Raw genomic sequence first — 144179 nt, 5'->3', positions numbered from 1 at the left:
TTTCTTCACAGCCGGCCCAGAATATCATTGTCTAAAATATTTATAAAGAATGTTGCAGTTGTTGCCTGCTGTCTCGCTAGTTGTAGTGATCTTTGAAATAAACCTTGTGTGACCTCCTGTAGCTCCAGCTGGATCCCGTTGACTTTCGGACGACTCACCTGATCTTTCACACCATCACCAAATGCTTGATGTCCAGGGACAGGTTCCTCAAAATGAGAGGTGAGTGCTCCGGTGACTCACCGTGGGGACTTGTTATGCTGGGCACTTTCTGGAATCGATCCGATAAATATTCAGTGGGTTAACTTGTCAAGGCTGGTGTGTGAATTTAATACGAATGTGTCCCTCAGCCATGGAGATCCTGGGCAACCTCAGCAAGGCAGAGGACAACGGGGTGCTAATCTGCGAGTATGTGGACCAGGACTCGTACAGGGAGGTAATCATGCTCCTCACCCTGCCTGACCTCATGCTCCTCATGGCCTCCTTGGAGGTGCTGTACCTGCTGGCCCAGCTCGGAGAGATTCCCTGCAGCAAGATCGCCTGCGTGGACCACAGCATAGGTGTGACTTTTTTTTACTTTCTTTCCTTCTGCCCTTGAACTCTTGTATTGATTAATTGCTCTTGTTGGGTTTGGGCTGAATTTTCTGCTTAATGGCTGAAATGTGATTGTGTGTTTCAACCTCTGTGCTGACATTTGGCCGTTTCTCCTTCTCTGGTCAGACCTGTTAGTGCGCTTGGTATCGGTTGACCTTCACACGTTTGGACCTGACGCCCTAACAGCGGTGCGGCTGATTGAGCATCAGGCCAGCGCTGACCAGGCAGCCGAGGTGCGACCGCAGCTGGTAGAGCAGGTACCTGCCCCTGTGCAGGGAACACCAGCACCTGGTGAGTGTCTTTACCTCTACCCAATACGTCAGTCACACATGGTCTCTCACACTGCTGACAGGAGTTGGGTCCCACCGTCACTGATTATTGAATTGTGATGGAGTTTTTTCACACTTTGTTGTGATTTGAGTAGAGTGAAACTAGGTTCGGACAAGCTCAAGTCTCCAGGTGCTGAGTATTGTTCTTTTATTTATCCATTAAATTTGTATTTGAGGGAATTCCATCCGTCTCAGAACTTAAATGTTTTGAATTAGTTTTTCTAAACAACGTGTTCCACTGGAAATGTTTAGTATCTTTCATCTACACCTATGGATTGCTAACCATCACTTGTATATATAATATTTTGAAATATTGCATAATTTAGTCTCTCTTAAAAGAAAACGTCTTGTTTTGTATTCTGACTTCTCCTAAAGCCCAGGTGGTGCACCTGAAGAGGTGTGTCTATGCAAATAGGATTTAAAAATTCAATGTAAATAAGGCAACAGACAACAAGGCCACAAGCACCAATAAATCTACTGTTTGCGTTTGACTCTGTGTGTTTTGGGCCAACAGACGCTAAAAGTTGTTCAATCATACACGTCAGGCCAGAGGCATCGAAAGAGTCTGTAGTCAACAAATGTGGAATCACTGTCGGCTTTCGATATTTCACTTTCAAATTATAAACTCACCTGTTGCTGAGCCACACAACATTCCAACATGGAGCCCTGTGCTGTGTCAGTCAAGTCTGTCATGTTCGTTGCCCAGTCCTGGCTCAATTTACCGCTGATTGTTTACATCTATAATTATTTACATACTTTATTCCATTGTGGTACTGGTTGCCAGAATTGTTTAGGTATAAAAGATTGAATATATGTGAGTCATAGATATCTCAATAATGCACACATTATTGGGCAGGTCTTAAAGCACCCAGTGTGTGAATTAACAGGTGACCCCTGGTGGGATTTACACCTGCCTAATCTTGGAGGTGTAAATCAAGTGCAGTCAGTGTACTCTCAAGGCTACTAAACTGTCAGTGTGCTGACATCTAGTGGACAGCTGGAGGAGCACCACAAACTCGACACCTTTGAATCAATAGACAGTGTTTTTCTTATGCTTTGCAGTGCTTTGTTTCACCAGTAAATCAATTATACAGAAGCCTTGAATGTTTATCTTGTTGTTGTCTTTGCAGTAACGAGGGTCCCAGTTCAATCCACTCAACCACCATCTGGTATTGTTGAACTAGACGGGGAGAAATTCACACTGCAGTGGTAAGATTCATTCTTGCATAGATATCTGGAGAATAAAGTTTAAATGTCATTGGGGATAGTGGGAGATAATAATATAAATTCTTTTTTTGCGTGGATGATTAACCTCTGTTCACGTTTCTCCAACAGGCTAAACGCACACTTCGAGACAAACTCTGAGGGCTCCGTGTCTCGGTCAGAAATGTACTCGGAGTACCTGGCCACGTGCAGTAAAATGGGACGAAGCAACATCTTGAACTCCACCGGCTTCCTGAAATGTCTGCGGTGAGTCTCTTTTCCTCCCTCGTCTGGTTCGTCAGTCCCAACTAGTTAATCCTCTCACTTTTCTCAACAGCAGGTACTGCCTTTTGTTTGTTTTAAATAGCCTGAGCAAAGTATAGCTGTTTTCAGTTTGGATAATGGCAATCATCCTCCAGGTAGACTCCAAAACAAGGAAGGGAAAGCAGGTTTTATTATTTATGCTTTTTACGCAGTTCTTAAAACGTGTGTATATTATGGGACAGGAAGTATTGAATGGCCTAAATAAACTGATGAGCCTGTGCACAACAGATCCCTAGACGCACATGTATTTATAGGAAACTATCCTTTTTACAATAAAGCACCTCTTCTATATTTCTCCTTGATTCTATGTTCTACCTTCTGGTTAGAACAGAACATTTATGACCTACATTTTCATATTGTGATGAGACAAATGTGATCTAAATAGTTTGGACAACGCCAGTGAATGTGTAGCTCGGTTGCTGCACCTTTTAACATTTAAATCCTTGTTTCCCTTTGTGATAATCTTCTTAATGCCTCCACAGGACTGTGTTCCCCAACCACACGATGCGGCGGCAGGATGAGTCCAAGACCAATGGCCAGGTTCACATCCTCCTGGTAGGGCTAAGGCGACGGTCAATCCCCCTGCCCATCCAGCTGTACTACCAGCAGTCGCTGCAGCAGCAGCATCCGGCAGCAGTTTCTCCAGCACCTGGAGACCCTCAGGCCCCAACATCAGGTAGAACAAGTGGAACTAATCCTGTTTAGGTTATTTCATTGGATTTTATCCAAATGATTAAGTATTCAGACTCTAAGTTGAGTGATGTAGCTAGAGAGACAAGGTGAATCAAGGTAATCAGGTTGGGTTCAATCAAAAGAAACAATAAATATGCCGATTTGAATACAGCAGGATCCAGGTCATCCAGTATTGAGAAACATGTGACCCTCAGTCATTGTAGCTTGAATTGAATAGAGCAAGAAAATCAACCAAGCTCAACAAATGTGACCTGCTTAGTACTGATTAGGGAACAGGGTTGCGTTTAATTAAGAGTCACTGGTGCAGTAGTAAATATTCAACTAGTTTAATTTTTTTCAGTTTCCTAATATTTCATAGCCTGATGCTTTTCGTTTTGTCTGATGTTGGTGTGTGTATGATTTTTTGGAAAAGACTGTTTTTAAATTAGGAAAACTTTGCTACCAGACATGAACACGTCTCTCTCTCTCTCTCTCTCTCTCTCTCTCTCTCTCTCTCTCTCTGTGTGTAACCAGGCTTAACTTCCGGACTCATTGTTGGACCGACGTTTGTCCGGGCCCTAGGACCCAAACTCAGCACTGCTGTTGCCGCCCCCTCCATGGCCTTGACCGCACAGGAACCTCCCCATTCAAGCCACCCGACTGTTTCTCGCCACCTGGTTTCCCCACAGGTGGCTCCAAATGCTCCTGCAATGGGGCAACAGCAGGTCCGACCTGGTCCACTGGTCCAGATTCCCATGTCGGTACAAGCCACTCAGAACCACAGCCCCCAGAGTCCACAGCAGCACTCCCCCATGCTCCCCACCGGAACGCCAGTAACGTTATTTCAGCAGGTACCACAGGGCCATATCCTCACCACCAGGGTACAAAATGTGTGCCCTCCAATCGCCCAGCATCCTTCCCTGCCACAACCCTCTCCCCTTGGTGGAGCTTCCCCGATGGAGACTGCATCGGCGCCCTCCTCTTCCATTCAGGTGGGGGCTGGACAGGCTTCACGTGTCGCATTTCAGAATATCGCACCCAAACCAGCGCCAAACCAGTCAGGTGGACATGCAGCCACGATAGCGTCTCCCAACCAGCAGCAGGCGCAGAGCGTAGTAATAGTCAGCCCCAACCCCCAACAGAGCCCTGGCTACAACCCCGCCATACACCAGATTGTTCTTGCCAACCCCTCCGCCATTCCCGTTGCCCAGACTATCCAGATAGCAGGGCATCCCGGAGCTGCTTCCAGCCCCTGCCCACCCATTTCCTCTCACTCCAGCACCCAGTCCAATCAAACTGTCAGCCAAGCACTGTCCATGAAACGGCATCAACAACAGCAACCGCTCCAACTTATTTCCCAAGCTCCACCCTCACAACCTACCTCCACTGAGTCCAGCTTGATCAAACAGCTGCTGCTTCCAAAGCGTGGGCCTTCTACGCCGGGAGGAAAGCTCATCCTACCGGCTCCACAGGTGCCCCCTCCCAACAGCATGATGTCCTCAAGTCCACAGGTCATCTACCAGACAGGCTACAGCTCCCAGAACCCCTCTCCTCAGCCTCAGCAGCTCAATGTCCAACTGGTTCCTGGCCAGCTCCCTGCTACAGGAGCTCCAGCCCTCCAGACGGTTCAGCTCTTGCCAGGCCAGCTAATTTCCACGAGTAGCCCAGGGGCGGCTACCATCATCCAGGGCCCCACGGCAGCTGGACAAGTCACATTCACCGTGGTCCCCAACACTGGCTTCACCACCTCTGCCGCTGTCGCTGCTGTGGCTCCCGTCGTTTCCCCTCCTCAATTCTCCACTGGAACTGTGCCCCACCACACCCCAGCAGCTCCCCCGACACCACCGCCACTGCCAGCTCCCCTCAGAGGAGATAAGATTATTTGTCAAAAGGAAGAGGAGGCCAAGGATGCCACGGGGCTTCACATTCACGAAAGGAAGATAGAGGTGATGGAGAACTCCTCCTTGGCGGAAGGAGACTCTTCCAATGGCAAAACCAGTAACGGCGATGTTGCGGCAGGCGGGAAGCTGGTTAATGGTCGGAAGTGCATGGAGTCTAATCTACCTCCATACCACTCAGGGAACAGCCAGGGTTCGCTCAATGGCCCGGCAGTGGAGAGTCACCCTGCGAATGGGAAGCAGGCCCTCTCCCCCTGCCTGAACAGCCCTGTGGAGGGCAACACTGACCCCAAAAAGACTCTTCTCAACGGAGTGTGTGACTTTGATCGGGTTGACAGTGCTGGCAACTTAAACAAAAACATTCCAAATCACATCGCTTCCAAACAGTACTTGGGGAACGGGGAGGTGGGCCCCTCTGAAAAGAGTCATGGCCCTGACCCTCCTCTCCCAAGTCCTCCTCTCCCCCAGCAGGACACTGCCAAAGCCCAGCAGGCTGAGCGCCTTGCTAATGGACCCCAGGCAGTAGGCAATAGGCTTCCCTCTGAATTAACCAATGGACCTTTGATGCTCGGCCACTCTGTGCTCAGACAGCAACTGCACCCCAACTCCTCCCTCCCCCCCACTGTCACTGTTACCTCCCAGAGTCTTGCTGCCTCTCCGTCAAATGGAGTGGCCTCTGAGGCCCGAGGCCTCAAGAGGCCAGCCGAGAGCGAGGACCGCAGCGCAGCGGCAGCATCCTCGGGGATCCCCAATAAAGTGGGAGTGCGGATCATCACCATCACTGACCCCAACAACGCCGGCAGCAGTGCCACCATGGTGGCGGTGCCAGCAGGAACAGACCCAAGCACAGTAGCCAAAGTAGCAATAGAGAAGGCCACTCAGCAGAGGAACTGCTCAGCGATGGAGGCAGCTGGCTCGACGGTGAGTCTCTGCAGGGTAGTGTGACCAGACATGCAATACACAATATGTCCCAGACACACTAGGGGGGAGTGTTACCAAGCCATTTATGTTTTCTGTGAATATTCAAATGTTTTACTGTTCAGTTTAAACAGGGTATCTGCGGGGTCTTGAAACATATTAAAAGGTGGTATATTCATTTAGGGAAAATCAAGACCCTTAATTAGACCAATTTATCTTGATACTGTAATTTATGGTATTGATTTGTGGTTTTGGGGGAGATGCAGTCATGAGACGTTCACATTAACAATCATTGTAATGGGTAACGCTAAAGCTGAGCTTCATGTGTAAGACATTGCACTCAACACATAAGACCAACGTGAAGCTTGTGGCTTTCTTGCATTACTCTGTAACCATTGCCAGAACCCAGAACTTTGCTCTACACTGCCACCAGTGGTCAGAAACTGAGAAACACTTTTTACTTTTGATGTAGTTCATGTTTGATTCTGAGATTAGGTTGCATAACAAACATTTTCAAGTCCTCAAACATTTAGTTGGAGCCAGACAGTCTCCGCCATAATTTGTAAAAATCTGTTTGTGTGTTTTGTATATGATTCTGTTTAGAAGCAGCAGGATCTGAATCCTTCCATGTTTACTGTTGTTATAGTGTCGCTCCATCTATATAGAGTAATCGTTTTGTATAGTCCTCTTTATTACTGCTGCTTCGTGGTTTGGAGTCATGTTGTTAGTCAAAAGAGTGTGTGCATGCGCGTGTGTGTGATCACTGGCACACATTTATGGATTGGTTGAGTTAATAGAACAAAGTACTAGTTAGCCGTGACTTCAATACTTTAAAGCTGTGAAGTTCACTGTTATAAATTAGTGGTATATATGCTACACTATTACTACATGCATGTGATGACACAGGCTGTATGGAAATTCGAAAGCTGATGACCTGTGCTGTGAATATACATCTGCATGAGTTAATTTACATAACGGATAATTCCGTTGGAAAGGAAGGAAGAGACTTGCTGGTGTTGCTCTGGGAAATGGTTTGCTATTTATTGCTCAACTGAAAAAAAATTGTCGGTTGAATGTAAAGAATCTCATTTCCCCCTTTTTGTTTCTGTGACTGGAGGCGTCTGCAGTCCAGCAGATAAGTTTCAAAATCAATCAAGGCGGTGTGGCCTAGTGGTTAGAGTGGTGGCTCTCCAACAAGAAGGTCGCCGGTTCAAACCCCACTCTCATCCGTCCTCAGCCAAAGTGTCCTTGGCAAGATACTGAACCCCTAAATTGCCCCTCATAAATGTATACTAATTGTAAGTCTCTTTGGACAAAAGCGCCAGCCAAATGACATGTAATGTAATGCAATCATAAAAGCACAATTCAAAAATTAAACCCAACAACTGATGCACATGTGGAGGTTAAGAAGGTGAAGCCAGTTAAGACCATGTGGCTCTCACCGATACCCACCTCCTATAGTGAAGCTTCTGGGAGAACAACTTCTGACAATAGACAGTCAGAGGTTACATCTCAGTCAACAAGTACACATAGTTATTGTTGTGTAGGATGTATCAGCTGGGCCGTTTCTATTTGCAAATGTTGTTTAATCTTTATGCCGACCACCACTACCGTCTGTTATGTATGGTGGATATTGTCCTTCATTGTCCCTTGGTTCTAATGATCCGTCTCCTCTCCACAGCTGACCGGCACCCAATCCCCGCCCCCTGCATCCCAGCCTGCACCAGCGGGTCACCACAACCCTCACCTCCCAGCACAGCAAACCTCTGCAGCACCGCCAGAGCAAAGCAGGAAACCAGGGCAGAACTTCAAGTGTCTGTGGCAGTCCTGTAAACGGTACGTGTCGGTGCAGGCTAGACAGGCCGTTGCTTCTTCTAGGGCTGCAACACCTAATGCAGGGGTGTCCAAACTACGGCCCGCGGGCCATCTGCGGGCCGTAATTGTTAGTTTTTTTAAACTAACAATTTAGTAGCACTTAAATGCCACTTAATTATAGCTCTCTATATTTTTGCTCTATTTTTTAAGAAATTGTACTTTCTTGTTTCTTGATGTTCTGGGTTTGTACCCTTGAATTCTCTTATTGTAAGTCGCTTTGGATAAAAGTGTGAGCTGAATGAAATGTGAAGGACTATGGCCCACTGTATTGCAGCTGTCCCTCCGAATGAATTATTACCATCTTTAATTCAACGTTCAGAAAGCTGCAGTTCAAACTTAATGTAAGGTATCTTGAACTTGAATTATGAACTAGTCAGAATTAAATTGTAGATAAATGTATGTGTATATATATATATATATAAAGAGTATTGTACCCTCACCCCAGGAAGTTGCTTTTTGAATAAACTGCTAGAAAGGACAAAATGTAGCTTTGGTCTTTTTATCCAATACATCAAAAAAAAAAAAAAATCAGAAGAATAATCAATTATCAAAATGGTGGATGCAGCCCGAGCTGAGTCACTGAAAAGCTTGTGCTGATATGTTGTTGTTTTCATTCTCCAGGTGGTTTGAGACGCCGTCTCAGGTGTTTTACCACGCGGCAATGCAACACGGTGGAAAGGAAGTGTATGGCGGTCAGTGTCTGTGGGAGGGATGTGAACCTTTTCCCCGGCAGAGACTGTCCTTCGTCACGCATCTACAAGTAAGACCCCTACTTTCCCAGTAGTGTTATCACACCTGGATCTGATAATACCACATCAATATGAAATTCCAACAAGATGATAATGAAAAATGCTCTGCTCTTTGTTCCCCAGGATAAGCACTGTTCTCGAGAGGCTCTGTTGGCTGGACTCAAGTTAGAAGAGCAACAGGCACAAAGTCCCAATCAGACTTCTTCCCAGTACGTACACCTTACTAAATAATTTAAATACAATGTTGATTCATGATTAATGCCTAAAACTATACTATATACTGACTTGTACACTTGAAACTTACTTAGAGTCACCAATAAAATATAAGATGGTTAAATGTCTATGAAGGTTTTTCATTACTGGAAATAAGAAGCCATTTAGCTGATCTGACTGTCTGGCTATTTGTTACCTCAGCTAAAACCAACTCTTTTTTTGGTTCTACAAAATCTAGTTTAAAAAAGAGTTAAAAGGAATCATCTGCCTTTTTAGAAAAAACAGCCAATTAGCACAGACCATGTCCAAGTGAAAGAAATGTACTAATGGTAATATTTTGACCAATCCCACTAATGTGCGTGCGTGTGTGTGATGTGTTATGAAGGACTCCACCAGTGGCAGGCAGTCCTACAGCACAGCGTGCGCCGAAAGCGATCGTCAATCATCCGAGCGCAGCTCTCATGGCCCTACGCAGAGGCTCTCGAAACCTGGTCTTCAGGGACTTCACTGTGAGTGGAACAGGGCTGACCACAGCCACATTTCTGCCTTCATTCTTGTGTGTGACTCACTAAGCTGTTGGTTAGTCGGGGTAGATATAAGCTGCTCTGGAGATTTTTAAATCCCACTGTTTCCATCACCTTCCGGTTCAAGCACAGGTCGGGATTGACTGGAAGTAATTGGAGGAGTTTGGTCATTTCCATGTCCTCAGTGAATTCATATCTGTGACTCTAACTTTGAATATAGTTTGTCAATTGGTCATTAGGCTGTATGTGCAATTAAACAATACTTCACCCACTGTTTTTTGTAATAAGCATGTACAGTAACTAAAGAAAAAATGTTAGTTTTACTTTTTACATGTGTACACAGGTGTCTGTCATTAACTGCAAAACCTACTTAAAACTGACATCCATGAATATATCGTTTTTTCCTTGTTCTAGGATGAGAAAGAGGGACCAGTGACCAAACACATACGACTAACTGCTGCCTTAACGTTAAAGAACATCGCCAAGCACTCTGACTGTGGTCGCATGTAAGTTTCCTGCTGGTTTCTTGGTGTACTGCAGGGTTTTTGGTGTCAAGACGTTATTAACCCATTAAAACCTAAGTTGCCTTATAAGAGCGATCCCTAGAACCGTAGCATTGTTTGAAAACAACAACAACCTAACCTTTAATTTCTCAGTCCCTAAACAGATATAGACATGAGATAATAAAACAGTTTCATACCGAACTGCATTATTATTTATTTTGCTAATACCTGGGTGTTTTGAAAGAAGATGTCATTGTTTCTTGAATACTGTTTCTTAAAGTTTCTGCCTTGCTCTCTCCTTTTGTCTCAGGTTGGTAAAGAGGCATGAGACGCACCTCTCTGTGCTTGCGCTAAGTAACATGGAGGTTTCCACCACGCTCGCCAAATGCCTTTATGAACTGACGCGCTCGCTCCAGGCTTAACGCCATAAGGACAACCTCCACAAGCCACAACTAACCCACCAACCCCATCCCTCTCCTGAGACGAGAGGGGGAGGAGCCACCGGTGAGCCGTAGCGGGTTACGGCGGGTCCACAGGGGAAGCAGAGGGTGGGATCCGCAACAAAGACCCTCCTTCTGCTGCGCCTGCCACCCCTCAACCCCCTTCACCTCCCTCCTAGCCAACCTGTGTTCCAAACGCCCCCTCCATCCACACACAAAAAAACACACGCACACAAACACAAAAACTGCCACCGGGGTCTTCCACCAGCTGCCCACCAGGGGGAACTCTTTACGACTCCTTCCCCCAAGGGACTCAACCGCCGAAACCCCAAACACGAGCACATTTTGTTCAAGGTTTTTGTTGTTTTTATTATTTTTTTTCTCTTCGTCCCATGAACTGATGTGTGCGTTGATGCGAGTGGCTGTCGACTGAAGAGGACAGGTGGGCAGGGAGGCGGAGAGGGGGCGGGGCCATGGTATGCGTCCCCCAGGGTTGGGTGGAGGAGGACTCAGCAGGCAACTGGCGCAGAGATTTGTTTTCTTTAGAAACTTGGTAGCTTGGTTTTCTTACTTGAGTCAATATATTTTCACTTATTTATTATTGAAATGAATACCATTACAATTAATGAAAAGAATCTTGTAAATATGTTGTGAATATATATAAAGAAGATCCTCTTTCATGCCGATGCAGCCACTGGAGAACTTGCTCTGTGGAGTAATAGAAGCATTACTTTGGTAGGATTGAATAAAGTAGTATGTTCCTTTGTTTTTGTTTGTTTTTTTTGCTTTTTTATGATCCCTGGTCACTTGTATCTAATGTGATTCTATACTCAGCAGTGGATGAATGTACTTAAAAACCTGTAAATACTTCTGCAAAGGTACTGATGCTGTAAAGCTTAGGGAGGGGGAAAAACAGTTTTTTGTGGAACTGTGACATTTTTTGTATTATAATACCTTGTAGAACTCATTTTGCTGGCTGAAAGAGTATGGAATAATATATCTCATGTCATTTTGTAGAAGAAAAAAAAATATTGAAGGTATTCTCTTTCCTTCCTCTTCCCTCACACACCCTCCCCCTCAACACGCACACACAAGTGACATATATCCACTGTAAGCGTTTTGTCATTGTACGGGCACAGTGCGCGTACCAAAATTCTTTTGTATTTGTAAATTGGTTTAAATACATGGAGTTTTTATACAGGTTTTCTCCTGTGTTCTTTGCTTTACGTGCAGGTATGATATTTTCTTCACTACTTTTTTCTATCTTAATATAGTGTGGAGTTTTATTGTACTATTTTTTCATTCTTAATACCATGCCACATTCCGGCTCATGTCCTCAGACTGTCCTCTCTACCGTGTGTTGTGTAACATTTATGACTGCCTGTCGTATTAGCATCTGACCGGGGCAACCCAACCATCCTCATTTCTGCGGTGTCAGTAGGATGTGTGACTATACATAGACCTAACAGTCTGTTAGAGATTGGCTTTATTTACTTTGGTGACTGTTTATAGTTTTTAAATAAAACACTGAACATTTTGCTTTGGTTTTTCACTTGCTTCTTCCTTTTATTTATTTTTTTTTTACCCCACCAAGCTTATCCCACTTTCCTGACTTTTCATTGAAGCACATTCAGAGAGATTCCAAATCAGGGGTATTTGTGCCCCAGGCTCTATTTGTGCAGATCCTGGGGTGGAGGGTGACGTTGAAAAGACTGAGTAGTTCAGATTGTTTGAAAAACTGTATTAGAGATTTGATTAAAAATAAATTGATATATGAAGCTGATTGTAATATTTGGTATACCATGTGTTTTGATTGGATGCAAGAGAAAAATGGTCTTAAATGCTTAAGGTCATAATTAGAAAGTGGAAAGAGCTGAAAAAAACTTCATTAGCAGCCTTTGTATGTCAAAACATGTTTAACTTAAAATCTGCCAGATGTTTATGTAGCTAAAGGATAAATATAGATACGCTGTATGGTTGAAAAAATACTAAAAGTTGCCAAATTGATAAAGGTTTGCTAAAATACACTTGTTCAAATATATGGGTATTGATAAATGTATACCTTAGTCAAAATATAGCTAATGGTGAAAAATGTGGCCATGGTAATGTCTCATGTTAAGTGGTTTAATGAATGGCTGTAGCTGAATTAATGAATTACTTATCAAAAGGTAATGGATTAATTTAAATGGCAATAACTTACCTTAAATGGTCAAAAGAGATTGCTCTAGGTAGAGTAATTGTTAAAATGGCTCTTATAACAGGGTGAAGTGAGGAGTAAGGTTGTTAAAAGTTACTTGAAGAATCAAATATGAATATTTAGTTAAAAGTCATCGATAAATTAATGGAATACCAAAACTTTATATTTAATAGACATAAAATAAGTGAAGCTAGCTGAAGGTAGCTGATGCATGGTTATAGTTATTACCATATACGGTACATTTAGATCAACAATGTGTCCCATTATCCAAAAATGAAGCTGGATAACCTGGAGACGAATGCTGCCATCTTAGACTTTGGGAAGTATTCAGCAAAACAGTGATCAGGGATGGAGCTGTGATGGCCACCAGGGGGCTGTTGATGAGTTTTGGTTTAACTTATTGAAAAGCAGACATGTCGTCCATCTTTATATACAGACTATGGTTGAATTTCCACTACCTGTACTGGAAGAAGTATAAATACACACTAACCAAACTGATTCCAACACTTGAAACATCCACTTTAATATAGGTAATGGGTTTTAATAAGTTTTAGTTTAGTTTACACCAACAGAGGACAAGACTTTCACCAGCCTCACCAGGCCTCCTGTGTTCTGAGCTGACTCGGAGACGTCTGAACAGATGCCAGTGTTTTTAATATTCATCGCTCAGTTGTCATGGTTGGTAGTGAGGACTTCAAACAGCCCTCAGGTCTGTTTTGACCTCACAAGCTCTGTTTACAGGCAAAGCTCAGCCTCTTGTTCTCTTTAACCACTGAACACTTTCATCGTTTCTATCATTAGAATTTAATTTTTGAAATGACTTTTGCTGAGCGATCCACTTCCCACAGCTCTCGAAACATATTTTGTGTTTCAATGTACATGTCAGAGAACTTCCTTTGTTAGTGTAAAATCAGACATTTTAGTGTTGGTTCATTTTTCCTCCATGCATGTTCCTCAGTATTCGTGGTATATCTGAAGCCGTGTGCCAGCAGTGTTTTGTGCACTTTTATATGAGATGACTCCTCCGTGGACCCACTTAAATTTTGTTTTATGCTATCCTAAAAACATGAGAATAGCTTATGATGTCTTGTGTCAGCTGAATGTAGGACTCTTCTTTGTGCCCATTAGGAGATGTTCTGTTATGTTTTTTCTTGTCTAGGTTCGAATCTCAGCCAGGGGCTTGTCTGTGTGGGTTTTCTCTGGGTACCCCAGCTTTCTCACACAGTTATAGAGACATGCAGACTGTAGGTGGGAATGCGAGCATGAATTGCTGTTTGTCTTTAAATCTATGGACAGACTAACTAGATGTACCCCACCTTTCACCCATTGTCAGGTGGGATTTGCCCAAGCCCCCATGTAACCCTTGATGATAGGATATATGCAGTATAGATGATGGATGGATGGATTGATTCGCTTTGATGGGGACTGAATTGATTAATGCATAGATGGATGGATGTGTCTTTGATTTGGACTGGATAGATGGATGGATGTGTCTTCGATGTGGACTGGATGGAAGTGTCTGTGATGTGGACTGGATGGATGTGTCTTTGATGTGGACTGGATGGAGAGATGGATGTGTCTTGATGTGGACTGGATGGATGTGTCTCCGATGTGGACTGGATGGATGTGTCTTAGATGTGGGCTGGATGGATGTGTCTTGGATGTGGACTGCATGGATGTGTCTTTGATGTGGACTGGATGGATCTGTCTGATCGGGACCAGGATTTTGGACCATCTCAGCTACACTTACCATTGTTCATTCAGCTATCTACTGTAACTCTTTCAGATAATACACATTTTTTAGATCGAAATAGTCAGGTTTGATAAAAAACATCTGGTAAAGATTAACTTTTGTTCCTGTTCTTAACAGTTCATATAAATCTAGTTTGCTGATGTGTTTGAAATATCAACTAGCAGATATGAGACAACGATCGCATCAAGTCAGTCATGTCCTCAGTTCTTAAACCTCCACCTGTTGCTGTTGTACTGTGATCGAACGTAAACGCCACCAGATGGACAGAATCCGCTTTACCTTGTAATTCTCGGCGGGGCCGGTTGGTGTCGCCACTCGCAGCGACTCTCGGGCAGACCGCGAGACATGTGGCTGAGACTTTCTGAAAGCTTCGCTCCGTTTTTAGCCCAAAACACTTCTGCGATAGTGCGAGTGATCGTTGCTTCATAGCGGAGCTCTGGACTCTTAGGAACACTTTACGAGCTGCAAACCAGCCGCAGGTGCACTCACAGGTGAGTAGCGACTCTTGTCACCAGCTAACTGGAGCTATATGCTAGCAAGCTAAAAGCGACGTAGGCAGGTGCTGTTGTTCAAAGCGGCTAGCCAGCTAGCCCCCCTAGCTAACTTCACTGCTGCCGCTAGCCAGGCTAGCTAACTTGTGACCTTCATTGCAATCACCGTAGCTAAGATTAGACGCTTTTTACCCGTGTTTGCTGTCGTGCTAACAGCAGCCAGCTAGCTCGCAGGTAGCGTTTTAGCTAGCGATAGCTGCCTGGCTAAGCGACAACAACCGTGTTGACACCGTCGTGTTGGCACTGGTTGATCAAGTTTGTGCTAATTTTACAGTAGCCAGGCCGTGTTTGCCCCAAACAGCAGCAGGCATTCACCGCTTTCTATCTGCCAGCCCAGCTCCCCTTTAACCACAACAACCTCCTTCTATTCATAGAAGTTACCATGAGGTGTTCATGTAACCCCAGGCTACACATTGCTGGAGGATTTCGGGTTTGCAAGTGATCCGGGTGTGTTCAATGGGCAGCGGATAGATGACAGTTTGAGCACAAGGACTGGAGACGAATGGCCTGTGTTGACCGGGACTACTTTAAGTGTTTTTGAAGTGAGGGCCGCTGGTTTCCTCTCTCCAGAGCCACCACTCCCAATCTGTTGTGTTGGTTTCACTTTGGCTAATAACTCGATCGTCACGAACGAAGCGGGAGAAGCAGAGCCTGGATCAGCAGAGCCTGGATCAGCCATCGCAGGGTTTAAGTGTCAGACACCGGACTCCTGCTGGCTGTGAGCCCGCTGCGGAGGTGTGATGGCGAGCGGGACTTGTGTTGCTTCACCGGAACTCGGAGGGGAACAGGCTCGTTCCTGCACATTCGATCCCAAACATCCCAACTGATCTCAGCTCTTCACAAAATCGTTATCAGTGTAGCGACCTTAACAGACACTGTTGCCTAATGCAGAGTATTCAATCGTAAACTTCCAAGTTCCAAATTAAGGGTTGCATCCACCAACATTTATATATTTATTATCATCTATCTATGCCATATGTGTTTCTACTTGTCCAGTTTACAGTTTAAATGATAAAGCTCATACATACTGTAAATTCCCCATCACCACAGCCTGGTCAATACATCCACAAGTCGAAGATATCAATTAAAATTAGCTTTTTACAGATGTATAATATCAGCAATCACAAATACATTGTGATAATTCATACAATAATACAAACCACTGTATGGCCAGGATTTAAATCTGTAGCCTATAACCTTCCCTCTCTTTTATTTCTGTTCATTCACTACAGTTTAGAACAAGTAATAGTGTAAAGGGTCTATATTTATTTAGATTTAGTTTTGTCTTGATAAAATCACATTACAGTACAGTTTGATCATTCAGACCCATGCATTGAGTTTTTGTGCACTCACACACTGCATGGACAGCACAGTAGGGCTGGACAATACAACAGTAGCGATATTATCACGGTATAACTTTTCCTACGATAGAAATTGAAGTCATGGTCGATGGAACTCGTTCCAATTTATGTTTTGACTGACAACACGAAGAGCCAATGAAAATGAGAATAGCACGTCACCAAACCAATCATGTGGCTGGAATAGCGTTATAGCCACGTCAGGTTGGGTTGACCCACACAGCACAGAGTTTAGGAGCAGCCGCAGCAGCAGCTCACGAGTTAATGTTTGTGCTTCAGCATGGAGGTTGAAGACTGCATCGATACAGTGACAGAGCATAATCGATACATGTTTTCCACTACATTCATTGTTTTAGCGGGTTTCCACTGCTGAATTATTATAACCACTGCTGCTTTAGGATCAGGACAGAAGCTGATTAGAGGTCCGGTCATCCTGTGTTGGAGTCTGTTTCCTCCTCACTCCCCCTCTGACCTGCCCCCTCTTCACACTTTAACAATGAACACCCTCCCTGATCACAAGTTATTAGGACGTGTATTGTAGAGTACTGGCGTTACCTTTGTTTGTTTGATTCACTCGAGAGTTTATGAGACACACGAAGCAGGAATTACACACGTTTTACTTTAGAAAAAGTGTCTGTTAGTTTGTCCACCAGTAAAGACTAAGGTGTTTATTTGTCATCTCTAAACAAATGTTAAGGCTCCTATAAATTTTTTTTTTTTTTAAATCAATGTCTGAACTCTGTGCAAAAAAAAAAGTCAATGTGAATATTTCGACTCGTATAGTTATTGTGATATGAGTCGCAATTTCGGTGTCAAATTTAGGATATCATTTTGGCTGAGAAAACGCACTGAACGATACTCTATAGATGTATCACAACATGCTTGTTTATGAAATCACACCACTGTGATTCGTAGACCTCGGAATTTCTGTACAATCCACAATGCTTTATTTATGACACAATTTACAGCTCCAGTTCACGTGATGTGCTTAGTGTACACCTCACATTCAGTTAGCTTCTGGTTGCATGACTGAACAGGAGACGGTTTCCCTGTGCAGTGGCTGTTCTTTCTGTCATTGTGACAGAATCCTGGTGAGGTCATGATTTGCATTGAAAGCAATCGATGCAAATGCTGTGAAGCATTTCTGAAAATGAGAAGGCTACCAAGGACGTTAAAAACTTTTTTATTGTCAGAACCACACGTATAAAAATAACAGGCAGGCCATGCTGACCAGTCTCAGCTCTTGTGGTCTCCATGTGGTATCTTTGTAGCCATCTTTGTAAAAAAATTAAGGTTGTGCACATGAGCCAGGCCTGCTGCGTAGCTAGGATGACTGTGTAGACTCTGTGACGGCTCCTCTTAACGTAGCACTTTAAACCCGGCATAAGTGGCATAATACTGGAGGGAGGCATGAGGTCGGAGTTTGAGGCTCCCCTCTGCTCTTAAGAAACATGACTTAGTTTGAAGGTTAACTGCAAATAATATTATTAACAATGTCATTTTAACAGTCATCAAGTGAAACTGAAAATTGGATCTTGCCAGATGTAATCCATTACTATGGGTTATAGGGCTGCACGATATATCAAATTCATCTTCATCGTGATATCAACACGAGCGATATAGGTGTTGCAAAAGACGTTATTGAACTGTGATAACTTGTGTTCCGTCTCAAATCGAGTCAAATTGCATTTGTTTAGCCCAGCTCCACTGACATCTCTGACTCACTACAGTCTAAAAGATGACGCCAAGATTGTCGCCACAATATCAACACTGATTATCACATAATCTGTACTTTTCTTAATTAAATCTGTCTTCAGAGCAGTGCACGCATTCATCAGCTCTCCCGCTTGTTCTCTTCCCCTCTCTCGCCCTCGCGTTCTCACACACACACACCCACACACACACACACACACACACATTGTCTGATCAGACACACGTGTAAACTCAGACTGGGTTGAAACAACAGACTTTGTAAGCTTGGTCCACGGATGTAGAGCCGGAGGAGATGGCGGCATGTTGGGTTTGGTTTGACGCAGATGGCCCAGTGCACAGCGCGGATGACGTAGACACAGAGAGGAGCAGTAAATTACTGTCAGAGCCGCTAAAAGCTGTAAGAAATAACTTTTCTCGGCCCAAACATGTATGAAAAGACCCCAAATGAACACTGTATGTGGATTAGTGGAGCTGTGCATGGCTCCTGGGTGACTGCCCCGGACTTGCTGGCGGTTTGGCCAGGCCGCGGAGCTGTCCGTGGTCCCTGTCCGTGATCCATGCGTCCCTAGCCAGGTGGAATTATTTCAATAAAACCATGGAAATAATACATATAGCATTTAGCCTATAGCATTTTTTGTCAGTGCCTCTATAGTCTACTTGCTGTATGGGGTCTATGTAAGCAGTTGCGTTTAATCAAATACTCAGGAGTAGGTGCAAGCCAATCCAAAACACTTAAACGTTACAGAGCAGGCAGCAAGTGAACATTGTGTGTGCTCATCTCTTTTTGTGCACGTCTAGCAGCTGGCTATGTTGTGTCCCGAGCCCGAAACTAAGATTGTTGTCGTTATGACGATCGCGCCAGTATCATGCGTCGTGCACGCCAACTGTCGAGCCTCAAGTCAACAAGTCCTGCTTTAGAGGTGGTGCGACTGTACAAGTCACTGAAAAGACAACGCTGACACTGATGAAGATGCTTTATGAAGAAACAGTAGTTGCTCTCTTGTTAAAAGCTTGTACAATTGTCAGGTCCTCCTCATCTCATCACACACTCCCACATATTTACGTTTGCTAGCTCACAGCTAACACACACACTCACTACTTGGACTGTTTGAGGAAAATGAGCACGAGCAGTCCAGCTGCTTCTGTGAGGCTGAAAGTTATTTCTGATATGTGGGAATGTGGCACAGAAATCAGGGTTTTGCAGAAACTGCTGGTGTTGTAGAGTTAATAAATACCGTTCAAACCTAACTTTTCCTGCTGCTTAGTTCAGAGTGGGGTCACATTGGGATGAAGCTAAGCAAGGTAGCAAGGTTACATCTCCCCTTTCACATTGTTCAGCTGGTAATAGTGTGAGGACGTTGGAATTGGCTCTGAAACCCGGTATTAAAGTGGTGTCGGGGCTAACTGGTCAAAGACTGTATGATTGATTAGCTCGGATGTTATCTGTGCTGCCCAAAAGGAATGAATGGAAGAGATTTCTTATTCATTGCTGCTACATAAGTTATCTTTCCCATCTTTTAGCCTTTCCACACAATAAGTAGCAGTGTGTGTTCTTCCCAAACAATTCAACCTCGGTTTATCAGGCCACAAAACCTTTGGTCCATTATCTTTTGGTCTTTTGAATTTGTCTTTGGCAAACATTCGACATGCAATTATGTTTTGTTTTTTTTCTTCTTCTGTACAGCACTGATGTGTGTATGGTAGACTCGGAAACAGTGATGTTAACTCAGGATTTTTCCCTTTGGTTGCCTGGACTTTGCTCATTGGCTGATACTGAGCATCGATCTAATACCAGCGCAGTTTAAAAACTTGTATCACATTTTGTAACAGCTCGATGCTATTAACCCTGTGTAGAAGTGCTGATTGCTGTCGTTGTATGGCTTATTGCTATTGTGTAATTGGCTAATGCCACCCCTCGAAAGCGGGATCATGCATTCGACACACATAGCTGTTTCACTTGTCAGAGCTTCCAGTTTGAAATAATCCCAAATTGCTGAAGTGAGCTACCTCTGGCTTCTTCACCACTCGAATAACACTACTCGTCAGTGGCAGTACAGCCCAACTGCTGTTTTGGAGCAGAGAAGAAATGATTTATGGGAAAAGAAAGTTTACTGGGAGGGAAACCAATATACCTAGGTACATCGATTTGCATACTTGCCAATGCTCAACCAGGCACTCTCAGCAGTTGAGGCATTTCTAATCGTACCATTGTTAATGTTAATCAGCTCTAGTGATTGAAGTCTGCAGCTTTTACGCTGGGGTTGTATTTACTATATAAGGCCACTGATTGCTCTGCTTTCTGCCTTTGAGCCATCTGAGCAGGAAACCCAGTTGTAGGGAGTTGTATCTCCATTTATAGTCAGCTTTTAAACCGTGGACAGATGAGGATCTAAACTCAATTCAGATCACTTTGGACTTTTGCAGTATTGTTTTGGTGTGTTTTGCTGCTGTGATAATGCATTTAATTCAGATAATCAGCTGAACTCCTCTTTTTGTATCTATACTTTCTGCTTCATTTCTTAATTTTGTCTCCTTCTCTCTGCGTTGTAGGCGTGAGCAGGACAGCTCAGGACCGGACATGACTGGAGCCGGAAGCAGTGAGTAATATTTTAGGCTACTGTTGTTTGAAGTATCATCCTAGAAAATATCCCATCTGATTCTGTGTCTCCTCCCCTGTATTTTTAGGCGGCCAGGGTCCGCCTGATGGGACGGATCCTGAGGAGGCAGAGAGGTGTCCTATCTGTCTGGGCTTCCTGGCCGGAGGCGAGCTCGCCATGCCTGACAGCTGCTGCCACGTCTTCTGTCTCAGATGCCTCCTCACATGGGCAGAGGTAAAGAAGCTGTACAGTAGTCGTGAGCTGAATACTGACCAAAAAGCATAATTGTACTGGATGGGATTTTGTTCCCACCACTGTTTATTAGAATTAAACACACGGCATTGGCTTTTAAAATTGTCATAGTGTGGAATTTCTACAATACAGAGGCAGGCATCAGCTCGTTTGCGAAATGTAATTTTTTTTGTACAGCTCAAAATCATTGTTTATTTGTTAAGCAGTGTGCAATCTTATTTTAAGATTTGGATGTGTTTTACATTAAAGTTGCAGATGGCTCCTTCCTGTCCGGTGGACAGAAGACCTTTCACTAATGTTTACAGATGGGACGGGAATCTGAGCTGTGTTCAGGTCAGTCGGATTCATACCTGCTATTTCTCTGTCATAGCTTAAGATACCAGGGTTGCTGGTCTTTAAAGAAGATATCCCCTGGCCTGTTTTCAGCGGGAAATGTTCTCACTGACTCCCACTTGTCCTCTGGCTCTGTAGACAGAATCTTTTTGCATAAAGCTTTTTGTTTACCTTGCACATTTTGAACAACTTAAAAACTGCAAATTATATGGTTTTGATGCAGTTACTTGTCAATTACCATTCATTGTGTCTCTGTGCACCAGCCATGCCAACCGTCATTTAAACACAGAGCTTTGAATATCCATTGTTTCAAACTGTTAAACATTTTAGCCCTAAAACACAATCTTCTTCTGTCCTTGCTGTTTAAAGGTTCCTGTGAGGAAGAGAACAACTCCACTTGAAGCTGAAATTTGCTGCTGTAGAAACCCTGAACAAAAAGTCTGTCTCAAGTGAGTATCAGCTTTTGTAAAATGGAATCATAAGGTGTAATAGTCCTTTTTTAAGCCGTTGAAATTGGGGAAAACAGATGTAGTAGTATCTTTCTCTCTTGTTTTTAGGATTGATTTTGATTGATTTTTAAGCACTTTAGTTTGGAAACCAGTCCCTGAACAATTTAGGTGTTTTGTTTTCAGAAGTAAACCGGCAAGAAGATTGAGACGGCAAAAGGCAGAGAGGACAGCAGATGCCATAACAAAAGGACTTGTGAGGAAATGTATGTCAAAACCTTTCTTCACACATTTACATAGCTGTCCTACTCACATCTCTTCAGCAAGATCTAACTGTCTGTAAATGTCTGTTCCAGGTAACGATGAAGACCCCTCGTCTCTGAGCAGAAAAAAGGTACGTTCTTATTTTGGTACTTTTTGAATGTCATATATGCGCATTGCTTGACTTTTACTGGAATGTAAATGTTTGTATTTTCTCTAGGTGCGAGGAACAGAGTGCTGCACTTGGTCACCCTCTCCCTGTGTCTCATTAACCACCACATCAGCACAGGACATGTAAGCTGCACTTCCCTGAATGAATGTATTATTATAGTATGTAATATATATTCTGATAAATTATGACAAGAACAGTAATGCTGTGTGTGTTTGGACTAAGGTCCTGTAGTGTGGCCTAGTTGTGAGACAGTACAATAACTTGCTGTTCAGTGAGGTCAATAGGTCAGGAGAACAGTGCGTTTTAAGCAGGCCCCCTGCTGGAATACAAGCCACATTGCCTGCAATGGTCTATTTGCAATTTGAATTCCAATCAGTTAGTTTGACCTAGAAATTGAAATGATCATATAACCGCAGTTGATAACCACAGTATAAAGCTCATGTTAAAAACTTGTCCAGCATCAACCACAGTGAGTAATGACATCCCACACAAAGGTGCACTATGTACATAACATAAATATGAATTTATCTTATATCGGAAAAGAGTCTCTTGTTGACCGGCGCAGAGTAATACTCCTAGATGCAGTTGCGCTGCTGAGAAACACTGAACCATTATGATTTGGTTGATACAGTCCAGCATTGACCAAAGTCAGCAAGTCTCCAAGATGCATGAGCAGCAAGCTCTGCATTTGTTGTGTATTTTACAAACATGGCAGAAGAAGCGGCAGGCGGGGGGGCTGTAACAGCAGGAGAAATGTTAGTGATCTTTGGACATAGCTAGCAAATGCTAACATCCACTGTCATAACATTGCATGCGTTTAACAAACACTGATATCGTGTCCCGACTCTGACATTTGGGGTTCAAGTCTTACGCAAAATATGAAAATACTCTCATCATTTTTATTGATAGTATATATTATGTCATTTTAAAACATGGTGACATTTCTATAGCTTGTGTGTCAGTAAGTTTGTAATTTACAGCACATTTCAACAAACATTCTCTTCAGCTAAAATACGAATGGTGCAGCTGGAGCATTTGTGAAGTACTTCATAAAAACAACTAACTTCCTGTCTTGTTCCTGCAGTGCAGAGCCTGTTTGGGTGACAGAGGAGATACCTTACGATGCTGGTTTCACACCGTGCAAAGCCCAAGTGCAAGACTGTCCGTGGCTGTCTCCTGCTGCTCCCATCCCTGTTAATGGCACCTCAAGGTAATGAAAGCTCACCTGAACACTAGCAGGGCACATCATCTCTCTTTAGGAACTCAGAAAACACTTTACAGCTGTACAGGGGACTGCTCACACAAATTCCAGGCAGGTTGGAAGCAGTTTTCTCTTTAATGTCCAGAGCAGAATAACTTCAGTTGGAGTTTTGTGGCAGAGATATAGAAGCAAGGAAATAAAAGTCTCTGTCCTGCTTTTCCACTGTCCAGTTATTCAAATGTTTGACAGTAAGTCACACAACCACAGAGAAGAGCTGATTCCTTGGTTCAGTGCAGCGAAGCACGTTTTATTCTCATACTTTGGGACGGACATTTTACTCATCGCTGCGATACGTAATCAGCATCAGGACTTTGGAGGCCCAGTATCAGCTCAATAGCGAAGGGATGATAATAAAATAATATGAAATTATGAAACATTATATAAGGCTTAGTTTACATTTATTCAGCCATAGATGGAAAGTCTGGCATTACCTTTACCCTCGTCTCTGTTTTACAGGCGGAGTTTCCATCCCGCAAGTTGGAACCACAGCCCATTTCCATTTGGACTCTGCTCATCTCCCTTGACCTCCAGCTCACTGTTCAGCCCCGGACATTTTGGTGAGTCACATTGGACACATTGTGAATATCATTGGAGTTTACTGTGTTAAATGTTAACAATAGATTTTGAGATTGTTTGAACGATCATTGGAGCGGTGTGGTTGTCATTTTTAAAAGTTAGATACTTTCATACTGAAAAGTTTACTTTTTTTTCCAATTTAACCTTAATTTTTTTTTATCGGAATGTCTACTCAGATTTATTTATATAGCATTTTAAAATACAAACATTACACAGGAAACAATACAGGTATAGATAGAAGAAAGTAAAAACAGCTTGAGAGAAAGATGGAGTAAAGGACACACAAGAAAACATTCTAATGCGAATGTAAAAAGTTCAAAAGAGAGACATTAGCAGTTAAAAACAAGATTACTAAGGTAGTTCACTGTGAAAAGACAGAGAGGAAACAAGGAGAGAGAGAAGGGGGGGGGGGGGGCTATGACATGCAGCAAAGTCCACAGCTGGAATTTAACTGTGGATGCTGTGGTTACGTGGCATTCACTGTATCCACTTGGCCACCGAAGCACTCACACACACACACACCCCATAAGTTTGCATACTTTGTTTGGAGAAATGCATCATAGAGGGGTAACCTGAGATTTATCGTTGAAGCATACGGAATTATTTAAAATTGGCCATTTAAAATTATTGATATGACGTGAATGAAAGATGCATTTGGGAGTTTCACCTCCTGAAGTTGACATGAAAAGATCACCAAGAGAGAAGATGGATCACTTTGTTGGAGTTGAGAGTTCCCATCAAGCTACATTACCATTTAATTAGCAATAGCTGACATAAGCGATTCCAACTGATTCTGTGAAAGTGCCAGTCAGCGTCAGCTACAAAAGGGAATCTGAATGTGTGTACATGGCTCTTATTTGCCAGTGAAAAGGGTTCTTGATCATTTAACTTCTCTCCCACAGTGTTTGAGGGTGTTGTCTGCGCCATCACATGTCCCAAAGGAGGAGAGAAGAGAGGCAGCCGAGCCTCAACCTCCAAAGCACCCACCAAAGAGACAGAGTCTCTACCGACCAGACGATCCGGACGCAACAGTAAAACCCAGGAAGAGACTCCAGCGACTGACCCGTCATTGCCGCTTCAGTCCAGTTCATCAGACTCTGACTCGTCTAACAACCACCAGGCTGCCAAGCCGGCCAAGACTTCTCAGGCACCGGCCAAGAGGAAGGCGACAAACCGAAAGGCCAGCGGCAAGCGGAAAGCCACGAAAAGAAAAAAGCGCTCTCCCGAACCCATTAGCATTCTGGCCGCTAGTGAGGAGGAAGAAGAGGCTGACGGAGTTGACAACAAGGAGAAGGAGGAGGAAGAAGAAGAAGGCGACAAAAGTGATGAAGAGCAGGATACAAAAATATCAGAGCAGCAGCAGCACTCTGATACCGAAGGGAGCCTCAGTGCAGACCAGGACGGTGTCAACTCTGCTGACATACGTGCAGAATCTCTGAGTAACGACGTTGCAGAGGACAGTGATGACACTCAGGAACCACCTCATGAAAATGAACAAGAACAAGAAGAAAAGCCAGATGAGATCGATGATGCGCCGTACTTTCCCCCTGACTTGGCTGCTCACAGCCCCAGTTCATGCTCCGAGGGCGACGAGAGCAAGAAGGAGGAGGAAGAGCCACCCAGCCCAGCTTCCTCTGGAGACAAGGACTATGAGAAGACTCCTTCACCCTCTGACTCTCACAACGCTCTGCTGGAAGACCTGACGTCTCCGTGCGCCGATGAGCAAACAGAGCAGGATGATGAAATGGAGATTTCAGAGTCCGAAGAAGCCAAGGATAAGAAGGCTGAATCGTTGGGGAACTTGTCAGAACCTGGCTCGCCCCCTGCTGGAGACTCAGAGGAAAATGTAGCTGATCCAGAAACGAAAGCTTCTGATGACACTGACTCTAAAAAGCTTGTTTCCGAAGCGCAGTCAGCCGGTGACAGTTCTGGGGAAGAAACCAAGGATGACGGTCCATCCAAGGATGATACTAATGTCATCCCCATGGACTGTAGTTCACCCACGAGTGACCATGGTAATGGTGCCCTTTTGGATCTGCCGAAGGAGAGTGCTGACACAGCTGCTGCGGGACCCCCGCCTTCTGAAAGCCAAGTCACCAAGGGCGAGACCAAAAAGGACCAAGAGGAGTTGGAAAAGAGCCCAGAGAGGAAGAACGGCAAGCAGCGGCGCTCTCGCTTCCACTCCTCGACCTCCACCTGGTCACCTAAAAGAGAGTCCAAACGTGATTCTTCCAGGCGCTCGCGCTCACGGTCCAGAGAGCGGGATGGCAGCCCGCCTTCCAGCCACTCGTCCCGGGCTCGCAGCAGAGAAAGAGACAGGGACCGGGATGGCGAGAGAGACCATTCTAGGAGGGAGCGTAGCCATGAGAGGAGGAGACGGCGATCGAGGAGTCGCTCTAAATCCAGGTCCCGCTCTCGGTCCAGGTCTCGATCCAGAACAAGGTCCCACAGACGGGGGAGTCCCGAATGGCCCAACTCCAGAGAGCAGTCTCCTCAGAAGAAGGAGCGCAAGGGCGGATGGAGGTCAGGACAGAGTGGTGGGTCAGGTAGTGAGGGACGGCGGTATCAAGGAGGCGCTGGCCGCTTAGAAAATGGTGCTCCTGCTGAAGGTTCCCCTGAACGCCAGAGCTGGTCAGATAATCCTGACTGGGTTACAGAAAAGGCTCGCGAGGACGCTGAGAGCAGGAGCCGGCAAATTGGTCCACGCAACAGTGAAGGGAACAGAGGGGATTCACGAGGCAGGGGGGGCCGGGGAGGGTTTGATCGGGGGCGCGGTGCAGGGCGAGGCGGTGGCAACCGTAGCTTTTACAATCAGGAGGAATCGGGCGATAGCCGCTGGCCCAGAAACAACTTCTCAGGTACAGGCAGCAATTCAGGGAATGATGCATACAGCCGCTTCAACGAAAACCGCGGCGGTGGCCGGAGGAAAGACATGGATCCAAACGACTCCATGGCCGATCGGTCGGGATGGTCATCAGCATCCAGCTGGGCTGTCAGGAGATCGCTTCCTGCCGACGTCCAGGACTATTACTCGAAGAGGGAGAGGGGAGGAGCAGGAGGCTGGAACAGATCCGAGGAGGAGCAGCCAGCAGCAGCAGCAGGTGAGACCTCCTCTGTCTTTGCTTGGTTATTACTCCCAAAACACTAAAACACAACCTGTTACTGCTTGAGAAAACTGTTCCAAAAGCAGGCCATGAATCAGCCAACTCTCCTTCTAAAATAGCAGCAGAAGTCCTGTCTTCGATGCTCGGAAAGGAAGATCATTTTAGTGCTTTGAGGTTTTGGATTTATTCCTTTGAAAAGCTCTCTTGTATAACTCGCTAAGCATATGTCTGATTTGACTTATATAAATACACAGCAGCCTAAACCAGCTTCAAAATCTGCACGTTAGATCTTTTATACAACAGTTTTCACTTCATCTCCTTTGCTCCCCAGATCTCTCTAAAAGCGACCCTGCTGCCCCGGCTGTCCCAGGTAACGCTCCGGTGCCGGTGATGAATGCGATTCCTCAACTGAATGTTCTCCACCATCCCTACCCCGTGCAGGGTCAGCGAGGAGCCCTGCCCGTCAGCTTGCAGCCAGCGGCATCATACGGCATGCCCCCTCAGGTCCCCCTGCACCTCCACCCTGCAGTGCCGCTGCTTCAGGTGCCCGCTGTGGGCGCTCAGGGCCTCCCGCCTCCCCCTCCGCCGCCTCCACCCATGCAGCACGGCAGCCAGATGGCAGCAGCTCAGCCTGATGGCCACATGACTCAGGTATATGAAACTGGGATACAGGCGGGAAGGGATTAAGTTCTCCATCCTGCATTTCTATTAGCATTAAAACTAGATTCAATAAGCGAATAAGATGCATGTATGCAGTTCTAATCCAGGCTTTATTCAAATGTATTGTTATTTCCTGGGTTGCCTTAGATGTCGAGTTCCATGATGGGTTATGGGAAACCTGCCCTGCTTCCCACCCCTACCAAAGCTGGTGTCGCAGTGACCCAGATGCACTCAGCACAGAGCCAGATGTTCCCATCCTCTACCACTCAGTACGGCCATAACAAGGCTCACGCCGACAGCTCCAAAAAGGAAAAGGTTCGTTTCAGCCGCCTGTCTGCCCACCTCTCCATGAGAGTGTTCTCTTTCCATTTCTTTGTCTCCATTCATCCTGTCGTCCTCTTCAGAAACAGCAGATCCAGGAGAGAGCTGTGAATGAAGTGAAGAACGCCATGAAACCTTATTACCAAAAGAAGGAAGTCACTAAAGAGGAGTACAAGGAGATCGTCCGCAAAGCAGTAGAGAAGGTGAACGCTTCGCTCTTGAAATTGTAAAATGTATCAAACTTTAATCAATATACATTTTTTAACCTCGCTGGAAGTTAATATCTGATATTAGGTAAAAACACAGTTTATTTGACATTTTGCTGTGTTCTCCTTCTTCTTCTTCAGGTGTGTCACAGCAAGAGCGGTGAGGTGAACTCCAGCAAGGTGGCCAACCTGGTGAAGGCCTACGTGGACAAATACAAACACGCCCGCAAGAAATGAATCTGTGGCGTGCTGTTGGGGCGGCGATGCCCCTCGCCGACCCATTCAGCTGCTCAAGTGCAATTTCCTCAAGCTGGAATCTGGCCTCCAATCTGAGAGAGGACGGAGCGTCAGCATTTTCATTTTTTTTGGATATCTGTACCTTTTATTGAATGAAGATTTTTTTCTATAGATTTTCATATTTTGTTAGAAAAAGAATGACCCAATCAGAAATTGTAATGCAAGAGCCCTTTATTTTGCATAGATCGTGTGACTTGGGAACTACTGTAAGGAGCGCAGGATGGCATGGGGCGGGTCGGGGGAGAGGGTCGCTCGATACTGACGATGCAACGCTCAGTGAACAACGTTAGATCATGTAGAGGAGAGCCTCTCCCAGGGTGCCGGGTGGTACGATCAACGTCTCCTCCGCGGACTCCTGATCACTTAGCTTATTGATTCTTGTCAATGTTCTTTTTTAAATATGATATAATATTTCAGAGGAAAGCCTAGTTTAAAAAAAAGTGCATTGCCTTTATTAATCTCTGTGTTGCCCCAGTGACGGGCAGGAATCTGATGAGTGTGATTGTAATCAGGGCCCTGATTGGTCGATGAGCGGGATGGCCAATCAGCAGCGAGTGTTCAGCGGAAGGTGCAGGTCCCGGAGGGGGGGAAACCCAGGTCAGACTGACCCCCACACCCTGCCTGAATGTGTAATAACTGTCAATGCCAGAACATGAACTGTGCAAAGTATCCAGAGAGTAGTGAAATAAATCAGCTGCTTCCTGATGCCCCGTGTGTTTGTCACCAACGCCTCCTTACCACCGGAGGGCGCATCCTCATTTTTGTCTCCGTCTTTGAGCCACAGCGTTTGCATCTGGTGAACTGCATTTCCCAACAATCACCTCTCAAACAACTACTGCTGTGATGTGTGTATTTTGCTTTGGTTTTCTGCACAGGGTTTGTCTCTGTGCCCGTTAAAACCACCAAGACTCCCTAAATCATCAAAGGAAACAACTACCAGACAGGAAGTGACCAGCTTCCATGAAATAGATTTACAGTGTCAGAGCACTGCTACAGTACAGAGTATTAATCGTATCGATATTTTACATCTAAATGTGCCCAACTACTGTTTTCCACTGAACACGGGTCATTTCAGTTCCTCAGACTGAAGGCGGGTGGACCTGTGTGTGTGTGGGGAAGTTAACATGTTACTAGACTCTGAACTAATACACGATTTCTACTCTGTCTTAAAATGTAATCATCTGAATTGTAGGCTTTAAAAAATATCTTGTACGAGGTCAAACACATTTAGGTTTTGGTCTTAAAGCTGTTCATGTTTCCTTTTAACGCTACTTTTGTTTGCTTATTTGTCCACAACGGAAGAGATGAATACAAACACCCCAGTCAGGATTTATCTCAGCACACTGGGCTTGGTTATGTAAAAGACTAAGATGCCTGTAGTTTGAGAGAGAACGTTTCCAGCTGTATTTCACTTCACCTTATATCCAGTTATGGGGAAGTTTGAATAACTTGGGCCTCTGATATTCATTCATATCTGTTGAAACTGTCATAAATTTAAGAATAGTTTTTTGTGTGTGTGCAGAATTTACTCGATAGACATCCGATACTACAATACAGGTTTTCTCTGTAAAACTAACAGCAAATGGTTTGGTGTTTGCGTCCCCCTTGTAAACCGTGGCAGAGCCAGCATGCCGCACCAGGGGCCTGAAACAGAAGCAGCTGAACGGATCACAGCCATGTTGAACATTGTTATTTACACCTGACGTGCAAGAGAAATCGAAATGCAACAACACGAACGAGGGTCAGGGATCCGACCACAGCTTCTTCACGCAGTCCAGAGCGTCGGGCCCATCAGCCGCTTGAGTGAAGTCCTGCATGTGTGTTTGCCTTGGGTCTCACTGACTGATGACTGTAGTAACTTGTGCAATGCAGAATAGTTTCGCCAGTTTATATAAATTCCCTGATAATGACATCTTGTAAGCGTGAGGTTTGTACCATAGAATGCACATAAAGACTTTTGACACAGTCTATGGGTTGTGTTTATACAATAGTGAGCAAACCCTGCGTTTATTCACATTTATTATCTCTAATCAATGTTTGATATTCAGACCTAATGTGAACCTTTGATTTTTTTCTGTTCATTATAGTGATGCATTGGTTCTAGTATTTAGGGGCCAATTAAATAGAATAAATCAAAGGCATCTTAGAGAACACAGCAGATATTACTTTTTTGGAAAGTTATAGAACTGGCACTTAATTCACAGTAAGGGTGAGCAGCAGCCACACAAATATGTTATTAGATATGTTTAAATTGTAAAAGGGAGTTGAATGAATGAAGATGTGATCTCCTGTTGACCACTAGGGAGCAGTGTTGCCTAGGGTAAAGCTTATAAATACAGTCTATGGGGTAAAGTGATTTTTCCTCATTCCGTATTAAGTATGAATAGTAACAAACCCAACAGTAATGACAAGATCTGTCTATCTGTAAAAATCGGACTATATGAATATATATATATTTGTTTTATACACTCAGAGATGTAGTAGTGGTCTTAAAGTCTGACGTCCACCTGACCAGATATTTTGAAATCCCACTCCTCGTCCTGAAGATCATCTACGGACCCACCGAGTAACATCCAGGTCAGTTTTAAACTTGGTGTCGTAAAACAACACCTGCCCAGAGAAAGACAAGTGGACACGGGCCATGTTTTAGTTTGTGTCTGGTCTAGGTGGTCAGGGGGGCTGATCCAGGTTCATGGTCAAGGCCACAGTGGAAAAATAAAGAGGGGAAAAACATGTTTTCTTAATACTTGGACCTCCTCCATGTACAGTCCTAATGCTGGAAGTCTAAATAGAGGTAGTAGAGGTTATACCATGAACCTATTAGTTTAGTTAAAGATGCACAAGGCTACCTTAAAGGTTCAATTACCTCTGCCAAGGATCTTATCTTTATATCACTTTCTGTCTGTTGTTCTTTCTTTTGGCTGAAAACTACTGACTCAGTTTTATTGTAACTTGGTCAAAAGATGGGACACGAGCTGAGAGAGGCAATCGTTATTACTGGGCCACTTTCTGTAACATTTGGAATTTTTGTGAAATTCTTCTTGATTTCTTGGGGGGAAATTCACAGATCTTGATGAAAGAAATCAAGATATTCAGGAGATGGATTTCTATGAGTCTGTGTAGTTTGGTGCAATTTGATTAGTTTGAATAGTGTGTTGGTCCTGGCAGAGGTTGGCGGGTTGCTGAATGACATTCTGGTGTTTGAGCTATGAGCGAGATGTAAAATGCCATTAAATAAATGGGAAAGATTTATTTTTATCCTTCCTTATTCTCCATAAAAACACTTTTAAAGTTTGTGTTATGATTGTGTTAAATATGGTGAAAAGGGGGCAAGAGGCCGTGGACCAGACCTTCGAAGTTCTCCTTCAGCTGCACGATGGACCTGGTCAGTCTGAGCTCAGTGTCCTCGATAAACCACAACCACAAACCCTGCTCAAGAAAGGAGGGACACAAAGAACACCAACAGCCGATGCCATAGATTATCTTTGATTTAATTGGACATTAATTACAGGATATACATAGTGTTTCATTGAAACAAGAGTGTAACACTGGTGGGCAGAGCCCTCTTTGCTCCTGGGGTCAAGAGACAGCACACGTTGCCTCTAAACCAACACAGGCGCACAGAGCACTCTGCTAATACAGGTTGTTGTTCAAAGGGCCGAAACTGAAGCAGACTGCTGCTGCCCTCTCTCCCTGTGGTTTCCACATGTAACAGTTTTCACAGACTCGACACAGAAGGATGATCCAGGAGAATTCAGTCAGTCTTAGTGGAGACGAGCGGCGCCGGCTCGTTTGAATCAATGCAAATTAAACATCGCAAATCTCACCAGCCTTGGGTGCTTTGCACTTTTTGTTTTACAGCACAAATTCGTTATCGTTTTAAAAAAAAAAGTTATAACAAAAAAAACAAAAACAAAGCATATATACAGTTGAACTCAGTAGACATATATATATTTACACATATATATACATACAATATTATATAAATATAGTAAAATAGATTAAATTACATTGATTTCACTGTTTTTCCATAAATAGATATTGGACAATAACAGTTTGGTGATGTGTTAAGTTAGTGTTGGAAGCACACAAGGCTCACGACCCAACGGGGTGATGGCCCGCGTCGAGCTTTCAAGTTCTTCAGTGTGAATCGTTTTATTTCGGCAGAAAACGGTGCGACCGTACCTAGAACACTGGGAATCTGGTGACAGACGCTCTCCTCCGCCGTCTCTTTACATGTTTGGTTCTCAGTGTCGAAGAGCACACGTGACTTCTACGTTTTTAGGGTTGTTTTTTTGTTTGTTTGTTTTTTTGCAAGTTTAACAGGTACATTAAAACCACTGCATGTGGTCAAATTCAAGCTATTCTCCCATAAAGAAAAAACATTTTTCAGTTTCCCTCCCCGCCGGCCCCGGAGCAGGGGCGCAGCGGGGACAGGTACCGAAGGCTCGGCGGCCTCCAGGTTTTTCGAAGCAGTAGTGTCGCCGCACACACGCCATCGCAACCGGATCTTCAGCAGGTTTGAAACGAGTAAATACAGTTTGAGACGAGTTCCCTGTGTGAGATACTCTGCAGCTCCCAGTGTTGGGCTTGAAAAGGCAGGTTTTGTTGACTTACACTATGTTTTACAAGGAAAAGCTGACGCTACACGAAAGGTGACAGAGCCCTGGTAGGAGGCCTCACCCGGAAACACTCACAAATCGGTGGTTGTTGTTTTGTTTTCCACAAGTGTGCTAAACAGTAAGTGCTTTTCAATATACAAAGATGCTTTACAAATACACTTTTTGGCGAATGGAAAAAATAAAAGAAACAAATGTTGGAAGGAACTTAATTGTCCATGAGGTGGATTAACCGTTCAAGCCTCGTGTTGATCTTCTGGAGGCTCACGTGCTTCTCTCAGCAAGACCCGGCTGGTGCCGAGCTCTGAGGTCACAGCCGCAGTCGAGCGTGCACGTAGCGCCGCGCCTGAGCGTGAGCTGCATTTTTGACGATGTCGCTTCTGTCATGAGGTACCTTCAAATATTTGTTTTCAGCTGTACCAGTAACTACAACAAAAAACCTTAAAGAGTAAAAACGAGCAAAAACGACAATGAAAAAAAGCTACGATAAAAAAAAGAGAAAATAAAGAACACCATCTTCTTGGCCTATAACAGCATACTGTACAAAGTTTGGATACATCCTCATGGAATGGCAATGGTTTGTTGCTCAGGAAGTCAAAGCCGAGCATCAAGTAGAGTTCTTGTGTTTTTCTTCTTTTACGCTAGGGTCTTCATTGGTTGCGTGGTCGCCGCAGTCCAGCAGCAGCAGCGTCCTCCTCTTCTCCGGGTGGCCGCGGCAGCAGAGGTGGAGTGTCTAGTGTCCGTTGCCTTGTGTGTCTGCGGCGTCTGTGGCGTTGTGTGTCCAGTCCAGGATGATGAGGGTCATGCTGCCGATCATGACGATGAGGCCGCACACGAGGAAGGCGGTGGCCTAGGGAGAGGAAACAATTCCACATTTAACTTATGTGTTCGACCACAGCGACCAAAGTCAACAATCAAATGGCTTTTTTCTCTCTAACATATGAAGCAACTCTTTACCCCGATCTTCTGCACAGACTTCATGGACTCCTTCTTAACCAGTTTGAGGTAGAAAGCCGACGGCAGGATGAAGATGAGCATGGCAGCAGCAGAGGCGCCTGTTAGGGGGAAGAAATGTGACATTTTAGTCATAAAATTCTTTACACGCAAGGTGTTTTTTTGTTTTTTTTATGGCGTAATGACAGATGCACACACCGATGAAGCCGAAGATGTCCCTGATGGAGGGGACGAAGATGACCAGGCAGTTGGTGCTAGCCAGCAGGACCACGGTGATGATGGTGTGGCGGATCCAGCTGAACTCCTTTGAGCTGGACAGGTGCTGGTTGATGGAGGTACGAATCTACAGGGAGAGGGAGAGGCGGAGAGGTTATCCAACATGGCCGACCGCGTTCCACCAACACTGGCCGATATATTCCCGGAGCTCCGACACTTACAGGGAAGAGCACCACAGGGACGGTGAGGGTGACGGCGGTCAGCACAGCCAGACGCACGATCAGCAGGATGATGTCGGACTTGAAGTATTTGGAGTAGGTGTGCAGAAGCTCGGGCTCCACGTGGGCTGTGTGGACAGACAAGTTTAGACAGGAAGCACTTCACGACGTGAGACAGCTCAGTTAAAACATTCTTTGGAAAGAGCCTTTGTCTTAAGGAGGAAACAGGTTCGGCAAGTAGCTTGTAGTTTTTATATTTTCCTTTATGTTTAGTGTTCCTTATCAAATGTTAGCGTGCTAACCTGTTAGATGCTATGATAGACCTGCTAAAACATGCTAGCCTTTTTATTGTTTATTTTTAGTGATTATCATCAAATGTTCGCAAGCGGACTTTTTAATATATTTAAAATATTACACCTGCTAAACATATTAGCGTTGTCGTTGTGTTGTTTCTAGTTATCAGACATTAGCATGGTCAAATGTTGGAAGCTATGGTAAACATTACACCTGCTAAATAGCAGTATTATCGTTTGCTACTAGCTAAAAGAGAAGCTAACACGGCTTCAGACTCTTGTGACACAGGTCAGAAAATAATAGTGTACTTTTTCCCCCCTGTAAATATGAAATATGTAGCTCTGTTCATGACATATATGCACATCAGTGCTTCCTGAGTTACATTAGATGTGTTGCTTCTGTCGCTTTAAATGCCTTCATTTGGGATCGGCTGCCTTTTCTGGCACCTTCTGTCGGCCGACTCCCACCAAACAGGTTCGCGGCACACGTCAGTGATTTCTCAATCTCTTGTTCACAACTATTTGCAGGGCTGTCGGCCTTTCGTCGCTCTCTGTCACGCCTCTTGTACAGTTTTGTTCTTCCAGGAACTTTTCTCTGTGTACGCTCGGATGTCCCAGCAATGACAAACAGGGACACAAACACCCCGGCCCACTGGTCAGCTGCACGAGATATATTTTTTCACACTCTTACGTAACAGACCTCCAGTCCTCTCCTGTTTTTTTTCTGTTTTTTTTATTGTGTATTTAGTTTGGACCTGGAAGCTTTCTCCCTTAACTTTGACTTATTGATCCGCTCTGACATTAATCATAAAGGGACAACGACTGCTTGTACACTCACACCAGTATCAGTTCAGCTAAATATGAATGCAGATGTATTACACAATTCAACTTACAGTTGAAGGTCAGGTATCCGAAGAGGGCGGCGAGCAGATACATAATGAACATGGCCAGGAAGGACACGTTGGCAACGCCCTGCATCTTGGCACGGGACCGGCTGTTCGGGAGAGAGGAGGTTGTTTCATTTAGAAACACAAGAACATAATAATCTCGGAGATAAAGCCACAAGTGTGAAAAGTGGCAACATGCTGATAAGACAGCAGCTGTGGATCGTAGGTTGGAAGCACTCACTCCTTCAGCTCCTCGTACATGGGCAGGATTGCCGGGTGGCACACGAAGGCGAAGGTCAGGATGGGAACAGCGTAGACAGTCTAAGGGGGGGGGGGGGGTTAACATGTTAGTTATGATTTGACTACTTTCAGTTCAAATTCAAACCCTCCAGAAGTTTGCGTGTCAAAGATCTTCACCTGTGAGTTGAAGACAAAGTATTTCGGCGTGCAGTCGTCCTCGCTGTAGTCCACGGCGGTGGTGTTCAGCTGGGCCAAGGTGACGTTCAGGGCCTGGGTCAGGTTCTCGGTCAGACTCTGTTCAGTGAGAGGGCACGGGATCTGGAACTTCTTGATGATCACCTGGAAGACAAGCCGGCAGAGGTCTTAATCGGCTGAGGCGGCAACGATTTTTTGGCTGAAATCGCATTTATCATGGCCGAACAAAAGCTCCACTGAGAGATGGCTACTGTGGGAAATCAGTTTAGGGACGAATCCAGATGTAAAAGGTGCCAAAGGTGCGGAACATGTTTTTTCTGAAGTTTTACGACACAAACTTTTTTGCATTTTTCCCATAAATGGATCCCCACTGTTCCCAGTAGGGAGGAGCCACACGTTCTGTGGAAAAACTGAACCGTGTTCTCTGACTCATCTGCAACAGCCGACTGATTCATGGGCTGTGTAGGAAAGACGTGTGAGCTAGTGTTTGTGTTTTACTCACCACAATCAGGAAAAACAGCATGCAGAGCAGGGACAGACCACTGGTGTAACCAAGGTAACCTGGGGGGGAAGGGCGGAGCACACACATACACACATGAGCTTCTGTTTTCATGAGAGGCTTCTATTTTAAAACCGTGGAATGCTCCTTTTTTTTCCCCTTTTATCACTTGACTTTGAGTCGTGAACATTTGAAGACTTTTTCTTGAAGTTGCTGACACACACGTGCAAGTGCATGGCCGACCCATATCCCAACCCTACTTAAAAAATGCATCTGTTTTCTCAACACACACACATACACACGGCTTACCCAAATTCTTGAGCAGCGAGAGGGGCAGGATAATGCTGAAGGACACTAATAGCACCAGGTAGTCTCCGTTAGTGTACCACTCCCTGGAACACAACAAAGAACAACACGTCAGTGAGAATAAATCATTTATTAACCAGCTCCGGAACACTGCTCTCTGTGTACTCTCTCCGTGCACTCTCCCCTTTAGTTCACATATCTTAGTAAGGCACTGTCATCATGATGTAGCTGAGGATTTATTTTGCTTGGTAACTTCTGTTAACTTGTTATTGTTGTGTTACGCGATTTTACACATGAACTTCAGGTTACTTAAACCGATATCACTTTTTTCTTTTGCTGTGGTCACAGATGTTAGCATTTTGGTGTAATGTTGCATCTAGTGTTCTGTGGGCAGGATAATTTGAAAATTCTGTTTAACTTGCTAGAATTTGTTTTTTTCTTTCAATATTTATAATCTTTCATTACATAAGCAACCTTTTTTCTAGATTCAGTTTATAAAAGTCCCTTCTGAAATGTATGTAATACTAGGTTACGCAAATAACAGATGTTTTTTAATCTATCATTTCCCCCCCGCTATATTATATTACGCAATTTACATTGTGTGTATCTAACGTTAGGTGGATCAGCTTCTACTTTGTTTAAGATTGACTGTGCAACCAGCAGCAGCAGTAAATCCGACAACAGTAAGTTCCTGTCAGAACGTGCCTTCACATCCTCCTGCAGCTTCAGGCCCGATCAAACCTCTCGGCTGCTGCTCCGACGCGCGTTCTCACATCTGAGCTTTACCGCCATTTGTAAAAAATAAGAAAAAACTGGCCCCGATGCAGCAGGATGACTGCATCGCTCGCGGAAATTGATGAAAGAAAGCAGCACCGAGGACCCAGACCACATCAATTTTTCAAACTCCCAGCGAGGCCGCGGTGAGCTCATCCTCTGTCATACTCTGTCTCTCCGCGGCACGGGCAGCCTCTTCTAAAAGGGCTCTTTGAAGGGCCACGTGGAGAGACGGAGCAATGAACGTCCTTTTGGAATGTACAGACTGACTCTCCACCACAACCCTTCAACCCTCTGCTAACAGAGAGACAAAGACGCCTTCTCCAACACGCAGCACTTGAAAAACAAAAGGAAGCCATTTTGCCTGATGCGCCGCTTCACCTCGAGTGCCTCTGTCATTTAAACTCTGTTGTTCTGCCGGGATAGAAACCCAAAAACATTTCTAATCTCACCACAGCCCAGACTCTTTGGAGTTCTGAATCTAAAAACACCCCTTCACATGGGTACACTTGTTTGCATTGAGGTCATTGTTGCAAATCAAATTATCTAATGGTCAGAGCTGGATTGTAAAAATAATTTAAGTCAATGAAAACATGTTTTTTTATTTATGTTCTCCGCAGGAACATGCTTATACTTTTTTAGAAAGAAGTGAATTTACTACAGTGTCTCTTTGATTTGTGCAACTTGGGTGTTTTTGACCACTAGTGGCGCTGTGGAGCAATGTTTGGATGAGTGTTTTGTTAACTCAACTTTTGTCGTTTTTGAGGATACACAACCCTGAAGTCACTTTGACCAGTGCAACTGTGAGCGAGACAGTTTGTTTCCTGCTTCTCTAAACCTGAAGGTGATCACAAGTGTTTTCTGTGACTCACCCATTGCCTGCTCCCAGAAAGGTTTGAATGACGATGGGCAGCTCGTATTTGACGATGTAGAGGTAGCTTGACATGGCTGTAAAGAACAAAATTGCTGTTAGTATATTTCCCTCATGTGTGTGTACACACTTCACAACAGAAACAGTCTTTGTCGAGGGGGCAGAGTTCTTACACATAAAGGAAACAAAGTTTAACACATTCTCGTAGAACCACTCAAGTTTCAACTGGAAGTTCCTCGAAATTCCAAAAACACGTACTTGTTTTCGTAAGCCAACATTTCAGGGTTTTTTTCTCTCTCTATCCTTCCACCCACTCAGTTTGGATACAGGGTGACAGTGCTTCTAGCTCGGGGAATAAACCCCGTGGAGTTACACAACACTCATTAACTGTGTTCATGGCTCTCACCTCCGATGTTCTGCATGGTGATGGAGCAGGAAGCGGCAAGTTTCCCTGGCAACCCGAAGGCTTTGTAGCCCAGCTGCTCGTACACAAGCGCACCTTTTGAGGAAGAGAGAAAGTGAGATTTAGCATGTTGAAAACCTACAGAAGCCATTGGGACGATTTATATGCATGAATGTGACGCACCTCCTTCATTGGCCGTCTTCAGCAGCAAGTGGACAGAATACAAGGAGAAGATGGCGACGGCCACGAGGAGAATCCTGTGAACAGAGAAGATGCAAATGATGAGGAAACAGATCAATGATGAAGTGCTGCGTTGTTCAATGACACATTTAGCCAATGTGTTGAGAAGGTCGCACTCTACTGCTGCAACTGTAGAAGCTGTCTTACACCATCTTCTCATGTAATGACTCAAATCATATCTCTTTGTTAGAATCTAACATGAAGAGGCGATCATTTTCGCAAGTCATCAGGCGTGGTGAAATCTGGAACTTTGTCTAATTTCATAGGCCTGATCAGCAAAGACCTTGAGGGCATCACCACTTTGCACGTTGTCCGTCACGAGCGTCGTGGGCGGGGGTTGCAAAGGACAAAACATCTCCCGGTAAGGGATCCTCTTAGCACCCTTGGGATGCTGCAGCGCCAGCACTGTGCCCCCGGCGTATTAATAGTCCAGGTGAAAATAATCTCCAGGTCACTTGAGACCTGTGTGGTAAAGACACAGCGCTTCCTCCTGGCATCAGAGCATCCAGCTGCTCGGCTCGCCTCCACCTGCCTGCCACTGACCTCATGATCGTTCGTATCTTATCACTTTATACACTGAGACTCCACAAATATATACTTTGGATGACCTATTCCAGGAGTGAGTTTGTTCTGCGAGAGGCCCGGCTTTGTGTGGACGTAATTGCAGATAGGAAGATCAACCAACATCGTTTCGAAACGCAAACAAACTTTCTCGCTTAACTTGTGACGAAGCCTGATATACAGATCGGATTTAGGAATGAGGTTGCTGTTTGTTTTTTTGTAATCCGCTCACTTCCTGTAGATGTTGGGCCCTGATTGGTCGGCTGCTTTCAGACAATGAACCAGACTCTGCTCAATTCATGAGCTCCTGGGAGTGTAAGTGAGAGCTCCCTTTACGTAACCCTGGCCTGAATGCAACAGGATTAACTCGGCTAAGCTGCTTCTCCTGCCACCCCCTGTTTACTAACTGACACACTATACTGTCAAACTGGTTGGCACCGGAAGTATCTGCTTAGTCTACTACTCAGAGTACAGATACTTGTATTTGGTCATTTTTTCTGTTTCTTTGGGGGGGGGGTTCTCAGGCTGAACTCTGGCTCCTGAGTGCTTCAGAGTGGATGTCAGAGAGAGTAAGCTGATTGGGGATCAGTGCGGTGAGGAGCTGTAGATTGCTTGTGTTTGGTTGAAGAAGAAGTTGTATACTTCCCCAAGATATTAGGCTCCAGGCAATTTTAACTGCCGCAATTATGATCCCAAATTGCAGTAGACTACCAATAGAGGGAACTCTCATAAAAACACATCATTTTCCCAGTAGCAATCTCTTCCCATTATCCTCTCTCTACAGTTGTATCTACAGCCAACCTGATAGGGAGTTCTAAGACTGTGCAGGTGATCATTTGTAGCCTTTCGACCCCCTGTGTAATCTACGGCTCAGGGTTAAGCAGCTGCAGAGCCGACACACACACGCGCACACACACTGTAGGCGGGAAAACACATCCTGTTGTGTAACACATCGTGACCAACAACCTTGACTGGTAGACACACCCGCCTGTTCTTGCCTTCACGAGGTTTATTATCGAACGAAAGTTTATTCCTTGGAAAGTGTTAGATTGCTATACCTGCATGATTAGTACAAGATTGGAATTTTGTTATGCCTTCTAAAGTAAAATCTTTATTTTAACCTCTAAAGCCCTGTTTTTGAAATGTATAAATAATCCCAAATACCACTTTATATATAATGGAATACAAACTTACACAAATAGAGCAATGCCAGTGTTGGCCATAGCGTAGGACAGACCCAGGATGCCACTGCCCATGATGGCGTTGCCCAGGTTGAAAACAGACATGCCGAAGGAGGCGTTGCCCTGGTGCTGTGGGAAAAATAAAAGATTTAACAGTTTTGAAAAAAAAGGGAAAAGGTGTTTAAAAAAGAAAATGGGGTGGATAAGAGGAGCTCTTACATATTCAGTCTCATACTTCTTCTTCCCCGTGCTCATTTCAGGGAGGAACTTTTGACTCTCTGCGTCTAAGTCAGGGCATTCCCTTTGAAAGGAAATAGAAAATGATTTAAAGACATGAAAACAATGAAAATGAAAACCACTCTTTTTTTCCATCTTTTTTCCGATGTTTCTCTGCAGCCTGCCCCTCACCTGCCCAGTTGGCCCTTCTTTGAGAAGTCCTGGTAAGTGCACTCAGTGCTGTTGGTGCTGCTGTTGTCCTCCTCATGGTTCAGATAAACCATCTCAGTTCTGGTAGTGGAGCTTTTCATGCTGTGAGTAGTGGAGCAGAAGAGAAGGAACAAAAAACACAATATTTATTTATTATTCATTATTCATCTTTCACTCATTTCTGCTCCAGTGCGTCAGTGCGCTCCCATCCTAGCCCGCTTTTGCCTGGCTGTGCGCGTTCACGCTCTCCCTTAGAATAATCAATATTATGGCGAGCGTGCATGCGCGCGGCTCGGGTCATGTGACTCCCTTTTGGAAAGAGGAGGGGGGAAGTGGGTGACGCACTGGCAGTGGAAAAATACCAGACCGGTATCCTCGTCCACCCGACACCATCTCAGCCTTACACCAGACGCGGAATGAAAAAAGACGCAGTAAAGTACCGCAGAATTTGTGCCCGATTCCCAGTGGAACCAGTGGGGATGTGTGGAATGAAATCTTGTTTTTTTCCCTCACACAAAACATCCTTAAGCTTATTTTAATGAAGGGGAAGGAAGTGGCACGTTTTATTGTTAAAGTACATTCAATAATAGTAATGACAATACTAGTTTGTGTTTGGCTGTGAATTGCGCTCATGTCCATCCACACAGAGCCCAACAGGAGCAGACCAGGATCAGTTTAATGACATTATTTCCATGGACAGCTCCGATGGAAACAATGGCACGTGTTGTCTCTTCATGGGCATGGCTCTCTCCATTTTGCGCAGAGGCTTGAGAGCGCACAGATCCATGCTCACGTTAAGACTATTTCAGATTAAAACACAAACACACACACAGAGTAGACAAAAAAACAAAAAAAAAACACACCACATGCTCTTTTTCTTTGTCATATCTTTTGTCAGCCTGTCAGTGTGACAGTGACAGCCACCTCCAGACATGAGTCCATCACTGCAGCACCACTGTCACACCAACCCCGTTATTTATTAATCTGGACCAGGACTGATCTGGTTAGAAATAACGCCTCAGGCCACTCAGAAAAAAACTATTTCTATTTATAAAAAAAAAAAAAAAATCCACACATCGAACATGTCACCATATCAATTTAATGCTCCCTAACCAGCCTAGACAACAAGCTGCAGCATCTATGTTAATATCATACGATTCACAAAACAAAGGGAGATAATGAAAGTAAAATATAAAATCCTGCCATCCTCAGGCTCACACTGGTGTTTCAGCGCCTGTGCCGCGTCCACCCTGTTATTACTGAGCGTCTGTACATGATGAAGAGACACCGGCATTCTTACCTTTCAGATGTGGCAGGAGATCTGCGAAATCCTTCCGATGCGAGGAAAAGAAACAGACACAGCAAATGTCCGGAGGATTTCTTCAGAGAATAAAAAACCCGCTGATCCTATTTTGTGTAGTTGTGTTAAATCAGAACGCAAATGAATGGATACAGGCCTGTTGCCAGACGGGATCTGATAAAAAAAAACAAAACACGACAGGTTCAAGTAATAAACGAAAAGGGCGACTCAGAATAAACCTGACCGACGCGTAAAAAGCGGAAAGAATTTATATTTATTTACTCGAGTTCAAACCAAATTTCCAGAGATGTGGTGCGATCGGGCACAAGACCGGGTTCTGCTGGAGGAGGGGTGGGGACTCCGCCTTTTTAAAGATGAGCATTGCATCAGCTCACACCGGGGAAGGAAGGGCAGGGTGGAGGAGGAGGAGGAGGAGCTTCAAGAGGAGGAGACCTTTTTTTTTCTTTTCTGTCCTCTTACGCACCTCGGAGCCGTGGTTTTGTATACAAACACAGCAGTGACCGAGAGACTGGAGTCCTGTAGTACGTTCTACAACGGGTGCTCCTCTTCAATTCATCCCCCGAGAGATCCATGAGAACTAGAGACTGTCCTCAACTCAACACACACACACACACACACATTGAATACCTCAGATATCAACTCACCCCACAGAGTTATTACAGCATGTTGACACGAACTCAGTGCAGAGCACCAGCAGCCCTCTGTATTGTGAAGGTCTAATGGTCCCATGTAACACAAATTAGTCCAATGTGGTCATGGGCCCATCAAGTCCCAATCAGTGGCAGTTTGAATTTGTTTTAATCCGGATGTTTTTTTAATTAATTACGTAAACTGACCACGATTCTGATCAGTGTCACTCCTAACGTTTCATGTATTAGTTGCCTACGATTAGCTAACTATATGTTTTCCCAAGACTTTTTCATTGTTTCAACAATTGAACCACTATGTTTAGCTATTTTAGTTACTTTAACCTAACTGTTATTGACCTTTATACGTTTCTTTTAGCTAACATAATGTTTTTACAGTACCTTTAGATATTTTGCTACTTTGCCTTGACTATTAGGCTACTTGAAGCTACAACCAACCACTCTTTGAACCATTTAGCAACATTCTTTATTTCTAGTTAATTATTACGATAGCATATCTATTTCTTATATTTAAGATTTTGGATGAAAAACCTTTGGCTAATTGCTACATTTTGCTAGCTTGCTAAATAGTTTACACACAGTCTCTGGTGATTCAGTGTCTGGGCATACTGAATCATTTATAATAAAATTATATTTTCTACAAAATAATTAAGCTACACAATCTCTCCATGTACCTCACGCTGGCTGAAGGAGTAGCCTATGTAAAATCACTGGAGGAAAGATTTGTGTAATGTGTAGGCCTTTTGGTTGCTCTGCCCTTTACTTTTTAGAGTAGAAAAAGGTCGGTGGTTCCCTCGCTCCACAGATACTCTGCAGGTCAGGCTGAGATTTCTTATTTTCCTTTAACGGCAAGTGGACGTAAAGTGGCCTGGACGCCTGTCAGTGCAGATCAGGGTTAGAACGCGACTTCAAAGCAGACCTCCTTTTCTGAAGGAGATTACGCACAAACGCTGTCATGTGACGGTGGCCATCCTGATCCTCATTCATAGTGTTGGCTCATCTCGTCGGGTCAGGTGTGTGTGTGTGTGTGTGTGTGAGTGGGAGGGAAATATTCCACAGCTCAAGTTTCCAGTTTATCATTAATGCTGGGAAGTCTCAGGGATGTGATCTCTGTTAATTATTTGATGGTTTATAACCTTTGAATTCAGAGAGCTGATAAGTACAGACTGTCCTTCTGATGCAACCGCTGCCAATACTACAACTTAGTACTGCTACTGTAACATCCTGATAATGATAACTATCCCTATCTTACAACCACAACAGCTACTGTGACTATTACTATACTACTATTGTTTGCACTACACCTCTCTTACCTGTATTACTTTTACTCTCCTACCCCTTCTTACTAGCTACTTATACCACTTCTGTTCCCTATACTGCTACTATTAGTACTAGCACTAATACCATTACTAGTACTTCTACTATATTTAGTCGTCTATGTTGATCCTCTTTACTCCATTGCACTACAACAACTACATTTTCCTACGAATACCACAAATACCAACAGTATCACTACTTCCTGTAGCTACCAATATCCGCTGGACAGTACTTCCATATGTTCACTTTCTCTCTGCTGAGAAATCTGGATGTGAAATGTCAGTGGTTGAAAATAAAGGAATCTTTCTTCTCTGACACATTATGCAACATCTTAATGTATTTACACCCTGAACTGCCCAACCACATGTTGGCCTCACATTCATTTTGGCTTTATGATCTTGTGACACATTGTGTCAACTACACACATTCCACTGCCGAGCAGCTTTCCATGACGATGGGGAAGCATTTTGAGGAGATAGACAGATCCACAAACCTGTACCGTTGTACTATATTTAAGAAAATATGTTTCTAATGATATGCATTTTTATTGTTATCACAGTTCATTCCTCCTTTTTCATTCAGAAACTAAGAACAGGAGAAACTAAATAAAACAGGAAAAGCTGGTTTCTCTTAGGGAGATTTATACATATTCTATGTAAGGGTTTTAATTCAGGTGCACAGCACATCACGATTTTCTTTCTTGTTGTTCTTAAAGATGCACAAAACATTTCATAAAAGGCAGATAACCACACATTTTGAAATTAATACTTCGAAAGGCGACCTGTTCATAAGGACAAATTTGCTCATTTTCTCACCCACTGTTCCTCGTAATCTCTGTGTCACACACACACACACACACATTGTGCATTCCGCTGCCCTCAGTCACACATGAGTACGTTTGTGTGTCTCTCTCTCTATGTACAAGCCTTTGTTTGGGGCTTTAGCTCGACCCACCAGATCCAAGACGGATCAGGAAACTGGAACGGGGGCAAATGGTGCAAGAGGGGACTTGTTGTTAGCACTGATGGCCGGTTACCTCCATCCACAAATAAACACACACACACATACAAAATCAATATATACAACATTTGCTGTGATTTGAGGGAACCCACTAGAGGAAGATCTGGTCTCAGCTCCAGGGAGCAGTGCATGGCAAGACCTGCTAGTGAGGGTGTGGTCAGCGAGGTGCACAGGTGAAAAAAATGAAAGGAAGCTGAAGTTAGCTAACACCAAAAAGACTCCCCCCATTAGGACTGTGCTGAGCCTATATCGGCTGACCCCTGGTGCAGTAATTCTGCTACCACGGCTCCAACTGCTGCTGCTGCTGCTTGAATAATGCTGACTTTGTCATGAGGCAGCTGTCACACTGAGAGCCAATTCTGAGAAGTTTAAGAAACAAGGCGTTCACTGTATCAGGGTCTGGATCTAAGCGATTTCACTGAGGCTCTGTACTGTGTAACGCATACATGAGCTGCCTCTGTCTGCAACCCCACAACAATGGCACTCAGCAAACTTGTCTGGGTGTGTGCCTGTGTGAGTGTTTAGGCTTGCTTTAAAATGGGGAAGTGAGCAATGTCATATTCAAAGTGTCAATGTTTCAACCTTTTCTGAGCTATTTTTGTTTTCTTTGTAGCTGTAAGAAGATTCTAGCTGTTTTGTCATCAATAGGGGAAATACAGCAAATAAGAGACAGCCTGGGCCACTGCCACTGAACAAAACCACAGCTTTCAACAGAAACAGGAAGATTACATAAATAGGTTCTAGCTTATTAGTTCCAGGCTCTATTTTTTCACTTATTGCACCGACAAGATAATGGTTTCAATCCTCATATCGAATCATTTCAGATAAAAGCAATCCCTCCTAAAATCCTACTTAAGTTCCGTCAAGTATTCACCTAAAGACAATATAAAGTCAGATTTGACTCTGATTTACCCTCAGTTTTCAAACCAAAGAAACCAAACTGTACTTATGGCTGTAGTGTCACTGTGGAACCCTGTAATTCATGAGTCATAGATGAATTGACCTTGTCAGGATAGGTGTTTGGGATTGTACTGCAGCGTTTACACTAAGGAGGGATGAGAAAGTTCTGTGTTCCCAGAACAGGATCAGCAACATGTGTACGTGTGACCTCCGCCTGGTTAGACCTGATGAGTGACTTGGTTTGTTTACACATCCTGTTCTTTTGAGCTTCCTGGTTGGGGCAATGGTTCTCTAATTTATTTCCATTATTGCCTACGTAGAGCACGGCATGGCCAACATATGTGGACACTGGTGCTTTCCCTATGTGTGTGTGTGTGTCCATTCAAGATAAGATGCATTTATTAGTCCCAAACACATGCACAGACATGCAAAGGCACACTCATGCAGGTAGGGAAATTTAATCTCTGCTTTTGACCCATCTGGCGCAGGACACACAGAGCAGTGAGCGATGATGTACGGCGCTCGGGGAGCAGATGTTGGGAGAGTATGGTGCCTTGCTCAGGGGCACTAGACAGGGCAGGGAGACTCTTGGATTTTTGGACATATCAATCCTGGTTCGTCTTTTGTTGTCTCTCCGTGGAGTCGAACCAGAGACGAACCAGAGACCTTCTCTGCCCGCAGTCCAAGTTTCTGCCACTAGACCACCACCTCTGCTTGATTGACATTTCACCTCCTCACCCTTGAATGTGGGGCTACTTACACCGTCATGTTTTGAATTGGTACTTGGAGTTTTCTTAGCTCTGCCCTCATTCTACCTGAGAAGAAGTCTAATTGTAGAGGACACCACTTTCATTGCTTTTAGATACTGTTCATTAACTTTATTTTAGATGTTTTGTTTTTAAACATATCAAAGGGGAAGAAGGAGATGATATATTTTACCAGAGATGGAGATATTAATGCTTATGGCTGTTTGACCTACATGAACCAATTTCCTTAGGTTTTCCCAAGTTGAGTGATGAATGCTTATGCTAATGAGAGCAGTAGATGAAACTTGTGATAAGATCACCACAGATCACATGTTGATGCCCGGCAGGACTTTGGGACTTTTGGGCCCCAGAAGTAAACCCAACCCCCTCAAATTAAACTCATGATAACAAGCCACATCATAACAATCCTTAAAGATTCAACCCAAACCTCTACAATTATGAAGCTTTTGGTAGAAAGTTAGTGGCACAAGGCTTCGTTAGGGGGTTTCCAACTTTGCTTCCGTTGAAGTCTCCAGTTAGTCGATCATAAGATTTTAAGGGGTTCTCAAGAAATATTGGTCAAATGCAACCACTTGGTCTTCACTGTGCTCAGGGGCCCCAGGTCTGCTTTGCCAACCGTGTTGCAAGGCCCCTGAAGCCAAGTATGAGCAGGGCAAGAGAATAATCCTCCAATCCTGCAGTTCCACTCGGCTCTATGGAAAGCTTAGGCAGCTTTGAGCTCCTTATTTAGGTTTTACTTCTGACGCCTTTAATGTTGGGTTCAGCCTCAATGCTCTCATCATCCTCCTTTCCCTCTTGAGCTTCCTGTTGATTAGAGACAAACGGCTCTAACCCTCTGTATGCACCCTGACAAGCACCAAACATTAAGAGAACAATCAAGGTTACCAGCTAACAACCAGTGAGGGCATCTTTATTAGCCTTTTGGTGAAGGCCAAACCAGAGCTAAAAGCTAAGGGAATTATATACGAAACACACAATTAACTTTCCATCTCTCTGGCTTCTTGTGGACGCAGGAAAGTTGACTTAAATCAGCTCTGTGTCAGTTTCCTCACTGGAGTTGACGTGGATGGGATCTGATGACCCCACACTTTACAACCTCCTGTCCATTTCTTATGTAAATCCACTGACCGACTGAATACCTCCCAGAACATCAGGTTTAACTGCGCCAGTCTCCCACTGAGCCTCCCTCCTGTGCCCAGTCCCTCCACTCCTTGCTATTCCTATTAACTTTTCATTTTCCCTGACTTTAGACCATGGATTTTCTTGCCTCTCAAACTTACTCACCCCGTCCCCACTGTGCGTATTCTTGGAACAGTTAACCTCCAAGGAGGATCCGTATTACAATATAGACGGCCAACTTTATCTCTCATTTTCCCCCCAGGAGGAGATCTCATGATCGGTTATGCTTTATTAGGAAAATAAAGGTTGTTGGGTTTTTCTCCATCCGCTCTCGGTGTGAACAAAAAGTCAATGCAAAGATCTGCAGGGGTCAAATGTGTGAGGGGTTACTGGGTTAGGGTTTTTTGGCCATTTCATTTCATGTTTATACATGTTGTGGTTGGAGCCTCGGGTGCGTGAATGCAGCCGCCATTTTACTTTGGTGATACAAAAGAGGCTAGTGGCCATCAGACTGAAAAGCAAACAAGTCGCCAAAGAGGAAGTGAGTTATCTTTTGGAAACCTTGTCATGTCGCTCCCACACACACACACACGCACACGCACACTCACACAGATGCATGGTTGATCCTGATCGGACGTGAGGCCTGCGACAGGATCAGGGTCACTACGTAAACACTCCCTAGCTAAACACGACCTCCTAACACAGTGGGAAAACCCACAGAACTCAACAACCATCACTGGAGTGTCTTCACAGATCGGACCACGCTCCAGTGGATTGGCCTTAAATGCCAAAATCACAGTTTAATTTCCCCTACAGATTCCCATGTGAATCCCATCACATCAAAATGTTTGCGTTGATATTAGTGCGCATAATTCACACAGGAAGAAAAACGGATTAGGGTTTTACTCTTCAGTTTTGTATAATAGCCAACATTTTATCATCACGTCTTGCTATAAGTAGAGACTTAATTAAACAACACTGGTGCAATCACATATTATTTAATATCCTGACAAACATTTGACGAGAACTAAGTCCTGAACTAGAGGTCTGATTTACCCGTGCTGTTTTAAAGGACCAGTGTGTAGACTTTAGTGGCATCTAGCAGTGAGTTTGAGGATTTCAGCTGACTGAATACCCCTCCCCTCACTGCTCAACCCTCCCTTTTTTATGTTCTTATCGCAAAAAAAGAAAGGTTCTCTCCAGAGCCAATGTTTGTCTGTTGTAGAAACACAGTGGTACAACATGGCAGACTTTGAGGAAGTCTGTCCTTCGATTTTCACACCTTCTGAAGAACCTGAAGAGCTCTGTTAACTTGCTTGTTTGTCACCGCGGCCTGATAAGTCGTACTTATGACCTCAGACACTGCGGAGCTAGATTCTTTGGGAACTCACGTAAAGTATCTATAACGTTTCCTGGTTGGATTCTTGGCAGGTTAAAAGAGTCGAATGTCGACTGGAAAAATGAACTTCCTCGTGTCTCGTTTTTTTCGTCTTGCTAATGGAAGAGTTTGGGTTTAAACAAATATTCAACGCAAAACAAGAGAAGTACAAAGTCGACAAATGCTCAAATAATTGTTGACAAAAATGTCTAAGTAAGAGACATTTCCCTTGTAAAAGGAGCAAAACTGCAAAACACTTGCCCAATACTTGATGGATTATGTGTGGGAGGCCACTGAGGGATCACATCTTTTTTGCTGCACTGAAGACTAAGTAAAGATCAATGTTAAGACCCGGAAAAGAGATTTTCAGGTGAAATGTTGACTCTTCATTTTAAATAGAAATGGCCTGGATGCTGAACTAGCATCTCCACGCCAAATATCAGAGTAAGGTGCACAGTTTGATCCACAGGGTAGAATCTCTCTCCAGCCTTCTACATGAGTTATTAAATTCCGCTTTCCAATGTCTAGATTTTCTGGAGCATCTCTTGATTCGGCAGCATTACCTTAGTAATCCTCTTACTGGTGGGAAAGTGGTTTAGCGGGCGCATTCTTTATGACAGGAGCACAAATGGGGGGATCAGGTTAGCCTTAGGGGCCCCGGGGAGGGGGGGAGGGGGGAGGGGGGGGGGGGGGCAGGCCGCTGGTCTCCCGCTCCAAAAACTTTCCACCCAGGATGGACCTTGGTTGGCCCTGTGAACCCGCTGACTCCCTGACCACCTCTGCCGGGCTGCCGCGGGATCTGCGCTTTCTCACAATGAGAATGAAGCACAGACAAAGGCAGGAGATATGTGTCGGAGGTCATGCAAGTACAATTCTTCCTATCAGACTTATTTCTCTGTTTGTCAGTGTCATGCGATTTCCACATTGTTGGAATTGAAGCGTGTCACTTGTGGTTATTATCATCACTAATACTCGTTAGTAAATAAGTTACACTGGTCTTCACTTACAAAAGAACTCTGAAAATCTGCAAAAGAAATGTGAATGAATGCTAGTTTCAGCTATTGTGAAGATATTTATATATATAAAATATCATGTTCCTATTGTACAACCTGGGCGCCTTTTATCTTTGCTAGACCGACAATGTTGTCATTTTCCCATTAAGTGTCCACATTGATTAAAAAGCACTGGGTGTTTTGTGTGGTCCGGCACATTGTTTGCACATATCTTGAAGCAGCAGAAAGTGATTGCACTCTTGACCAACAAGAACAAAGTCTGAAGTCAGTGGCACAGTATTTCACTGTTATTATCAAGACAGTAATAAGCACCTAAATGGGCCGGTGCAAAGATGTTTTGCTCATGTGCCAAGTGAAGCCTTTTCTTCTGGAGAGATGCGTTCGACAAACTGCGAGTGCACTTGGCGAGTCGACGACTTACAAAACTATTGAACCATGCGCTTGAAGCTGCAACTGTTTTACCACCATTAAACTAGTAAAAGTGGATTTGTGTCATATGCTTCAGGTAATGCACATAGAGATACATTTTGAAATGAAAACTCTCCAGTTGTGTGCTGTTAGATGTAGACTTCCACTGCACCTAGTCACATTTTGCATTTACTACCACATCAAGTTTTCCACTGTAGCCAAGTATTTAAAACTTTTTGTCATATATCAAATGATTTCCCAGTGTTTCCTTTTCTCTTAAATTAATGTTCACAAATGCCTCTCGCTTTTAACCAACACACATTGTGTTGTCAGTTATGTAACACTATTATTTTTTAGTTTTTTCCTTCTCCATAATAACTGCTTTTGGCCGAGGGGCATAAACTGAGAGGATAGTAATTTCAGTTTCATTACTCACACAACTCAAGCTGTTTGCTTTGTGGGGCGATACGAGTGTGTTTGTGTATTTGCACATGATAGTGTAGCTCTTAAAACATGAATTGAGTCCGAATGTCTCATGCTACCAGTGGGCAGAGAAAAAAGAAAAAAAGGGGCATATACAGGTAATTCAGTTCACGGTGCAGGGTAAAGTTAGGGCAATGGAATTAATGGTGCTGCAGCAGATTAGGAGGATATCCACACACACACACAAAGTACACAACATCTCTTTAGAGTGAGGTTTGTTCCTCAAAAGCAAGATTCTGTAGCATTGACATCCATCCAAGTGCACGAACACACGCACACATGGACACACGCACACACACACACACATGCACACACAAACACACACACACACACACACACACACACACACACACACACACACACACACACACACACACATACATTCATTCTCCTACATTCAGTTTCATTCATATGTCCACGGTTATGCCAGGATGTAAACCACATATAATCCAACAAATGTTAATTCAGCCAATGTGGCAGAAAGAAATATGGATTTTGTAATTATCATATTATTAAAAAAAAATCTTCCTGACTGCTGGTTCAAGCAGATCAGTGTAGATTAGAGAAAGAAGAGAATTAAGTGTCCAAGGAGTATTTTCTTTGCCCTAAAACGCCATTTTTATAATTTAGACATAAAGTAGCTGTTGAGTCAAGAACACATAACCTCTGATTTCCCCTCTGGTCTGTGTGTCTCTGCTTGTCTCAGTATGGTGATATCCTTTCAAACAGGAAACTTAATGAAATACCCCGTGTATGACGGTTTCCTGTCTGCAGCTGTAACTGAGGAGACACAAACAGGGTCCGGATGCAAGTAAGAGGTGTCTATATGGTGCCAACTGTCAGCTAAAGGAAAACAATGTTCAGAAGCTCCATATAAAGTTGAAGATAACAATTTGACACCAAATTCAACAAGGGTGGAAATTAAAATAGCAACCTCTAACTTTTGGACTACTGCTGCCTGAAAATTAGATTTCAAAGATGTTGATCTTTTCCTGACGGTAGTGTCTGGGCATCTTTTTTAATACAGATTGTTTGGGGTTATGATTATCACAGTTCCTGTTAAAGCGGCCAAACAAATGTTAGAGAGGAATTTCAAAAGAGGGTGAAACACTTTTTTCTATAAACAGGACTAGAAATCCTACTCCCACAGACCACTCATACAGTTACAAGAAATAGCAGAGCTTTACAGAGAAAAACTGATGCAATGATTAAAGGTTGTTGAGACAGCGGTTTAACATGATGGGCCTGTGAGGGTTGAGTTCAAAAGGCATGCAGAGGAGAAGGAAGATGAACATGAAGAAATCCTTCACTGAACCAAATGACTAAGCCAAACTCAAATACCTAAAACATTTTTGAACTTGTTTAAATAGTTTTAACAATAATTTGGGAAATACACTGGTTTAGAGGAGAAGGTACAAATCAAACCTCTGGCAACAAAAGCAGAGTCACAGGTGATGGATGATGAAGGAGACAATGACCATGGGTGGTGCAACGATAACGTTAAACGAGAAAACTAAAAAGACAAAGGGAGGCACAGAGAGTTATATACACAGAAACACATGAGGGACAAGTGCAGACATTCTCAAGGGCGGGAAACAGGACAAAGACAGGAAGTAAAGGAAGAAACACACAAGGAGCAGAAACTACAAAATAAAACAGGAAACAGAACTAGATTCATATAGACAGGGAGACACAGGTTAGGCAAACAAAACAAGGAATCTATAATCAAGACTAAAACTCTCCTTAATCAGGAGGCAAATCCAGATAATGAGTTATTTAAAAGTTAAAATACTTATAAGCAGATGATTGATGTCTCGAGACGTTACTGCGCCACAGTGACATCAGTTTGGTTTTGAACGGCTCAGATCTCTGCAAAGATGGTTGTCTTTTCTTGGTAGTGACTTTCTAACCGCAGTGAGTCACCACACTTTGTTGTAGATGTGTGTTACTGCACTGTGAGTGCAGGTATTTAGCAGTGCAGTGCAACACAGTACATGTGACTGATTGATTTCTAGTGTGTATGCTAACCTGTGCTCTTCCATCCAATGGCCTGTTATGTTGACCAGGCTGGGAGTTGAGACAAAGTCGGGATTCCCCACAATACATTCTGAAAAAATAGATCAGAGGATTCAACTTGGGAGGTTTGGAGAGTTCTTTTTAGGGACATCAACTTAATGTGTTCAACCCCACAACAAATATCACTTTTATCTCATGCTTCTTAAGATGGAATAAATCCTCTAGCATACTGATAAATATAATGGTGGCTGTTTAAACCTGCAATTACAAGCTCTGCTGCTCATTCACAGCTAAACAAAGAATTAAATGTTGCTGTCCATGTTTTTTAACATATTGGAAGAACACATTTCCCACAGTGAACAGCAGCCACACTCAAACAGTTATATTGTCGAACATCTTTTACCTTAAAATTAACTTCTCCATCCGTGTTGCACAGAATAATACACTGGCTGATGCAGACTTCCTCATAGCTTCACTTTCTCTATTGTTGTGTGGAATATGACGTTTCAAGAGGTTGTGCGAGAGGTTGTGTGGAAACGGTTGATTTGAGTCTCTGGGGAAGCGAGAAAGTAGAGTCGGTGCACCAGGTGCTGAGGTGTCCTACGGCCTGTGGCACAGTTATGCAAAATGCAGTGCAGGAGGGCCAGGTCATAGGGAATCAAACACAAAGTAACTTGAACTTATACATAGGTTGTGCACTTAATAGAAATCCAAAAATGGAATAGGGCTGCGAGCAGCACTGTGCGGGGCTTGAGCACTTGCGATCTCGGGACCTGATGCGACCACGGGGAAGGGTGAACTTGGACCGGGCGAAACGGCTCTGTGTTGCGTGCTTTTTGTGCATCGCAGGAAGGAGAAACTCGTCACTTCCTGCGTCTGTCACGCAGCACTGGACCACGCCCACTAATCACGCATTATGGTCGGACGGTAGATATTCTTTCCACATATGTTTAATATCGTTAGGATTAGGGTTGCAAAATTCCGGGAATATTCAAAACTGGGAATATACGGGAATATATGGGAATATACACAGGAATTATTGGGAATAAACAGGAATAAATTGAACATTTTGTGGGTAACAACTTTATTTACCTTGTCATATACAGACATAAATATAAACATTTTGTTTTGTCATAGGCTGATCTGAGCCCTCAGGAAACTTTGGGCACTTGACTATGTGCTTCTGCATCTTTGTGTCATTCTTAACATAGGTCTTTGCAAAGTATTTGCTTCTACATTGGCTGGGGTGAAATGTCTCCACACATGAGATAGTGCACGTGGCATTGTTCCGTGGAATAAGATGAGAAAAAAGCTTGTTAAAAAACACTAATGCAGGCCTCAATAGCCCTATTGTAGTGTGCAGGATGCTGGCAATTATCTGCACAAGGGATGGAGAAATGCACAGTGTAGGGTTGAAATTCAACGTGCAGCGTGTGCTGCATTCCATACATCTTAAAAATAGAGTTTTGAATTATGTTTTTATTGCTCAGCGTTTAATTTGCGTATTTTTTTTTCTTTTTCAAATTTCCCCAAATTCCCGAACTTAACTTCCCATGGAGAGTATCAGGAAATTTACCGGAAATTGTCCGGCCCTTTGTAACTCTTATTAGGATTATTGTCATTAGTCAACATATTTCTTTTGTCTCTGTTATTTTCCTTTAGTCACGTTGTGGCACTATCAGTTTTTCTAACTGTGCCAGGAAGAAGCTCAAGTGTTAAGTGATTTATGGTTGTTACTTTTAGCAAAGACAAGATGAAGGTCGGCAATGACTCACATGTTCATTTAATCTTATTGATGTGAAGTGAAAGTTTGGTCCATATGTTGCATCGTTCTGCACCTCGAGACTGATTTGTTGCTTTGTAATCTTCCCTTCCACGTGCAGACAACAGTCACATGGCAGCAGCAGTAAATCCGTCTGGTCCGTTTATGTAATCTACAGTCACACAGTGAAGCGAATTATGAGACAGATTACTCCCCCAGTGATTGAAACATACGTTTATTGACTTTACTCGTCTTCAATTTCAACTCAACTCCAACCACGTCCTCTACTATCTGTGCTGCGTTCAAGTTACAATGACCATGCTTTGACAAAACACTAATGTGAGATATAATTTTGATTGATGGATCATCTGAGAATATAAGCCCACCTGCACAATGAACAAAGTGTATGGAAATCTACGATTTGCACCCAAACAGGCCTCTGGGTTAAAAATGTTACAAATGCTCAGAGGCCCACAGATTTAGACATTCCTCTGGATACATAACCGCATTTACAGAATAAGTCAGATTCCAGAGACTGGCATTTTAATGAAAGATTAACTTTTGCTTGAGCATTTTAACCCTCCTGACAAATGGCATTTTACTCCAAGACAAGTCTGACCAAAACATCAGATTTGGTTTCAAAGTGTGGAGGATAGTCCCGTCTAAGTGCATATGGCTATGGCACGGCCACACCAAACAATTCAAGGCCAACAAATGCCCATCGTGCCTCCCACATTTAGCTGGTTAGACCCAGATTAATAACTTGTGAGTTTCGGTTTAGACAAGGAGAGCAGCCGGACTCAAGGGGAATAGAATCGACACAGAGAGACTCTGGGTGGCCGACTCGATCGAATCCCAGAACCTTTGGTTTGCATTTGGTTTGTTTAAGATCGAGTCTGAGCTTATTTCTTCTTCTTCGTCTTCTATCCACCTGTCTTGTACTTTAGTTTTGATCTGGCAGAAAAGGCTGGTGCGGTGGTAGCCAGTCCCAACTGATATTGGACAAAGGCGTGGAACACCCTGGACAAACAGAGTGAAACACCTTTGGTCAATTTTGAGTCTCTGTCTAACCAAACCTAAATCTGCACGTCTTTGGACTTTGGGAGGAAGCAGGAGTTAAAAAAACACACACAGACACCTGGAGAACATGCAAACTCCAAACAGAAAGACCTCGGCCGAAATGGGATTCGAACAATGCTCTCATCACAGCGCTAACCACCACACCACTATGCCACCCCATTGAGCCAGTCCTATGTTCAGGAATTACAATTTCAAAAAGTAAGTTTAAATAAGTCGTATAACTCCAGATTGGTCTCAAGCTTAAAAGAGTTCTCCACTGACTATTGCATTGCACTGCTGTAATTCTATCGCACATATAAAGGACACGCTGCAATATCAAAATCAATATTCAAGCTGTTTGTCAAAGAAGCACAATGAATCATGGGATATGTTGGGCCGGGAAGGATGCACCTGGTGGAGCCTGCATTGCTCAGGGGTGGAAGGAAGCATTTGTTGGCTGCATTTGGAGGATTCATTGAATTTGCAGTCTGAAGGATGTGGCCCCTGAATTGAATGTCTAACATCAGTGGGAGATTTGAGCCCTAAAATGTAAACACCACATTTCACCACACAGGGGTTGCATATAGAAAACAAACATTTCTGTCAAAAATGTATTTTTTCTTTCACATGCGTTTAATAGCATGTTGCATCACACACACAGAACATATACAATGTCTCATCTCCTCATGTGGCCTGTTTGTCTGTGACATCTTGTCAATACCTACAGGTCGTGAGCAAACAGTGGAGTGCTGTCTGCACTTTAAATCCTTTACAGGTTCAGCCGCTGGTCTCTTTCAAGTTCAATATTTACCTGCTGTGTCTGGTGACCGTCAATATGCAAATACATGGAAAAAAACAATGTGGCCATGTAACATTTTATGGCGGCAGCTTGTTTTCTTTCTACACCACTGTCATACAGTGGATATTGACATTGCATAACCCTGTGTGTTGATAAAGCACGGTGACGCAGCAAGATTCCACCAATGGGCACAGACGTACAAAAGGTCTGTGCTTTCGTCATCCTCTGATAGTAAAGTCAGACGATTCAAACATTTTCCAACAAAGAAAGACTTTTCTGTTCTATGTCATCGGTTCACCTTTAAACCCAGTGAAGGCTCTCCTGTTAAATGTGCAGCTTTTGTCTGCTGCGTTTCTGGTTAGATCCTCTGCTGAGGAGGAAGTGATGTATCATGCCCTGTGTCGTGTTCCATATTGTGGAATAACCAGAAGATGAGCTGACCACCATGGCAGCTCAACTGAGATGTGATCTGTTGGAAGTGCAGCAGAGAAACAGTAAAGCACACTCGGCTCCAAATGGATCTCCAAAATAAACAAGCGTGTTTTTCTTTTCTTTTGGAGGCATTACAAAACAGGAATACAGGGCTGTCCATTGTTCTCCGGCTTATGTGTTCAGTCATCCTTTTCTCACACAGTCGCTCGCATCACCTCCAGCAAATTCTGCTCAGTCATGCCAGGTTATGAGAGGATTAAATCACCTGAGAGAAACACAGCACCTGAGCAGGAACGTCCAAACGCACATGGAGGGTGAGAGCAGAGGAGACGGCCGCTCCAGCTGAACAAACACAACTTCACAATTCTCTTTTATTGACTCTCCAGTCCTTCAGAACATAAGCTGTGTACCCCTTTGTGGTGCCCAGGGTCCTTGTTGTTTTAAGAAAGGATCCTCCGCAGGTCGGTCCCTGTGTGGATTTACATTATGAATTCCATACTGTCTGAGTCCACTGTACAATACCTAAGATATTTTCTCGTGGCTGTTAACGTCTCTTTGCTCGACATAACTTGACATAATCCTTTCTAAATGACAAACTTAGCAAAATCCCCTCTTTTTTTGGTATTCTCCAAGATATTGGTTTTGCATCAAAAGGGTTCAATGGAATGTCTGTTGTCCTGCTGCCGCACATTTAGTCTCATAAGACCATATCAACTCAAACATGACTCAAATAGATTACTTGGGAGATTCAGTTAAAAAGCAAATCAAGTAAATATTTGCAGGATGTTTTCATACCTAAACCAAACATTGGTGTCCCAAAAACTTGAACTTTCCATTCTGCTGCTTACAGACTGTTTATTATTGTGTGATAAATTTGAGCAAATGCACATTTTAGTACAAATAAATGTATGACATAACTTCAGCAATACATATCACATTGTGTGTTGCACCTCTGACCACATATGATGTAAATGTCGACATCACTGCAGCAAGTTAAGATAAACTAAAATTAAATTTTTTAAGTGATATGTACATGGTAACTTTGGCTTTGAAAAATCGTTTCTTTATACAATGTAAAAAATACATCCTTGTCATTACAAAACATATATAAGAAATAATTATTTTAATTAAATAATAAGGAACTAAGTATTAAAGCCAACCAGGAATGGAAATCTGACTTTGAATTATGTTAGAAATGTTCTAGACACTATCTGCACCTGCTAAATTCCAACCTTTATACACATCTGTGAAAACTGATGACCTGCATGACTTGACAAAACGCTGCCCAGGTAGAAACAGTTGAAACAGAGCATGGAAATTGAACTTGAACCAGATCACTTTCCCCTTCATCCTGTATTTCAAGTCTTCACATGTCGTAGGACTGCAGCCAGGAAAGTTAAGAGTTTTTACTGTAAATCTCTTTCCTTAAATTTCCCGAAATTCTGTGTTTTGACGTACATTCATAACAGAAGCAAGATTTAAAAACATCAAATCCAAGGACATCGAGACATAAATGGACCTCGAAGCTGAAATTTGGTCAAAGACAAACCAAAACAAAGGATATGTCAATGACTCAGAACTGTATAATTCAGTGTTGGCAACTTATCTCACTACATTTCTGGACATGAGTTCTGGTATTTCCTCATATTATGGAGCAAGTCAAAAGTCCCCCAGCTTTGACCTTTCAACTGGACAATATTTTCAAAAGGGATCATTTCCAGCACAAAGGTGACATATCATTGTTTGTCTGTCACCATGGAATGTTAAGTTTCTATCACAATCACAGTGAGTCACACATATTTTGACTTATCTTATCAAAGGAAGTCATTACGGTGATGCCAGAATTCTAACAACTAACGTATAGATAACAGTCAGTACCATAGAAGGCTTCATGTGTGTTTGGTATTTCATGAAGTGAAAGTTAAAATAAACCATTACAAAAAAAAATGAATTATACAGAGTTGGTATTAATAGTGGAGACTTGAATCAACAAGGAATTATTTCACAGCATTGGTCTTATTTGCTGTCAAATACTTATTACAAGCTTTATTGTCTTTCACAACAAGGTACATAAACACAGAAAATGGCAAGCCAATATACAATATATACTATTTATTATTACAATATATTATTAAGATACAATAAAAAGTCAAACTGACTATTACATTTTTTTTAAATCAGCCTACATTTGGGGTTTTAGCTCAGGTTTAAGAGAACTGGACTATGAACAGTACTTAATTCCATAGTATGGGCACCATAAAAGCAAATTCACAAATGCTATGGAGACCAACTCAACCTTCAGGAACTGAGAGAAAAAATTGTTATGCAGTGTATAATAGTAAGTAATCAAAGTTGTATAAAGGGGGATTACAGTTGGATATGTATCATCCACATTGAAACATACAGATATATTATTTCACTTATTAAATGTGATTGGGGAACAGGATTGTAAGATCAGTATGTTTCACACAGACATATGAAGCTGGGGCGATGGAGCTCGGTGTTTGCAGACACAGCAAAAGCTCTGCACTTTCTTGGAAAGGCTGTGATGTGAGGAGCAGCAAGGTGAACTGTCCAACGAGATAAATGAAGTTCGACGTCACAGCTTTGCCTTCTGATTTTTTTTCTGTTTTTCTTCCCACCTTTTGCAACCTGCAAATTGAAATGATTTTTTTTCTGACACAATGAGAGAATACAGATTATTGAAAGCAGAGAAGGTCCTTGTTTGGATTCGTTTGTCTGCTTCACATACATTCACAGGCTGGGGGACTTGCATGCAACATCATCTCTGAATAAGACAAAGATCCACCTCATTGTGCATAACTCATGTTAATGATAGCATTATAGCATTCAGAGAAAATGGAAATTCATTGTCCAAATATTATTTTCTTGCATATATCTGGTTTGCTTTGCTATACATATTAAAATGTCCCTACATCCTTGGAGAATGTTTCTATTTTTGGTCAGAGCTTCTTCTCAGATACAAGTCTGCACCTAAGGAATCTAGTAGGTTTGTTTGACACGTCTCTGACCTGCTGCACTATTACACTCTTATATCATCTGCTGAGTTCTCCCGAAGGCTAGTGAGGGATCAGAATCTAGACCGGCCTCTCTGTGGGCCTCTAAGGCTGCCGCTGTAGCCCTCTCGCACCAGAATGCGGTTTCTATCACTGTGTCGCCATGTTTGCCTCTGCTGGGGTGTCGGGCAGCACTTTCCAGCAAAACACACCAAATCAAACAGCCAGCTCTGATCTCTGACACTCCGAGAGGCACAGGAGCTGCTATTTACCGGAGAGGGGGTGACATGAATCCCACGTTCTCCTCACCAGGATGGCAACAGCAATGTTGATCATGGTAGCAACAGTGTCAGCATAAAAAGGCATTGGAGAAAAAATGTTACATTGTAAAAATGTTCATCACATGGTCCTAAATAAAATAAGCAACACATTCAAAAGCAAAATGTTTACTCAGATAATTTTAATTGTCTGTATAAGATATATAAACCAACTCATAACTGAAACAAAAATGTAATTAAAGGCAAATAAATAGAAAGAAATTCCAATCAGTTGGTTATAAAAGAAACTAGAAATTGCTGGTCTGCAAAAATATAAATTAATCTTTGTAATGGTAATAGTAATAATAAAGGGGGTTGGGGTGTATAGACGGTAAGCTGATAGGATCCTGGAAGTCACATGCTCACACCACCACACACACATCCTGTCCTTGTGGGATCATGAGAACCTGTGTTTACCGTGACAACAGTGTGTGTGTTGTATGTGTCTGTGTTCGCTGAGCGGGTGTGCAGTTGTGTTAGGGTGTGCCTCAAGGGCTGTGTGTGACTGCACATTTGACGTCGACCACACGTGACGCTTTTGTTGTGTCAATGGATGCAGAATGCTGTTCCCAGTGGACCCAGCATTCTCAAACCAGCAGCCTGAGCTTATGTAAGGCTGAGGCAGACACATTTCAAACACAGACACGCACACACACACACACACACACACACACACACACACACACACACAGGCACACAGACTTTAAATCCAAAGCCTTTGTGGAAGTGACATTTATGGTCATTTATAGCTGATGCTCTTATTCACAGAAAGCACCGCTGGTTCTGACTCCTCTCAGCTCTAATGGAGATTGAATCTCTGTTACACAACCACAGTCCTACACCTACACACATTCACTGGGGTGGGTGCTGGAATCCACCGATGTGAAAGGACGTCCTTCATCACCTACACTGTCATGACTTTCACAAGGACATCCACTATAGAAGATATTCAATGTATTGAACTCATGATTACGTGTCAGCTCTATCACCTTTTTTTTCTCTGTATGTCTATTTTCCCTGTAGATTTTCACTGTGAGTTCCTTATGCAGGACAGATCAGTCATCTGTGTTTGGTTAGTGCCCAAAGGAAGGTTCAATGGAGAGATCAATATTTGGAAGCAGCTCAGAAGTCAACTGAAGTCGGCCAGGCACCAGATCAGAATATCTCAAAGATGCTTCATACTGCAGGTAATTTTAATATAGCCAGGGGCGGATCCAGGAGTTGGTCCCTCGAGGGGCTCTGGAGTGAAGTTCCCCTGTACTGACAACAGTCTTTCAACTATAGTCTTGAACAATACCAACAATAGACACTGTATGACAATCTACTAAGGATTGTGTATTTTCTAAGCTTTGTGGAAGTACACAATGTGCTTGAACAAGGAGCTATTTTCAAAATATACTCATAGATGTGTGTGTCTTTACTTAAAGCTAACAAACAAAGAGTAAACAAGAAATGACCCTAATGGGCACATTATAGAATCAGGAAATTTGCATGGATGTTGGAAATATAATTAGCCTCTCTCTAAAATTGTGGCCCCCGTATGGCCTACAGCACCCCCCCCCCCCCCCTCATTTAGAAAAATCCTAAATCCGACAGTGGATATATCAGACTTGGAGAGAGACCAACAAACATACAGGACCCCAGGACTCTCAATGCCCTGCTTACTCTGCTGGCAAATGGCCCACATCTGCAGCAGTGCGTGAAAACGGATCAATGCCGATGAAGGGTGTCTGATCATTAGATTGGGGATTGTTTTTTTATAGTCGCAGTGATCACTATTTAAAAAGCAGTTGGCAATGGGTAAAAACTGAACACTGCAGTTGTCCTTGGCATTTCAGCATTGTTTTGTGATTCGAACGCCCGCAGCTTTAATGTTTTGATTTAGTCCTTTAGCTCTCACAAGTGTTTCCAGCAGCAGAACCCACTGTACGCTAGCTACCTATCATACCAACACCAAAATGAGTTCAGGAGTTTTTTGATTTGTTTCTCCTTTTGTCAACTCTGTGTGTTTGAAACGGCTCATCACACCAAGCCAAGCTCACTTGAAGAGTTTTTTGACCAACACTGTCTGTGGGGGCAGTCTGTCTCTAAAGCTGATTTGATTGCTGCAGCTTTTTCCCCCACACAGATAGTCGGTTATTAACTGACCATATTCCTGGAATATACCCCAATCTACAGAGCAGCACAGTTAATCCTGATAAAAAAAAGGAGATAGAGGGTTGAAAACGCAGGGAGAACCGGGGATTTAGGAACAAGCGAGAGAGAGTGGGTGTTGTAGAGGGGTGTTGCAGCGTTAGAGGTAGAGGGGAAAGTGAAGGAGATTCAATTCCTTTATTTTTCAACCAAAGTCACACAGGAAATGGGCCTTAGTTTAATGTGTTGTGAATTTCTTAATTATTTGCCCAGGAGTTTATGTTTTCATCTACGTTTTATTATATGTGAGATTACGTTAAAACTAAAATTAATTTTCTAAATGTTTCATAAACATTAGGGTGAGATTCTCAGAGACAAATGTAAAAATCTGAGTGTGAATTTAAAGGACTGGTGGAGGTATGCTGCCTGCCATTCTAGTTTCAATAATTTAATTCAATCAGCATCTGAATAAGTTTGAATTATTATTCAGAAACACAAAACTGGCTCGACTACCTCTGACACAGTAATCCTTCTATTATTTGAGTATGTTCTTTGTTGGTTTACACTGAGTCCCAGCCAGGTTGAACATAATAGCACATCCTTAGTGATTATTTGCTTTATTTATTTTTCTGCAAACAGAATATATGCCTTTGGAAATGACTGAAATATGGATTTAGAAAACTGCTCCTGATCTCTGAGGATCTCAGGGAGAGGCGGTGGTCTAGTGGCAGAAACTTGGACTGTAGGCAGAGAAGGTCTCTGGTTCGTCTCTGGTTCAACTCCACGGAGAGACAACAAAAGACGAACCTGGATTGATCTGTCCAAAAATCCAAGAGTCTCCCTACCCTGTCTAGTGACCCTGAGCAAGGCACCTTACTCCCCCAACATCTGCTCCCCGAGCGCCGTACATGGTCGCTCACTGCTCTGTGTGTCCTGCACCAGATGGGTCAAAATCAGAAGTTAAATTTCCCTACCTGCATGAGTGTGCCTGTGCATGTCTGTACATGTGTTTGGGATGAATAAATGCATCTTAATCTGAATCTTAATTTGTACGGTCAGTTCTATGCATGGTTTAATGGAAAATACACATAGATGCACACAGATAGACGGGTGCATGTAGTGAGGCTGAATCGAGTAGACAGAAATACAAAACAAGGTTGAATGTATTGAATGGAAACGTGTTGGAGATGTCCGATCACAGAGGTGAAGGGAGGATACAGCAGGTTATCATCCAGTATGGTTGAAGATCGAGGTGTTGTGTAACCAGATTATCAACAACACCACGTTGCGGAATTTGACCTTCGTCATGATGTGATGATGCTGAGCTCCCCCTCGCTCTCACTCTCTCTCTTTCTGTCTCTCTTTCTCTCTCTCGCTCTCTCTCTCTCCCTCTCCCCGCGTCCCTCTCTAATTCAACACAGAAATCCTTAACACACACACACCTGCATCCTCCGCCACACAAACACATCCCTCTAACCTCTGCTGTACAGGCACATATTTGAGAAGGTTGTTGACGTGTTGTGATTTGATGCCATTCAAAGTGATTTTAATAGAATCAAAATAATAACTATAATCTCCAAGAAACAATCACGCAACCTTAAGATGTTAGAAAATTATAAATTTGTATCCGTTTTCCTTGATCTATCAATATGTTTTAGTTTTTGCTCTGTTAAATGATTCTTATGGTTAAGTGTTCTCTAGGCTATCCAAATGTTTTTTTATTTAATAAATCGAATTCAATGCAAATGAAAAAGCCACATGTAGAATCTACTTACACACACTTGAAGTGAGAGTGTCTCCCGCAGCTTATCGCGTCCAGGTCAATTTTTGACCAGAAGGTACTGTATGTTTTTGGAAAGTGTTGCTATGGTGACCTAATTCACTTTTTTTACCCACCCCTCATCCCAAGTCTGGGAACATTGCAAGCTGGCGTTACATGTCAGCACTGGATGCTAGCTGGACATGAACAGGAGGATTTTATTTGTAGAGGCCTAATATCATCTGAACGTTATGCCAGATGGTTTTGGTAGATGCTGGTCTTGACCGGTTATGTAAGCTCTGTTGTGACCAAAAGGGAAAATATTTTGAAAACACTCATTCAAAAGGGTCTTTACCGTAATACAGTGAATATGTAGTACCAGATGTGGCCAATAAGGTCTAGAGCTCTGCTCCAGTTCTCATGAGATTTGTGAGACTACCACATGAAAATCACTAGTCCGCCTTTACAGAATGTATTTTATACTAATGTGCTTCTAAACAATTTTGAAGAGGATAGATCTTCACAGAATTGGTCAGCGCGCCCAACCAAATACATGTTAGAAGCTTGTTGGTGGTGACACTGAACCGTTGTATTTAGGCTACAAAAATCCTAAAAGGTGATATTCATTTCTGAGGATTGTCTTGCTGAACAGACATTTGGTTTGTCACAGCTTGTTATCTGCAATAGTCTGAGGGGTTGCTAGTTAGTCTACAAAATATGTCACACTTGCAGAACTCCTATACTGTTGTTCTAAGTTGTACATGCACGCTATTTTGTTTGTATATCTTTAGTGCAATTTGAGTTCATGGGTGCATTTCTACTATTGGTTAGTTTAAATGGGCTTGAAAGTAAAAAACAAGAAAGAAATAATTTTCATTTCACATTTTTTTATTGGTCATCAATAATGAAACAGCATCACTGATAAAAAACAAACACCCCCGTTGTTTGGGTCAAATTACACATCTGACTGTGCGGCCTGATCCACAGGAAGCAGACACACAGTGATCAGCAGAAACATTGAGCCCGTGCTTGTCCACGGCTGAGGGTCCATAGAAAAATAAGGCAGGTGGTTCTGTACAACTAGTCTCGAAACACTGTCAACGTTAGCTGGGAACTTGTCTGACATTTACAAATCCACATGACAACTGTGCTTCTCGGCCAGCTCAATATACAACAGCATTGTACGTATCGGCTCAATCATGCAAAAGAGGTGAAGAGACTTTAATCTATCCAAAAGTAAGATGAGAGAATTCATCAAGACTGAATACCTGAGATGCTAAAAGGGGGTAGAGGTGTAGTGCCGGGAGCATTCTGTTAAAAACCTGCTTTTTGAAAAGATGAAACCCGAACTTGAGGAAGACACACACCTCCAACACAGGCCGAGTACACTGGGCTTTCAAACCGAGTACAATCCATTGTTGAACATTCATAGAAGATACTGAGAGTGGACTTTATGATTCCGTGAAAAGATTCAGTTCAAGGTAACATCACAAAATATGATGTTATAAATAACACCTCACCAAGAGCGGATGTTTTAAACAGTAGTGAAAAAGATTGTAAGCCACAGTAATGTCAGACCTACGACTGAGTTTCAGAGCTCGCAAAAGGAAGGTTGTTGTTAGTTCTGTTCCGCCCTATGATATACAGCTATACGTTAGCATCGATGTACGACCACATATGAGCATGCATGCTATTAGGTGTCATTTGATAAATAACAAAAAAACCTCTTACTATTATTACAAATTATCAAAATGTTGTATACAGTTAGAACCTTCTTGATGTGTGGGCAAAACATCAACACTTCTTGCTTGTGGCTTGGCTTCAAACACATTGGTGCTTAGCAGGGCCCAGTCAGCGACAGAGACCTGGTGTTTCCGAGATTTCTGAGAAAACCAAGTTATTAACTGTTATGAAACCGGCGGTTAATGGATTGATCATCCTAATATGACAAGTTAACCTTTAAACATAACAATGGATATATTGAGAGACCAACATTTTCTACAAATATACAAGCTTCAAAAAAGAGGGAAAAAAACTACAGTTATACAGCAAGAAAAACATCTAATACAAGTTATATGTATTTATATATATACTAAAAAAACACTGCATTGCAGAAGACTTGTAAGGCAGAATCCCCCAACAACCTACTCACAATGAGTGTAAGTGTACCATAAAATAAAGATTATTTACAGAGCATATACAATTGTCCAAAAAGACCATGTTTGTAATCCAAAAACATGCACGTAATACACTATTTCATTTGAAATATCTATTTGTTTCATGTACATAGATCCGCAAGGGATCTATAAATGTTGTCCACTTTGGCTGGATGTGTTCATGACACCTAACGGCACAGGAGGAAAAGTGAAATTAACAAATCTGGGTTGTTGATGTCGCTGTCATTGATTCTACCAAAGGCCCCAGTTAAAGAAACGGATACATAAAAAGAGAATTATCCTCTAATCTGATTCAAAGTTTTGATAAAATATGTCAGTTAATCTAAAACGTGTGTGCAACGGCAGAGTGAATACTGAAACTATGTAACTACCTGATTTTCATTCCAATGAGCTTAATGACTGAGCGTCCTTCTTGTGAACAAGACAGACAAAGTGACCTGTGTGCTCTGCTTCAAGTGCTCAAAAACATGTCTCAATTACTGGAACAGTAACACTAACAAAAACCTGTTCCCTGATAAAGGGAAACACAACCATTTAAAGACACAGATTTCATAATTTGAGTCTAGCGTTAGAAAATAAGCATAGTTTTGAGCTTGGTTTACTGTCTTGCATACATCGGTCACATCCTCTGCATGAACAGTTGGTATCAGTACTGTAGTCGGCTTCTCCGTCCAAGTGTCTTGAAGTGTGAGATATCGTTTAATACCAAATCACGACTCCAAATAGGAAAACTTGGACATTTTGCGGGGTATAGAAAACTTTTTCTAATTTTTGACAAGTTGAAGATAAGAAAATTTAAGTCACTCTCATGTCTGTATGCGAAATTTGAAGCTAACTTTGGTAAAGAAGAAAAACAAATAACAGTATTTTCCTAAATATTCATTATTTTTAAGCTTAATAGGCACATAATGACGTTACAAAAGAAAGTAAGGCCTTACACGATATTCTTGAATGACATTTGTGACTAGCATGCGACTAGTAAGGTATCTTAAATTGACATGTGATTTTAAAATTAGCCTTCCAGTTTAACTCTGCTGGTTGATTTGAAATCATATTTAAAATGCCCAATTGTTCTTATCTAAACTTGAAACTTTAAAATGGATTTTATACATATTAGATACTTGTACAGCACTGTCAAGTGCCTCATATATTATTCCAGTGGGTGTATATGTGAGTTCAAAAGGCTAATTCAACTTCATTAAACGTGAAAGGCAAAGAGCCGTATGAGGTCAAGTAAGATATTATGTACAACACTATTTAATTTCAAGTAGCTAACCTAACTTATGTACATTCATACTTAGCGTGTTCAGGTGTGACAGTAATAGCGAAAGCCTCCTCAGGCTGTGTGTGGGCAGCCGGGAAGACAACAGCTGACGAGGACGCTGTGGAGACGGGAAACTCTAGTGTGAGCCCGATCACCTCAAGCTGTATGTGCATGTTGACTTTGGCAAAGCTTCTGATGGTTAGCAAATTAAACCAAGATTTCCAGAATAAAAGTTCTACATGACTACATGAAGTCACAGATTAACCGTTGCTTAAAGATCAGCCGACAGCTTTGATTGATTTCTTTTCCGCATGGATAACAGCTGTAGTGTTTCAATATGTTTACATATGTGCATATGCGTGCGCAAATGTGTGTTAGCTCTACACACCAAGTGAAGTGTAATGCTAGCGCTAAGTGCTCCTTGTTTCATGGAGGACAACACACTTCACCTTCAGGTGCACAGAGCACTGAGGGACTCGCATTGTCTTTCCAGCCATGCAAATTGCAGTTCACAGATCTGTAGGTGATTGCTACACAATGTGTGTTTGTTCTGTCTCTTCATAGCTGGAGGTAATGGTGATGATGATGAAGGTATGATGATGAAGATGATGATTTCAGGATGGCTTACTTGCAGGTTAAACCAGGGTCTGCCCCTCCCTCTCTGAGTTTGGATTCTCTTGATCGTGTCACATCCAGAGCTTCACAGCAACAAAGAATAAAAACCCTACAAGACAAAAAACAATAAACCAAGCTAAAAAAAAGTCACTCCAGTGATATTCTCTGGAGCAAAAACTGAAGATGTCTTAACCCAGTGCAGCAAATCTTTGTCTTTATGTTGAGGTTCTAAGATTGATTTTAAAGATCTAATGCAGGGAGCCTCTGAAGAACCCCATCCCCAGATGTGGGAGCAGCTGAGGCTGTGGGAGAACTAGATTTGGGTTGTGTTGTTGGTGGTGGTGCTGCTCGGGGCATTGCTGCACACCTGGATCTGAGGAGGGTGGCAGAGGGGCTTAGTGACCGCTGTTGGAGCCTGGGGGGTTGTGGGTCCAGTCGAGGACAATGAGTGTCAAGCTGCCAATCATGAAGATGATTCCCACGACCAGGAAGACGCTCGCCTGAAGAGAGGAGAGACAGGAGAGGAGGCAGAGGAGGGATTAAATGTGTGATGATGCACAGCAGGGGTCTGCAGAGTGCGAAAAGTGATACAGTGAGAAAGCTGTTGGTGTGTGTGAGTGTGTGAGTGTGTGTGTTCCTGCACACTTACCCCGATCTTCTGCGGGGAGCGGAATGGCACTGATTTGACCAGGCGGATGTAAAAGGCAGCAGGTAGGATAAAGATGAGCATAGTCGCTGCAGAAGAACCTGTAACAAAGAGCGACAGGGATTCAACCAATCAGAAGACAGCATTTGAAACCATTTGACCATAAAATATTTATCTTGTTTCCTACACTTTCAACAGGGTAACAGATTACTGCTTGGATAGAGTGATAGGTTGTGATAACTTTCAACCGCACTGTAGACCTGATAGTGATGAACCATCGCCTGATAGTTCCCTTTTAAAACGTAAGACTGTGTTAAAATTCCCCAAAACCAAAAATATTATAAGTGAAAACCTGCGCTGTGACTAGATTTGCAGTGTTTCCCACGGTGCAGCGGTTTTGCTTATGTAAATAATATATCCCAAATATAGCTCTGACATTAGCAGTCCTGACACGTAATGAATTTGTGTATCAATCGAAATAAATGACTAGCGTTGTCTGACAAGCTATAAAACGAACAAAGTTTAATTTATTTCTAGTGAATTGGGTTGACACCCATATTGTTTTTTTACGCAAAAATGCATCTGTTGTAGCTGTAAGAACAAAACATTTACAAAGACCATGCGCTCTTTTTTCTTTACAGTGTTAAAAAAATGTTTTCGCTAAATTGACCACACGCTGACATCGGATGCACACACCAGTCTAAAAACCAATCAATGTCAAGTATAGGTAGACACAGCCCATGTAGGTGATGATGACCCAAAACTAACTGGATCAAATCTCAACACTGTAGCAAAGACATGAACCTTTCTTCAGACCTTCAGGCGTGAAAAGTCCTTGAGAAAATTCAGCACTTGGATATTTTGTATTATCCATTTCAGTTTTCGCCTGCTGAGTTGCAGTTTCACAGACGTGGCTGCCACTGCACGTTTTACTGGCCACCTCCCTAAATGTATTAGGAATTTCGGTCTTTGTGTGTGTTGGCGTCCAGATTGTGAGTGTGTGGGTCCGGTGGTCATAAACAGCTCACGCGACTGCACAGCTGACACAAGCCGGCACTTTAAGCTTCTGTATTTCCATGCCTCAATACAAGGACCCCTGAACTGAAGGTGCTAATCACATCCTGACTGCCAGTTTTATAAACTCAAGTTTCTAGTGTTTCCACAGGTTTTTAAATGTTCCCCATTTAAAATGCTCTGTAAACCAAATGAGGAACACTACGAGTTCTGCGTTTGCCAGGACTCACCGATGAAGCCGAAGATGTCTCTGATGGTCGGGACGAAGATCACCAGCAGGTTGTTGAAGGCCAGAATTGCCGCGGCGATAAGCATGTGGCGAGTCCAGCTGAACTCTCGACCGCTGAATAGCAATGTGGTGATGGAGGAGCGGATCTGGGAAGAAACACAAAGTAATGGACATTACAGTCTGGGTCAAGTCGTATATATTAAAAATATATTAAAATAACTTTTGGTAACTCTTGACCACAAAATTTGGTTAAATTCTATCAACTAATTCCACAAATGTCTGCATGAGGAATTTATATCCTGTGAAGCCGCCAGATCATTTTGACGTTTTCATTATTTTTATTTCACCATATCTGACTGATACAGACATTCACAGGAGTCCCAGGAGCTGATCTCTGTCATGACAACAACAATCAGTGAATCACTTCCTGATTGGCGATCAGTTGTTTGGTTGCTGTCAGGCTTTAAACTAGGATGCATGGCAGAGCTTTTATTTTGAAAAGTTGCGACTGAAGAACGTGCCGATTACTACAATTAAACCAAGTTGGATGAACGTAAGATTTATAACTTCACTCTGCACCATGGACTGTACACAAGGTCCAGCACACAAGCAATAAAAAAGTCACAGTATATTGTAGAACTGATTGAGGAGCAGTCACTGATGACAAGTAATAATCAAGATGCTCCTGAACACACAGCCAGCTCCTAATGGACATGAACGGGGACTAGTAAAAGAGTTAGGACTGAGTCTAACTGTCTTCACAGTTTCATGAAACACGTGGCAGTATTTTCTGGACACTCAGTCTGTCTCTGTCGAAGAAACAAATCATTACCAGCGACAACAACAGCCTAGTCTGCGTGTCTGTGCCTGAGACTGATTCCCACACTTGGCCACTGAGTGAAGTGTGTCAAGTGCTGCAAGGCTAGAGTGTGTGTGTTTTGTTTGACTGCCTGTGTGTACTTGAAAGCACCAGGAGATCCCAGCTAAGACGGCCGGTGCTGCTGAGCCACAGGCCGCCTGTTCAAGCCTCAAGTGGGTGAAAGGTTGTGGGTATCAGGTGAAACCCGAGGCACAGAGAGCCGGCCGGCCACATGGGGTAGGGTTAGCAGGGGGCGGAGCTCCAGGCACCCATTCAAAAAGGCAGGGGATTATCTCCCGCAGCGCAATGGAACCATGGGATTGCATCAGCCGGTAGTGAGAGGAGGATGGACTAGCTGGCAGGGGGGGAGGTGTGTCTTCCTTCTATTGTCAATGCACCGTCCTTTCTTCCTCCCCTCTGCCAGCCTGTCTTCCATCTTCTCTTTTACTTACTACGTTAAGACAGATGAGGGTCCCCGGTCACCATGGCGTTACATTTAATTACAATAACCTCTTTATTTAGTTCACCTGAGAAGGGACCAGGCATGTGCAATGTTTCCCTTGCTGAGAGCCACTGCTGGTTGACAACCACATTCCTTCTTTGTATCTGACTCGACTACAAGATTTACATCCAGTTAGGCTGGTGCTCAGCGGAGAAAGAAAAAAAAAAAAAACATTAACTGGATTTTCAGATTGAACCGAGTGGCCTCCATCACGGTTGTCGGCAGGCACCGGGGTGACGCCTGGCCTTTAATATCCGCCGCCAGAAACTTGGGGGATAATAATAATTTCAGTCCCCCCCCCCCCCACACACACACACACACAGCAAATGCATAATTAGGGCCGAAAACTGGAGCCTTGACGCGGTATTTCTCTCCAAGGCTCCAAACTATTCGACACTTGGCTGTTACCTAGACCAAAGGCTTTGGAGTTCACTGTGTGATATTTGCACACTTCTTCTACACGCACACCCAAGCAGAGCATGTGGACAAACTAGTTCCAGGCAGCCAAATCTGGGATTTTAAGCAATGTGGGTTACAGTCCTGCAAAACAGAAACACACAGACGTGTTCAAACCTCGTGCACTTGACCCCATTTACTGCAAGTTATCGTCAAGGTTCCGGTAAGTCGAGGTGTTGTGCACATTTGAAAGTGCAGCTATATCTAACCCTAGTGCAGAGGCGGCACCCACACGTTTGAATTTGCAAGGCCGCTGGCTGCACAGCGTTAAGAGTCTATTGTGGGAACTGAGACTTCGCGCAGCAGAGGAAGTCCCTTTTCAAGTAAAACGACATAAGCACAGAGAGCATAGCACACTGCAAAGGCCCAACAGTCTCCTTAAACTCAATCAAGCTGCACCAAATTTCATAGAGTCACAGATATCGGTATCCTGAATGTCGATGATTTTCTTTCACCAAAATCAATGCATTTCATCCTGGGAAAGGGTGAAAATGTTGAAAACTCATCATTAAAGATTGAAAAAATATTCCTTATCAGGATTCCCCCAAAAATCGAAGGGGCCTGTCCTCCATTCATACGACATCCTTCCACCAAGTTTTGTGAAAATACGTTAAAATGTTCACAAACAAACCTGTTTTCCACTGGTCAAAACAAAATCCACTGACACCCATAATTTATGCAATGGGAATGGATTTAATCAGCATTCGCTCCAGTGTCAAATGACTGTGCAGCACACACAGGTATTATTCGTCTTCGATGGAAACACGAGTTCGGAAAGACAAAGAGGCAGGTGAGCGCTACAGTGGTCTGTGTGTTTGTGACGTTGAACATGATCAGCAGGTGAAAAATATACAAATTCTTGCCAAGCTTCTCTTTGTTTCCTTAAATGGCTGTTACGTTTTGATCTTACCTAATTTACCAAAACATAAACTCTGTTACTAGCCGTACGAGACGAGCTGCGTAGGTAGCACCACACAAGCAAAGCTGGGGATTAGCACTGAAATCGGACTACATGATGGTAGCATGTAGAGGTGACGCTGGAGCCGTTATAATCAGCTCATTTGCAGCCCCTTCTCCCCGGGTTACAATCTGCAGCCCGAGCATGAGAACTGGGGCATGTTTGACTGCACATAAAGCCCTTTCATTATGTACTGGCTCCTGCCAAAGCCCTCTGTTAGCAACCATCCTTCACGTGACTGCACACACACACACACGCACACAATCCCTAAAGACACTCGTGTACACTTCCACACCTAAAGACGTATCTCCCTCCAAACGCACACGACACCCGCACACATTCTCTTCTGTAGCACTTCCCCACCGGAGCCAAGAACCGCCACAGACAAAGCTATAATGTTAATCTGTGACTGAAGGTCGGCGGCGTTTTCCTGCGAAATGAAGGTCGAGGAGGATTCAGGGCAAGATTCTTAAATGTCAAATGGAAACTTGGCCGAACGACGGTGGGACTAAGCAATTCTTTTCAGCCGATGCCTCACATGTGTCCAAGTTCTTCAATCTTTCCAGAAAGGCCGGTTGCGATGGTCGGTTGAGAGAAACATTCCCCGGCACTGCACAGAAAGTCTTACACTGATCAAATCAAATTCCCGGACAGCACCAGCCAATTCCGCTGTTTCTATCACACTGCTGTCTCCCAGGATCCCGAGCTAATCACTAAACCTGACTGATGTAAAAAAGGATATGACACACACCATCCCGTAGGTGTCAGTGCAGGTAAATACAGGTCACAACCAGTTTCCATCACAACATGCATTAGCTTGTTTAGACATAGACATATTAGACATATTTCAAAACTGAATAAAGGACCAAGAGCAAACAGGTATGTGCTGCATTTGATCCCCAAACTCTCCCTTGCTCTTTTCACTAAGCTCAATTCACTACAGCTTTTCTTTTTTGCTGCATCACATTTCAATCCTTATCAAATGTTTATCTCTTCGTTATCATAGTCCTCCTCCCTCCTGCCTCTCTCTCTCTCTCTCTCTCTTTCTCTCCCTCTCTCTCCCTTTCACTCCACTTTCCTCCTCTATTTCAATTATTATCGAAATACGTTTAATGTGACTTTAAGGGTTATATATTGTTTGGAGAAAAAAAAGGCAGGTTTGTGCCAGACAACAAAGAAGGAAAGTATATATATACAAACACACACACACACACATACACACACACACACACACACAAACACGTGAATATACCGCACAGTAACTGCCTGTTTGCAGTTAACCCGACCACACATGATCACAAATCACCAGGATGTCCGAGTTTGTCATCTGGTTTTGATAATCTGCATCATGTGAAAGAAAACCACTGGCGTCTACTTTTGGTAACCTGCTATACGTGTGGCAGCCACCAGACTGATATAAAATTAAAAATGGAGTTGCACACCGTATAATAAATCCTAATATAATCGTGCACGAGATTCCTACTCTCTATCTTTGGTAGATCCTGATGCACATCTCTAAAGATAATCTATGACTAATGCAAGCCGTTTAGAGGACTGTGTCCCCTGGCTGAGGTTTGTGTTTCTGTCCCCCCCCCCCCCACTGTGGCAGGCTCTGCCCCTCTGTCTCCCTGAAGGTGGCAGTCAGGGTGAGGGTTTTTCCACTGTCCTCTCTGAGGCTGTAAACTTCCACTGCAGAGAGAGGGGGGGATCCTCGCTCACATTCCCTGCGCCAGAACAAAAACAGCAGCGTCTGCTAAAGGATTGGGTCTCTCTCTGTCTCTCTCTCTCCTTCTCTCTCTCTCTCTCTATCCCTTTATGTTTGTGTTAACGATGCATGAGGATGCAGGCATAAGCTGAATTGCTAAGATGTGGTGATGTGTGTAGATATGAGTCAATGGATATATATGAGTTCAGATAAGGCAGTCAAATGTGTGTGTGTGTGTATGTGTGTGTGTGTGTGTGATCTATCGGTGTTACCATGGCGTCCAGACATTGCTGCATCATTGTCTGTCAGCCTCATCCTGTAACTGAATACCAACACATTGCTTCTCTCTGGTGGCAGCCTACTGTAACTACAACCACTTCACACACACACACACACACACACACACACACACACACACACACACACACACAGCTCAAGAATTAGCAGCTGCTCGCGGTTACACATTAAACCAAGTTCGTGTGAGAGTGTGAGATGGGGTGTGTGTGTGGGGGGGGCACCAGCCATTTTTGTTCCCCTGGTGTCAGATAAGGGCCATGCTAAAATTAGCCCTTTGTCCATATAAGGCGTGGGAAGTGAGAAGTCTGTGTGAACGAATGTCAGTGAGAAGATTAGTTGTGTTCACTACACACACGGTCCAACAAAGACTTTGGCTCCATCTTGAGAGAAAATGGGGAAACAGACACAGAGAGTGAGACGTCACTGTTCAGATCTAAAGGAGTGTGTGTTGGTGTGTGTGGTGTGTTGGTGTGTGTGTGTGTGTAATTAAGAGGTGCGGCCGTTTACACCCTCAGCCTGCGTGTTTTCGGATTTGGGATGACGAGGGTTCTCTTTCTCCAAAGCGCCAGGAAAGAAAAAAAATCAGCTGCATCAAGAAAGTGACACCAAAAAAGAGCTGACTCGGCAGCGAACACAAAACCCAGTCTGTGTGCCGAGCGACACGCAGGGGCAGCAGTGTTCCAGCGAATGAATGGACACGGTTTAACAAGCAGCTGGTTGGCGATCTGTGAAAGGCAGCGGCCAGATAATCTAAATTACAAGGGCGGTGTGTGTTTGTGTCGACTTGAGGAACGTGTTTGTGCGCTCTGACGTAAATCCAATTATATTCGGACTTGAATAAGGCTCCATTTAATGATGCTGTAGAGAATAGACAACAGCGCCTGAATGAACATCGGCGTAAAAGATATTTAGGAAACAACTACGTGTGTCCCCTCCTTATAGGAGTGTTTTTGTGTGATGTACTTACAGGGAAGAGCACGATGGGCACAGTGAGGGTGACGGCGGTGAGAACGGCCAGACGCACCAGCAGCAACATGGTGTCGAACTTATACACCTTGGTGAAGGTGTGGAGCAACTCTGCCTCCACGTTCCCTGTGATGGAGGAGGAACAAAAAAAAAACAGAGAATGATGAAAACGTCACTGGAGCAAAACAGACCAGGTGTAAAACTCACTAAGTACATTCACTTATGTATTGTACTCGAGTACTCAGTATTGCACTGGGTTTTATACATGGATTCTTGGGGAAAGAACCCAGCTTAAACAATGCAGGTTTTTTTCATAATATTATGATTAAGAAATATAATGCATGTTAAACTAGACTTGCACTGTAAGAGCACATGCCCCCTTGAAGTTCAATATAGCTGCACCACATTACACACATTTACACACAGCTTTTTTAAATCAAGATACAGTAATTGCTCCCAAGGAAATCAGTGAAAATGTAAAAATAAAACACTCCCTGACGCTAAATGGGATTTCCCCTGACTCTGCATCCTTCAACCCAATTACTACCTCCTTGATGGAGGTAATCAACAAAAACTGTTTTGTTGCGGTCCCTTGTTACGTGTCACATGTTTATTTCAGTTCCACCAGGGAGATAATCTCCAATTTAGTTTTCAGGAGGTTTCAATTACTGAACTGTTTTAGGCTCAAACAAGATTTTCTCTCACATTAATCATCTGTCCACTGCTCAGACCTTCATATTTAGACCCTCAGGAGGGGGCTTACTAAACGATAGGCTTCGCTTCTTACCGTAGAAGGTGAGGTAGCCAAACAGCGCCGATAACATGTACATGACGAGCATGGCCAAGATGGACAGGTTGGAAACGTTCTGCATCTTCTTCCTGCTGCGACTGAAGAAACAACACGTACACACAAATATTCACTTTAGGAACAGTTAGGGTCACACGTGAGTTACAGCATTTAGACAAATTAATGCAGATTGAGGTACTTCTCAACTTCAGATCTATTTTTTTCTGAAACAAATGAATTTAAATGTTCCCCTCCCATCGCCCATTGCTTTCTAAACTTGTAGCAGAACCTACAGTCGCCTTTGGGTGACATAAAAACCTAAATCTGCCTCTCTAGACATAATATTGTTATTATTATTCTATGCAGATGCCCCATGTACATAGGCTTTTTAAATGTAACTCTTCTGTAAATTTAGTACTAGAACTACTTCATACTGCAGAAGACCGACCTGATAGTGAGATTTGATCTTACAAAGTTTCCTTGCACTTACTCTTTCAGCTCACTGTAGATGGGCAGGACCTCCGGGTGGCACACGAAGGCAAAGGCCAGGATTGGCACGGTGTACGCCGTCTGAGGGAAGCCAGGAGAACAGACGCACAAAATTCACTCACACAGAGTCACTGTGCAATTAATCTGCATAAAGCTCTACTATGCCACGTCATTAAGTGATGCCCGAATATTTATTTTTATTTATAAAATTGATGTAATGTTATTCGAAAAATAAGAAAGACAGAAAAGCCTTTCACACTGGAGCTGAACATGAAGCGTGTTGGGACATCGTGGTCTACCCTCACCCGCAGGTTCAGCTCCTGGTTTGTTGGTTTTAGGAGTGTCATACGTGTCACTACACACTCTGCTCTTTTCTCACACTTCATGATGATTTATTTATGATTCATGAGCTGATGTCAGATCTGCAAATATTTTGACAAATGAGGCTGAATTCACAGTCTGCAGGTATCACACACTGTCGCTTAGACGACTTTTCCTCTGCGACCGTGTCCGGGTGTTAACATAAAGCCGCGATGCAGATTCTTATCGCCATTCACAACACACAAAAGCCCAAACACGCCCTACAAAAACCCCACCTTCCCCAAACGTGTCTTTGCGATCCTGTTGTGTAGTCATTCCTCTGCATAAGCTTTGTGTAGTCTTGTACAAACAAAAAAGCGTAAATGAATTCACACGGACTAATATTGTGATTACAATCTCCGAGTTATTATTTTTTATTGTTTAACTCTTGTGAACCAATGGAGGAATGTGCGCGGCACACCTCCACGAAACCGACTAGTTGATCTGCCCTTTCAGGTGCAGCGCCCTTTCAACCTTCACCTCTCTGCCTTGAAACCAGGTAGTGTTTACACATAATGCTGAACTTTACGAGCTTGACACATGTTTGCACACAACCGAGAGCCAATCAGCTGTGCTCAAAACCCCCACCCGGTGCACCGTACCTGAGAGTTGAAGACAAAGTACTTGGGCGTGCACATCTCCTCGTCGTCAGGGTGGGGCTCAACGTGCACACCGGTGGAGAGGTGGGCGTCGTGGCCGCCCTTGACCGCCGGCGACATGTCGGCTCGGGAGAAATCCATTTGCAGCGAGTGGTTCTGTAGCAGGTAGAGCCCCGACGCGTCCGAGGCGTTCATGGAGAGGTTGGCCGAGTGGTGGGCGAAGAAAGGAAGAGGGCAGGGCAGCTGCGTCTTTTTGTAGATCATCTGGGATATAAAACATAAAGATAAGTTCTCGTACATGAAGATACAAATAAATGTCATAAGGGAGCAACAAATTAGGAACCCCCTGCTTGATTGACAGTTTAGCAGTTATCCAATCCTACCGTTTTCTCAAATTTCCCTTTAAATTTGTTTGTTTCCTATATATGAAGTGTATACGAGTGAACTTAAACAATATGCTGTGGGTTGTACCACTATGACAACAAGCTGAAAGAAGCTTATATCCATAGATCCATAGAGATAATATAGGTGTGACTGGGTGATAATTCCCTGGGGATTTTGTCATAGCGTCAGTACAGTGCAAGAGGCAGTAACACCAAACTAATATTGAACTAGTATTACTGGTAACTGGGTTGGCTGGTGCAGCGGCTGGTGGGATTCCATATAGAGGCGGAACTTACCACGCACAGGAAGAAGACCATGCAGCAGAGCGAGAACCCACTGGTGTAGCCCAGGTATCCTAAAGAGGAGAACGAAAATCAGTAATGACGACTGCAGCGGATTCATGTGATGCTATATTTTACGGTTGGAACTCTCCACCTCCGCTGCTCTGCTCTATCTCTGTAGCTGTCAAAGCAGCCGTCTATTTTAGAATGGGGGTCACGTCTCATTCCGGGTTGTCACCCGTATCCAGAAGTTGACCAGCAGACATTCAGATATGACCAAAAAAACGAATGCTTGTGAGCCGACATTATTAAAGTTAAACCCAATACAGCCGTAATGCTATTCACTTGTCCAGTCATCTTGATGAGGACTTGTTGGTGGGCCCGGCCTGTTGAAGCTCTCGGGAATCCTCAGACTGACCTGAGGAGTCCGTTCATAAATTACACGGGAGCGACGGAGCTGACTCCAGGGTTACCGGCCGTGTGACATTTCTGTAACTCCTACTTGTCTCCGAGCTGACTCAGGGACTCGACTACTGTTACGCGTGGCTCTGTAGAGCGGATCCCGGACAGCTGCAAGAGCACCGGCATACTGAGATGGTTGGCTTCTCTTGGCATGAAGTGAACCTTAGGTATAAGATATACTCCCAGAGCATGGAGTGAAATAACTGAACAATATGCAGTTTGATGGTGATACTGTGTATAAATAGACGTACACACACACACACAAACTTATTAACTAAGTCCTTACCCAGATTTTTCAGGAGAGACAAAGGCAGAATGATTCCGATGGACACAAACACCACCAGGTAGTTTCCATTCAAGTACCATTCACTGAAAATATGGAACACGGGTTAAAATTTGAGGAAATGGCATATGTTCAGGAGTGTAAGTTGCACACAAATACACACAAACACCCAAACACATACACACTTACCCAGATATTTCTTCTAAGCCCAAGAAGGCTCTGATGACCTCGGGCAGCTCATACTTCACAATAAAGAGGTAGCTGGAAATGGCTGCAGGAGAACAATAAGGGAAATATCTCTGAGATTAGAAACACTGTGCTTTTCTACATACATTCAGACATGTACACTTCGAATGACAATAACAATTCGGGGGGACACTGCTTTCTTTTAAAAGTCTCGAATATGAATGGGTGACAACAGAAAGCAGAACCCAACATAAAGCTTCTTAGTAAGGTATTGTTAATGTATTCAGAATATACATTTTATTTATCTATCATCTGTATTTACAGGACCAGTGATTTACTGATTTACCTCCAATGTTCTGCATGGTTATCGATATGAATGCTGCCATTTTGCCGGGCCAACCGAATGCTCTCTCCCCGAGCTTTTCATAGATGAGAGATCCTGTCCGAAAAAACAAGATGATGGAGAATTAGACATGGAAAACCACTGAGGCATCACAGCACACGCTAAGACAAGGAATGAATAGTTAAAATGAAGCAGTTGAAAGAAAAGAAATTAACATTTCATGTTTCTCTGCCTTTCCAAAGGTTACGTGTGAAATTAAACTAAGGGTCCAGTGTGTAAGATTTAGACGAAGGGGAGCTATTGGCAGAAACTTTGCCCTGTATATTAAAAACTTAATATTTAAAAAACAAGTGAAGGCTACCACGGGGTTCCATTCATTATTCAGTTGCACCATGCAACTTCGCCACTAGATGTCACTAAATTCTACAAACTGAACCATTAAAACCTTTCTATGTGGACTCCAATGGGCACTAACCTTTATGTAACCTTTTATTCCTAATATGTCTAAAACAACTCTGAAAACCCCCCAAAACTTCAAATAGTTACACACAAAATGATCAATCGTGCAAGTTTAACTTCTTAAATTTAATTTAAACAAAATAATATTTTTGAAGTTGTTTTTAACAGTTTGTTATTTTCAGTGTATCTCTAATTTCTTCCATATTTCTACCATCATTAACCTGGTGGATGAATCTGCTGGAGCAGTGGTTCCCATCCTTTCATTTCATGGGCGAGTCTTTATTATGAAGAAACATCTTCCTCTGACCTCTTTATAATGTCTTTGAATAGTGAGAAATTCAGCAAACAGGGCAATTTCCCTTCTTAGATGTGTACATGTGAAAACTATTTAGAGTTAGACAAGCTCAAAGTGGTTCCTAGTGTTTTACATCAAGAAGCACAGACTCGAGACATGGATGAAAAATTAACATGATGTTGTGCAGCGGAGTTGAGAGGTGTTGTACTGGTTTCCCCTCTCATCCCAGAGGCTTTCCTACTTGGGTGGACCACTGGTGTGGGCGGGACCCACACAAGTTGGCAACCACAGTTTTAAATTCTACAGCTGAGCGAGAAAGGTGAAATACCGACCTCCTTCTTTTGCCGTCACGAGGAGCAGGTGAACAGAATACAAGGAGAGGGTGGCCACGGCGAAGAGGAGGAGTCTGCAAAGAGAGAAGGAGATTGAAGGTCGGTCCAAGACAGTGACACAAGATAGAGTTCAGTATAATGGGCTTCAACTTTTGTATCTTCGATCTATCTAAGTAGCTAAAGGTGAATGTGAGCAGAGGAAGGACAGGGGAGAGGGTTTAAGTCTATAAAACTGATTTATTTGCTTTGGCTTAGTCCTGGCAGGTGGGCGCTGTTTTCGTTTTCGTCCTCCATGAACAGGTCAAACATCAAAGGAGCGGCGCCATGCTGCAGCTGCTCGGATGTGTTTGTCGTTTCGTTGTTTGGTTGATGTGGGGGCAAGTCTCAGGTGATGCCGTGCGGCTGCAACATAACTCGAACACGGCTCTAGCGTGACCCGTGCAGTGTCACGTCAATGCTACGTCAATAATCCATCTGCTGCATTCTTCAGAGGGCGTCCTGTATGTCAGTGGGTGTTACTGGACGTACAGGAGTCGAGCTTTGCTTTAATGGTTCCTCACCGGGTGGTTTTTAGAAACAGGACGGGGCAGTTTTTCTGGGCCTTGGCGTTTTAGCAGAGATGTGGGTTATCTTGACTGGCAGAAGATGACACGAGTTAATCATTCTTCCCTCATGCGATCAGCGTTTTCAGATATTTCCACTCTCCAATCAGACAGGGTTTCAGAGAGGAGACACCCTCTATGTTTTAGCTGTAATATTCCATGTACCGCCCACCGTGTCAGGAGGCGACCACGCAGCAGGGGCATGGATAGCCAAGAGAGTGGGTAGGATTTATGGGTGTAGGGTGTCAGCTGGTGTCAGATGTTGGATGTCACCCATGAATGCTGATAATGCAGATGCACAGGACAGACTGGGATGAGACTAAAAGATGGCATAGGGTCACGGGGTACAGGAGTCTGTCTTCTAGGTCAGAATGTGGAAAACCGAATTCAAACCTAACAATGATTATTTCTGAATTACAATCTGTGCAGAATAGAATAATTGTAACAAGGATAAAATGAGTCTAATAAGTTACTTCTCTAGGTTAACTACTGTAGACAATATTAGCAAAAAACATATAATATATTTTAATTATTATTTATTATAATTTAATCAACAGCTTCTAACATTTAACTTTGTCCACCATTTTTTGTATATAATACTTTGACAACTCCATAAATCATGTGCCAACATTATCACGTCTTTGCAAAGTGTTGACTTAAGGCAACACTTAAACCAAGTCAACGCAGGGCTTAAACCTGTGTCACGCGATTATTATATTATAATGTTATAATAACAATATTTTTCTTGGTTCCCATGTGACCCGTCATACTATTTCATGTACACACCCTTCTAAGCTCGCTGTGGGTTTACTAATCTGCGGCTGCACAACTTACGAAAAGAGAATGATGCCCGTGTTTGCCATGGCGAAGGACAGGCCCAGGATGCCGCTGCCCATGATGGCGTTGCTCAGGTTAAAGACAGACATCCCGAAGGATGTGTGGCCAGGATGCTGCTCAGACAGAAAAGAAAGAGAAAAGTTAAATCTTTATTAGGAAGACAGGGGAACAGAGCTAAAAAAAAACCATTTAAAGTCTGTCCGTCTGTCCAACTCAGAAGTGCAGTTGACAACAAGAATAAGACTATAAGCACCTAAAAGATGCAATTCAACGCAAAATGCACCCTTGTGTTCTATAAAACTGTTGTATACCAAGGGTTTGGCACATTTCCAGTAGTTTTCAGATTTACCGACTGATTCTTTTCTCCCTAACTACTAATCAGCTCCCAGCGACCAACATTTACCAGAACAGATAGAGCATTAAGCCGGCTTTAGATCCTGACACAAAAATCTGCCACACTCAGATTCTTAACTAAAACAGTGTCAGGACTTCTGTCAGTAGTCATTCTAAAAGCAAATCATCCTTAAAGTTATTGTCTTTTACCAAATGGTAGGGAGCACAGACACAGAGCGACTACATTTTGACTTGTGAATCCTCTTACATATTCTTCATGGTATTCTTCATACTTCTTCTTCTTCATCAGCCCATTCGACAGGAACTTCTGGCTTTCTGCGTCATCATTGTCATCCATAAAGTGACTGCAAGGACCAAGAAAAGACATTACCACATGCACACACATATATCAGTTTATACGCTTTCTATGTTACAATATGAGACAGAAAAATGTAAATATACTAGCAGTTCTTTTACCATGAACTGTTATCTCTGTGTTGTCCTTTAGAACAATTGTAACAGATTTTGATTGGCTGTCACCTGTGTCTGCTTGTTATTCAAGGCCAGCTGGGCGTTGAAGACCTTTAAACATTCCAGCTTGCTGCTTCACACAGATCAAAACTCCTGATTTGTACAAGCTTTAATAACTTATCTAATAACTGAGATTCTGACCTGAAGTAAACTAATTGATTAGTTAATTTAAAAGCCTAATTTACAGCCACAGAAAATGCAAGTTAGGAGAGCCCTTTTTCCATTGGTCAAAGAACCCAATAACACCCACTGACATCTGGCTTTTGTCTGCAATGGGAATGGATTCAATCCAATGACTCTGCAGTAAACACAAGTGTGGATCGGCGCCGAACCCTCTGTGCAGTGATGGAAACGTTACACCCCGGGGGGGAAACACTACATTGGCAGCACAGCGAGCTGAGAGAACACCTCAGTTTTCAGTACGTTTGTGACACTGAACATGATGCACCAGAGGAAGAAAACACAGGCTGACTACTGTAAGAGCAATAAAAAAAAAAACAGTAAGAAATGTTCAGAAGGCCAAAATGAACTAAAACCTGTCACTACTGGAGCTGCCGTGTCAAATAAAGCTGCTTCAGTGTCAGCTCACTCGGGTGAAGGGGAAACAGAAACCTTGACATTATGGCTGCTCACCTGTCGATGGTGGCCTTCTCGGCGTCAATGGGCTCTGTGTAGCGGTCGTCCAGGCTGTCGTTGCTGTCGTCATCAGCCTCCGTGGAGACTTTGCTCAGCTCCATACGATCCACGACTCCCGGCATGGTGGCGCACAGTGAGATGAGGGGGCGGAGAAATGTTCGGTTTTCGAGGTCTCAGGGCTTCACGCGGGACTGATACGTTTCTTCCTCAATTTCTGATAGAATTTTATACCTAGAAGAAAAAAGGACAAAGAGAGGGGAGTGTCAGTAACTAAAATGTCTAGGAAGATTTCAGATTTTTCTTGGCTTCTCTCTTAAAAAACCACAAATTCTGGAATTATCAACACAAGAACAACAATTTGTAACTGATTACGGGCCTGTAAGCAGGACTGTTGTCTGCATCTATAAGGAACTTGGGCCCCTCTACCACCATCTCATTTCCTGGAAATGAGAGGCTGTTTGTTATGTTACCTTAAGGAGGAAAGCTGGGGTATGATGCAACCATGTTCAGCTCTAACAACACAGACCCTTTTAGCTTCATTGCTATGCACATTAAAACACCGCTTGATTTCAAGTATCTTTTGTTTATAATGTCAGAGAAAATACATTAAAGAAAAAATACAAAGTCGTGTCTCACTGGATATCCTAACTTTTAAGAAGAAGTGACAAGCCATTGCTGACGTACATGGAGATTGCTTGCTGGTGTTAAGTCAACAAACCCTGAAACCAGGTTAAAGATACAATGGGTTCATGAGGCCACCATCAACAGACCGTCTTGTTTCGTGTATTAACCAGTTTACTCAGTATCACCCACGACCATTGAAGAAAGAGCAAACAATGTAACATTCATTATTGCGTTACGCAAGGAAAAGAACGGAGACAGTGAGTGAATGAAGCCTGTGAGGTCATGAATGCTACTGAAAGCAACATTATTTATGGTTCCTCACATAAAGGGCTCAATAAAAGGGTACTCTACAAACGACTGGGATTACCAACGTGACAAACAATTAACCGTGGCGACCAAAACACGATTGCAACACGAGATGTGTTACTTCCGAAGAAGAACACGTGAGACCTTAGCTTCTTAGAATTCTCTTTTGTTTTTGCAGCATAAATAAGTTTTTGTTCGTCCTGTGGCACAATTTAATGTGTTGCATAAGAGAACAAATATATCAGAGTGAGAGGCTCCATACTTTACCTGGCCAGTCCCTTTAGTAGGAACTCTGGATATTGTCCGAATGAGCCCATGTTAGGGTTAGGAACACTCCGAAACAGTCGGGACCCAATTGTGCATATACTCTCCTTAGTTCATGGTTGAAAACAGCTTTAAGCCGCTCCCAGACACAACCTGTGTCTAAAATCCAGCAAAAAGTGGCTGCAGCGTTTACCTGGAGTTTACCTTTCATACATGCACAACACAGCGGGAGGTTCTCTCCATAGGACGTGTTCACAACAACGACACATCACATCATAAGCTCTTATCACCTCAAACTCTTTTGACATCTTTGTTTCTCCTACGTGTATGACACCACTTTTCACTGGGAGATATTTGTTTATTTATAAAATGTGTTTTTTTCATTTTTGCATCGCTTTTTGTTGGAAATAATTCTGTGCTGAGATTGAACCACAACTTTGGACTACAAGCCCCTTAAAATAAACGCTTTGCTTAAAAAAACGTATGCTATTTCATAACATTATATTTTGACATAAGCAGTATGTGTTGGTGTAGTAGGTTGTCATGCAATTAAATATATATTTTTGTATTTTTTTCTAAAAAAAGGTCCTTTCTTTCAGAAGTTTTGAAAAGCACATGCATAGATGGAGATGAATAAAGTTCAAGCGCGTGTAAGTACTGTATTTGACTAAATGCATTTGGGGTCAGTACTTAAAAAGTCATCTGTTACAAAATACCTTTTAGATTCTCTGTTGAGCAACAGTCACTTAAAGGAAGTTGATGGGCAGCAGGATCTTTGCATCACAATGCATTACCCAAGCGTTTACAGCACACAGGCCACTTTCCCTCCACAGAAAACCTTCCACTTTGTAAAGGACATGCTATGCAAATGACATCATCGGTGTTAAGACTCTCCAGCATGACCCCACCTGGCTGAAACTGTTTTGACCTACGTGACCAGACCTCCTTCCAAATCACGCTTTAGTCCCCTCTGCGATCTTGCTCTTCGGGAGTATGCCGCTCTAAAACAGCCCATATCTGGGAGCCAACAGAGATTAAGCGGCTACATTACCGTTAACAACCGCATCACACAAGCCAGTACACCTAATCTCTCAGTGTCCCTCTCTGTTGTGTGGCGAGAGAGAAAGGGCGAACGTTTCACACTTCTCATTGCCAAAAAGGATTAACCTGTCTGACTGGGTTAACTTTGTATTTCACTATTTAACGCCACTGTTTTTACAGGTACAGCATTAAAGAATCACTTGTTTGGCCAGGCGACACATTAGGACCGGCTCTGGTGTAGTATCAGCCTTGCATAGCTGGACTGACTGCAGCCCCCACCCACCATTAACATAACATGTGTGAAATACATCTCGAGGAGTGACCAATTGCTGCTGGAAATTGCAGCCCTGCTTGTACTTTCATGTGAACTGCCCAAACAGAGAAGAAACTCGTTTTCACTTGGCCACACAGATGTGTAACACAATGGCTGTTGCCATTTGCATTCTGAATAAATCGCCACACATGATAATGAAACAGCTGGAATCAATGGGGACAGACAGACGAGAGGGAAGGCACACGTGCTATCTGCACAGAAACACAACCAGCAATATTGTTTTATAGCTTTTGCATGACTACTTCAATCATTCGTCTCACGGGAAAACTTTTAAGTTCAACTGGTCAAATGTCTTTTAAAGCAGTAAGATTTGTGCAAATGCTCACATGTTGAAATTAGAAAACAGGAAAATGCAAGAAAAAACAATCGTGAAACTTCCTGCTCATACCAGTCTCACCAAATAACAAAAAACCTCAACAGAACACACACGAACCCTTAAAACCTTTCCACATACTTTCAAAATAAAATAATTATTTGAGACACATTACGGAAGAAATAAGTGTCCACAGATGATTTAACAACCTCAAGTCTCCACGGTGAAAACCCTGCACCGATCTCATATATCCTCCACCCAAACAAACTCATGCATCAGCCACGAGCTCTGAGGAGTTGGCTCTTGCCTCTGCAGGGTCAAGGGATACCACAGAAATCAAGAAAAGGGTGGAAAAAAAGAAACTCCAACGTGCAGAATAAACAGTTTGCAGAAGAAACAAATCTTGCAACATTGTGCTTGGTAAATCTATCTGATTGTTTATATAGCCTTTTTTTCATGCATAGTAAAGACCAAGACTTTCAAAACAAAAATACTCACTCACTGAAAGTTTCCTTAAAGAGATTCTGAGAGCTCCTTTTCTTGTTTTCCAAGAAATGTGTTCTTTAAGAAGAGAGACAGACAACAGTGGATGGGTGAGGAGCAGCAGCTCTTTTGTAACTCAGGTGAAAATACAGGCTTTTAAAAGAGAGGAGGGAGGGCCTCTGTCGGCCAATGGGGACACACACTGTTCGAACAGGCCCCGCCTTTTAGCAGGGCCGTAACCTCCTCAATACACACATGCACAAAAACATGTCTGCCTCTTCAGAGAGGAACAAGAGGGCCACAGCAGGGGCCCCAACCACAGATAGAGACAGATTTATAGATAGATAGATAGATAGATAGATAGATAGATAGATAGATAGATAGATAGATAGATTGATAGATAGATAGATAGATCGATGTAACATAGCGAGACCATCAGCCGCCATCAGACTGAAGACACTGCGGTCCACCAACGCTGTTAAATACCCACTGTCGCTTCAAACTTGGATCACATGACATATCACATGACCATGACCGTCGGTACAGTTTGATACTGGCCCACGCCTTGTGTGACCTGACGACGACTACGATGATCGACGCTCGAAGCGACTGATGCTGTCGTCACTGCATCGCCTCTTGTGAGCACAGAGAGACAAACTGTTTGCACGTGCAGCTGCACACACATACACACACACCGATCCAGCTGCACTGTGGCCGATCATCGGTGGATTTGGGGGGTAGGCTGTGTCGTCGACCGACCAATCAGTGAATCAGGAGACATCGTTGTCGGCATGTCACTGTGCCCAAGGCCATGTTTGTGTCAGGGATGTTTTTTTTTTATCTCTTGTTGGACAGTCTGGTTCAAATGAAGGAACAAACACACACACACACACACACACACACACACACGTGGGGAACATACTGCAAGACTTTCTACGAATTAGCTGAATAAAGATTTTTTATAGAGTGAGCAGAAACACTTTTGTCACAAGGGTTCTCACTTTCTCCCACAGTTGTAAACGATAAATTATCATGATAAATGTCACATAATTGTTCATTTTCATTTTAGGAAGCTGGAAAGTTGAAAGAAGCTCAGAAGTGAGTTTATTCCATGTAATTGACTCTAACAGAGAGACTTTGCAAACTTTTACATCCACACTTGACCATTAAAAGCTAAAACCTACTGTTACATTGGCACGAGTGGAGAGGAGTGAAAACATCAAGTGATGTCTATCTCTCAGTAACGTCTATTTACTCTGGGTTACACCAAATAGTCAAAGACCAGAAGAAGATAAGGACGGACTTTACTGAACCTGTCGAGGGCTTCAACTTTTCATTTTCAGGGAAAAGTGTTAGAGTTCATTTAGTCTAAGTCAAGGAGAAGTCAACACCTAAGCTATAACTCAAGGTCAAGATCTAACTGTTGTGTGCCTCAGCCAATGAGTTGAGTGATCATTATCTGCTTCTGTTCCTCTGTCAAGGTGTTAAATATAGGCCATATAACACATTATATTATATTATATTATACTGCATTACATTGCATATTGCAATCTGACACTGTTCACTGTCTTGCATCTTGCTTTTCACTTTTTACTTCACTTTTTATATCTTTTATCTATTATATATATTTTACTTAGATATGTTTATGTCCAAATAAATCTTACTTTGTATAAATATTAGAAAAAGGGAGTTAATAAGAAGTAAATAGTGAGTAAATATATATTGTTTCTTTTCATTGCTTTTCTTATGTGTGTTGTATTTATTGTGTTTTTATGTTTTTATGTTCTATGTTCATTGTACGCACCAATAACCAGAGCAAATTCCTTGAGGGTGTAAACCTACTTGGCAATAAATACTTTCTGATTCTGATACTGAAAAGTGTTTTTGCAGAGCGTAATGATGTCACAGTGACCTTTTCCTTTAACATAAACGTATAAATTTACCCAAGTGTATATTTGTGGCAAATTTGTGCCACATGAGGCATTCCTCACATATCTCATTCAGTAGAATGGAGTATGTTGTTCAAACTGACTTACAGCCCATCCCCCGAAGTAGAAATGTAGCTTTTCTTGGGATTTCTTCAAACAAGCATTAGAATCTAAGGAAAATAAGTAAAAACCGAGCCCCAAATTATTTTATAAAACCTTCAGTACAAAGAACAACACAGCAACATGAAAGCTTGATCCCTAACAAACAAGTGAATGCCTCAACATGATCCACTACAGCTGCAGGGATATTCCTTAAAAGGCCCCTTGGAGTGTTTATGTTTGGGGCCTCACATAGCCCATCACCTATGACTAGAAAGCCATCCCTGAGCCAATCCTGTGACTTACCAAACAGGGATGGCGTTAGCTTGGGGGTCACAAACTTCAGAGAGCAGCAGCAGCCAACTATAGAAGTGACTGAGCTCGACAAAATCTCACACACAAACACATGAAAACACAAAGTGTCCACTGGTTTAACCCATTAAGTCCGGTGTGCGACCTGCAAGGAGCACGACTGTTGCATAAGGTCTTAAGTCATCGTGTGACAAAATAACCCTGATGATATCTTTGCTGTATTCTACATTGGTAGTCAGCGGAACTGTTTGTTTTCTTCCGGGTGGTTGATCATGTGATAGGAGCTTGACGAATCAGAGAAGGCTACATCCTGAGCAAAAAGCTGCACAAGGTTGACAGTGTCTATCGCATGGTTTCCAAATATCTCTGTTTCCCGTCCAGACTACAACACAGCCCTGGAGTTTTGAAGAAACTTTTAAAAAGGGACAAAACTTTGTCTTTCATGGGTGGTGGGGAATCGGTATGGGGAAAATGCTACTGGAACAACTTAAGTTTTATAAATCTGTTTTGGATTGTCCCTTTAAATTCACCTTAACTGCTTTATATTGCCTAAGCACCTTCCCACTGATAATACAAATCCAGAATACCAAGAGGTAATGTAAACACTGGTTGATAATCATAAATTTTGCTTAATTGTCTTTCTTTCATATAACTGTTTAAGTCAGTATTTTATTGTTTTAAATAGTGGAAATATTTAGGGGAAATTTAAACTGTTGAATCCTGTTTCTGAGGTATCGTCCAAGTTAACATGTTGAATAAAGGATCTTGCTTCAACAAGACCGGTTTGGAACAAGCTGATCCAAATTGCAGAAGTTTTCGAAGACTCTGACTCTCTTCCTCTAACTGTGCCCTCCTCTCTCTGCTACGTGCACAAACCCACCCTCCCTTTATTTTGGTAAAACTTTGTCATCTTACTGACAGTGTCCACCTGCTGCCGGGGCTCGCCAAGACATTTGGACCGGATCTCTGTGATGAGGGAGTTTTGACACAGGCTTGTAAAGGGATTGCTCAAATGAGAATTTATGTATTTCCCTCGTTCACTCTTTGAAGTCGCTGGTTTCCTCTGCATGTGTTTGATTAAACTATAGAGCATAACGCCTCATAAAACACAATTTCTGTAGCATTCCGGAGAATAGTACACCGTTTTGACATCAGTAAACAAGAGGCCCTGGCGGATGTTGCCGTCATGGATCAATGGGTCATTAACCTCCAGATTTGACCATATCATGTCTAACACAACACTATGGACTATAGCGTGTGCCCCTGAATGGATGAATCATTTCAGCAAACACAGACAAACTCAGAGACAAACACACAGACACACAGTATCCCTAACCCTAACCCATGTTAAAGTGTATGTTTGTTATGCAGCCCCAACAGCATGCTCATTGTGACTCTATAAATAAAGCCTATACCTCCTTCTGCCACGTGACTGCCTGCAAATACCACAGACTGCTTCTAAATCACCAGACAGATGACGACGTCTAATATCTCACTAAATATCAATTAAAATACAGATTTCCCTCAGATGCGATAACAGGGCTTTTATGTGGTGAAAGCTTAATACATATATGTCTTTACTAGAACAATATTAAAGACAAATGTCCTCAACTAATGACTTGGCCTCTTTAAGAATTCAAAGGTCAAAGCGGGATATTTTTGTCCCCTGCGTCTACAACTATCACCTCTATGGACCCATTTTCAAGTAGGTGACTGCTGTATAATACATGATGTAACACCGAGGTCATTATTATTATTGGAAACGTGTCAAAGAAAAGTCTAACGCTTATTTGTCCTCCGTTAGAGGCCCAGCTCAGACCGGGTGAAAACATCAATCCAAAGCTTGTTGGATCTAGGACCCTGCACAATTCCTCATTAAGGAGCCGGCTCTTTGTTAACTGTTAGCTCTATAGCTTTAAACAAAGCCACACATCATTGAAGATATTGTTACAATTGTTCCCTGTTCAAGTACATTGTGTGCTTTAAAAAAGAAAAGACCAAAAGTGTTGTATTGTTAGTGAGTAGTTTTGACAGTACAGGGGCACTTTAGGGGCCGTCAGATTCACTCTTGGCCCTGCTGGTCCTCATCTGATCACGAGTGGACAGCTTTATGTACAGGTGGGACCACTGAGGATACATTTGACGTTGATCCCTCAAACCACGTTTCCGAGGTGGTCTGGGACACATGTGGCCACATTTTGGATCAGAGTGAACACAAATGCGTCCAAGGCCACATATGATGGAACGCCGACACAGCCTGCAACAGTTAGTAAACCAAGTATTTTTATGCTTTTCAGTATTTCACATACACTGAATAACTTGTGGCCTCCGCCCCAATATTAAAACTGTTATTATTTCATTATAAAGCTGCCAGCACCACAATCTTTCTCACATTGAGACACACACACACATGCACGCACAAACTTAAACACATTTACCCAAGCTGTAAACACTGGGTACAAAAAAGCGTCTTCTAGTCGCAAACAGAAATGACGTTGTGTTTCTTTGCATATCGAGCAGGGAAGTGAGACCTTATCATCACAACTGATCACTGACAACACACATGGGGACACATTCTAATGCCAGATGTGAACTACTTGTGATCACATCTCTCGAGAGGTGGGTTAATATGAGGTCTGAACATTCTAGTTGTCTCCAGATCTATCATGGAAAAAGGTTTAGCCTTATGAACTTTGTCTTTGAAGGTTGAGTTATGTGGCTGTGAGGATCCGCACTATTAAGATATTATTAAGATATGTTTATCCATACCAAACACATGCACAGACATGCACAACACAACCATGCAATGGCAGGCAAATTCAACCTCTGCATTTAACCCATCTGTGTGCAGGACACACAGAGCAGTGAGCGACCATGTACGGCGCTCGGGGAGCAGATGTTGGGGGAGTAAGGTGCCTTGCTCAGGGGCACTAGACAGGGTAGGGAGACTCTTGGATTTTTGTACAGATCAATCCAGGTTCGTCTTTTGTTGTCTCTCCGTGGAGTCAAACCTGAGACGAACCAGAGACCTTCTCTGCCTATAGTCCAAGTTTCTGCCACTAGACCACCGTCTCTCCTACCTATTACTACATCTGACCACGTCCGCACATGGATCGCTCAGATGTTACGCACCAAATAATGTGTCAACATGTCAGCATATACACACGCCAAGGGTAGTATAAACCGAGTTGCGTGTGGTCCATTGTGGGTCGGAAATATTCTAATTCGATGTTCAGCTTCTTACAGCTGCTAAAAACGACTCAATAGCAACAGCCACTTAGCTGATCAGTGTGCTAATCATCCCTGTAGCTGTATACAGTACAGTTTAAAAAACAAACCACTAAAGATGACAATGCTCACAGTGTGTGAGTGTGATAAGGTAGATGTAAGTGGTTCAACCCAACCAATCACAGATAGTTAAGTGTGTCATGTAGGGCAGAATTACAGCTGCTGGATACAGTAAGAGAAGCTACTGTGTGTTTGCTCATAAAAATAAAACAACCACAACATACAGAGTTGTGTGCGACCGACATCTGTGTTGCACTGAGTTCACGCCTTCCTCCCAGTGTCTGAAAGAGCTTCCACGTGGGAGGAATTCATCCATCATCTGTGTATGGCATGTTGAAACAGCTCCCTGCCACCCCCCCCCCCCCCCCCCTTCTTCAGCCTGTCACACTGCGGTCATACATTCTACATGTTGGAGACAGATGGACAGTCAGGGCCGGCTACGTCTCATTACCAACCCCTAGTTCCAAGAAAAGAGTACTCGAGATAAATACTTCATATCTAAAAACACCAGATTTGATTTTGAGAAAAGACTACAGTATCTTAAAAACAAAGATGAAAACGACCATGAGAAACAAATACCATCGCTCGAATCCTCGGGTATACTCTGTAGTGTTGAGTTACATCTGATTCACCAGGTACACACTTGGCTACACACCCTGCACAGGTGGTGTGTGTGGAAGTGTTTCCGATAGGATCATGATTTATCTGCGGACAGGTACAGGACGTGTGTGTCGGACCAACACCTGACCGTACGCTCACATTACACATTCCTGCCTTTTACTTGCCCTTCCATGGCTTTCATAGTTTACAACCGGTGCTTAACTGTAAAGAATCTGTCCTCCTCCGTGGCTGTGTGTAACCAATGTTTTAACATTACTTTTACTGCACTTAGTGTTCTTTTTATCCTTCTCCAGACTAAGGACTCTTTCCTTCAACTGATAGACTGATACCTGGAACTGTGGTGATTTGAGGAAGACGGTAATATCCTATGTGTGAGAAACCTAGAAGGAGCTCAACACTCCGGCACATGCCTTCTGGCTGAACGCAGACAGCTACAATTTATGGTTTTATGATATATGAGCAGAAGTAATAAGAAAGCAACACTCCCATGAGAAACCGCTGTGCTGGACTTGCAAGAGTTTCTTCTTTTCTCTCACATATCTGTCATCTGACATCTTGAAATAAGCTAGTGCAAACACGGACTTTCCAGAGAAAGTGCCATCTGTCTGTTCTAAGCATTGGCTCACTATCGTAATCGGGACGCCTCCATATCAAGGGCCATGCATCAACTGAAACAGCAGAGCAGGCTGTTTTTAAGATGTAGACAAAAATGTCCCTCCCCCCCCCCTTAAGTACAATAAAAAAAGGAAGCTAAGTGCAGGCTAACAACACTAATATTTGTTTCTCACCACTGACCGAAACTACAGTGTGTGGAAAACTGCAACTAATGTTTCTATGCGGCAAAGTCTTTGTGGAATACTCAGAAACCCAGCAGAAAATCTTCAGAATTTCGAATCAATGGACACTGACAGCTCAAAGAGCGGCTGTAAAGCTACGACCGACCTCCAACCAATTACACTCCAGCCGGAGAGCCGAAAAACAAAAAAACATATTGACCGAAAACGCTGACTCCTGCGATGTCGTGTGTCATTAAAGGTCAGTTGATCATTGGCAAACATCAAATTGACCTCTTGTGCATCAACCTGTTGTGTCCCCACTTTGTTTGTTATCCACCCTTGCAAACACTCGCCCTGTTCATGTTAGCAGTGGATATCGATCTTCTCGCTGACGTGCAAATCACGACGTGGGCATCTTGCTCTGCCGCGATATGCATCAAGTTAAAGGGTTTCGACCTTGACAAGGACTCCGAACAGTCTACTAGTCCGAAGAGGATTTGTTTCTGTTTAGATTTAGATTTAGAATTTAGCTTCTGGTTGACGACGACGAGGCTAAGAGACTGCGAAAGTTAAGTGTGTGGTATTTTCCACCATTTTTCCATTTCAGAAACACCCTCTAAGTGTAATTTGAGAGCGCATGAGGGCATACATGTGTCTGAACGTCTAAACTCCTTAGGTCACCTGTACAAAGATGCCATTGGCCTCCACACATTTGGAAACACACGGCTCATTCAGCAGGACACCACATCCCCAGAATAATCTGCTTATGTTCCTGTTGCTCCGGTTTGCGACGCGCTGAGCCCTGACAAAACCCAAACAGACCATGATCAACAGTCTGTACAGAAAATTGCACATTTTCAAGTTCATTAGTGAAGCACCAAAAGGCTAACACACCATTTATTTTAAGATATCAGATGACTGTCAGTAAGCCCCATCCCCCCCGGGCCTTTTAAATATAATATAATGAAAGCATATATAGTTTTAAGCCTAAAGAGTTACAGAAAACTCAAACTTTGTCTCAGCAAATCATATGTGAGGAAAAGGTGTCTTTAAACATTATGTGAGTAATTGTATAATTTATGCAGCTTTATTGTATAATATGGGTCAGACAAGGCACCTTTTCATTCTCTTTCGTGGGTTCATTTGCAGACGCCCTCCCTGGATATGAGACTTTTCTGTTGCATCAGTAACCATGAACCTGCTGTACTCTGATTATCAGAGGGCGGCTGCGGGACATCTGGGCTCTGGCTAGATTTGACAAGCCACCAGGTTGGAAGAGTGAAAACTACGAGTAAGTAAGGTCAACCTCCCCCTCCCGGATCTCTTGCTAGGATATCATTTCTGATTTTGAATTTAGGTATTACACAAGTATTAGCTGTTTTTGAAGCAATGGGTGTATCATCCTATGTGTCAGCTATAGGATAACTGTGAATGCTACAACAAAGCATAACAGAATCACAATAGTGAGTATAAAGGCTCAATATTGGCAGGTACAGTTTGAATATGACATGAGACACGAGCCTTTTATTTGTAAGAAAAAGGACAAAAGTTTTGAAGCTTCACATTACATTAAGTTTGAAATTTGGGAACTTCAGTACGTGTTCACTTGTACAACTGTATTTGTCTATAAGCTCAATATGTAACACAGTATCCATGTATCTATTCAAAGCATGACTCAGTTATCATCCTGCTCTAGGTTTTGTATTTCTTCAAACCAAACACAATCATCTTGCTGCTACACTCAGGATAATACCAGGGGGGGAGTTTGTTCTTGTGGAATATTTGCACACATGGAAATGAGCAGTAAAATGGCAAATTCACATGACTTATTAGTTCAAGTCATATAAGCGCAGGCGTACGTCATAAAAGACGTACGCCGACGCGTATGACTTAAACTAATAAAAATGATATAACGTATAAGACCGAGCATGTTGTCAACTCGTTAAAACCAAAATTTCTTTGCTTTAGTTTAACCGATCCAAAACTGTAGATCTAACAACTATTAACTGAAAGAACGAAGCAAGCCTGTCTTAATGCACGACCCAAATCAAAACAAAACTATTTCTAGGATCTAGGCTGCTAGTGTCGGGGGTTGTTGTTTTGGTTTATAGTAGTAAAAAAGGATTGTCAAAATGGGAACATGCAGCTAGTGGAAGCCGAGGAGAATGTACGTGAAATTCGCAGCTAGTAGAACTCTTACACCCACAATCTGCATCCGCTGAGTTAGATAGAACATACGCTAAGGTTTTGTAAACGGAGTAGCTGTCCCCCTCTGCCACCAGTCTTTAGGTTAACTTACTGGGTTGAAGAAAAAAAACATATAAATATATATTTATCAAGCAGACCAGATAATAGCAGTGGTGTTATTTTACGTAACTCTTGGCAAGAAAGCAAAATTCAAGATGAATCAAAATGGCACTTACAGGGATGTGGCTTTGCACATTCCAGGTTTCTGAGTTACAGTTGAACTGATTGTAATCCTGCAGGTTAACTTAGAGCGATCTTTGCGTTGTGAACCATGTTCACAGGTTTCTATTGAATGTGTTGACCGTGTTTTGGAAACAGGCCAGATGTTTCTATGCTTTGTGGCACTACCTCGCTGTGTCTTTGTTTGTCGGTGATAACCACTCCTTTTGAAACATGGCTCATGTGCTCATTCAAGGTACAAGTTACATCAGCCAGCTCCAGCGGCGCCGCAACCCCCCAAGTCGCTGCGTCGGGGCGTGATCTGCATATGTCATCCAGGATCTGTGATCAAGCGTCACCCTGCTGACAGGTGTTCAAACCTGTCCTTTTATTTCAACCCTCAACCTGCAGCACATATAGTCCCTGAGGAGCTACTGTAACGGGTTTTGAACAAAATGTTCCGGTGTGCAACGATGATTTGAGGCGTACTCCTCAGCCTATGTAGACAGCTGTGTCATGTCATCTGCGGCAGTGGTTGGATTGGTCTATGATTTACACTTTTGAAGCAGCAGGTTGGTGCAGAGCACCAGGACGTTGTGTTTTCTCAAATTTGTGCTATATCTTGTTTCCCGTTTTCATTCCAAACCAAACCAATTTCTTTTCAGTCTTTACTAAAACAGTAGAAACGCAGGGTAATTGTGCAAACCTTAAAATCCCCACATCACCATAAAGCACTACCAGTTGCATATTATAATAACTGGAAACACTTAAAAATCCATCAGTCAAATAGACAAGTGAGGCCCTATTAGGGGAAGAAATGACTAGAGCACTTCTTCCTGTTATGTAAGTAAGGTGCACAGGGAACAGACGGGGCGTGAGGGTGAACGTGCACAATCACTGTGTGGCAACCATGTATTTTTAGCATTGAGGGGGGACAGAAACTGGACTCACTGCTAAAACATACCCCAGCTCAAATATTCTCGACGGGCTGAATCTAGTCTTTGTTCCCAGTTGCCACTCTGAGGTCGTGGTGCGTTGCTGCAGATGCTTATGACTCAAAATGCCCGAACATAACATATTGGCTACAGGAGAAAAAGTGAGACTCCATGTGCACGTGTCTGAAAAGCTCCCCAGAGAAGGCACAACAAGGGAAGAAACACTCGAGAGCTGAATGACATTTATAAGAAAAAAAAGAGAGGAAGGCCTAAATCAAACATCAGTAAATGTCAATTATTTGCAAAAATGGAAAAGTATATAAGATTAACTGTGGTGATGCTTTGCAGTTTGCAGGGATCGGAGAATCACAACCGAGCCGTGTGGCACTTGGCTGCCAAGTCTCTTGAGATCAAATCGAGTTAGAATTAACCCGGCAATATTGTATAATATTTTCCAGATAAGCATGACAACAGTCTGAGCCTGCGATCGCAGTCATAACATATTTATTAGTCCTCAGTGAGCCCTGCAGGCCACACTCTGCATGCTACTGTCTGCTGTTACATAATGCCATGATCCATATTTTTTACTTTGTTCATAGCCCCTGTTAATTACACATTATTAACCCCTTCAATAATAACCATTCTTACTTATATCCATAAGATGTGAGCTTCTGGTTTGGCAGTGGCGGCTGTAAGTTACAAACAGGGAACAATAATATTCTCCATTGGGTTTTTTCTCCTAAAGTAAACGCGAAAAAAGAAAGGGGCAGCACAGCAAACACGCAAATTCGCAACAGCTTCTATGCAAAATGTAGCGTCAGTCCACGACGTGAACTGGTGCGTTTAGTGAATGACGTTTAAAAGTCTATGAAACCAAGAGTAAAAGCGAATTCTGTTGTTCGTGTAAGAAAACGAAAACAAAGGTTCGCGCTTCCAGTGACGCCCTGCAGGAAGCTCCACACACACAAACACACGCTCACTCACACAGCTACTGTTGCTCTTTAACTTAAATGTACTCGTACGATGAATAACACGGATGCAAGTATACACAAAACAACTAGGAAAAGTCAGTAAAAACCCATGCACCCATAATCCCGCTTTAATTTGTGAACCCTCCGGCTGCAGCCGCTCCTTAGAAATAATCAGAATTAAAATGCGCGCTCCCGAGTCCATCAAGCATGGTGGCCAAATTAACGAGCGAGCCACATGCAGGGGGGAGGGGGGATTTAAATTAAACGAGTTATAATAATATTTGGTCGCTACCGCTGCACACAAAAGTACAGGCTGGATGTGTAAATGTTGGGGGGGTCTTACCTACTGCTCCGGCGGACAGACAGCTGCGTGCAGCCTGGAGGAGGAGGAGGAGGCGGACTGGTGAAAACAGGAGTTGGAGACCCTTCCCATTTAACAAGCGAGGAGCCCGAGTGGAATTTTCCATCTGCCATGTGATGATGGCAACTCTCGGGGCGTCGTGTTACAGCGCTCTGCTGGGGGGCTCCTTCACTCCTCTCTCTCCAGATCCCTCCCTCCCTCCCGTCTCCTTTCTTTGCAGGTGAAAAGACCCAAGCCTCACTTATCCCTCACTTGATCCTTCATCTCACACGGCTCCATTGTTGTCTTCAGATATGACTATCCACATGCATATTTATACTGGGTCAAGTGTGGAGTTTGCGCAACTGTTTAGTGAGATTAAATGACAGGTTTGTTTAATGAGTGTGGAGCGTTTACTGACGGACACGCTTTGTTTACATCTGGTGGGAAAGCAGCGTCGCACACTCCCCATTCACTAATGGTATTAAAGGGAAAGTGTATTTTATATGTATGGTGGGAATATTCTTTAATATAACAGTTGATATAAAAAAATATGTTGCGTTCAGTAAAAGGCTCAACAATCCCCCAGATTTTCTCATGGTACAAATATAAAAGAAAAAGGAAGTGGTGGTTCTTATAATAGCAAAGGCCTGATAATAAAACGTAAATTAGAAATTTCTCTAAAAAATAGGAAAAGAAAGAAAAAAAATTCCTGGATTCGATCCATAATCCGCATCTGCACGTAAATTACAAAGGTTAGGCCCCTTCAACGAGTTTGGCCAAAATCTGATTCGTTGTTTGTTTAATTGTGTGAACAATTCAACAAAAAAACAAATAGACACAGATGAAAACATGACTTCCCCTGGTGGAGGTAATTATAAAATAGATTTTAAAAACAATTGTATTATTTCACTCCAGAAAATGGAAGCTAAGTCTGCATATTCACCATAATTCAATATATTTGTCCTAAGTCCCGGCCTCATCCCTCCAACATGTTTGGTGAAAATGTGTTAAATATTTTCCAACAAATAAAACCAATAAACAAACAGAAGAGTAAACAATCGGGTGAAAACATAACATACAGGGCAGAGGTCATTACAATTATATTTAAAAAAAACAAACATTTTAGCAGTTGCATATTATTACTGCATAAAGAGGAGGCTACATGTTTAAAAAACAGTCATTTCAGAAAGCCACTGTCAGATAGGATTATGTCAATAAATGAACGTAGGTGACATTCGATCTCTCTCTCTCTCTCTCTCTCTCTCTGAATGAGGGAACAGAAAGATCCTGTGACTGCTTCCTGTTCACTTGTGGTTCACTCCAACCACTCATCCCTCATCAGTTGATTCTTATTGTAATAGATGACCAGTATCACAAGCAAACTCAATGTAGAAAGACAGGGCAGCTGCTCGAGGAGGCAACCGTCACGCCTGGTGCCAGGTATGAGTGATGTCACGGCGGTGCAGGAACAAAGGACTCTCAGGGAGATGTCCCACTGCTCCAAATAGGGTCTGTCCACCGCTGCCAGAGAAAAAGATTTAATTGCATTGATGGTATTTTTGATATCACACAGAAACCATGTGATGAGTTAGAAAACTGCAATTTTCAAAGATAAATAAATTACCTTACAGTGTATAAAGTGGCAGAATGTGACTGCTTTCTAATGGAGCTGCAATCAGTTGATCAAGAGAGAAGACTTTGCAAGTGTTTAAATAATCTAATAAACATTCAATTAGTGTTGTGGAAAAATTTGTTTTCAGTTTTTCTAGTGCAGCTTCTATGGTTTAAAGATGGCAGCTTTTTTGTTTGTCAGACAGAAGCACCCTCGCCTACTGTTTTTTGACATTTTATTGATCAGACAATTAAAAATTAAATTAAAAAGTAAAAGACATATTGAAAATAAAATAATCATTACTTGAAGTGAAATATAACATGCAATATAGGCCTGGTCATTTTCCTATATGAGAATACGATACTATTATGGGGAATTTGTTTTTTACAGCATGACTTAGCTATATTTATTTCTGTAAACTGTACTAAGACTTGGTGATGTTGCTTTAGAAACTATCAACCATCACAACAATAACTAATTACTAACTCCAAATTGGGTCTCTGATTTTCTCTTTTACCAATCAATCAAACAGTGTGGGTGGTCCTTTCTGCGTCTGTTCAGGCGTCCAGGGCTGCGTTCCGTACTACCTAAAAGCTATTGGTCGAGTTTGTTTGAATGAAGCATCATTAAGCCAATCACAGCCAACGCAGCCATTTGTCCAACCCACCAGATACGTAAACAGCTGAAGTTCGTTAAAGATACGTGACTGTCACTAACCTGCTGACATGTCACTACAGCCACACGGTATGAAACTGTTATTAACCAGTTAGTTAACCAGTAAGTTAACCTGTTAGTTATGTATAGAAACATATTTTAGCACTTTGTCTTGTTGTGTTACATGTTAGCTAACATTTAGCTAGTGAACATAAAATGAAATTAGCTAGTTATCGAGTTAGCTAGCTTCCTCATCAACACAAGTCAATGTTAGCTGACAGACGCTACATAGCATTACCAGAGCTAGATAACAGGCTTAAGTTTTATAAGGTGACCTCTTACGATTTATGTTTATAATTTCCCTTTTCTCTTATCCAATAGTTGCTTGATAGATAGCACCATTACTCCATTTCAACTGGTTATCCTACTAACTGGTGTTTTGTATATGTATTTGTTTGCAGTAACAGATTTGACATGACATTCGCTGCTCTCAAAACTTGCTTCACAATGACAGAACCCTGTAAAAGATATTGTTTCTTCCACTGTGCCATAAACTTTCATTTAGCAAAATATGAACTTTAAGCAAGAATCAAATAAATGAGGCAATGACATAGGATTTGACATCTTCTTGATAAGAGAACCGCACAGTGTAACAGGCCACCCTTCAAGGTGAGTTATAAACATTGATTAAAATTAATCTAAATACATTTTGAACATTATTTTGTCTGGTTTTAAACACTCGATGCTTCTGTTTTCACCCCAGCCCATATGTATTAAGAGTATAATATTCTGTTAGGATTTGCACAGCTCTTAAGTCTTAATCCTCAGAAAAATTGCAGAACCACCATGCCACTGTAAATATGTAATGGAATCGCACAAATCAAGCTTGAAATACTGTAAAATCATTTTTTAAGTCTTTCCTGACATTGAATTAAAATATTCAGGTTTGATTACCATTAACATGTGTGTAACCACTGCTGTTCCAGATGTGCATTCATCATATCTACCACAGGGGCTTACATCTGTTCCATATGCTACGGTTGTCTTTGAGTCGAGCCACTGTTACCTCTGTTGCTACAAGAGGGTGGGGGGCATCATCAAATGCCTGTTAAAGTTGATAATAGCAAAATCATGTTAAGTCCCTGCCAACACAATTTATTTAACATGAAATACACAATCAGCTACAGACATGGGAGTTTATAATCTTCATGATTCATGACATTCAAGACTTCGATCCTCAAGTGCCCACATTCCTCAAGTGCCCACATTCATTCACAGACGACTGAACTTCTGCTCGCCAACTGGAACGCGCACCACCCCTTCCGTCCATATCATGAATGTCAATTAAAAAAATAAAATTAGGTGAGGATGTGTGGAAACTGAACATATTCAGTAAAAGTATCTTTGCTTACGTTACACACAATAACTTCAGGTCATGGTATATCCAAGTGTTAAAATTAGGTCAACTGAGGTTACCTGAGAGGCTGGACCGTCTGTTGGTTTCTTTGGGAGTCGTTGTTGGTCGTTTTGGGTCGTTAGGGGTCGTTGAGGTTACCTCAGAAACTGGTCCCACCCTGCTTTTGGTTTCGTTGGGAGTTATTGTAGGTCGTTGACCCCCTGTGAGTCACTTGTGTTAAGCCTGAAACATGCTTCTGCGACTGCGTCTGCGTCTTTTCATGCCGCTGTGGCGCAAGACTCGTTTTCATTCATGCTTCCCAAACCGTTGCGCGTCTTACTAAGCAATTCCGCGCCAGAACACTAGGCGGAGTAATGCTTTTTGTCGAAGACGACCTTAGAGACGCTTTCTTTCTTCTTCGTCGATTGTTTATTTACATAGCCACTGCGGCTCCTCGTAGCCTTTTTCTGGCGGACAAATCCGCCAGTCAGTGACAGGTTATACAAGTGATCATACTATCGGATATCTTCTGCCAAGTGCTCTTCTATTTGGTCCATATTCGTTCTTCTAAATCTTCCGTGATTTCTGCCGGTATTATGGGACATGAAACCGGAAATGCAGCTCCAGAAGGGATGTAGAGCAGACCAATCACAGCCTTGCAGGCTGAGTGAGCTTGCGGAGCTTTGCCGTAAATTTTAGAAAAGGGGGTCGACACCCGTCAGCACGTAAGGAGGGATACATAAGCACGTAAGGGACCCGGAAGGGCTCTTGCGCTTACGGGCCCGTGAAAAACGCAGAAGCATGTTTCAGGCTTTAAGGTGTGAATTGTTGTGAAACTTCTTGGGGATGGAAGTCAGGACTGTATTGTATATGGCTGATAGTAGGATGATAGGATCCTCCTCCTCTCTTCAGAGCTGATGCCTCTAGTTTGACAAAGATGGCTTCCTTCACTCCTCTTTCAAACCATCTGTCTCCCCGGCCAAAATCTGGAGGTAACCTCAACAACTCCTAATGACCCTACAAGTTAAATACCTGTGTCTCCGATCAGTCAGTTAGAACTAAAGAAGCCTCATGGATCAGAGGTGAAGCATCTTCAATAAATCAACCAGTCCATTTGACCTGTGTTAAACACTAGTATAACTCTACATGAGGTTCCACCTCTTGATGTGGATGAGTGATATTTCCACATGACAAGTTACACGGCACCTGAGTTTTTCTTTACAATATCTGTATTCATCCATTTTTTGAGAGTGTAATGTGTTATTACTATGTTGTTGTTCATTTGCATCATTTAAAGCTGTATTTTTGGGGGGTAAAGTTTAATTTAGTGGTTTAGGAATGGAAATGGCTGCAGGCTTCAACCTCAATCAGGGAGGAGGAAGATAACCTTACACAGGTGAGCAGCCTCCAAACTTTTAAAAACCTAATAGTATTTATATAGTCTGAGAAAAGTCTGAAACCTCAGACAAGTCTGTAGTTGTCAATACAATGAATGGTAAGTGAATGCTGATGAATAGTATCTTGGAATGAAGGGTGTGGTGCTGCCGTGGACATTTTGTGCTCAATCCTCAGTTATTTACATATGATGGTGAAGAAATGATAAAGATGCATGGCATGCATTATTATCTGGCATGTTATGGATTGAGTCTGGAACTTGTTTGATACTCATGTCTCACCCTAACCCTCACACAATGTATATGTATTCATTCCATTATTTGTGCAGGTCATGGGGAGAAGAATCCCATCCCATCATGCACTGGGTGAGAGGTAAGGCACAGGTCAACCATCAGTCACATAAGATATACTGACATACAGTCACAGGCTCACACCCTCTTCTTTTCACCACTCACTTCACTAAATCGACATGGTTTTTACTGTGGAATTTCTTTTCGTATGGTCCCAGTGTTTCTCTAATAATGAGAGTCTCGGGGTCGGGCCAGATAAAAAATACTTAGTTATTTATTATGAGTAAACATTTTTCTGGTTCATTATAAAACTGGTTGGACAAATTAGACCATGGCAGGCAGCCACAGTCTGGGTAATTGATGGGAAACCCTAGTGGTCCCATTAAAACTATTCATGTCCCTTCAGCTTCTTAATTAACCTCACAAGGTCCCACTTAACCACCACCAGTGTCTGAAAATAACTGCTCTACCTTCATGTGGATTTTATTACTTAGTTGAAAAGACGTGTATGGTGTGTATGCTAGTAGTGGCAAATGTAGCTTATTGCCTCACTCAGTGGGAAAGAGCAGGCTGCAGAGTTCTTTAAGATCACTTCTTCACAGTCAAAAAGTTCGAAGTTGTAGTCGTCAGCCCCAGACGACACTAACTCTCGTGAAATAACAACAAAACAGAAACCGGAAAAGGAAGGTACCTACTTCTCTCAGCAAGGGTCGTTGTTGACTGGACGGACACAGTGTCTGTTGTTTTATTGGAAAAGAAAGCTTATTTCACATATTTAGGTCTAAAAAGCACTTTTACTAGTAGAACCTAAATGTTTTATGCAGTTTTGAAAGGGTTTTGTTAACCTGTGTTAGAATAATGATATTATTTGTGTGTGTGTGTGTGAGTGTGTGTGTGCGTGTGAGAGCGCGTGAGTGTGTGCGTGCATAGAAAATAAGTTAACAATGCATTAACAGATTTCCCACAAACTTGGTGAGAATATTATCTGCGATGGTATCTCCAGGTGATCAACTTTTGTGGGTGACTGTTCAAAGTTATGGTTATATAATCTAATCTTCCATATTTTCTCAAATAATAGACAATTCAAATCTCAGAAAATGAGTCCCAATCATATATATAGTGACGACATGAAGACGTTTCAATGAAGGCAGAAATTATGTCATGCATTGTCAATAAATGTATTTATATATATATATATAGTTATAAGCCAAAAGCTAATATTGATTAAAAAATCATATTGTTTAAGATTAGTTACATGATCTACTGCTTGTTTAGAATAACCAATCACCTGTCATCTTATGGTAAAAAAGACATCATGATAATGTCATTATGAAATGTCATTATTACCAACCAAAATGCTCATGTAGCATATTACAGGGTTGCCGTCTCTTTAGCAGCTCATGCTTTGATACTTGGTGACATGATTTAAATCGTTTTCTGAATCCCAGCACAGATACTGAGTAAAGCATCTCACATGAGAGGCTCCTTCAGCTGACAGTGATTAAACACTCCAACACTGACAGTAATCAGGTTTAGTTTCAATCCACAGGTACAGTAATTAGGTCTTGAGACCATTCAAGGTCACATGAAGGTGTATCAATAATCAATTATATTGAAAGGTCATCTTTTCCTACCACTTATGTTTTATGTAATGACATCAGCTGACCATGTGGCATTGTTTTCTTTCGATGTCATCAGAGGTTCAGGATACTCACTTCTTGTCAAGCAATAAATAAATATTGCAGACTATTATTACACGACAGCTGCTGAGGCAGGATCTGAGTTTCAAGCATTCGCACACTGAGATACTGCACATCTCGTCCGAACTGTGGCAATCCTGGTTCACAAAACCGGGCTGACCTATTTAACAGAAATAGAAAGTGCATTTCACTTGTGGGGTTGAAAAGAGGTGTGAGACTTGAAGCTGTGTTTGACACTGTGGCATTACACAATATGTTTCATTGCTTTAATGATGAGCTATGAATAAGGGGAGAAATGTTTATATTCTGCAAATAAATCGGGTAGAAAAGCTGAGGTGAATAAGTTGAATTATAATTTTGAGTGTCAATTAAATGATAATGACGTACTTTGGTATTTGTTTAGATCAGAATCAGAATCAGAATCAGAATTCTTTTTATTGCCATGTAAATTTGCACATACAGGAAATTGCCTTGGTGTGGTTGGTGCACTGTACAAACAACAATATAAAAAAAACAATATAAAAACAACAATATAAAAAACAATAACAATTTCGAACAACAATATATACAGTAAGTAGTGTTACGCACGGTTCTAAGGTGCAGAGATTGGTGATAATGCCAATAATATAGAGTTATAAATGATGTGCGAGGTGGGGGGGGGGGGGGGGGGGGGGTCAGCAGAGTCAGTGTGATGCAAGGGGCTTGTTTGTGAGCCCCACTGCCATGGGGAAAAAACTGTTCAGGTGACGCAAGGTTTTAGTCCTGATAGCCCGGAACCTTTTTCCGTACGGGAGTCTCTGGAACAGGTTGTGACCGGGATGTTTACAAATGAGGGAAATGTAATACTCTCTACTAATCAATGTCTTATGTTAATACACAAAACGAGTGCTATGAGAGATGTTGCTACCAGATGATGTTTATGATGGTGAGTTCTGTGCAGGTTGACTCAGACGTGTAGAGCGATATCAAACATTTAGACTTCTGGGTTTAAGTGCTGCTCTATAGGTTTTATGTCCAGTCACTCACACAGCAAGTCCAAAGCCTTCAACCTTCTCTCCTGATGAACTCCTGTTTGTGTTGGCGGTGTGTTTTGGTTTATTGTTTTGCTGCATGGTGAAGTTTGGATTTATTTCTTTGTAAACTTGCAGACAAAATATTCCGGTAGACTTCTGAATTTATTCTGCTGCTGCCGGCACATCATCAATAAAGATTAATGAGAACTTTCCAGAAGTGGCCATGAAGGCCCCAAACACAACACCACCTCCTGCCTGCCTAACAGATGAGTTTGTATGTGCTGGATCACGAGCAGATCTTTTCTTTCCATAAAACTTTGTTCCAGTTGTTTTATGGCTCATGTCTGTAGTTCTTTTAGGAAATTCCACCCTGGCCCTCAGATTCTTTCTGCTGATGAGAGGTTTGCATGTTGTGGTCTAGCCTCTAGATTTGTGCTTCTTAAAACAGTGGATTGTGATACTTTCCCCTCTGCCCTGTGGAGGTTGATGGCGATGTTACTGGCAGTTGCTCTGGGGGTTTTCTCCACAGTCCTAACATTGTTTCTGACATCAACAGCTGCTGTTGTCATTGACCGACCTGTTGCTCAGTGCATCAGTCGGTTCTTTCTTTTTCAGCACACTCCAAATGGTTTTATTTAGTATTTTCTCTGTTTCAGAATGGCGTAGTCCATGGTTAAATATACAGTATTTGTACTTATATTTATTGGTGTATTACTAAATCATTTATAAAATGTTACAAATGATCAAAAGAAAGTTGTACGGATTGCGATAATTTTGCATTTGCAACAACTATACAGTTTGTCTCTGCACTGAAATAACCTGATGACCTAAAGGAAGTATATGACTGACCTCACGTGCACGACTGTGCGTTTCTTTAAGAATCCTTGACTCTCAGAACTTTTAACAACTTGCAGTAAAGATAGTGGTATCAGTCATCTCACATTAGCTCTTTACCTAAATTACTATTTGACCAACAGGGTGGGAGAAGCCATGTAACTGTTTAATGCCTCTGCATTTGATGATCACAGTTATGGATCTGAATGGATCCTTAGTTTCCTATCCGATGGTAAAGGTGAGTCACCATCAAGGAAGAGATGAGCATGTTTCAAATTTGGCAGTCTCAGGTTGGGGACCTGAACGAGAGTAACTCCAAACGGATGGATCCAGAGGAGTCCACTGTCAGCTATATGCTGAGGAATGAGGTTAGTTAGCCAGTAGGCCACTGGAACTGAATGTTGGGAATCTTTACACCTAGTGACGATTTTGTTGCAACTTGGTAGAAAGATGGGACATGACAAGACTTAGCAATCAAGACAAATGGGTGGGTCCAGGAATTTTTTTCACTTTCTTAAATCTTGAGAGATAGGGAGGTATACTGAGTGCTATTGTAGTTTATATTTGTGTACAATATCGATTAGTGCTGAACATGGGTCATGGTTGCGGAAAATGCAATGCTGGACAGTGTATTTGCAGCAGTTGTGCCACATTTCTCTGTAACCTAACCTGGATGTGTCCTTGTGGGCCGATGGACTGTCTGTACCGCGTCCTGGTATCCACAGGTCACCAACAACCAAGTAAGTTAACGTGAGTTCACATTCTAGAGTAATGTAAATGTAGCGTGCAGCAGTGAGTATATGTCATCAACCCCCATCTGCCTTTTCTTTCTTTAATCCCTGTAAATTTGAACAGCAGCGTGCAACTGAACCCTCAGCAGCCAGCCTGTCCACTCTCTTCAAACACTGTTGAACTCAAAAGGTTGAACTTGATCATAATACTGACAAACAAACATTACATATACTTCAGACCGGAACATACCTGTAACTCCCATTGAGCAAACCAGTCAAACAAAAGCGCTCGTTACGCAACTGGCACAGAAATGCCAAAAAATTACTGGTGTTACAATTATTACTGGACCGACTAAACTGTACTGCATTTGAACTGGGACAAACAGGGACAAAGAGTGAAAAGTTGCACAGGCATTCAAACCTCTAACTCTGGCAGCGTCCTGCTCATTTTTTGAGAGGAGAACATGGTGTTATCACCCACTGTTTCCTGGATAGGATCCACATCTGTGTTTATCGCAGGACAAAGCGCGGAGAGGCAAATGCTCGGACCCGGTGAGCGTGTTTTTGTGAACTCCAACATCTGTCTGCCTGATTTCTTATAAAATAAGTTCTCATCTGTAAGAGGCAAAGACCACAGACCCCGACAAGGACCCCTCACCTCGAAGAAATGGATGTTTGTCCAGATGTTATTTTGACCATGAGAGAAATAACAGTCTAAGAATAGTCTCAAGTCCCTCACACACTAATAAAAGCAGGAATTTACCTCAGGACAAAATTAAGTTGAATCCTTTCAATAACAAAAGCTCTAGGCACTTTATTTTTCACAAGTGGATCCAGTGAGTAGCCCCATGAGAGAATTTGATGTGCATAAATAAAATACATTAGTCAATGTCCAGTTTACACTCTACATGTTGGTTAGTGAATAATGACAGAGTGGATAGTTCCTCATAATGCAGGGTTGCAAAAAATGGTAAAGTCTCTTTTTAGCCATCGCAGGAGTGTCTGTGACTATATTGGTCTATGTTTGTTCAAGACTTAAACAATTACACACTTCTTGGGTGGATTGTGCTGAAATCTTATACAGATATTCATATTTCCCAGAGGATGATATCTTAATATCTTAAGTAATTACGTAACTTTTCCTCTTGGGCCACCATCTGGTCCAACTTTGTATGTGTCCAGTACTTTAGTTTATGAACACATTGGTGCAAAAGTAGTTGGATTCCCGTCAGGCACAGCTGTAAGTTATGTTAAGTATCAGCAATTCTTGCTGAAACTTGCTGTAATTGATATACATTAATGTGCCAGCCGGTAGCATGGATTATTTTTCAAACATGATTGACATATCTTTAAAACATTCTTGAACTTTTTTTTCTGTCTGTAGTGATTTAAGTATTGAGGAGCGGTTACAAGGGTTGTGCAACACCGTGCGGCAGATGTTATGAGGGAATTTAAGGAAGAAAATTGAGATGGAAAGCTTTGGTATATCCCTCCATGTAGGTCAGGTGGTCAGGTAAGAGTTTATTGCGATTATGTCTTTTTTTTCTTCTTTTTTCACATCTATGTTCTTTCAGTAACTTTGCTTTGAAACACACAGTCTTCATTTTACTTTAATAGAAGATTCACTTTTTCTTTTGTGCTTGATCCCCAAAGAAATATTCATCATTCTTGCGTGGAAGAACACTTTCCCAGTTGGTTCAGTCTGATGCATGGACAATATGTTAATGATCAGGTCATGCCTTGGTTCACATTTGTCTAACTAAAATGGGACCAGCTCATGGGGCCAAGTTCTTTCACCTACTGGGACTGCGCTGCAGAATAGAGGGGAAGAAAGTGAGATGTTTGAAAATTGGAAACATTGATGGAGTTTCTTTTATTCACTTAGTGACTCATATCAGTCACAACTCATCTACCAATGCAAGCATGCTAACACACACTGTCTGAAACCGTTCCACCTCATCATCAGTGCAGGGAAGAAATCCCTGCTCTCAGTTTAGCAATTGCTGTTCCTTGTTCATGCATTTCTCAATGATTACTCTGATTTAAAAAAATAAATCTATATAATTCCTGTCATTTGCACGCATACCAAATACATGTGAATGGTCACGTGATAAACATTTTAGGTGTGTCACTGTCACTATTAATGGAAATTATTTCTGAGCTGAAACGCTCTCCTGGATGAATTTTACTAAAATTAAGTTTTGTAGATATATTGTCAAAATTCTCAGGTTTGAGTTTTCTTTGTTGCTAAAGCAGCAGGCAGTCCTCTTTGAGTTGACCCGAAATATAAAAAATAATAAAGTAACTGTGCTGCTGTCGCCAGGAGCACGCACGTGCTGCACGACATGAAAGTGAAATTGTAGCTTCGTTATCAGTAATTATCATTTACGTCCCTCAGACTGAAGACATGTCATTACCCTTTAACATTGTGAAAAGCAAGTCGAAGAAACTGACAGGTTCCATTTTATCTCTAAGAAGTTGTATTGAAGTGAAAATGTGTTTGCAAACACTAGACACAGATCTCATATCTAAAAGACCTTTTGTAATACATTTTATGTATTTTCCAACTACTTTATTTTTTATTTATTAACTCGGGCTGAAGTAATTTCACCTATTAGGCACATTTTGAGTGATCTTTACTGCTTTATCTTAAAAATATACAACCTTGGAGGAAGACGGACATTATCTTGTGAGGTATATCATTAAAAAAAAATGCATTAATTTGTGCACATTTGTTCAGCTCTGCATCAAAGTTCTTCTCAAAAGTGTCCACTCAGCGTGCGTGGCGTTTTCCTTTGTGAATCCTCTGAGCCCTCCGGTGTGCCCCTCATGCCAGGGCCACAACACAATACCGCAAGGCCTCAACATAATTTCCCAATTCTTCCGCTTCTCTGCTCCAGTTATTAATTTCCGTGGCTTGTTGTATAAGGTATTATGCAATGTGTTTTGCTGGCCCCTATTTGTCTGCACCCTGCTCTCTAATGGGTCTGGGGGCAGGTTTTCCGTAGCTTAGACTGCTGTTGACGTTCACATGCGCATGAAAGGAGCCCCCCTGCTCCTCTCCTGCTGTTGGGGTTCGTCTGCAACAAACCCAAACAAGCCAACGGTCGGCTGGGTTGGAGGGACCACTGCGACTATGCACACGTGTCCCGAAGCTTTTGGAGAAAACAGGGGACACGTGCAGTTTGTCAGTTACTGCACAGCTTGAACATCCTGTTTCTCAATTTTATCTGCTTTGTTGTTGCGTGCGTTACAAAGGGCAGAGAGATTCTCATGCCATCTGGTTAATCATATTTCAAATCTGGAATTGCGTTGTTTGTCTGTTTTGTCTTTGAAAGATTACCTTCGTGAAACAGATCACAGCTATCTTCACACTGTAACAGTAATGTTTTCATTGCTTTGATTGATTTCTAGAAACATTAAACTGAAGATGCCACAGGTATTTTAAACCTAAATTAATTGTGGTGGGACTGTAATAGCAAGAAATAGCCCATTTACACATTAAAGTTACACAGTTGTATTTTTTGACCCTACTCAATATTCTCCTTTTTTACTCTGTTTTGGTCTCAACAACAACTTGATTTGCTCTTTAGCCGACTGTTTAACATTCTTCACTGGCTCACATGATTCTGTAACTTAAAAATCTGGTGCTGTTTGCATAGTATATAGTATATTTTGGCTTCACTTAAAAAACATCCTCATTTACTCTTTGTGTTCGCTTTGGTTTGCTCTCCAACAACACCTGGGGGAAATTTCAGGTTGTTTAGCAGATAAATGCTCCTCTGTGTTCACTAGATAGTTGCTCACTATCTTTCTGTTGTTGGAGCAGGAAGAGTCAGCTGCTGTCCTCCCTCCACACTCCCGCTGACCTGCATTGACTTTACACTTGAAAAATAAACACCAATGCTGATCACAAGGTATCAGGACATGAACGGTCCTGAGGTTTAATTTGTGTTTGTTTGATTCGCTCTAAAGTTTATGACCTAAAAGCTCATGTAAATCATATCTATCTCATCCAGCTTACCGAGCTGGCTACATGTATTCTGTGCCAAATGTTGAATATTTATTCAAGGACAATTTTTTTTAGCAGAGACAGAGTCCATTTTGTTTATTGTTTTGGTTTTGTGTGTTATATTTTATCTATGGTTTATTATTCAGGGAATTCAAATCTGAGACTGAATTCTCTTCAGAATTAAGTTAGTTGCTCTTTGAAAGGGTGTACTTGCACGATTATGCTATAATATTATCATACTACTAGTGGTTTAAAATGGTTTCACAGTGATGAAAATAATATAATTTGTCACAATAATTTCTGGGACAAAATATTGTCCAACAAGATTTTTTATTGTGCCAGTCCTACCTTAATATTTTTAAGATAAAACCGAGTCAGAGGTTTCCTTGTACAGTTTACAGTTTTATTCCTCTGAAAATATCTTTCATTCCGGAGCAATATTGGTATTTTACATGAAATATCCTTAAATCAATCAAATCAAATCTACAATTGATCCTGAGGGAACGGGATACCCAGCCCATAAGAAATTACCAATATATGGGAACTGTCAAGAAAAGGTATAATTGGTGTATCATTGCGATGCCAAGAGGCGCGGTGAAAAAATGGCAGTGAACCTAAAGTATGTACTGGTACAACTAATGTAACAATTGAGTGTGGAGCTCTGTACTGTTATTACAGGCACATCTGAATCAGTTGCAACATCCTGACTTGCTTATTGTCAGTTATATTGTGATGTGTATGCAGCTCCATGTAGGTTTTATTGAAAATAAACATTAAGCGAAGCACTTGAGTTGAGCCCCACTGTTGAGGGAGGATCAGTTTGTGTTTTTAGTGTTAAGCCTAGTTCACAAATGGGACTGCATCTTTTCCTAAACCTCTTTTCAGGGTTGCTTTAAGGGAAAGAACTTAATCTGCTGTTCCCAACCTGTGATAAATATGGCGATACCCATTATCCCCCCCCCCCCTTAACTGCAAAATCTGTAACTTAACTCTGATAATTTCTAACCTGATACTGTTTTTTCCAATCTCAAATAGCTATTAATAACCATAGTACTTTTCCACCTGCATTACCATAACCATTAGAGTACACCATCCTCAACATAACCACTCATATTTAAAAATACTATTCTGCTATACAAGTCTCGGACATAGACCCAACAAGCACACCCAAAAATAACCAGTGGCCATCTTCGTCCCCATGTGACAGACAAAGTTAGCCTCGTACATGGTGACATGGTTAGTCACCAACAATGTTTATACCTGGGGTGTCTCCCACTCTCCTGGAGTCAGAACCAGCATCATCCTCAAAGACACGTTTTTTTCTTCTCCATTAATGAGAGGATCTGACAGCATACATTCTTGCAGTATCAGTTCAGTGATTCAACGCTGCGTCTGTGTTGAAACTGACACACGTTTGGGAAGGAGACAAAGAAATGCGTCAAATCCTTTGTGTGAGAAAGTATTCAAGGCTGCTCTGGCTCCAGATATGCTGTCACAATGCAGCCATTTCCTCACCATCAAACCTGGTATGGAGACACACTGCTGCTGAATGGAAAGGAATGTTGGTGTGAATTTTTTGTTTGTTATGCTTTAAAGGTATTGTTTGAGTGTTCGGGTTTTGGGTAATGCTATGCACTTGCTTGAATGAGAAGATCATGGCCATGCTAGTGCCTCTAGATGCTCACTTCTTACCATGCTATATATTTTTTATAATCTATACAACAAAATGCACAAATGAAAATAACAAAATTCCGACACCTTAAAAGAAGAAACTGTTCACACACAAAATATAACTTTATAGTTGCTGGTGGATTTTGTTACTTTAGGACAGAACTAGCTAGTTGTGTACCACAGTTGTTACGCGATGCCAAACTAATCAGCTGGTGGCCCTCTTCATATTTGTTGGTAAGTTGTTTCTGAAACTCTCTTCACGTCCCAATAGCCAGCAATAATCGTCTGGGGGAAATGCCAGTGTCTCTGGCTCCAGCAGGACTGTAGAAACACGACCAATCATTTTATTTAATCCGAGTGAAATGATTGGTCATGTTTTTTACAGTGCCTGGCATACCTGTCTGTCACTAACCAACATACCTGCCTGCATGTGGACCGGAGAGACATACACCACTGAAGCCGAGAACATAGTGAGAAGGAAGCGGGCGAGTCACGGAAAACTATGCTTCTGTTGTCAGGCAGTGCATGCTCATGTGTCCTGGGAGTGTGGCTGAGACCAGAGAGCCAATGGGAGAGGGGGTGGGAAGTATCGGTTGCATTTTTTCATTCAGACCCTGCTCTTACTAGCTTTTACCAGCCCAAACTTTAACCCTCAGCTAGAAGTGAAATATGCAAAATATTTCCCAAATGCTGAACTAATCTTTCAAAGTCTCTGAAAACTTGATTGAAAAGTTAAAAGCTCAAAAATCCACTCTGCCTCATCTGGATTGTGTGGGTGTGGTCTGACCGGAATTCTTTGACAGGTCCACCCACCCTGGAACACTTGTACCTTCTTGCAGAAAGTTGTGTGTTTGCATGTATTTCTCATAGGTAATAATTAAAATGTGATTGGGGACAAAAATATTTCCCAAAGCACTTGAATTGTCTCTGTCACTTGTCTCTTTGCTGTGATATTTCCGTGTCCTTCCTCTCTTGTCACTACTCATGATGAGAATGTCTCCTGTGAGATTGTTTGGACAAACAGGGATCTGTCTGATGGAACGTCATGCGCCAGTTGTTTCCACAAATTGAGTTGCTCTAATTCTGCACGCAGTGCTGTGGCTCAGGAGGATGAGATGCAACCGCACAGGCAAGTGTGTGGGTGGTGAGCCAAGTGCTGTACTTTTCCATCAGGCAGCTGAACAAATGGACAGGGCCTTAGGAAGATTCTAAGCACCGTGCCTTATCAAGGGTAATCTCCCCCTCCTTCTTCTCCTTGGGCTTTTGTCTGTGTGGTCAAGGGGGGGTTGAGAGGACCGCGTGAAGTCCCTCAGTGAGAATGTTATTGTTTGCGGAGCTGCAGATGACACGCTTCTTAGCAAGTAGGGGAGGATCTGCTGGGTGTGAGGCCAACGCTTTGTCTGCCACATGCCCACCACCCGCAAGGGCCCCACCACTTTCCTGTTGCCATTATATTTTTGGATTTGACCCTGTGACATTAAAAACTGACAACAAGCGGAGGCAATCCTGTCGACGTTGAACGCAATCGATAGAGGAAAAACCTGTGGTTCATAAAGAAGCATTTTTGCAGAATGGTGTCAACAGAAAAAACATTTGAAGTCAAATCTGTTAAAACGACTGAAAAAGTTTAACTTTGAATTTCTCTCAAGGACAGAGGCTTGCGTTATCAACCTGGAATGTGAACTCGCTAACCTCCAGTATGCTACTCCTTTCCCTCTTGACTGCTGGGTAAAGGCTAAAAGGGGGGTGTCCATAGGCTTACATTGTGATGATGGCATGATGTATGACATGGATCAACCGTTTCACCTCCCACAGTTGTCACTGCAAGCACACGTGTGTCAACATGGTTGGGAAGGAAAATGACCCCTGAAAAACAGGCTTAAAACACACCTATGTATACAGAACATACAGCTACAACAACACAAAACGAGTGTAGCTATACTGAGTGAACATGGGAAATCCGATCACACATCAAAAATTAACTCATTTGTTTGTGTATTTTTTTACTTTTATTTGAAAAAAAAATCTTCTCTCCGAATATTGGCTAATTCAGTACACTTGTCAAACTCTTCACTTCAGTCACTTCCAGGCGCAAGTGAAGTGCTAGTGTTGTTACTACTGAATTACACACAAATTAATTTACTCTCTGAAGTGTTTGACTCTGACTGCTGTAATACTATTTCCTGTCAGGATATAAGATTATATCAAGCCCAGGTTTGATCTTGCTGTTGTTCTCAGAGCAATCACTGTATTTCTCTCGACTGCTGCTGCTTCCTAGGAATTTCATGTAATAGACGGATGCTTCTGTTGAATTGCTGTAACCCATTTTAAACAACTTAAATTTATATATCTACTTCTGCAATGCAAGTGATTTCCCTCTGATGTTTAAATGTGTATGCTTTGTGGAAGCATGAAGGCCTGAATCAGACAGAATGTATCACTATATGAACTCTTGTATCAGTAGTTAAAGCGTTTAGCTGCAACGTTAACAAAGTCAGTTGAGCCAGCATGACTTTGGATTTCTAAATTAAGTCAGAAGGGAGGCAATAATCCAACACTTTTTCTGATACCTGAAAAAAAACGCTAAGGATATTAAAAAGTCAAGGACGTATTTCTATTATTGTCCTCTATGATAAGAAGAGGTTTAGACACCTTCATGTAAAGGTAACAGTTATGTCTTTTAATAAACCTTCAGGTTCAGGCAGGTTGGAAAGGTTTTTACTTTAAGGTATTAATCCAATCTGGGAAATATGTTTACGAGCCAGACAATTATTACTCTTATAAGCTGATCAAACAGATACTAAATATAGATAATAGATGCGGATGTTGAGGTTAAAAAGGGTACTTGGTGCAAGGACACACTGCCCCCCCCCCCCCTTACAAAGTTTCAAATTATTGCACAATAGCAAGGCAGGGTGAGCAAACATGCAGGATTACAACGCTGTGCATGTTGAAGGATTTCTCAGTATTCAAGTTTAAACAGATTTCATACATTCACTGCCAGTTGAAAGCACGCGCTTTATCACGTGGCCTTGCAATAACATTAGTACACCCACTCATACTTTTTTCATTTATGCACTAGTTTCTCCACCTTTAAGAGTTATTTCACTGGTCTGTGCTTAAAACTGAAAACTAAAACTGGTTTTAAGTTTTTCACTGCTTTGTTATGCAGAACGATCAGAGTGTTGAAAATGGGCCTAAAAAAATAAAAGAACTGTAGCTTTACAACATTTTAATTTAAATGTTATCTTCACTGCTCAGTTATCTGAGTCAATTGAGAATGATCGGGATCAGGCTATCTTTATTTCCCCCAGTTGCAAATCTTTAGGCTTTATGCTTATCAGCTATCAGATTTAGCTTCATATTTATTCGACACACATGAGGATGGTTTTAATCATCAAAATTAGCTTCATCAGAAAAGGAAATGAGTGTGATTTGCTAAATGATTAAATGTTTCTGTAATTTCCTAATAACTGAACAAGGCAATAATTTGATTTGGAATTCAAGCAGTTCAGATACTCTTCTTGGAATTAAAAAGTAGACTGCTGGTTCAATTTGTATATTGAGAGACACCACACATGAGGATATGTTTAAGCACCATGAATACACAGGAAAATGAGCCGTGACTGAGCAGAGGTACCTCATGTGTCCACCTGAGAGCGCCGTTTCTCCACGATAGGAATCGTACTGAGAGTGGCGTGGATACTGATGGCTTAACTTGCCCCACGAGATGTGTATCAAGAGGTTCGAATTCTTATGGGAAAAGTAGAAGCAAATGTAATTGAAAATTTGATTAGTAATGAGTAAATTAATCCTCATGATCGGATATATTTTTTTCTTGTTTGTGCATAAAAACAGTTTGGTACTTTAAATGGTTTCACTCAAATTAAAGGACAGGAGGCGTTGTTTGTTCTTTTTGGACACGCAGAAATAATCCGCTCAAAAGCCCTTTAAACCTTTTCCAATCCTACTGAATAAAGCCAAATTAAACTCGCATAGGAAACAAAGTCATTGTCAGCTCCTGAATTTATTTATTTTTTGTCATGAGGGGAAAGAACCGATTTAAGTTAGACACAAGGCTTGAGTAAGAAAATTATTATTCTTGATTGGAGCAGGACTGGAGGACCAGTGCTGTGCAGTGTTCCCTGGGAAATGTTACCCAGATCAGATACAGAGAAGCTGCCATCACACAGACATAAATCTGCCAAACAGACACACAAGTAGCCAGAAGAGACTTTTTATCCAAAGACATGAGCAGCACTAATGGAGAAAATCTTTTTTCATCTGTATTCATTAAGTTCTTACAAGTGCTTTCCCCACTTCATTAACCTAAAAGATCGGAGTAATATTTAGTCTCCCTGCAGTACTCTGGTGATAAGGAAATGTTATATAGCCCTCTGTAGTGGGGAAAGAAAGCTGAATGGATACAATGAGAAATTTAAGACATGTGGAACGTGTGCTACCGTCTAGTCCAAAGTTTTCATTTATTTACAAGGTGCTGTTTCTGTGCCGTCTACGTATCAGAGATCATCTGTCCATTAAACAGTGTAGGCAGTGCTGCCAGGTGCTTCTCTTTCACCGTTCCATCGAATTTAAGTTTGGATGTGACACTCATTCACTGAGCTGAATTAATTGAAATTCCTTTCTTTTGTCTGCTCAGTCATAGTGTCAGTGCTCATTATAATCTCCCCTCTTGCCTTGTTAAGCGGAGCCTTTCTAAATAAAAGCCACAGACATTCATATTCCAATACACTACTTGAAGATCATTCAGAAGGGCTATTTATGTTCCTATTGCTCGGAGCCAGCAAGCGATGAACTTCAGTCCCCTAAACTGGAATTTTTAATAAAAACTGTTGGTAAATTCCATCTCGCAATATATTGGAAGAATGCAAATACAGAATTGATTATTGCCAGACGCTGTGAATTACGTACTTACATTGCTTGCTGAATGTGGGCAGTGCTGCATTTGACGCACACAGAAATAGGTTGAGTGGTTGTTATTGACACACATGCCATCTACCTGCGTTCAGTGTCGGTCTCCCAGCTCCCAGCTCACTGCCTGCCAGTCAGCCTCTCTTTTGAGGGGCAATTAAAAAATGTCATCGCAAAGTACTGGTTGGATCGACACTGGTAATAACCGGGTCACCCGTCCACCTAGGCTCACTATTTAAAAAAAACATGGTTTTGGCTGTGACATTACCAGTCAAAGTTCACAGTTTGAGGTCAAAGTTGAAGTCCTGCTGCAGATTTGCTTTGCCGTAAGGAGGATGAGGAAATATCAGGCAGGTACATGTATGTTGTTGCCAAAGCTTGAGGAAGTTTTCTGTCCATATGAGGCACTCTGTTGCCATGTCCTGGTTTCACTGCTTTGTGTTTGTGTGCAGACGCAATGAGAGAGAGCATGACAATATCTCAATTGTGCCTGAAGACGGTTGTCAGAAAGTCATCTGACTGAACCCAACAGCCGGTGAGGAGCATCTGATTGCTCCTGGCTTCCCCCTGTACGCTGCATTACAAATGAAGCATGACAAAGCTTAAGGTCAAAAACAGGCTCAAAACTTTCAGTGAATGCCAACTTCACTTATTAAAAAAGCAAGACCCACTTTTACTTTTCTTTTGCGCTGCTAAATTTAGCATGCCCACCATAACCCGGCCAGCCCAACTTGTCACTTTTCAAGGACTTTTGCATCACTGTAGCATCTGCTTTACCCTCAAGATGTTATTGGTGAGTGACATCACCACTCACACCTTTAAGTTCCTTAAAGACCTCAAAGACTTAGACACCATAAATAACACACACAAAAAAAGCTAAATTGCAATGGTAAGTAGTGCCAGTAGTGTTCAATGATGCATTGTACACCTGTCAAGAGTGATGGTAATTCCTGCTCTGCATAATTTCCTGTTGCACAATGCAATTATCTACGCTGTCCACTGTCAACACTAGTTGTTGATATTGATGTCCGGACCTCTTTGTCTTTGTTTCTTCTGTCAATACAGGCTCTTATTGTAAATAACACAGATGGGTATTGGATTGCATATTTAACAGTTTGGTTTTAGGTTGAATGAAATTATGCATTTCCTTTAACCCCAAAATTGTCAAAGGTCACATGTTAGCCAATATGTTTGTGTTTACCTTGCATCTGTAAGGTTTGTAGTTAATGATTCTTAGTGTTTTGATGAGTTTACTGAATCACATTGTTGCCTAAAATACTCAGTGCTAGAGTTATTCTTTTACTCCTTATTATTCAGGGTAGCAGTCGGTGGCTTGGACACTCAAACATGAACACATTTTTTGAATGTCACAAGGGGTCCTGCAAGGTGCTAACATGCATTATTTAAACCCACACATCTCACACACACTCACAGGTGGTAGGCAGCATTGAACTGGACAGAAATGTGTGCAGGTTGTCACTTCATTGTTTAGTGCAAAACAGAACTGTTTTAACTCAGACTTAACATAAAGGCAATAGGCAGCTGTGAAAGAGTCCAAATTTGCAAGGGGTATTACTGCAGGCATTGTGGTCTATACTGTGTTTGCGCTTAAGTGGTGTGGAAATATAGTAGTTAAAAATAGGCAATAGATGATGTGTGATTGCTTTTAAACACGAGTTGATAGAAAATTTATTCTGGTGGATACTTGGGCCACATACATTTCTTCTCGCTCAATATATCCCCGGTTCCTCGGGCCAACTCCAGCCTACATGCAGCGTGACTATGCTACTTCCACATCAGGACCAATTCTGACGCACCCACAGAAAATATCCTCGGCTGTCAGCCAAACCTGGAAGGTAAAAGTCGGGATCACCCCAGATGTGGAAATGTATGGGCCAGACGCCATCAGAAGACCCAGCAGTCTGTTTCATTTAGCTATCCCTGGAGCAGCCTGTTCAATCTCTAGGATATACTCCTTTTTCCTAACAATATATTTGCAAACATCCAAACATTTTCCCAGTTTTCACTCTATTCATTTATCCTTGGTTGTTTCTACTAGTCACATTTACTAGTCTCTCAGCTGCTTGCATCATTAATGACATTTAGTATTTGCATCCCTTTCGGAATGTTGGAGCCTTTCTGCACAGCAAGTGTTTCTGTGATTCTGCTGAGCTAAATTTGTTTGTCTCCATTACATCCTGGTTTAACGGTCAGACTGGCAATATCATATTTCTTAGCTAACAATGTATTAGATTGTCTCTCCATATTTTACGACTTAACAATGCCTGCCTGAGTCACTGAGAATCAGCAGCATCTCCGACCAAAACAAATGCTTTGTCTGCCACAACTCCAGCCTCCCTTTGTGTTCTCATAACGGCGTTGCACAGCCCAGTCAAACTGGTTCCTAAATGAATAACTGAAACCACAACTGGATACAGTTACCTTGAGTAAATAAGTCAACTAGAAATTACATTTGTCAAATAAATTAGTAATCTGAAATGCAAGTAACAAATATTATCATGTCGACCCAAGCTGGTCACTTGAAAACTCTGTTAAAGGTTTGAGACCTTTAGCAGAGTGACTCCAGTCTTACTCAGAATAAGTTGTTTTCTTCAAATTAACGTTTGAAATTTAGCACGTACATAACAACTAACGAATATGCATACTGCACACTGGAAAACAAAATAATGGCTCACTCTCCCTTCACACATGTGGACTTGTCAACCCTTAGAGTAATTATCTGTACTCAATCAAGTATGGCCGCTCCTTCCATTAAAACCACTCTTGCGGGGCCTAAGCCCTGTGCGGTTTGAGGGGTTATCATTAACAGAAGCTCACAGCAGCGTTTTATAAAATGTAGGGCCAGTTTTGAAGGGCAGTGCTTCTTTACTACACTTCATGTCTGAGTTTTATGTTAATTGCTCATTTTAAGGCTTAGCAACAACTGTGCAAAGTTTGCATCATTCCATATAGGCTCTCAAAGGGAAATGTTTTTAATTGGCACAAGATGATCAGCTTAATGGTTTGACACTAGCAACCTCCAAGTGTTTGTATTAAGAAGGTGGATGGAGGAATTTCCTGTTCATCAGTGGGCTCCTTCATTCTAGTTTTCGGTTTTAGATACTCAAAGTTAAATTGCTTCAAATGGAGACAGTTCATACTTAATAGTTCTGTCCCAGTGGGGGAACATTAGTGCCAAAATTACATTTTGTCTTATCCACTGCAGCTCTTAACACAGTATTTACATATTCTCAATTTGAGGATGTTTATTAAATAAAATTGCCACCACATAATTGTAGCCTAAATGCATCAGTCTGTGAGTTTGTAACCTGACCTCTGTACTCTGTAATTTTGATCCTATAAATGTCTGTGTTGGTCTGTTTGTATTTGGACGTCTTTACTTGTGAGAGGACACTAGACAAAAAACATAAAAACCTTGGAATCTTTAATAGCTAAATACTGATGTTGAAATGTCTTTAAGAAAGACGTACAGTATTTCATTTAAAAATTCTATACCCTAAAAATAAGTAGTTTGACGCATATATAGTGGCACACGTTAATTAAGATGAGGAGCGAGACGAGGAGTTGATTCTGCTCTAATCTTATGGTAAATATGAAGCTACATCTGCAGGAGCCCACAACCTAACCTTAGAATAAAGACTGGGAGCAGCTAGCCTAGATCTTGAGTAGCTACATCCATCTACCAACAGATCTAAAAATAACTATCAAGCATGATACATCTTGCTTGACACAAAGTGTGAAAATGACAAGTTTTACAATGGGTCATGGGCCAGTTTCTTGGGCAGACAAAGTGACTCCACACATTTTTTTTTGTTTGAACTGAAGAGATATTGCACTGTTACAGAGCAAAGTAAACATTTTCCTAATGCTTCTGTCTTAATATCTGTACCGTCATGCTAAATGGAGCAACATGAGAGTATAGTAGCAATCCTCACTGTCCTTTGAAAATAAAGCAAATAGCCATATTTCCCAGTGTGACAAATTGCAAAGGGCTTGTCTTGACAGTAATACAATATTTGTTTTGGAAATGGAGAAACTACGTCATAAGAATAGTAAATTCAGTGGTTCTTTTTATGCCTGCCTTTATCTTGCAAAACTTAACAGTGTAAACCTCCTTTCTACAGTTCAGGATGTTTTTATGTGTTCTAATTGTGATGATAGGATGGTCCTCCTCATCATTCTGTAAGGAAATGAGTGCTTTGGGCCAGTGGATTGACATTTAAAATCCAGATGAACGAAAATCCACAGTTGATGCAATAAAAGCTGATCGTAGCAAAGTGAACGGCTGAATGTACTGAGATATCCTTTCTTTCTCTATGTGGATCATTAGTGCTGCTTTATTCTTATATCAAAGAACAAACAGCTATCTGAGATTGTGAAGAAATTATAAATATGTTGATCCATCCAATCATGCGTATCAACAACCTGACCTTGTGTTTGCGGAGCGAGGACGGACAGTCTGGTGAAAATTCCCCAGAGACCATCCCCTTCGACGGTCGGCGCCATGGAAACATGGAGCGATTTGCCTGTCACAGTGTCCCGGGTGGAAAGCTCATAATTACAAGAACATTGTGATAAGATACAAGTCTGGATTATAAAACAACAGGCCTCATTCTCACTTCTCTTTCATCTATGGATTTGACTTATATTCAGAAATGAGAATTTGATTGAGTTTCCTCTCAATCTGTCAGGTGTTGAATTGGCTTTTTATATAGATCTAGAGGACTGAACAAAAGAGTTAAAGGGGAAGGAAAGCAATGCAGAGGGATCTCCAAGCACACAGCTTACAACCTTGACAAACTGATTAGGTGGAAGAATACTTTGATGTGGCATGAAAGGCACCATCTGCTTGTTGTACTGTCACACATCTTGCAGTGGTAAACAGCTTCGGGTGCACAGAACGAAAGCATTTAGCATTTAAGAAAATGAAGTTTTCAATGTCACTCTTAATGCAGACCAAATTAGTCAACAAATAAGGCAGCAGACAAACAATACTTGGGTAATGGGGAATATGCGAGTTAAACCCTTTGCACAATTTACTGCCATGGGAAATATTCTGCCTCCGGAAGGAAATCCTAAAATGCTGCTCTGCTTTTACAGTTTAAAAGGGGTACTTAAATAAAAGAATGCTTCTTTAGCTTGCACAAGTCAATGCTTTTCCCGCAAGGCATTTTTTTTTAGACTGGGATAGATACTCACAAAACAGGAGAGTGCAACCCAGCAATGACGAAGCTGTGGCTCTGTCAAATCAAAAAGACATCTTCAAGGTCACAGATGCTTAATTACAATGATGTTATCTCTAATGAACCAAATCGTCCTTGGCAAGCCACCATTAACAGCCTGGTGCCGGAGTCGTGGACATGGATGGCAATCTCTGCGGGGGTTATGAGCCGCTTGCAAGAACAACATCTCAATCTGTTATGTTAACACAGACTGCACACATAGAGGCAGCTGGTTTCTGTCAGTGAGAAGAGATCTTTAGGCGTTAATCAATACCACGGGAACACCATGGCACATCTCTTGGTTCTACAGTACTATTACCTGCATTTAAGTCAGTCATTCAATAGAAGGGTTTCTTTGTGCAGACATATAGCGATTCTGACCACTCCACTAAAGTTATATTAATATTTGCTCTCCTTTTTATCGCTGATTTCGGGCTCCACCAACTCTTGAGGGAAATATGTGGCTCCTTACCTGCAAAAAGGCTCGGCTATGTTTACCAGACATTCTCTGAATTCATTTGCCATTCGGTGCTGCGTGGGCCGCAGTGGCTTTAAAGCTTTTTTTTTGTTTCCACAAAACATGTTTTGAGTTTCAGGGTTGAACGGTGTTGTAGCCAAATCCAATGCAATTTAAGTCAAATTTGTATGTCTGGGCGTACGGACACTGTGATGAAACCACAGGCGCAGTATTGAGGCATGTTCTGTTTGAAGAAGTGTTCACCCGTAACTTCAATTGTGTTGGATTTGGCTGCAACCCTGTTTATCTTCACTCAACCCTCCACTGGCGTACTGGTCAATAGATAATGGACCATCCATTTATGGGTGAACCATCCCTTTAAAACAACCATCTGCCACTTAGGTGTGAGGTGTATAAGGTGTATACCTTAAACGTAAAGTAATAATTTTTCAATCCATTACAATTTGAGTCTGGTGGTTAACTTGCCTCTGACTCATTTGAACCTGCCTTAAATAATCCAGCTGTGGAAGAATCATTTGAGTCTCTGGCGCTGAAGCTTCTTCCTCCTCCTCCTCCTCTTCCTCCTCCACCTCCCTCTCCTCCTCCGGGCAGCATCCCCTCTCTCACTATTGTCGTGTTGGCTGCTGATCAGGTCCGTATTTACTCTCAGGACGACCCCTCCCGCAGCGACACGCAACCCGACCTGCAGGTGAGCAGTTCAGCCGCGGCTTCCCCGTCCCCCCCACCCTCGCCACCTCCCGCACACTCTCGGCGGATTATCCTTATCGGTGGAAGCGGCCAAATGCGCGAAGTTGCGTTTCGGATTTTTGGGATTCACCAGCGGGACGTGGTTCCGCGTCTGGACGTGGAGACGATGTTGTGAAGAGGCAGCGGTGTGGGCGCGGAGGTGAGCTGTCGGCTGGCTTCATTGTTTGTTCTGTTTGGGTTCCACGAAAAAAGTGCCTGTTATCTCCCAGTCATGTGCAGGAAGAGAACAGGAAAGGACAGAGTTTTTTTCTTATAATAATAATAACAGTAATTATAGTGATATTGGACAGTTTTCACCCACAACCAGTTTTCTTTTTATTAGATTTGATTCACTTTCACTTTCATTTTTTACATTACTATATTATGTTCTGTTAACTCCACAAGGTATGAAACAAGTCTTCAGTATTAATTAATCAGCTTAACCGTGCTTGATTAATTGTCCTAGTTCCAGATAGTCAGGAAATATTGAAAGATTTCCAGAACAATTTGATCAGAGCCAAACGTGACCTCTAGTCAAACATTCTACATTTAGTTTACAATGGCAAAAAAACGACAGAAAAGCAAATTCTACAATTAAGAAGAGTGCATTATAGTTATAGTTATAGCCTATTCTTTGATTGATCCACATTTATTTTCTATGGAGATATAACCAATCAATTGAAATGTGCCACAGTTGTTTCCGTTTACAGTTTACAGTTAAGCTGCATGATTACTTATTGCTTATTAATTCATCATTATGTGCACAGCTTCGCAGTGAAAACAGCTGCTTGTGGACAATTGGAAAATTTGAGGCAGGCAACTTATAATTAATATGTTAGAGTTTTTAAAAACATTTCAGCATAGTACATATTTTGCATAATATAACCTTATTGATCTGAATTATGAGCCTTTTATATTGAGCGGCATAATGATCTGCAAAAATTTAGACTGAAGAGGGAAAGTGTCCAAGATAAATTTTGTTTAGAGCAATACCTTGTAAAGGGAGAAAAAGGAATGAAAAGAATAGATAAAAAACGTGTTGGATAAAGCAGGCAGCCGATTGTATTGTGTTGGTTGGAAATGGGAGAGGGTTATGGATTAAATGACACATGTTCTAGCAGTTTCTAACAGTTGTCAGGTGCAGATGATGCCAGCAGCGATCACTGATGGATTTAAATGTGGATCATTATTTATTTATAGAGTTGCATTCATATAATGCCTTTCCCTGTGTTACATTTTCATCATATGCTGGGACTATGTGTTCATACAGTTTATTTACATTTGATTTATAATTTGGCTTATTAATAATAATAATATATAATAATACTGTTAAAAACTGGTTTTAACAGGGTGGCTGACTCATGTACCTATTTGAAATGTTCCTATGATTGAGGCATATTGTAGATTCTGTTAAATAAACAGTATGGGGATATATATCCCATAATAAAATGTTGTGGAAGATTAATTTCTATGTTGTCTGTATCTGCTTTGCTTTCTCTCCTCAGCTGTCAATTATCGGATGCTTTTAAACCTGAAATGTGTACACCCAGTGAGACCGTGACCTGAGAGCCCACCCTGAGGGAAGACCAGGATGCGCCCTATTGCGTCACAGCTTTTAGCCCAGACCAATGTTGGAGGCCGCCATTGCAACCCTCCTAATGCAGCCTTGCTGCTCCTCCTGTGTATTGGCTTCCCTCCCTCTGTGGCTGTTTGCCCACTTGATTGCATTTGTGCCAGTGATATAATTTCCTGCAGCGGCCGCAATCTGTCCACGACGCCCTTTGATCTACCAAGTTATGCCACACGGTTGGACCTGAGCCACAATGTTATCACTACCCTGCCAACAGATTGGATTCCCCATCAATTTGCAAGACTTGCTACACTGGTTCTCAGCCGAAACGCCATAAGCCAAATTGAGGTAAATGCTTTCAATGTCACGCCACATCTCCTGCACTTGGACCTCTCATCCAACCAAATAACAGTGCTTAACTTCTCCCTCTTCACTGGGTTGAATGACCTGAAAGAGCTCCTGCTGTATGACAACCAGATCGTCCTGACCAACCAAGGGGCTTTCAGAGATCTTCACAGCCTGCAGAGGCTCTACCTCGCAGGGAACAGACTGAAGACTTTCCCCTTTGGGTTGTACTTTGAACCTGGAGGGCCCCGTAACCTGACCTTTCTTGATCTGTCCTACAACAGGCTCTCTAAGGTGCCTGTCCAGAGTCTGCTGTCTCTAACCCAACAAGGTAGCATTTATTTGCAGGAAAACCCTTTGGTCTGTGACTGTGCTTTACTCGCCTTACTTGAGTACTGGATGTGGAAACAGTACCACCCCCTGATGGACTTCAGAGATGGATACCCATGCAGGGATAATTCTGGATCAGGGCCTATTTGTAACCAGCAGGGAGTGTCAAACATGCCCCTTGAGTCGCAGACTTACCAAGAAGAGCCTGGTAAATGGCTGAGAGTGCCATGTCCAGGGTTGGCATCTTCAACCCAGGAGGGCCTTGTGGTGTTCTGGGTTACCCCAATGACTGTATTGAATTCATCAACAAATGATCCAAGTGCCCATTTAATAGTTCTCCCCAATGGCACCCTGGAAATCCAAGGAGCACTCTTGGAGGATTCTGGCACATATGGGTGTGTGGTAGCCCGCCAGCGCCACTATGACCCCTACGAGTCTGTTGAGGTCAAGGTTGTGGTCGGAAACTTGAGCACTGCCTCTGCAAGTGGCTTGACCCATCGCAGTAGCACAGAGCATTTCAACACTGCGTTCACCACCCTTGCTTCCTGTGTGGTCAGCATCATATTGGTGCTGCTTTACCTCTACCTCACCCCCTGTAGGTGCAGAGAAAGCCGGGGTGGATCGAGAGGGTGCGGCGGGCGAGCCATCCTCCTCTGTTCAGACCCCAGAGAGGCAGAGTCAGGGGAGCGGCGGTCAAATGGAAAGAGGGTGGCTTTCTTAGAGCCGCAAGCAGAGGACTTGGATATTGGCGGCTCCAAAACACCAGCAATGAACTTGGGACATGTTACCACTGAGGGAATTCTAAAGAATGGAAGTAGGACAGTTGGACAGACCCCCATAGATCCTGCTCAAATAGCGTAGCAGGAAAATTACATTTTACACTCATGTATTCCTATAGTCTGAACCACAATGCTTTTTTTTTCAAAGTCTTGGTTCAGTACAAGGTGAAAACATCCATTTAATGTAAACTAGATTACTGTGATTCTTGTGAAGTACTTTTCCACTGTAGGGTTTGTTGTTCTGAAGCAGACTGTACAGTCCTTCTGTAAGGGCAGAATATCAATCTTGTCTCAGCTGTGCTGTAAGTGGTCTGTTTTTCATTCTGTTCATATGGAAATTGTGCAGCTACCAAGAGGAAATTGTCACTGCAAAGATCAGAAAGATCATAAAAATGTGGGAGGATTTTTAAATTGGGCAGAGAGGAATATTCACACCTGATTTGATAAACTGCAGGAGGCATTGATGGCTTCTGTACAGTATGTGCATTGTGAATGTTGCTGTCACAAAGAACCTTGTTATATTCAATCCGTTTATCTCTTCCTGTGGAGCATATCATTTCAACATGGCAGCCGTATATATGTGAAATTATCTGAGCTTTGTCAGGTCAAAATTTACCTGCTAATATAACAATGTGAAAGTCCAATTTTTATGTTTTGACAGTGTCACTTTTTGTGATCTCATCTCTGTACAGTACTACATTGGATGGGTGAAAGTCATGAAGATGTGATTGAAGGGTAGACTTTCAGCTTAAATTTAACAAAACTATAGCATTAATTGCTCAGGAATTAGGGCCATTTTTATACATTGTCTTTCCAAATGCACAGTCTCACAAGTAACCCATTAAAGGACAAGTTGTATTCTTATTGAATTAAAGCTGAAAGTCTACCCTTCATTCACATCTTTATGGATTGGTCTAAAATGCAATTGGAAATGAACTGTCCAAATAAAATACTCAAAGACAAAGTAGTTGCTCATTGCACTACTATTTGGCGGTAAGAAAGTAAGAAAACAGACAGATAAACAGATTTGTTTTTAGTCTTTTTTTTTACTAAAAATGGGTCATTTGAAAAGGGGTCATTTGGAAAACTAGGACACATGTTGCTCATACTGTTGTGAGACCACATAAAGTCCCAGTCCTCTCCATTACATTAAGTAGAGACTAATTCAATCTGCATGGCTGGATAACCACTTGAATTAGAGATTTCTTTCTCATTATTTTGGTGGACTGTCACATTTAATCTAATGACTTAGCATGGACCTTTAGCTTGACAAATGAAAAAAGTAAAAGTATCAAAATATGTCACAAAGGAATACTTCTTACAATGTCTGTAAATAAAGAGACAGCATCCTTCATGCTTGTCAACCTGTTCCCTTGCTTGCTGTTAAAATTGGACCTCCCCGCTTAACCTCCACATTGCGGAGTTGGGGCTCCGCCGTGAAGCCCCAGTCAGCCCAGGTCAGTGGCACAGAAATCAGAGGGAGGTATGCGAGCTCTCCCCAAGCCCATCGTGATCTACATTCCTTAGTCCTCCTTGTCAGTTTGTATAGGTGTGGAGTCATTTCCAATGTGCCAAGGGTCTTGTTGTAGTTTCCTCGGCTGTACATGTACACACTCTCCACTTTTAATATTTGTTGTTCTGTTAGACACAGGATGCATTTTAAGTAGAAGCAGTGAAAGTATCACTTTGTCAAGACTACAATGACTGATATTTGTAGGGATGAAATAAACAGTTTAAATTTTGCAGCATGCGTGTTTTCTTTTATCCCTGCAGGCAAAAAAAACAGTTTTCAACTTTCAACGTTTAGTTCTTATCTTCAGAATTTTGGAGTCTCTCTCTGGTCCGACCTTTTTTGGAATTACTCTGGTGTGGAATGAAACAAGGTTTTTTGGGGTGAAAGATGAAAAGTAGTGTTACATCAGTAGGATTTAAGGATGACAAATAACCTCTTAGTGAGTCACCAAATCGTATTTTCAAAAATCCTCTTACAAGCCTTTCCAGTGTGCGTGAAAAAAAAAGAAGGCAAAACACAATCCTTTTTTTCCCCCTTGCACACTTGTTGGCCAATAGCTTTTCCAAGTTGGAAGACTATGTTGTGGTGTTAAGGACACAATAAGTGTTTCACGACTGCCTCATGCATTCATGGGTGAGAGGAATTTTTAAGGTGTTGAATGGAGGCTTCAGGTAGTGACGGATCCCATTCGGACTAATTTAAGAATGCTAACGCTGTTCACCATGACAAGGAGCATTCAAAGGTCAGCATTGTGACATAGAGAGTGCTGAGGGAGTGTGAACATGTTGGCACTCTACTAAATGATAAAGTTTTAATGAATTAACATTTGTATCTGCAGAAAATAGCAGCTCTCCTGTTTGTCGTTGTATTTTGAGTCTTACAGGTACCAGTAACTCTCTTAATTTCATTTGTAGCCTTGTCTTAATTTCTTGCCTTTCTTTCTTTAAAGAGGATTAGTCTATACAGCTTAATCATGAGAATCAAAGGACGTATTTTTTTTAGCTTGACCTCTAATAGGGTTCTTTTGTTAATTTCGGACTCCCTTTTTTTTTATCTAGTTCATGTTCGCTTGTCCTATGGCAGCTCTCGTTCTAAAACTGTAAAAGTGACCTTGAGTCCTGGCATTTAAAGACGGGCTGTGTGACTCTACAGTGATGCAGCTTCAGGGCTTCAAGAGCTGTTCACCGGTTTATTTTAAGTTTGTTGAAGCTTAACTCAGTACTTCAAACCCAAACTGGAGAATCAGTGGATGTTAGCATTGTTGAGAATGTGATTTACAATGTCGCTTAATTTGACAAGTCCCAGCCACTGCTGCTCTTTGCCTGTTTATTCAAAGTTTGTTGATCTTAATATTTAACATATCGCTAGTCCAAATCACAGCAGATTTCGACACTGCACTTCAATGGGCAATTAACAATACATATGCCTAATGAAAACAAGATAATAGGAATGGTTTAAGAGTTTATGGACACTTTAAAACATTTAGTTTGGGCCCCCTTTGCATCACAGACCTTGTACCCATTTGATTTGGCGTGAACACAAACATTTTTGGATCTTGCTATCCTTGGTTCAAGGTAAGACTGCAAAAGGTTTAAAACCTTGCTGAGTTGCATCATGGGAAAAGTAGGATGTAGTTTTTTTTATCGAAGTGAGTCCCCCTTTGATAAAATATACTCTATAGTGCAGTAGTTTTGTGCAACTAGATTGCTGCATTATATACATGCACATCTATTCATGTAAACGACTCTCTATCTGCCTGCCACCTAACAATGGTAGCATTGACAGTGACATGTAAAATTGTCAGAACGCTGGCGAACTTGCTTCTTTCCAGCCTTGGGCACATTGCCAGAACTGATATTTCTACTTGGTGTTTGTGTACTTTTTGATGCAGAAAGTATAACACTGGCTTTGTGGACCTGTGTTATCAGGTGCAAATGTACATATAGGGTTTTTATGAAAGCGTATCACTGGTACACACTCTCTTTTTGGATTGATTTATGGCACAATAATGTACATGAGTTACAGTTAGTAAATGTACGGTTAGATTTGATGCATTACTTCACATTGTTACAGGTCTTGTAATATAGGAGTAGTGGTATTGACAGTAGTACTGGGAGCAGCTGAATTAGAATCAGTAGCAACAGTGGTAGTAACAGAGCAGCAGGATATCATTTCATGTGAAGTCCAAAACCACAGAGGCGTGTAATCTCTTCTGTGCCTAATATAAATGTAGTAATTTCCTGACTATCCATAATTCAGGAGTGTAATTTATGTGTGAGTTGTATCTTAAATAGAAACATTAATGGGGACTCATACGAGACAATGGCCCCATTTAGCAAATTGTTCCCAATGTTTAATTAACATGATTTTATTAATGACGGCCTCATAACAGTTGATCCACAGTGAGCGGACAGTTTACACCAAAGCATTGTAATGTTAAAGGAAAAACTGAAACACTGGTGATCATACACCCGCAAGACTGTGGTTCATAATGAAAGGTAATGCATAATACCTGATTCCTCAAACGATTCTTCATCCTTCACTCTGCAATACTTTCAAAAGTCGATGTAACTTTTTTCTGTGCATTAGCTTTCTTAATGGAGCCAGAACTGAAATTTCCGCACATAACTGATGTAAAGTTGTTTTAAACATTCTTACGAGATGCATCAAAAATGTATGATGCATTTCTCCCTAGAAGAGGAGATTTCTTATCTCCAGGGACTTCATGTTTAAATAAAATGTGCTGAACGTTTAAGAGCATGTGCAGCATTAGTGGAGTTTGGTCCTATAACGCTGGTAGCACTTGTTCCACACTTTGCTGTATATGTATTGTATAGATTCTAACAATGTCTGCTAATGCATGAAGAAACCTCCATTAAAAAATTATCACTTGCATTGGCATTCGTTAAATTTTTCATCGCAAATAAAACCATTCGGAGTGAAGAATATTATTGACACTATAAATTATTTAACAAATAAGTAACAAACAGGTTTCTGACTTGTACATATCCTGGCTTACCTACAGCTTTGAAATGGACAATTTTGTTCTGCAGATCTCGCTCCACAGAGTAGAGAGGGGGGAAAAAAAGGATGAAACGGACAGAAATTCAATCACTAGAATAAAATATATTATCTAATGCACCGTGTGGGTTCTATAATAACTGTGAAAACCTTCTGCTCACCATTAAATTGGGTGTTGCAGAAAGGTGAGGAAATTGGTTCAGTTGTATAATTTGAGCTTATTACATACCGCAGGGTTTGTAACATCTTTTGGATGTGAAGTTAGTCAAAAATGACCTTGCTAGTCTCCGGGTTTTTTACTCACTTTTGTAATAATGTAATGTTAGATATACCTTTAATTAACCCAATTTTAGTTTGATGGATGACATTACTGTTACTTGTTGTATGTATATAGCTTTTGCAAACACACTTTTGTTATTTTTGTATTTCACCGCTGCTGGATTCCCAGTTGGATTCATAGATCGTAGACTGTATCTAAAAATGTTGGGCCTAAAAGCGCCTTGATCACTCTCTGGTGGCTGGCTACAATATAGGTCATACATCCAAACTCCTCCATGTAAGCAATTGGATCACAGTAAATCCTTTAATGCTATAAAAACTGGATAAAACATAATGATTGACAACTGAGATTGATTCAAGTAGATGTGTCAGCCCCCCCATCTTTGCTGTGCAGACTCTGGCTCCAAATGCACAAGATGGCAGTGTTTGTATCAGGGATATTTTTTCTTCATTTCTGGATATTGGGAGGAATTTGAGACCTGTCGTCTGTTATTCTTGTCTGTATTTGAGCTTATGTGGTAGATTCACTAGCTCGGGTCAAGGGGTTTCTTGTAGGAGTTGTTTTTGGGAACTGAGTACAGGATTTTAATGGAAGGACGCTCATTGGCCAACGTGTCCAGCCACAGGAGAGAAAGCTCAAGCTAAATGTGACTTTAAAGTGAAACAGTTTGCAAAATCCACTACATTTATCATATCACAGCCAGAAAGTTTCTTTCTGCAAAACAAAATACTGTAGCTGATGTTTTTAGTTTTTATAATCATAGCTCCTGAACATAAGTTAGTGAAAGTGCTTGAGACCAAAGCGGTAAGAGCTTAGGCGAGAGGTGCTGCAGAATGGATGTTTCACCAACTAATGTGCTTTAGAGTAAGGGCCACGCCAGAGTGAGTGGAGGAGTCAGACAGAGGAGGGAATGTGATTCAGTGATGTGAGAGTGATGTGAGCCATTTGTTGAAGGGATGAGTGTTCATTGAGATAGAGAGGAATTCTGATGTTATGACTGCAGATTAGAGCCAGACTAACCTGATATTGTCAACGTGTAAGGCAAGCTTATTAGCAGCGAATTCATGGAGGGGAGTTTGGACTAGGTGGCATGATTATGAGCTTATGACGCTCTTCATTCAAATGTGCAAAAACAAAAGCAAAAACAAGTTTTACAGCGCGTGTTACAAGGTCTGTTAGATAATTCTGTAGGATTCACAGCATTACCATTGCACAGTATCTGTGGGAAATTACAGTGAAATTTCTCTTAAAATGGCACGAAGGGGTGACATCTGTGCGGCCTATAGGTTCAGAGTTACTGGCATGTAGTGCTAAAGTTGCATATTGCAATAAAAATGTCCACAAAAGTCAAACACGTTTTTCCCGAAGATGGTTTCGGTCTTTTTGGTAGTTGTTATTCTATGATCCCACTGAAGTTCAAGTTTGATTTTAGGCTCCTAATGACGTCTTCAGCACAAGATGGCAGCATTCATATCCAGGATATTTTGGCTTAATTTCCGTATAGTTTGAAGGAAGGGGAGATGCCTCTTCCATCTTTATGTGCAGTCTATGGTTTAGCAGAAATGATGGTGGACTAGAGTCTCTTTACTATTAGTCCTTTTTTGGGCTAAGAAGAATGGCGGTGCAACATTCTAGACTCCTTGGATTGGACAAAAACACATAATTATGAGCTTCATCCAATTTCTGTCAATAGGTGCCTTAGTTGGGAAGAAAAGTGCTGCTTTGGTGCAGTGCCTGGTCATGCACGGTCGAGAAGGTCAGTGTTCCAATTACCTGGTTCCTCCAGTATGGCCTGCCATCGTGCCCTTGCCCCTGATTGTTGTGATATCTGAAAGTAAATGACGTTGGATTGAAAAGTGCCCACGCATAGAAGCACTGCATGAATTTGTGCATGACTGAATATAATTCCTTGTAGGTAATGTAGTGTAAAGCGCTTTGAGCCGTCAATAAGGCTGAAAATGTGCAATATAAATACAGCCCATCTAGCATTTACAAATGACATTCTTTATAATAAGCTTTTTTATTTCATTCCCCACCGAAAGAGCAGGAACTGATTTTTAAAGAGGACATTTCATTGATGAAATTGTGATCTCATGCAGTGATTGAGCCCAGTCTAATGAGGAGTGTGGGTTTTCCAATAATCACGGTAATATAACACAACCATGAAATTAAGAAAAAAGAAGAGAAGGTCATGTACTGGGGTTAATGACAGTCATGAATAAAGCAAGATAAAGTGCAATCAAACGCTAATGACAGAGGAAGCCTGCTAGGACACAATTAATATAAGTTAATTTCACCTCAGGCTTCCTGGTTACAATCACATGCAGTTCAGTGTTGCTAGTCGAGTGGGATCTTCAGATTCTTTGCCAAAACATTGTCAAGGTCAAGCAGAGGCATTGAATCTGTGCTGTTGCTACAATTATCCACAGTGAAAGGAAATAAAACTGGCCACTCCAAGCTGTCAAGATTCAAACCTCTCAGTTTGGGTTTTTATCAGTGGGCTTTTACGTCAGCGTTTTTCACATGTTTAAGCCTTAAATGCAGCTTTCATTTCCATTCAATCTGAGGAGATGTCTGGAAACTGACACGTCTTGTTCTGGAGCAAGACACAAAATAAAAAGTTTCATATTCTGTGGTTTTACAATTTGTGTTTGGAAGTTTTGTTTTCAGTATCGCGTTTATAGCACCGTTTATTTAAAGTCAATTTAAAGCAATGCATCACATTATGTTTTGTTATCGTGGACCTAGGAACATTTTTCAAAGTCTTATCCTAACTTTAAATTACAATTTATTACAGAATATACAATCTTTGTAGGGGCGTCATTTACTTATTTTTTTCTTTTTTGGTTGTTTTATTGATGATCTTGAGTAGCTCTCTATTTGTTTTTTTTACCTGTTTCTTGTACTGCTGTAAAAAGATTTTTATTAACATTGTTAATAAGGAAAACAATACAGACAGACGACAAGAGGTTAATGATTAATAATGTTTTACAGTAAAGTTGAACATTTTAAATATTTTTTTAAAAGTCTTGAATTTAGGAGAATATTACATCTTATAATCAAATTGAATAATCAGGAATTAAACACAGAGTTAAATCACAAATACTAACCAGTCATTCAATAAAATCAAAAATCACAAATCCGACCAATAAAAAGTACCATAACTTGAGTTGGTATTGTGTTATCATGAGCATCTGAGGTAATCCAGTGTATTGGTTTTGATCAGGCAGACCAGAGGCTGTTTCTTCTTTTCCTAAAATAGCCTCCCTCTGTCTCAGCCATCGAGAAACTGGATCAAGGTGTTGATGGTTAATGCTTCATGGCAACACTGGACACCCAATGGCTGCTGTTAAGACAGGAAGCAATTAAGTGTGCGTGTGTGTGTGTGTGCTTTTTATATATGTGTGAGTTTATAGACATAAATACTTTTATAGGCTATAAGACTGCATGTAAAGCCTTCATTAGAAGGTGTTGAAAAACCTGTTGACAATGTGAGTAACATGCACAAGGTTTATTCATCCTGTCAGTCAGCTGCTGTGGACTCTCTGTTTATGCATTGACTCTGCTGTATCGCTTTAGTTACAGTGGTTATAATGATTTGCTTAAAGGGATAGTTCACAGAAAAATGAATACTCACCCTTTATCTCCTTACCAATATGACGATGGAGCAGTGGCTGAAGTGTTTTGAGTCCACAAAACACTTTAGGAGTCTCAGGGGTAAACAGCGTTTCAGCCAAAGTGACCTCTTCTTCAGACGTGTTAAAACAACAGAGAAAAACACAACATGCCTCCATACTGCTTGTGTTGTGTCATTCCAAGTATCCGCAAGCCCGTACACATATATGACTCAAACCTTGATTCCAGCCTAAATGTCCACTGGCTACAAACATGGAGTTTTATAAACATTTTCGGTGAACCATCCCTTTAAACTAGGTTATTCTGAACTATGTTATTCGCCTCACTTCCTGTACTCTTGGGGCTTTTCATAGAACCACCATATGAACAGCACAAAAGGCAGAGAGGAGAATGGCTAAATCACTGTTGAGTTAAGTAGGTCAGCATGAGAGTGTATTTACTGTATATTAAAATTGACATAGTGGTTCCGGCCCTGCTCTCAGGGGTTTTTCTCAGGTAGGAGTACGTGTAAGAAAGCTGCAGCAGCCCTTACTTATTTCCATTCAGCAGACAATCACAGCCACTCTAAGACAGCCAGGTGTAAAGTGCAGCATCCAGCCCCTCCTCCTTTCTGAGACAGTAGGTGATGTAAAGCCCTGGTGCTGAAGGGACAGATGTGAGAAAGAAGCCGTGCACGGATACTGCAGCTGAAGCTGACCCAGATTTCAAGAGTAGAAAGGTGAAAGGAGCGTCCTGTGTGCAGAGTAATTTCCTATTTCTCTAAGGCGGGTGATGACAGCTTTGCCCTTTGAATTGTTTGATCCAATATTTCAGAGCGGATGTAAGGTCACAGTCTGGGGGATATGAGCTGCCACTCGTATCTTCAACCCATTATTTGGCCTTATCATCTGTCCCCGTTCATACTCAGGGAATGTGCGTTGGAGACAATTTTTACTTTCAATTTTGGTTGAGGTCATTTTTTAGCTTTGGATAATGGCGAAGGACAGATTAAGGTTAGGATTCGCGTCAAATAGACACGATTTATGTGTAATTGTAGGCGTCACTTGGGAATACGCTACAGTACCTGGCACCAAGCAGACAAAGGCCCAATCCAGACCTAACCAGAGACCAGAGATAGAGCTAAGAGGACACTGAGTATTCATAGGAAACAAATACAAATAAAGTGCTGCCCATAGCTGCACTGTATGAATGTGTGGGTGAATGGGTTTATTGCAAAACTTTACGGTAAAGTGCTTTGAGTGGTCATTAAGACTACAAAAGCGCTATATAAATACAGACCATTTTAAACCATTAACACTCACAGCTGTGTTGATGGTGGGATAAAATAAGCATGGCATATAGAAGTGCAGTATAAATGTTAGTGTCAATGTGACTTGTGCTGTAAAGCATAGAGGGATCGATAAGACAGGAAAAGTGCTCTGTAAACGCTGTCCATTTCTCAAAAGAGGAAAAACATGTTTTTCAACATATTTATAGAAATTGTGTTTGAGCCTCAAATGTGTCAGAGACATTGTAAAATTGTCTGGTGCACTACTGACTACACTCGTATAATACATGCGGTATACCCCACAGATGTATTCAGACTGAGAACAAAACAACTTTGAGTTTCAAGACATTTGTTGAAATTATGCTTGAGGAGCATTTGTCTTGTTTATTCGCCTAGAACACGCACTGATTGAACAGACATTAGTCGTAAGCGAGGGCTCTGTTTATCATTTCCCTGCACTTTCTCTCTTTTCTCCTCTTGTCTCACAGAGTCCTGAGATAGGCACAATGTTTTCACTCTGTTGATACATTGCCAACGCGTGCACGTTGCATCCTCACCTCAATTCGTGGAGGCTAAAACGTGTCCACTTGTGTTTTTCATAAAATTTGCTGAGCATTTTGAAGTGCATGGAAATAGTTTTACTGCATATCGTTGCCGCTGGTGTTGCAGACTGCACAGTCAATCTGAGCTGACCTCTGTGTCCATTTGATTTTTCATTAGTCATCAGATGTACACTGTGGGTACAAGCAGTAGCCGTCTATGGAGAACCTGTTCATTTCCTTTTAATGTTGTTGTACCAAAACTGTCTAAGGGGAGTCGCAAGGTTGTCCTTTATTAAATTGAGTTAAACAGCAAAAATTGCTCTATTGCTCTTTACCCCTGCTTCTACACAGATGGAACACATTTTATGTTATGTCAAATAAAGTATTGGTAATGTATTAGAATTGAATTAAAAAACACAAATGTACCTTTTCTTCTCTTTATAGCAAGGTCGATTTTGCCCATATCACGCCAGCATTCTCCAAATACCTGCCCATTGTTCAGTTAAGGATTTGCAGCTGATTGCGACAGGACACTTGACCTCAATGGCGCTCAAAGTCAGAGGAAAGCGAATGAGGTGGACTTTCCATCTAACAGAGGACCAGGGGGATCATTGTGTGTGACAGCCAAATGTGAATCTGGTTACTGTCGCAGCTGCTAACTTGTCATGGACATGGGTTTAATAACAAAATTCTGGTGACTTCTAAATGGCAAATATCATAAAGTGTCTTGTGCAAACTCAGAAAAACTAAAAAGCTGAAGAAAAATTGAGAAGAGCAAAAGAAAAGGGCCTTGCAAACAAAAATAAGAAATGCAAATCAATATGAAAGAAGCTGTGATTTTAAGATAGAAATGCCATTTTGCTACATTTCACATAGCTTGTTTCCATTTTTCTGAATGATAGTAATTTGAGGTTGCTGCATCTGTTGGCTGCTTTTCAATCCCACATTTCTTTTCCCTTTAAAACACAGAACAAAGCAAACTTGTGTGGCTGCTGAAAATGAACCCACATGGGAAAGGATTTTTTTATGCTCTCCCACATATTACACTCATTAAATTACTAACAATGTCTAAACTGAAGATGTGCATCCCCTGGAGAGGAGCTGCTGCCACTGCAGTAAAATAAATAAACTTAATTCGTTCTTTTTGATAATTGTAAGTCTGAGACAGACAAATAAAAAACAATATCCGAGGGCTTGTGTAACGATTTCTTTAAGAAAAATAAACTGTCTTAGCCTGTCCCTTTAAGGCACGTCAAACAGTGACTGCAGCAAGTGATCGACTGAGAGTAAAGTGGATCAGTAAAAAAGATGAAATGGCCAAATAAATGAGAAACTGTTGGAGACAGACAGACGGAGAAACACCAGGAGAGAGAGGAAAACAGACATGGACATGTCAGCTGTGTTGCCCTGGCAACTGCAGCCAGGAAACAGCAGGAGTGTTTTATTTTCATGTTTTCTTTGTTTTCCTGCTGTTTGCAGGGATGATCCAGGATGTGACATCAGGGCCTCGATGTTTAATGTCTGTGTGTGCAAACATTGTGCCATGCAGCTTACAAGCAGCACTCATTACCTACTCATTACAAAGCAGCTAGAGCCTTGACATTTAAAGAAGGCCAGTTTGGGGATCCATCTGTACGGCGTGCAGGTTACGAGGGGCAGGAAGCATGTGCTGGACGCATGTCTTTCTGTCTGTTGTGTTTCAGCCTCCGAGGGATACAAATACTCCATAAGAGGAAGGACTGGTGGGGAAAAAACAAACTGGAATAAAAGCATCTGAGCTAGAGGGACGTACACGATGTACATTTGCTTTGAAGCTGTAGTGAACCACTTCACATGCTGCATGGGGCTTCGCATGCTTATACTTTTACAAAACAGTATTTATTGCATTTTATTGTATGAGACGAAACACAACAATCAATTACGTCCCCCACCCCTCCATATGCATAGTGGTGAATTTTCATTATTCAGTGAACTATCCCTTTAAGGTTAAGGTTCCTGCATCAACCAGGCATTGAGTAAAGAACATTAAATACAATAAATGCTTTGCGGTCCATACTGACACTGACACAGTGTAAATCGCAGTGTGCCAACAGATAACAATAAAAGGGGACGCCAACAACAAACAAATAATGTGCCGCAGGATCTCTCCTCCATGTTGCCGGCAGAGTTTGAATATTTTCTCATTTGAATATTGAATGTGAAAACCGCCAGAGGTGAAATAAAATTGTTATTGAAATAATTCCTAAGGCAGCACTTAGCTCTTCCAGAAAGTCACACAAAGCCACAGGATATAATTAATTCATTTTATTCTCATAGATAAGTGCTTATTTATATAAATACTAGAGGGAATAGAGATCCCCGAATTGAGTGCCTGGAGAGTTCAGTCGTGCGTGGCACAATAAAAATGATGATTATGATGATGATAATAGCTGGATGGGTGGATCAGCAGCCTGTAGATGTGAGAGGTTCAGTGTTTAGGTTGACTCACACGTGTTTTTCGCTGTGCAGAGAATAATAAATAACACCACTTTGAAACCGACTGATAAATGCACTAAATGCCTCTTTATCAGGTAATAAAACCAGTTCATCAAAGTAACACTCAATGAAATTTGCATTAATGTTTTGGGCCAATTCGTGAGTTTCACCAACACTTTATTGGTTCATTCCTGACCCAAAAATGTTCCTCCACTAATAATCCGTTGAACTGTTTTTTCATAATCCTGCTGACCAACAAACAAACAAACAAACAAATGCAGACGAGAACATTACATTTTCGCCGGAGGTTTAATTAAAATCTAGTGGAAACATAAACACCTAAAATGACAGAAAACATGTTTGAGATAAAGATTTATTGGACGTGTATTTAGACTTTAATAGTTTGGTCCTTGTCTTATCAACTAATGTGGGGACGGCATGTTTCCTGTCCATGCAGCAGCCAGCCACCAGTGGTGATCAATGCTTTGCGTTGGCTTCACTTTTGGGGAGCTGTCATGTTTTCTATCCTTGTAAATCTATGGTAAAACAGTCTATGGTTTAAAAAAAATGAAATAGCCAAATGTCAACTTGCAGTGTCACAGTGATGGGGAAAGATAGTGATGAGTCAAGTGTGTTTTAAGTGGCAACAGGCAAGTTCTGTGCTTGGTCGAACAGTGTAATGACTAACAAATTAATACAACATCTGTGTTTACATTGGTTCCCTGTGGGTGTTGTTTCACTAATTATTTTTGCCACCAGGCATGACATTTCGCTAAAGGCTTGATATATGGCGCACAGGAAGTGTGTCTGCCAGTGCGAAATGGTGAATGGTGAAGAAACAACCCGGCAGGGGAAATAGAGCCAAATTGTCAGAGGAGGTATGGAGGAGAAAGACAGACAAACAGTGAGAGCTCTGGGACCTCAGAGACCAATCAGTAAATAATCAAACCTGCCTGCTTCTAAGTACCACTGGGTGTTTCACTCTGCCGTCATCATGGCTCTGAGAACACGGGTGGGAGCTTGAATCGAGATTTTTACGGTTGTGTCTTTCTTTGGACACTCGCCAGGATGTGATTCTATCCTCTGACAGAGGCACCAACAATAATCCCACCGCTCAGTCTCCACTAAATTTGATTGCTCTACAATTTAGATGTTATCCCCTGTGCTGTTTCTACTCCTCAACAGGCCAGAAAACAAAAGCGCGATAAAGTGAGCGGTCTGTCCTCTCCACATACAGAACACCATCCCTCTTTCTTTTTCTCTGCACGCTCCCTGCTCTACCACACCTCTGTTGAACCACACTGATTACACAGAGTGCTGTGCTTCCAAAGTGCGGGGATATATGAGGAAATGTCAGATATTATCCTCTGACAGCCTTATGTAACTCTTGGGCGTGTGTCAGGGATAATCCTCTTAGAGGGGAGCAGAGTCGCCTTAATAGGAAACAAAACACCATTTGTCTGCTCTGCCCCCTGCTTTTAATAATCAAAATGGAGTTTGTATGGAGGCCACATCAGCAGAGTAATCCACGCTGAAGGACAAGCCCCTACACTCAACCTGTGATTAGTTTCATGTTCAAAATGACCAGTCAGTTCTAGGTGTTAGATAAACAGATGGGTTTGGGTAATAGAGAACTTGTGCTGGGATGTTTAACACAATGCTGTTGTGACTGATGTGGTGTTGGACATGCATGCAGAGGCTTTGTCCAGAATAAAAAATGTCTATGAGGTGCACAAGGTTATGCTAATATATGTTTATACACTAAATGTGAAATATAGAGTTGATTTTCCAATTTAACATCGAACAAGCTCATAAAAGTGTCTTGAAGCCAGAGTTGTGTTTCATCATAAATCACAGGTCAGTAAGGATGATTGTAAAAACACACTTCTGCACTGAGAGGGAGAACCAACTGCTCCGCCACTGAGACCAGCTTCATGGGCCACAAAGTACGTCTGA

General features: G+C 42.2%; 5 protein-coding genes and 2 long non-coding RNA genes across 11 annotated transcripts in view; 3 read left to right on the top strand and 4 right to left on the bottom strand.

The window, feature by feature from the left end:
- Positions 1-11778, top strand: part of arid2 (AT-rich interactive domain 2) — a 32471-nt gene extending 20693 nt beyond the window's left edge. The window contains exons 9-21 of the mRNA XM_062382706.1: positions 123-219; positions 348-557; positions 718-882; positions 2051-2129; positions 2256-2390; positions 2930-3123; positions 3654-5938; positions 7617-7771; positions 8432-8570; positions 8683-8768; positions 9158-9281; positions 9711-9802; positions 10110-11778. Of these exons, the coding sequence (XP_062238690.1) occupies positions 123-219; positions 348-557; positions 718-882; positions 2051-2129; positions 2256-2390; positions 2930-3123; positions 3654-5938; positions 7617-7771; positions 8432-8570; positions 8683-8768; positions 9158-9281; positions 9711-9802; positions 10110-10221 (3873 nt within the window). The 3' untranslated portion in view covers positions 10222-11778. The remainder of the gene's footprint in view (positions 1-122; positions 220-347; positions 558-717; positions 883-2050; positions 2130-2255; positions 2391-2929; positions 3124-3653; positions 5939-7616; positions 7772-8431; positions 8571-8682; positions 8769-9157; positions 9282-9710; positions 9803-10109) is intronic.
- Positions 11779-14514: 2736 nt separating this feature from the next.
- scaf11 (SR-related CTD-associated factor 11) lies at positions 14515-30207 on the top strand. 2 transcript variants are annotated; one of them, XM_062382669.1, is made up of 15 exons: positions 14515-14680; positions 20362-20408; positions 20497-20642; positions 20910-20993; positions 21363-21442; positions 21626-21705; positions 21796-21833; positions 21921-21994; positions 22957-23082; positions 23590-23690; positions 24612-26810; positions 27145-27464; positions 27621-27788; positions 27884-27997; positions 28142-30207. In XM_062382669.1, exons 2-15 carry the CDS (start codon positions 20390-20392, stop codon positions 28235-28237), a joined length of 3645 nt encoding a protein of 1214 aa, XP_062238653.1. In that variant the 5' UTR covers positions 14515-14680; positions 20362-20389; the 3' UTR covers positions 28238-30207. The 2 variants fall into 2 exon arrangements, with proteins under 2 accessions (XP_062238653.1, XP_062238652.1); XM_062382668.1 differs by having other exon boundaries at positions 27878-27997.
- A 1560-nt stretch (positions 30208-31767) lies between these two features.
- Positions 31768-42834, bottom strand: slc38a2 (solute carrier family 38 member 2). The gene is made up of 16 exons (XM_062382355.1): positions 42481-42834; positions 41163-41282; positions 40974-41055; positions 40768-40883; positions 38956-39029; positions 38776-38868; positions 38371-38446; positions 36728-36810; positions 36422-36480; positions 35902-36063; positions 35726-35805; positions 35491-35591; positions 34308-34432; positions 34069-34213; positions 33874-33971; positions 31768-33766 (listed from the first exon to the last, which is right to left on the bottom strand). The coding sequence occupies exons 2-16, from the start codon at positions 41279-41281 to the stop codon at positions 33650-33652; spliced, it is 1530 nt and encodes a 509-aa protein (XP_062238339.1). The 5' UTR covers position 41282; positions 42481-42834; the 3' UTR covers positions 31768-33649.
- Positions 42835-65717: 22883 nt separating this feature from the next.
- Positions 65718-99935, bottom strand: slc38a4 (solute carrier family 38 member 4). 4 transcript variants are annotated; one of them, XM_062382354.1, is made up of 17 exons: positions 88115-88459; positions 84732-84965; positions 83836-83932; positions 83232-83347; positions 81796-81869; positions 80713-80805; positions 80370-80451; positions 80184-80266; positions 79451-79509; positions 78774-79034; positions 77813-77892; positions 77323-77423; positions 76537-76661; positions 70794-70938; positions 69553-69650; positions 69271-69403; positions 65718-69012 (listed from the first exon to the last, which is right to left on the bottom strand). In XM_062382354.1, exons 2-16 carry the CDS (start codon positions 84854-84856, stop codon positions 69299-69301), a joined length of 1644 nt encoding a protein of 547 aa, XP_062238338.1. In that variant the 5' UTR covers positions 84857-84965; positions 88115-88459; the 3' UTR covers positions 65718-69012; positions 69271-69298. The 4 variants fall into 4 exon arrangements, with proteins under 4 accessions (XP_062238338.1, XP_062238336.1, XP_062238334.1 ...); XM_062382352.1 differs by lacking the exon at positions 88115-88459 and adding an exon at positions 99779-99935 and having other exon boundaries at positions 65718-69403; XM_062382350.1 differs by having other exon boundaries at positions 65718-69403; positions 88115-88456.
- Positions 99936-100865: 930 nt separating this feature from the next.
- LOC133948543 (uncharacterized) lies at positions 100866-105802 on the bottom strand. The gene is made up of 2 exons (XR_009920065.1): positions 103065-105802; positions 100866-101299 (listed from the first exon to the last, which is right to left on the bottom strand). It is a non-coding gene; the product is annotated as an uncharacterized LOC133948543 (long non-coding RNA).
- Positions 105803-106366: 564 nt separating this feature from the next.
- On the bottom strand, positions 106367-115587 carry LOC133948542 (uncharacterized). The gene is made up of 3 exons (XR_009920064.1): positions 115507-115587; positions 114676-114818; positions 106367-106985 (listed from the first exon to the last, which is right to left on the bottom strand). It is a non-coding gene; the product is annotated as an uncharacterized LOC133948542 (long non-coding RNA).
- A 10936-nt stretch (positions 115588-126523) lies between these two features.
- On the top strand, positions 126524-131232 carry LOC133948559 (amphoterin-induced protein 2-like). Its single transcript, XM_062382377.1, has 2 exons — positions 126524-126625; positions 127971-131232. Exon 2 carries the CDS (start codon positions 128057-128059, stop codon positions 129569-129571), a length of 1515 nt encoding a protein of 504 aa, XP_062238361.1. The 5' UTR covers positions 126524-126625; positions 127971-128056; the 3' UTR covers positions 129572-131232.
- Positions 131233-144179: the final 12947 nt, after the last annotated feature.

This window comes from Platichthys flesus, chromosome 23 (assembly GCF_949316205.1).
Source record: "Platichthys flesus chromosome 23, fPlaFle2.1, whole genome shotgun sequence".
Classification (NCBI taxonomy): Eukaryota; Metazoa; Chordata; class Actinopteri; order Pleuronectiformes; family Pleuronectidae; genus Platichthys; species Platichthys flesus.
Note: the sequence above shows the minus strand (reverse complement) of the source record. Positions and strands in the feature narration are given on the sequence as shown.

Coding starts and splice junctions, on each gene's coding strand:
- scaf11 (XM_062382668.1), top strand. Junction 21,706..21,795: donor AAAAGGACTTGTGAGGAAAT/GTATGTCAAAAC, acceptor TGTCTGTTCCAG/GTAACGATGAAGACCCCTCG. Junction 23,691..24,611: donor GTTCAGCCCCGGACATTTTG/GTGAGTCACATT, acceptor TCTCTCCCACAG/TGTTTGAGGGTGTTGTCTGC.
- slc38a2 (XM_062382355.1), bottom strand. CDS start 41,281: ATGAAAAGCTCCACTACCAGAACTGAGATGGTTTATCTGAACCATGAG. Junction 36,811..38,370: donor TTTCTGGGAGCAGGCAATGG/GTGAGTCACAGA, acceptor GTTGTGTTCCAG/GGAGTGGTACACTAACGGAG. Junction 34,214..34,307: donor TCCCTGTGGTGCTCTTCCCT/GTAAGTGTCGGA, acceptor CTCTCCCTGTAG/ATTCGTACCTCCATCAACCA.
- slc38a4 (XM_062382352.1), bottom strand. CDS start 84,856: ATGCCGGGAGTCGTGGATCGTATGGAGCTGAGCAAAGTCTCCACGGAG. Junction 83,348..83,835: donor AAGAATACCATGAAGAATAT/GTAAGAGGATTC, acceptor CTGTCTGAGCAG/CATCCTGGCCACACATCCTT. Junction 81,870..83,231: donor ACGGGCATCATTCTCTTTTC/GTAAGTTGTGCA, acceptor CTCTCTTTGCAG/ACTCCTCCTCTTCGCCGTGG.
- LOC133948559 (XM_062382377.1), top strand. CDS start 128,057: ATGCGCCCTATTGCGTCACAGCTTTTAGCCCAGACCAATGTTGGAGGC.